The 144179-nt window shown below is 44.7% G+C and overlaps 4 protein-coding genes across 9 annotated transcripts in view; 2 read left to right on the top strand and 2 right to left on the bottom strand.

Moving 5' to 3' along the window:
- The window catches only part of SLC10A1 (solute carrier family 10 member 1), a 10556-nt gene extending 3313 nt beyond the window's left edge, over positions 1-7243 (top strand). Inside the window, exons 4-7 of one of the 3 annotated variants that reach the window (XR_010389398.1) lie at positions 1344-1522; positions 2506-2702; positions 3819-4566; positions 6291-6364. Coding sequence is in view for 2 of the 3 variants with exons in the window: in XM_064512514.1 (XP_064368584.1) it covers positions 1344-1522; positions 2506-2702; positions 3819-4015 (573 nt within the window). In the remaining variant the exon portion in view is untranslated. Of the gene's footprint in view, positions 1-1343; positions 1523-2505; positions 2703-3818; positions 4744-6290 lie in introns of those variants that run through there. The other 2 variants (XM_026095693.2, XM_064512514.1) reach the window with 2 other exon arrangements.
- Positions 7244-7562: 319 nt separating this feature from the next.
- Positions 7563-12262, bottom strand: SRSF5 (serine and arginine rich splicing factor 5). Of its 2 annotated transcripts, none has more exons than XM_026095695.2 (8): positions 12094-12262; positions 11345-11490; positions 11061-11131; positions 10787-10882; positions 10293-10362; positions 8944-9017; positions 8491-8601; positions 7563-8328 (listed from the first exon to the last, which is right to left on the bottom strand). In XM_026095695.2, the coding sequence occupies exons 2-8, from the start codon at positions 11468-11470 to the stop codon at positions 8079-8081; spliced, it is 798 nt and encodes a 265-aa protein (XP_025951480.1). In that variant the 5' UTR covers positions 11471-11490; positions 12094-12262; the 3' UTR covers positions 7563-8078. The 2 variants fall into 2 exon arrangements, with proteins under 2 accessions (XP_025951480.1, XP_025951479.1); XM_026095694.2 differs by having other exon boundaries at positions 7563-8331; positions 12094-12260.
- Positions 12263-32037: 19775 nt separating this feature from the next.
- Positions 32038-121362, bottom strand: SUSD6 (sushi domain containing 6). 3 transcript variants are annotated; one of them, XM_064512512.1, is made up of 7 exons: positions 121102-121362; positions 84101-84288; positions 79626-79655; positions 45233-45430; positions 42075-42213; positions 39916-40337; positions 32038-38095 (listed from the first exon to the last, which is right to left on the bottom strand). In XM_064512512.1, the coding sequence occupies exons 2-7, from the start codon at positions 84219-84221 to the stop codon at positions 38070-38072; spliced, it is 936 nt and encodes a 311-aa protein (XP_064368582.1). In that variant the 5' UTR covers positions 84222-84288; positions 121102-121362; the 3' UTR covers positions 32038-38069. The 3 variants fall into 3 exon arrangements, with proteins under 3 accessions (XP_064368582.1, XP_025951407.2, XP_064368583.1); XM_026095622.2 differs by lacking the exon at positions 121102-121362 and adding an exon at positions 84644-84665; XM_064512513.1 differs by lacking the exon at positions 79626-79655.
- Positions 121363-135663: 14301 nt separating this feature from the next.
- CCDC177 (coiled-coil domain containing 177) lies at positions 135664-142153 on the top strand. The gene is made up of 2 exons (XM_064512511.1): positions 135664-135845; positions 137219-142153. The coding sequence occupies exon 2, from the start codon at positions 137227-137229 to the stop codon at positions 139123-139125; it is 1899 nt and encodes a 632-aa protein (XP_064368581.1). The 5' UTR covers positions 135664-135845; positions 137219-137226; the 3' UTR covers positions 139126-142153.
- The last annotated feature ends 2026 nt before the right edge of the window (positions 142154-144179 follow it).

Below are 144179 nucleotides of genomic sequence, written 5' to 3'. Positions count from 1 at the left end.
CCTCAACCTCTGCTGAATGGACAGCATTTTGTGGGCAACCTCCTGCTTTGCTCTATTTATTAGCTTCAGTTTTATTTTCTATTGCTACAAGCAGCACTAAAAACTGTAACCAAGCAGACCCAGGATACAAAAAAATCTCCCTGCTGTTCTCAGAGCTCTAGCACTGGGCAAAAGGCAAACTGCAAAGCTTCTACTTAGAGCAATGAGATACCCATCCAGCAAATTCCACTAGATCACTAAGCACCTGTTTAAGCCTGCAATCATCTCCCTACCCTCTTTGTACATCTACCATTTAAACAGCAAAAGGGAAATCTGGACAACCACGCAATTGCCTAACCCAATAGCTTCAACAGCAGTACCCAGAGAGCTGCTAACAACTTTGCAAACCTGTTTTTCATAACTTCTTTCACTAAGACTCCATCTTATCAGAGAAAGTGGGACAAAGCTTTGGGTGCCAGGACCCACACACCTGATAAAACGCTATTAGGAGTAGCCAGACTGTAAGAAGCATGGGAACCCAGCAGTCAGGCTAGAGCAGATGTAGGAAGACCATAGCTCTTCATAGGTTCCTTTACTAAGCACAGGGAAGTGATGACCAGATTTCTGACAGAAGTGTTAGAAGTCTAGAGTGAGAAGGCAACCTATGCTGTCCCAGCTGACCCTTGGCTTTTTCTTTTCTGCTAACACCATCATTGTATTTCTCTTCTCTAGAAGAGGGAGCGGGTACAGCTGTTGTAAATAAACAGCTGGAGAACTCCATCTAAACTGGACTTTAAAGTGAAGAGAGAGGCATGAGAGTTACATGTTCTGCCTCCCAATATTACCCAGGTACTTCATCTGCTGAATCACCAGGCTCCAGTGAGAGGATCTGAAAATGCAGCTACTGCATTGCATACCTGCTGTAGGCAGGTTCTACTTGTGAGTAACATGGTTTCCTTCCCAGCTACTTTAGGTGAAAGGTATGTCATACTCAGCCAACAGAGGGACCCGGGCAGAGTGGCATATAGTCATTCTGCCTGAGAAACAAGTGGCTGGTGGACCAAACATCAAAAAATACTCATCAGACATTTTGCACATGTGCCAGGAAGGTTGTTATTTAAGGTCTCTATAGGTAATACCTCAAGATCACTAAGGAAGCTGAAACATCTAACAGCATTGGCAAGTCTCTTCTGGATTACTTGGTAACATTTAAGTCCATGAAAGGCACCTATGCACCACTGTGGATCTCTCATTATATACTTACATGTGTGATAGATGGAACTGGACACAACTGCTTCCAACAGTTGAGACACATTTTGATGAGGATTTTTGTCTTGTCCATGTCTTGAACACTTTCATTTTAGATAGGGATGGCTGTGCTTCTACTATCATCTGTTGCAATAATCGTTCTGTCTGTCATCAATGTTGGAAGCAACATCATGGCCACTTTCTCACCAGCGCTCCTGGGATCTTCTGCCTTGATGCCTTTTATTGGATTCCTGCTGGGCTACATTCTCTCTGCAGTTTTCAAGCTTAACGACCGGTATGTTCTTCCACTCCCCTCCTCCCAGAAGAAATATAGAATAATGGGAGGTCTGGTGTACACAGCAATGGTGAATACATTGGTTTCAACATGGAGGTACTTTCATAAAATGAACACTGACTGTAATCTCCCAGAATTGGCTCTAATGGTATGAGCAGATACACTGCAAGCCGCAATACTCCTACACCATGAGTGGGGAGAGAAATGAATTCAACCTCTGCTCCCTGCTTGGCTCAGCAAAGAGTGGGGAGGAAGAGGAGGAATCATTTCTCTGAAGTGCATACCTGATCACTACAAGAGGAGTGGAAGTGCAAGCTCACTGGACAAGCTGAGGATAGTTTTGACTTAAGATCACTAGTGACCCACAAAGTGGGCATTACCAGCCTCTCTTTTCAGCAATGAAGTAAGAGAAAGAGGAGAATGAACAGTGCCAAAGAAAAAGCAATAGAAAAAAGAATTAGGGAGTGCCAACAGAGACTGAACCTCAGATGACAAAATTATTCCTCTGCTGATAATTACATCAAACCAATCAGTGCATTCAGCTGAAGCCCCAGGAATTCAATTCAGAAACCTTGAACCTTGCATATAAAACCCACTCCTTCCCTTTCTCATCCTGCCTAATCCAGAAAGTCCCTTAGCCCTGATTTATATTGACTTCTGGTCATCACATCTTAGACTCCTCTTTTTATCTCAGAACCGGGTTCCTTCCCTGAAGCTGCAGATCCCAGAGGAGCGTGACACAAGGCCTCCAAAACACTTAAGTAGGAAGTCCGCATTTATAGTGCTGCCTCCGCACATTACCAAGGGAGCACAAAGTGAATCTCCATTCTAGGGTTCCCAGTATTGGTTCTTGATAAAGCAGCTTTTAGCATAGGCAAATGCATGAGGTATTGCAACAGCAAGGTGGGCAGCGTTAGTTTTAAGTTGCTGAGAAATAGATCAAATCTTTAATACATGTCTGTGTTTACCTCTTCCTCCTCCAGATGCAGGCGGACAGTGTGCATGGAAACTGGCTGCCAGAATGTACAACTTTGCTCTACTATACTCAAGGTCACCTTTGCCCCAGAAATCATTGGTCACCTGTACTTCTTCCCACTTCTCTACTTGATATTCCAGCTTGGAGAGGGCCTTCTGCTCATCCTGGTCTTCAGGATCCACGACAGAATAACAAAACCAAATGGCAAGTGCACTTTTGTTCCTGTATTTCTGAAGTTTTCCATTCCCAACCATATATTCTTATAAGCAATTACCAATGAACCATTACTTTCTAGGGGCAGAATCCAGTTGCCCTTTAGCTCAAAGTTACCATACATGATACACAGGGGCTAAACAAATCACAAGCAAAAATCAGAGGTAACTGAAGACATTAGAAATTGCTACTTATATCAGCAGTGTTTTGTAATGCAATACATTATCTATGCTCTCAGTGCTCACAGGTTTCCAGAATCATGTGCTTGAACCACGGCAGGTCCAAAAAGCTGTTTTTTGCACTGATCACTTGCAAAAGATAGTCACATGCTTATCTAAAACTGTAAGAGAACATTAGATACTCTCTAATGCAACAAATCCTGGCTTCATTGCTAGCTGAAGAGGACTCACTGAGGGTGTCACTTTTGAGGGTGGAAGGAGGAGAAAACAAACAGAACTTCTGTCAAGTACTGTAGCTAGAAGAAGGAAGCATTTAGCTCATCTGCTAGAAGGTACACAAACAAATTCAGCTTAATTAGAAATATATTTATATATATATATTTACATATATATATAGTATCAGTACAGATGCGAGGTAGACTGTTCTTCAGCTTCAACAGGTTCATAACATCGAAGTCCAGCTGATTCTTTGTGAAGATGGTTGGAAAATGAACTGCTAAATCAGATCCTCTACCAACCACCCTAGCCCTGCCTCAAGGCACTATCTCCAGTCACTTGGGATACAGAGAAGCAGCTGAGCAGCACCATAGGCTGTTATAAGAGCATTTCGTTATACCTCACAACTGTAGATGAATGATCACAAGCACTTCCTATTACACATAAACACACTCAGTTTTGATCCTCAGGCACATCTTCAGTGCAAAGTAGATGATGTTGGAAACAGCCACAGAGGAGGCTCATAAGCCTGCTGCAAAAAGGATGGCTTTCCAGGCAGATTCATGAAACAACAGGAAACAAAATGGCCAAAGTATTTGGATAAGACTTCAAGTTCCTTTTATCACCTAGCAACAATAAATCTTAGCTGTGTTACAAGCTTTCCATAACCTAGATTCAGAACTATGCATTCTCATATTTTTTTTTCCCGTAGATGCAGCAAAAATGACCTGCACAGCTATCACCCAAGACACAGATACCACCCAAGAAATAAAACCAGTATCGAGACCCAGCAGAAATAGTGAGAAACCAGGGAAACAGTATAAAAATATTGTGCGGCAGCTGCTACCACAAACCCCTCAAGCTCTACCTTCTGCAGAAGGCTTAAAAGTCTCCCACAGTTGTGTGTAAAACTTGTACTATATGCTCATTTCAAACCAGAGGAAGGGATCTCCCACAGAGCTATCCCCGCCGCCACCCTATGTTATCTCCCAAACACCTTGTTCCACAGACTAAGCCTCTCCTCACCATCCCTATGAGGGAGACTTCTAGGCTCAGGTATGGAGTCATTCATGACAGCCTACAAATACTTCTTTTTATTTGAGATGGTTTAGTGCACTAACCCCTCTGCCAACATTCCCAAGTGACTGCCCCCACCTTTGCCCATATGAAAAATCATTTCCAGCAGCAATTCCTTACGTTCATTTTTTTGTAATTGTCTTACTGGCAAACATTGGAGACCATTCCCAAACACATCCCTGAAACGTAATGTAATTTCTCTAGCAGAGACCAAAAATGAGGTGTGAAACTTTCTCAATGCAGCATCCACAAACTGAGACCAATGTCCTGTTCAGGGAACCCATGGACTGCTGGTCATTCCCGTTTTCCAAGAACCCAAGTGCTGTATGGTATACCATTTGTGTCTACACAGCCGAGACCACAAAAACTCACAACACAGCCAGGTAACGTGCATTAGGGTGCAAAGTTTGGGCGCAGCAAGCTGTACATAAGGCCTGAACATGCCTTGCTTTATATGAGCCAGGCAGCTAACTATAGCATATTTTCAGGACATCACCTTGCTATTTATAACACACTACAGAGATGACTACTTTGGAGGATTGGCATTAGAACTTTAAATGTGCTAAGTGTGCACTGCAACCTAAGATAATACAGCTTAAAGAATAAACAGGACAGTAATGAGAACCCACACTTAAAGCTTCTGTCATAACTGCTGTAACCTGATGCATAAGTATAGGTATCACAGTATCATCTGTAGAATCACTTTTGACAAGCCAACATAACCCTCAGCAATGCAAAGCCTAGCAATGTGTTTTCAGATTACTGCCCACCCAGAAGTCAAGCATCAATGGCAGCTAGCTCACCAATGGAAAAATCTATTCAGGCTGCCAGCAAGGAGTTGTTTCAGAAACAGGATTTACAACAGTTACTTCTGGAGCAGGAAACATCCCAGAATTATTTTTGTTTTGCTAAATATGAGGGAGTGATGTATCTGAAATACCGCCCCTTTCCAGTAATCAGGTGCCTTCACCCATCTGGATTCTACCTAGAGCCAAGTCCCACTTGAAATGTCCATAATCATTCAAGCAAGCAGAAAGGATCAAATAACTTGAGATAGAGCAGCTAACCTGACATTCTGGGCAAGTTTCAATGCCTTCTTTATAGTTAAAAGCCCTCCTCTTCCACATTTCCTAAGAGAATGACCCAACATCTGAACTACTAGCCTGAGAGCAACTGCCCATCTGCCAAAACTGACTAAAAATAATCCAGACTAACTGCATGTTAATCTGAATAGCTCTCCCCAATATTCTTGCTTTCAGGAGCACTAACTAGTTCAATATAGTGCCACATCAACGGACATATTCATCACAAGGCCCCAAAACTTCTCAGGCTCTGAAACAGTAGAGAGAGAAGCCAACAAGGCCTGCGGGGGGGGGGGGGGGGGGGGGGGGGGGGGGGGAATCCCAGATCACCAGCTCCGAGTTGAACTACCTTTTGCCTTTCCTAAAGCCTGATCCAAGGTCCATCCTAGGTTCTAAGGATCTGCTTAAACGTTTCAGTGAATTACTGAGTTAGGTTTGTAAAACATTCTAGAAGAAAGCATATTTGTTAGTTTTAAATTCTAAGGACTTCTCATAATATGGATGAGGATTTGAGAAACATTGGGATTACACAGGATCACTGTAAGGCATAAACATGCAGGACACCAGAACATGGAAATGCAGGGCATCATTGCTGCAGTACTCCCACCCACAAACTTAAAAAAATCCCTCCTCTTCCCCCGAAATGAGGACTAATGCCTATAAAAATATTGTATCTATACCTCAATGTCCTCTCATACTGCATTCGCTTTTCAGAATTAGTTTGAACTATATGTCAATACTGGAATTAAGACTTCAGGGAGGGGGGAAGGTTTAAACCATTTTCCTACAGACACCTTGCTGGTAGGTATTCAATGGTGTTCAGAGAATTTCCTTGAGAACTTGGACTATTTTCTTCTAGCAAAGCTACAAAGAATACAGAATTATACAACACAGCTACACAGGCACAGCTCCAGTTAACTCATCTTATAGTCAGGGTATTCTGGTAAAACCTAAGCAAGGTGGTTTTGGTGCAGAATGCCAGCTCCTTTAGACAAATTACTAAAACTCAGCATTTCTTCCTTCAGAGCATAGTGAAAGTCACCTCCTGCTACTGCTCAGAAATTTTCCTGAAGAAAGCTGAACATTATCATCCGGAATTCCTGTGATAAGTCAATGGTAGCAGCAAATATTTGCAGGGAAGTCTTCCAAGATGCTCACTTTTCAGATTCCTGTTATACTTGGAAATGGTGTTCATATCTGCCCTGTTAAGCCTAGTAAACCATCTGAACAGTGATGAATACAAACCAAACCTCCATCTCCTAGGTGAATAAACACTTTGAACACTGAAATGAGTTAATTCAAGTATGCTGTTCACTACAGACAAACTCCAGAACTGTTCTGGAAAAAAAAGGAGTGGGATCATACCGATCCAAAACCCCCAACAGTCTTCTGTAAGCAGGTAGCATAACGCTCTCCTGAAGTCTCCTTTCCTCCTCCCTGCAGTTATGATCACCACTGCCCTTTCTGGGAAGAGAACAAAGCCATCTTTATTCCTTGCATTTCACATACTACCTGGACTGTCTGGACACAGCTGTAAGTGCTTACAACCTGTGTTCTGGGTTTAAATATCTGGAAAACTGTAGAGGGCAGCAACTGGTGTTCAGGGGATGCTAGCAGAATTACAAGCAGTGACTTTACATGGAAGTTGAAGAGAAGAACAAAAGGTGAGCACAGACCTCAAGAGAGAACAGTGATCAGAAAGCATTACACTCATTTGTAAGGGCAGACACACTATGGCAACTGCATTCATCTTTAACATTACAGGCTTCTTATTCTCTAAGCAGTAACTAAAGCATAAATGATTCATCCTTTCCACTATGAGCTATTATAGGAGGGTTCCCTTTATTATTAGGTTTCTCATTTCAAAACATAAATGCCCATTAAGATAGAGATCTAAGGACAGCTATATTGTGACTATACCAAAAAAGTCTCACCAAGGTAGCTTCCTGAATGAGCTAACTTTAAGACTGCTTGGTTCTCTAAAGACAACAAAATTCAACTTTTTAGTATGATGTATTTAAAGGCAAGAAAGTCTTCCCCCCACCCACAGTACTCAACAGCTTTACTATAGCTCTATCTTTAAGAGACCTACTACTGCCTAACTACATGAGGCGCAGTTACAAATGCTTTAACAGTAAGAACACACCAGATTCAGAGACAGGTTTCTTCTTTATATTTTATTTGAGCTATTTAATTCTAAAGTATTTAGAAGTAGGGTGCTTTATAGAATACTATTACCACAGGGCAGTGAAATGGGCGTTTTCTTAGTGTAGTGCAAGTCATATTAAATGAAAAGCTTTCAAAATAAAGTTTTATTACTGATATTGACCAGCACTTAATCTGCTGACCTGTAACTGAAACAATGGTTCAAAAGCACAAAAAAATACCCTCTGAAATAAAGCTTTATGTACAGCACATGTAGAGCTCTTAGATGCCTAAAGCTATTAGTTTAATTTGAGATATTAAACTAATATCCTGAATTGCTATTCACAGTTGAATATACTGGGAATTAAGTGTTTAGATAATTTTTTTTTTTGAGTACAAAAAAAATGTGTCTGCTTTAGTTATAAAGAGCTCTGCCAATATACACAAACTATACACTTCAGACATTCACAAAAATGTGAGCAAGAAAAGGGTTATCAAAAAACATTTAATACAATTAGTCAATAACCCTCCCTCCCCATGGTCCACATCTACAAAGTTCCCCCTCCCCCCTCCCTGTCCAAACCCTTCCCCACAGAAAGTCACATACTTACCACAAGTTTTAGCAAGTATGGTTTAAAAAAGGGCCCCCAGGGCAAGTTACTTATAGTTCAGTTGCCACTATCAACAGATCTGGACCTCGATCTAGAGGACCTCTGCCGATCCACAGATGCTGGGGATTTAGATCTACTCGAAGAGCCACGTTTCTGGCTCTTCTCTGGCATTGGAGATCTACTAACTGATCGAGACTTGCTACGGCTCCTACTCCTTGACCTGCTGTAAGACTTGCGGCTTCGGGAACGGGAACGGCTACGAGACCTGGATGAACTTCTGCTACGGGATCGTGACCTGCTTCTGGACCTACTGAGGAAACAACGAGCATCACTGTTATCAATGAAATATCACAGGCCACTACAATAACCAGACAATGTACTGGTCTCCAGTGTGCTTTTTCTGGTCCCTGACTTCAAAGCTTTCTTTTATGGATATTTTAGCATTAATCTACAGATTAGAAATACATACCTGTGTCTTTTGCTGCCTTCAATTAGTTTGATTTTCCTTCCGTTAATTTCTTTACCAGAAAGCTTTTCAATAGCATTCTTTAAATCACTGTAAGAGGCGAACTCAACCACCCTAGAGAAATTAAACAAGGAAAAAAATGGCTCGCTGTTACAAACAACATTTTTGATGATACGGCAAAACAGATTCTGGGGGAGGTAAACAAACAAACAACGACCACCACCACCCACCCTGCATGCACACCACACTGCTTCGTACAATCATCCCACGTCATAAACTCAGCCATGAATTCCAGGATTTCCTTCCTCAAATGCCAGAAAATACATTTGCAGAATGTAGCCTAAATTAAACTATCAGTAGCTACTGAGAACTAAAATTAGACAGATTCTTCAAATATTTATGTAATATACACAAATACTACTCTGCAGCTTTTGAGAGAGAATTTTAGATGCTTACCCTTCATTTAACTTAGGCCTGTGTGCATCTGCAAAGGTTACTTCCCCAGCTTGTCTCATGAAGTCTTTGAGATCCTAACACAAGACCAGTTATGTTATGCAAAGAAGTGAAATCCATATTTTTATACATACATACATATAGATAGATAACAAAATTTTAAGCTAAATAAAATTATGACTACTGAAAGAGAAGATGTTAGATAAATTACAAACATGGCAATTGCCATACTTGTATTCTATCAAAATTGAATTATCTATATCAGGGCACGAAATAAATGAAAAAAGCATATTGCTTTAAGCAAAATGCTAATAAAGTCCCATTTAACATTAAGGAAAATATTATATTAGATATAATCTTTATAGACTAAATAAAATACATTCATATATATACATATATATAAAACTGGACTGAGTGCAAAATACTACCCATACATTTTTGTACTATGTCAGTCTTCGTTTACATTACAAGGCTTATATATACAGAATTACATTTACATAACACCAATTATTTTGTGCCCCATATGTCATTAAAAATATAGTTTACTTTACCTTTATTAACATTTCCCTAGGCTAGCCAAGCAGCAAACTGCCTTAAGCGACCGGAGATACCGTCATGATTTATGCCCGACTGGCTCTTCGCCACCCACTTGACGAACACTACCCAGTCGATGGAAGCCATTAATCGCACTGCCCTCCCTATTAGGAGACCACTGACGGATCCAGACATTTTCTATGCTTGAAGTTACCAAGGACCACGTTACTGCGATCAGGATTCCAACGACCACCTAATTTCGTATCTTTCAACTCTTTTCGACCAGGATCTCTTATTCGGAAGCGTTACAGGAAGAACAGCTCTCAACTTAGGAATCAGATCTCGTTAACGCTCTGGGATCGCTGCAATGTGGCACATTAAGGAGTGCATCGATTACGTCTAGACCGGCAAACACAGATCTAGAGGTGGCCAACTGACATTGTAGGAGCTGACTGGAAAGTCAACCAGGCCCAACCAAGAGTGACCAAGACAGAACGATTAGGATAACCCACAGGCACTCCTCGTCATAAGGCCAACGACACAGATAGGCTGGCAAATAAAGGGTTTAATATGTGGTTAAAATTGATTTAAAAAACAAGAAAAAAATAAATATATTTCCTCAAATATATACATTTATTATTATACATTTAATTTAACTAGTTTTAATTTAAAATATTTAAATTACATTATTTAACATTACATTAATTACATAAACATTTATTTAAAATTAAATTTAATTTTAAATAATAATTTACAAAAATTATTACATTACATACCCATTAAATGAAGTCAAAATAGTTAATCGTGTGTTAACAAACCTGCCAGCTGACTCGGGAAGATAAATTTTCTACTATGAGGCGATTTTCTGTTCTTACAGGTGGGGCATTTCTGTTCAGAAATAAACAATTGTGACTTTCAGTAGTAATTAAAATGTAACTGCATTTCAGTATCACCAGAAACTGTACCAATAACTGGTATCACCATTACAGATCAACTATGTAATACCTTCAGTAATGTAGGATGGGCATTAAGTAATTTGGGGGAATTAAGGAAAAAAAAATAAAGCCACAAACAACTGTAGTTAAGACAGCTTCCTTTAGACTGGTTTAACTACAGGAAAAATCCCAAAATGATAGAAGAAGCTAGCATATCTAAGAAGCTTCATAATTCTCACTATCCTGTCTTACTGTCATGTCAAACAACCAAATAGAAAAGGCAAATAACACCTTTTGGTATCTCTTTCTAGTTCAAGTTCTTGAATCAGACAAAGCCATTTTTCCCCTTCTTCCTACATCAGATCTCTTATACATACCTCCTGTCACTACGTGGACGTCGGCTACTAAAACGGTCAGAGTACCTCCCTCTGCCTCTACCCCTAGAGCGTGCCCTTGCATGCTCAATTGTAACCCTGGGGAGAAAAAAAAGAGAAACAGAACTATGCATCTATAAAAATCTTTCAACATTCCCTTACAGTCATTTAGGAATATACCCACAGGGCAGTTTTAGCACTGCTGCTAACAAAATGCAACTTAAAATTGACTTTCTTATTTTAAATATTAATTAACACATAAAATAGGATAGCTTACCTCTCACTGCAAAGCTCTTTTCCATCGAGTTCATAGACAGCATCATCTGCATCCCTTGGATCCTCGAATTCCTACAACACCATCACAGCAAAAAACTGGATCTTTAAAATACTGATGCATAAATATCAAGAAATTGTCTCACTGATTTATTTGCTACATGCTGTTCTAATCCAAAAACGTTAAAAGCATTCTTTTAAAACGTAGTTTCTCCTACACCACATGCTGAGATCCGAGTGACCACTACCAGACAGGGGCCCTCGGGCCCTGCAGAGGGGCGCACTCACCACAAACCCAAACCCCCTCTTCAGATCGATGTCCCGGATGCGGCCGTATCCCTTGAAGAACCTCTCCACGTCCTTCTCCCTGGCGGCTGGGTTCAGCCTCCCGATGAAGACGCGGCAGCCGCTCATGGTCGTGGGCGCGGAGCTCGCTGCGGGAAACACGGCGCCGAGACCGTGAGCCCCGCGGCCCGCCGCCTGCCCCGGCCCGGTGACTCAGCACGCCCCCGCCCTGCGCAGCCGCGCTCCCTGCCGCAGTCCGCAGCAGGCCCGGCCTCGCCCCCGCTCCAGCCCAATAGGAACGGGACAGCTGGTGCCCGCCCTACTCTGCGCCAATGCGAACCCGTCCCTGCTGCCGTAGTCCCGCCCCTCACACGCAGCCACCTAGCTCCGCCCAGCGCACCGCTGGCAACCAGCTGCGCATGCGCGCCACCCTCCAACAACCAGGGGAAGAAAAGCGAACGCCATCGCTCTGCCACAAAATGGCGGCCCTAGCCGCGCCCAGCAGCAAAACCGATAGCGCCGCTGCTAAGGGGGACACTACTTAAACACGAGCGGCCGGTAAAACCAACCGCCGCCCAGGCGGGCCGGGCGAAGGCCGTCACGCTGCAGAGCCGGGGTGCTCCATGCCCCAGCGAGCTGTCGGCCGAGGGCTCTCCCGACCCCGCTCCCCCGACGCCGCCCGCCCGCGGCACCGCACCGGAAGGTACGCGGGCTCGGCCGAGCAGCGCAGGGGCCGGCGGCCCGTCACGAACCTGGGCTGCGGCGGTCTCGGTGCGGGCCGAGCCAGGCGGGCGCGCGGCGAAGTCGGTGCTCGGCGAGCGGGCAGCCTCCTCCTCCCTCTGCGACAGCTCACTCCTGACTGCCAGGCTCGCCTCCGTGCTGCGCCGCAAAATGGAGGTGGCCCCGCACGTCATCGGCGCCCCACGTGACACCGGGGCCGCGCGGCGATTGGCGGAGGCGGCCGCCCGGCCCGTTCCCCCCGGAGAGTGTAGGTCACTGCGGAGAGGGGGCGCCCGGCCAGGCCTCGGGCAGCGTGCCCAGGCGGCCCGCAGGCCGAGCCCGCTTGCAGCCCTTTAACTGACCCGGTGGTCCGGGCCCCTGCCGTGCCATAGCGGGGCCTGGCCGCTGCCTCGGGCCGCCGGGAAGCCTGCGGGGCGCTGCCGGGCCCGGCGCTCCCCGCGCTCCATGGGCACTAGAGGCTCTTGGCGTTTCCCAGCCTGCGGAGGAGGCCCGGGGGCAGCCCGGACCCCAGCCCGCTTGCTGCCACCTGCCCTGTAACCGGGCCTTCCCCAGACCTCTCTCCCCATGCACGGAGAGCGAGACTGCAGCTCGAGCATGAGCCTCGGCTGCCTGAGACGTCCCACAGAGGCTAGCTAGCAGCTACACATACGCTGAAGCTGCTGGTACGTGAAGAAGATTGGCAATGGCGTTACTACTAGTGTGGAATGTAAAAACTGAATGGAGCTACTTCATCTGGAAGCCATTTTGAGAATGCAGTAAAAGCGCAAACAAACTTGTGTTCGCATGATGTTACACAGCTGCAATTAAAGCTCAGATGATGTGCTAAACACAACCATCATGCTCTTAAATTTGTATAATGTGTAACAGATGAAAAATGGCATTGCATTTGTGTTCCAGGCAGGCACAGGAGCGAGCTGAGTCTTGCAGGAAGAGGCATTTCTCTCTTACCCTTGAAGAGCAAGGAATGAGAGAGGAAAAATTACACAAGCAGCACCTGATCTGTTTGTTTTCTCATTTGGAATCAAGTGCATAATGACAAGCAAAGAGCTGAGCCTAGTTTCTGTTTTACTTAACTGCAGACTTCTATCACAGCTTGGTTTCAAGATGATTGCATTAAAGGCAACAGATTGTCCCAAAGGGCATTAGAAATGCAGAAGACATCTGGAACTTGACAATATATCCAATAATTTTCTAATACAGATGGAGGTTGCAGTTCTGTGCTTATCATTGCGAGGTTTGTGCACTGCTGCATCACTTGGCTTAACACACCAGTGCTAGCCTACAATTATAGTTATGTCAGGTTGGCCAGAGGGCAGTATGATTCTTTTGCTAGCATTCTCCTGAAATGTCACCTGCAATCCCATGCAGCTTTGAGTCCTGCCTTCCACTTACTCTTCTTACAGACTGTGAGATGCTGTCGCTGTTACATTGTGTCTGTTAGTAAGCATTTCTATGGGGATGGCCTTCTGTTTTTCACGCTTAGTCACTGACATGAAATACATTTTCCTGGAATTATACTGCACGGGATGCCCCTGACATCATAGCATTATAGGAGCACCTCCCTCCCCTTTCTGTTCCTCAAACTGAAACAGTATGCTGCGTATCAAAACTGAGAATGTTATTTCTGCTATGTGTAGGGTCAATGATGACAAAGATGTGTAGCTAGAGGTATACAGCATGCACAGCTAGCAGTATCACTAGCTTTTCTCTTTGATTACAAAAATAGATACTTGCGTTTTGTGTGACATCTGGCTCTGAAAAAAAGCAAAGATGATTCACACACAAGAGAATGAATAGTAGAAGAAAGAATTTTGGCAATAAAAGACAACACTTTTGATAATCCATGTGGATCATAACCCTTACCTTCTGAGAAAGGCAGATTCAGGTGTGCCATCTAAAACGTAACACTGGTGTTTTCAGGATGAGCTACACCATTCTAACAGGTAACATTAGAACAGTCAGTCCTGTCCTGCCAACACTGCGTCTCTTCTGACTGTACAGTGAGCCAGTTCACTGAGCTAAACTAGCAAAAACTAGCCCTGAAAAAGGCAGCAAGCAGATTTGCTGGTTTAACTCCCTGAAAAGCAGCTTGCAGTGGGATCAAGACAGGTGCTGGCACAGAGAAGAGAGGAAGGAGCAGGAGCACCCCTTTAGGAAACAGCTGTTAGTTCATTTTAGCAGCATGAAACTGCAGCCTAAAAGCATTGCCTTTGTTACTGTGCAAGCCAGTAATCTCTTTCTTCATCCATTTTCAGACCATTGGGAGCTAGGAAGCAAAAGTCAGGAAGGGATCCAGGAGGCAACGATCACTTTTCAAAAGGTTTCCATGTTACCCAAAGACGTTACCACATAAAGTTCTGGCACTCTTTTACTCACGTGGGGTTCCCACGCACAAGAGCCATTAACAGAGCCGCCTGTTTCCACCCAGTTTCTCCATGATCTGTGTTAACATGAAGGAATATTTCTCCCTTTGGGGCTTTCAGGCCATTTTTTGACCACCTGGGACTTTCCACCACTCTTGCTGCTGGCTAGTTTAGTAAGGTGCAGGACACCTACATTTCTCCACACAAACAGGCTGAAATCTGTCTAGTTAAATTCATCAAGGCTACTGGTAAAATACCATCATTGCTATTTGACAAACCAGCCTAATCTGTGATGATGCTAGTCCATAAAGTAGTTCACAGTCTCAGTCTACACCATCAAACATCTGTTAGATAGCTAAATGGCTAGGGAATATACATTGGGCTATCTGAAATTATGAGGTCATGTCCTCTATGGTAGGCTCAAGGCTGCCCATTGCTTCCTTGCTAGAGGCCTGTTTATATGCTGTACCCTACACGGCTATTTGAAAGCAAAAAGGGGATGAGGCAGCAGGAAACTAAGTGAAGGCCAGAATGAAATCCCTGCTTGTTCACTTGCTCCTGGGAACTAGAGGAGCAAGTCAGAGGGGATGTTTGGGTTGCACAATTCTTGACCAGCAGTGGCTGGTCTGTGGCATTGTTATTGTTCTTAAAGCAGTAGGGCATAAATGCATATCCTTCTTGAATGGGAAGTGAGGGCAGATCTGATGAGGATCTACATTAAAGGCATAAAGACACTGGACAGGGATTAACTGTTCGCTGACTCTTCCAGTACAGGAATTAAAAGTCATCAAACTAAACTGATAAGGTGCAGGTTCAAACCACACAAAAGGAGGTGGTTCTTCACCAACCGGTAGTAGTAGACCTCTGGAATAACTTGCTGGAGGCAGCTCTGGGTATACAGTTTCACCCTGCAGACAGCTATAAACCAGAGGGAAGGATGGAATATAAAAAAAGGAGGAGAGAGGAAAAAAAAGAGGGGCTCCAGTTCAGAGACTCTACCCTCAGTTGCTGATGACCATCTGCAAAAATTACTGCCCCTCACATCCCAAGTGAAGCTGCTTGTATAAGCCACATAACCAAAAACACTCAGCGTGTGCCCAGCTTCTACAATGGTTCTGTCAACAGAAGCAGAAATGTTTGTTGGCACCCTCTTCTGCTATCAGTGAGGATATTCATTACTGCTTTCACTAAGTTACTCTCCTCCCACCTTTCTTTACTTTCTTCTTTCCTATTCGCTTATTTGTCTATTCATTCCCTGTCCTTTTTTTCCAAGGCTCTGTGAATTAACACACTTCTGTTACTGACAGATCAAGTGTAGCTCTCCTAGAGGTAGCAGCAACAAAGGCTCTAAAGCTACTTTGTACAAGTCTCAGAGAGATAGCATAAAACTAGACACAGAGAATTTAAGCACCAAATGCTTTTTTCAAAATCTTTGGAGAAAGAAAATGAAAATTGAGGTAGAAACAAAAGAATAACAGACATTTAGAAATAATGTTTTCACTGGCTTGTTCCATTTTTATTTGTACACACTTTTCAGGAAGGCTAAACCTTTCAAGTTGCTCCTCACCAAATAGATGTTAGTGTCCTGCTAAAAGTCCTTATCCACTAACCATAAATATATTTAGCTGTAGCACACATTCTCCACTAAGATGAACTCAGTAGACTCTAATTCAGTGAGTAGATTACTGACACAGGCCTGTGTTATTCAACAGTCATGTAGTGTTAGAGAGCCTAAGGGTTACTCTACTACAGTTCAAATTGATCCTTACTGCTTAGCCTACCTAGTTGTAGCTGGCTTACTCTAATATCCCTTAGATGTAGTTCCTCACACCTGTCTTTCCCAGCCAAATATAATAATTAGCATCCTATTAATTACAGCTTTGCAGCAGCGTTCAACTAGTCCCTGAGGTAGTTTATGCTAACACACGGATCTGTAGCTCATCACTGAAGCTGCAGACCTGCTGCTCATAGTTGGTGTGAGTGTGTTATTTAGGGCTAGGCTGATGGCTGTGGCTTGGAAAAAAAGCAGCTGAGTCAGGAATCCACCACATCCTCTTTGCTAGGATCTGGGGAAGGCACTGCTTCTGTCTCTCGGGTTTGCCACTGTGTGAGGCAATTAAGGCTCATTAGCAGCAGAACTCTGCATTACCAGATCACACAGCAATAGAGATTTAATGCCAATATGACACTATGCATCATCACATTTTTTACATTATCTAGTGCATGTGGTAGGGTTTAGGTTAGCTTTATGTTTTTATGCTGAGTTTATGCCAGCTGCAAAAGGACACATGATATGTGGGCCAACGTGATGCTTGCAGGTACCAAGTAAAAGGTTTTTTTTTTTTTTTTTTCGCCCTGGGTTAATATTTGAATATTCAGAACAAGTTTACACTGGATCAGTATGTTTAGTTCTAGACACTGAATGTGAAGTTGTGAGGAAGTATCATGACCCTATGAAAGCAAGTTGTGCACCACTACAAAAATACTTTACGGGGTCGAAGCTGTTTGTTTGCAAACTTTCAGAGGGTAATGGGAGAGCTTCTGCAGGATCATATGTCCTTCTTTGGCTAGCCCACAGACATTTCCTGAAGGCCTCTTGAGCTCCTTTCTGTATTAACCCAACATTAGACGTACTCTGAAATGCAGCCTGTGACATTGCTGCTGCTCATGACCATGCTCTGCCACTACAGTTCCAAGCAACTTGGTTCATACCACATCTTTGTTTTGGCAAACCATCTCTTTCTTTCTTTACACAGCCCCAGTGACTAATACTGTCAAAAATTTTTGGTTTTAGCAGAGAGAAGATTGCAAAGACTGGATATGTCATGTCATCTTCACTTTTTGCTTAAGAGAGACCCAGTATTCATTTTAAGAAGGGTGTGAAGAACGTAGGCCATAGCAGGAAAAGAATAGAATAAAGTTGACATGTACTTGAGTAGACAGCACTTGCAATATCCTTAGGAAACTCACTGAAGTAACTGACAAACCATCTCTGAAAAATCTCTAGCATCATCCTGAATACCCAGCTTCCCAGAGGAGCAGAGAATTTTAGACAGGCAAGCTTAACTTCAAAGACCAGAAAGGCAATGGAGCAAAAGATTAAGTAATCATTTTATAAGCATTTTCAATCTATAAACTGAGAGGCTGTTCATGCCAACATGACAGACAATCAGGAGCAAGTTGTTTCAAATGAATCTATTTCTTTTCTGTACTGGAATAACTGAGCTAGTGGGCAAGGGGAAAAAGTACAGATGTGTTAAACTTGACTGTAATAGTATTTCAGTGATACGCCACATGGTACCTTCTTAAACAAACAGGGAAATGTCAGGATAAAATTCACCGTGAGCTAGAAGCACACCCTTTTCAGTGTTTTCATTCAAAGTAGTTCACTGACAAACTTGGGAACAATTCCTCTGTGGAATCAGGGATATCTTAGCACGCCTGCATTAATAATTTGTTTAGCAGAATAGAGCATGCAGCGTTAAAACGTGCAGATGAATCAGCCTGGGAAGACTGTCGAATACTCAGAAGGCAAAAACAGAATGAGTCTGACAAATGGAAGGAGAGATTCAACAAGATGAAATTCTGCATGAACAAGGGCAAAGTATGTTTAGGAAGAAGTCTAATCTACTAGTACAAAATTGGAAATACCTGTTCAGGAAGTAGTAATATGTGTAATGGCTGGGAGCTGAAGTGGATCACCATCTAGAAAGAAGCAAAGGAGACCACTGCTGTTGCAGAAACAGGAAAAACCTATTCTGGGATGTCACAACAGGAAGTATGATATTTAAGGGACAAGAAATTATCTGCTTAATGATATAGTGAGAGCTGATGCTTCACCAAGCACTATCCTCTGATGCAAAGCTTTAACAAGGACCTCAGTTTTCTTGTGGCACAGTAACTGCTCAAACACACATCTGGCTGCCACACAGTTCACGAAGAGTGATTATCTAAAAAACTAGAACAACAGAAACAAACCCCAGGAAAGCAAACCCACATACAAAGCTGTGGATTTTGCAGTAGCCTCCAGGTATGACAAAGCTGGGATATATGTTGCTTTGTTATATATTTAAGAAATAGAAGTCAAACCCTTGCAGAAGCTGAAGTATATTATCAATGCTGCAAAAGTCTTTGCATCTTTATACCACCTAAACTGCTTTTCTCCTAACTTTCACATGCTTTTCTTGTCTGGGGAAGATGGTACATGTCCCATCACTAAAGACAGTTTTAGTTTTTTATTTTTAGATAAATGTTATACTAAGCAAACACAACATTAAAACAACAGACTTGCGCAAACCAGACAAACTGTTGTTAAGTGGTAATCACAACATTCCTTTTAAATTAGCTGTACTAATGCTGTCACGTTACACATGTAAACACAAAGTGGAAAGGATAAAACTTGTTTTTTTATGTATACACACACACACACACACATATATATATATATGACAGCCTGGTTTCTCCAAACTTCTGATGGATCTTGCTGGAAAACAATGCAAGCTCCAATTTTATCTACTGCTTAACCCTCCAGGAATTATGCCTAGCACATACAGAATTTTTATGCCACTATATTGATTTTGAAAAAGATGCAATTAAAGCATTATATCTCTTTGGAAATCCTTATACCAATAAGAGGCCTTTCTCTTCATATTGATTAAAGATACAGAAATACATGGTATTGCTATAAATATGATTTGATACTACAGTCAATTCAGTGGAAGACTCAGCTCAGGAGGTTTCCTCTCCCAGCTTCTCACACTACCTATTCTCTCTCTCCTTCAGTTTTATGAATTCAGCTTTCAGGGGGCCTGAATACTAATTTTTGTTTTCTAAAAGCCCATTCTTCATGTGTGGAAAGACATGTTTAGATAAACAGTCATTCTTAGAGATTCACTGGAAAGCAAAGTCACACAAACAGCTGATTTACCCAGTTTACAGTGCAGTAAACTCCAGGAGGTGGGCAAAAAACAAGCAGCAGAGCATGAGAGATCAGGAGCCCCTCGAGGTGGCTTTGCCATCTCAGGTCTAGTAACTAGAACCACATCTCACTGGTAGCCACACTAGGGAATCCACAACAGCTCATTTAACCCCAAAGTGCTATGGGGTCAAGATGCTTTTCCTGCTAGGCACCATGCCACCGCATGACATTGGGCCACTGGTCTTTAAACCTCCTGCAGCCTATGTGATAGGCATAACAGTGCGGAGCTAGTGTAATCAGGAAGGACACCGTAATGCACACTCCCCCTAGCCCATAATAATAGCCATCTAAGCCATCAAGAAGACAGTAACTCATACTTTTAATGTCTCGCTTGCAGCTACAAACACTGGAAACGTTGTTTAAATGAAGGATAAGATTCAGCAGGATAAGCTTATCATGTCATCAGGCAGTGGCTCTTTCTGCAAGATGCACTCAATCAGCCCACCTGGTATTTGGTGCTACAAGGCACCCTCACGTACAGCAACCAGGAAATAATTTACACTAGCAAATATACCAGTTGAGGTGGTACAGCCCACAGGGTCCAACCGCAGGCTTTGGTTTGCCTGCTGGTCTGGTAAAAGGGTCAGAGGAAGATTTTTACATGCATCTCCTAAGCATCCAGCTTTGACTGAGCAGTGCTACTCTCTGCATAGACTTTAAAGGCCTGTGCTCATATGACGTTTAAACTCAGAGCCCTGACGTCAGTGTGCAGGGAGCTGCTGTGTGTGTGCGAGGCTCCAAAATAGCAGTAACCCAGTGTCACAAGTGTCTCCAGTATTGCCTCCCCTCTCCCCCACCTAAACAGGCCTCTGAGGGAATGGCTGTCACAGAGCTGGGTTCAGGGGGAGCATAGGCAGCATGTTTATCTGGACCTGCTATTTTTAGTTAATTACTCACCATCCTGTCAATCTGGTGCCAGAAGTTAATAAACTTTTAGCCTCACAGATGGGGGTTCCTCTGGCTCTGAGCTAGGGCATAAGGATCGTTATGAGGAAACAGCACAGCTACTACCTAAATTGCCTGCTCTAGAAAGAAAGGCAGTTCAATTCCCAGACCTTTCACCAGTAACACCTGCACTGCCCTGGGCTTGCAGGGACCGTATACTGGGCCTGCCAGAGAGACGGCTGTTCCTCGCAGTGCCAGAAAGGGGCAGGGTTTTCCTGTTCCATCTTAGAAAACAACTGCAGAGTTGAGAATCCTGCAATTGTTGGGAAGCTGCAGAGCACAAGGCCAGAAGTGCTGGTTTCTACTTCCTGCCAGTAATTTATTAGCTGTCTGCATTTTCTTTGCTCCTTCCACCATTCTTGCTTCAAAACACCTCTTTGCTTGGTGCAGGAATTGGTATCATCTCCCATGGGGAAATTTCTACATGTTTAAGATACAACATAATGATGGAGCGGCTGCCTTCCCAAATTCTGCATTCAAATCAATGATTCTGCTACTTTTTCAGCACTGAGTTGAGAGTGTCCCTTCTGGGGAAAATAAATCCTTTGTTCAGGTACTTTTTGAGCTTTGTTCATGAACACAATGGTCAGAAAACCTAGTGTTTACATTGTTTTAGGTAGATTGAATAGTTTTGGGAAAGACACATTTTCTACTTGTTCTTCACGCCAGACCATTCACAGGCATATATTACATCCATTGCTCTGGAGTTAAGTGTTCAGCCACCACAATGTCCAGACTGTGCATCTGCCAGCAACAAAAGACACGATTATGCAGATCTGCTTTCTCTCTGGCATCATTTCTGCTGCCCTGAAATAGCCAAGGCATCTTAAGATGCCAGGGCGCCCTGAGATGGCTAGTGCAGTGCATAATGCATTAAATAAAGCCGCATCATTACGTATCGTCATCAGCTTTGCCATGGATCTGATCCTGCTGCGTGATCTCCCGTCGTCCTCAGTTGCTAATTCCCAGCACATATGTACATCCCACCTGGCAGAGTTTCCTTGTGTTACTGTTGTCAGACTCAAACGTCAAATGGCACTTAGGATTACCAGCCCACACAGGTCATTTTTCCTAGTAAACATGTTCTGTCTGGGAGCAGAAAACAGGAAGACAAAGAGCTGGCAGGCCAGTCCGTTGCTCAGTTTTTTCCTAGTCTCCCCACCACCACCTCCTGCCTTTTTTAAAGCACAGCCCTTTCCCTCCCTTGACATACAGACAAGTCGAGAGCCCGGGCTTCCCTTGCTCCCTGTGGGAAGTCATTTTAGTTTAACAAACAAACATCATGAGGAAAACTTTTTCTGTTTAACCCGTATTTGCCCTTCAAAATTCCTCCTGTTGCACTGAGTTACAGCCCCTTGAGCTAGCCTAAAGACTCCTTTTTTCTCCCAGGGGACTGTTCCCTTTGGATGGTTATATAAACTTTCTTTAGTTTTCCCTGCTTAGCCAAGGTATACATATTTAGCTCTTTTAATCTTTTCTTGTGAGTCCTTCCAGCCTCATTTTATCACTCTTGTGTGAGCTTTCCTCTGTTTTTCTGTATCTCAGACTTAGGTGCAATACTGCTGATTAAAAAAATAAATATCACTTTGCTTGTCTATGCGACTGCTCCCCCAGCTGCCTCCCACTCCTTCCTCCCATCTGTTTGTTGGAGTAAAACCTCCAATCAAGCAGAGCTGAATTCACGTTAGCGGGCAGATCTGATAAACCCTGACCACTCTGTACTGCGCTGCTCAGAGAGGGATGAAAATGGACTCCCTATCCAGCGAAAAAAGGTATTCGTGACCCCAGCTGAGCCATCTAACCGAGATAAAAAAATATGCATGTTATGCCACTAGCTCTGGCAGATTGCTTCATGGTGGAGGAGAATAGCTACCCAGGGGAAATACTGCCAGTTCTGCACTGTAATCAAACAGCATACACAGGAAAATTTAGAGCTTTCCTGACAACTGCACTGGGGTTTTGTGTGTTGTCTTTTTCTTTTGGGGGGGGGGGGGGGAGATGGGGGAAGGCTTCATTTTTTTAAAGGCTAGCTGTAAAAAAAAAAAACAAACAAAAATAAAACAAAAAAAACTTCATAAACTTTTATATTTTACCTTATTATTTTCACATTCAGGAAGAAAAGGGTTGGTGGGTGGTTAAATCATTGTAAAGATAAAAGCATTCATGACCATAATATCTGAGTACTTCATGTTCTGGTAGATAGGAAGATACACAAACAAGAAATTCAGGCAAGATCTACCTCATGTGACCATGAAGTCTTAGCAACAAGAAAACATCATATAAACAGCTGAAAAAAGGAAGAAAAAGATCCTCACAAACTGGTTAAGTTTGATTTTTGTTATGAATGCTTTTAACTTCAACAGCAAAGTAACATATTGGGTCACAGCTGCTTTAGTTAAAGTTTCATTGATCTTACTCTGTTGGGAGCTTATAATGAATACCAGACACCATATCCCTAATATTTTCTAAGGAGACAGGCAGAAGGAAAATATTTAAAACAAGGCAGGCTTTCTTTAAGAAGCAGGGGAGGGAGGGAAGCATTACCTCCCTCTGTTCCCCCCTAGACTGAAAAGGAAACACATACAACTTTTAAATAACTTTTAAAGTTATGGATCTCAATAAAAGAAGGAAAAATATTTGGGGTTTTGGAAGTTATAAAAAAAAAAAGTATCTGGGGTTTTTGAAAACTTCTGAAGAAACTGCAACAGTTGCCCAGAAGGGCTTCATGTCTACAGAATTTGTTTCTTCTTTCGTAAGGAAACGACTTCGCATTGCCCTGCAAAAAAAGCAGAGGGAAAGAAGCTAGCTCTGCTAGATGCAGGGAATAGGTGATCACCCAGAGCACCTACAGATACTGATTTTCCCAGTGGCTCCCTAGGTGCATTACTGGAGTTCAGTCACACAAACCAGACACGTCACACTGATGAAACCAACAGCTTTTTGCCAAACAAAGCAAAGAAACACGTTCCACCATCACGGGCCCTCTGCTAGGAAGTCTCTGTCCCAACCTAGGTGAGTACGTTTTACATTTTAGGGTGGGCTCGTAACCCTCCGCAGGCTCAAATGCCGGGTTAAAACCTAAGGAGGGAAGTGACCTCCCAACTCATTTTCCCTAGATACTTCTCTCAGGGAGCTTTGGTGGTGTTGCCCCTGCGACAGTGTCATTTGCGATAGCTGTGGAGCATATGCTAGTTTAGACCAAAGCCAACAACGTTTCAAATTGTGTCGTTTTGAGAGTCTGTCCTGGCTTGGATGTCATGGCAGTTAAATTTACCAGCTCCTTTTCAATTCAATCACTATTGCTGGTACTATTAAACTACGCTGGAGTAATGACGGAGAGCATTTTTAATAAGAAAAAAGTCCAGTTCAGAAACAACATTTGCAAGACCCCGTTCCCTGGCAAGTGTCTGACATTTCATTAACTGGTCAAACTACATCTTAAAACCAGTCAGCTTCCTGGATTCGACCAACCCTGCCAGAAGGCTGCTCTATCATCTGACTTCTTGGTGGGTATCCTAATTTCTGGCCCAATTTCTTTCATTGCTACTTTATACCCATTTGTCCTTGTGCCAGCACTGTTCTCAAGCTGCTAAAGTAGACTTGTTTTGTGTGTGTTCTTTTTTCCCCCAAAATACCAGTTACTTTGATCTTAAATACAAATAACCTCTTCTTCATTATCCTGCAAGTACTGCCTTTGGTTAGAGAAATGTTACCAGCTTCATTTTTAACTCATAACTGGTGTTTAGTTACCAGAGGATGAAAAGTTCAAGAAAGTGCTAGGAACAGATATTTATGCTTTAAAACCTGAATTTAGCCCATCTGCCCCATCCCCCACACTGTGTGGCTCTTCCATAGCAATACCTTAATGAGAAGGAGAGGTACGAAGCCACGCGAACGGTGGCTAATGCTGCTGCCTTGCCCCCACGCTGTAAGTACAAATGTGCAGGCTTTCTGTAGTTTAAGTGCCTGAGACCTGTATTTTTGGAAGCAAAGACACAACAAAACACACAATTATCACTGCCATCACCCAGACCCACCTTATTTGTTACATTTTCCCCGTTTCCTCTGACATCCCACACCGGGATGGCACAGCTCTGGCTGCGAGGGCAGCAGCTCGTCACCATTCCTGCCTCCAGCCGCTCGCACGCAGAATTTCCCTGGGCTGGGAAACTGAGCCAGCTAAGAAGAAACGCTTACCTGAACCCCCAACGTTTTTGGCAGGTTTTCCTCCCAGCAGAGCAGTTCCCCACGCAGCCATGGGCACGCGCGCACTGCCCTCTCCACCCTGCGGGCACAGGGAGCCGGGTGAGGGGTCGCGGAGGGCTGCTGGAGCTGTGCTGCTGCCGCTCATCCAACAGTGCCCTGGAGGTGAGGCCGCTCTGACCGTTTCCCTGGGGTCTCGGTTTAGTCCCCTGGCTGGGTGAAGGCAGCCAAGCCACTTCAGAGAATAACTTCTGCATGTGCAGAGCTCCCATACTTGTCTGCCAGCGCTGAGGGCCGGGGGTGCATCAGAAGTACTGCAGCCTGGCTTGTGGCAGAGGGACACGTGCGATTTGGCCTGCATTGCAAAGCAAATACCATCTCCGCACGCTGCCCTCCTCCCCCTGCGGCAGGCGGGCTCATTTGTCCCACCAGCAGCCATGCTGGCTGCGAACCAGCCTAGTGGGAACCTGCAGCACCCATTCACCTGGGAGAGCTGCTCTTAGTCTCCCTTTCTCTCCCCACAAAGTCCCCTATGGAGCTATTCGCAGCCATTCCTGATCTTCCCTGGATCGAGACGAGGCTCCAAATTGCAACGTTTGGTTTTGTGCAGCTGCTCGTGGTTGCGGACTGGGACCTGCTGGTTTGAGCAACCTGCTGAGAAGGGGGCTGGGAGCTGGCTGTGCCGGCCAGGATGAGTCCACAGTGCTCTTGGGCCGGGGCTCGCTGCTGGGCTGCAAAGCCATCTCCGCTCTCAGGTTGCTCATGAAACGCATTTGCTGCCTGCCTCTCCCCCGCCAATTTTCCCTTCCGTTGAACACTAGATGGTGGCATTGAACCACCAGATGCTCGTGGGCAGAAGCTCTGCTGTTCATAACCAGACCAACACAGGAAGCACCAGTACAAGGGCTTACTGACATCACTAAGGCTTCTTAGAAGAGCCTCTCGTTAGCTCCAGTGTCCTGATTAGCACAGCAATAAGTGAAAGTCATTAAGCATGCTTAAATAAATTCCTTCTGGTAAAGCACCTATCATGAACAGCTTGGACCTTGCAGCTTGCCGCTGCCCAGCTTGCAATGGTTTCTAAGTAAGGCACCTCTAGCAAAGGATTGCTCCACCACCAGCTCCCCCTCCCCAGCTCTTTCACGTGCCTGGTGGTCCTTCCACCTTCCTCATTGCATGGGATAGGGACACGCTCTGCAAAACAACAGCTCATCTAATTTGTTACTTGTCTGCCAGACGCCTGCCCAGACACCGGTCCCGGGCACCGCAGGAGCAGGGTGCCATATGCCCAGCCTTCCTGGGGCCAGGGCAGCGTTTCGGCAGCAGCAGAGACACACAGAGCCCCCAGCTGCAGCCCAGCCACCCCACCAAGCTCAGCCCGGGTCTGCCAAGCCCTGGCATACACCAAGGGGCAAGCAAGCTTTGTCCATCTCAGCAGAGAAACTACCATCAGTCGCTGGCCCCAGAGAGCAAACTGACTTTCCCTCTGCTGATTTGGTTAGCAAGGTCGGACTGAGGTGGGGGACGATGTTGGGGAAATTGGAGAGACTACCCTAACAGGTGTTGAACAAGCATTAGAAATGCAAAACAAAAATCCTCATCACGTTAGGCTGAGGTAAACTAGGGCTTCAGACCCTGGGGATGGCACAGAAGCCCTCCCAGACCCAAAATGCCGTGTCTGCATTGCTGGCAGGACATCATTTTCCCTCTGTCCCTTTTACATCCCTTGCTTGCCACCATGACTCAGGTAGGTGTTGATGAGACACTGCTGGGTGTGTGTGGGGGGGTTCTCCTGGAGGAAGGGTCAAGATGCAACAGTACTTTGCATCCTCAAAAACAGACAAAAAAAAATCCCCGGTATAAAATGCTTAAGATAGTCTCATACAAGGTTGGGGGTGGGGGGGGGGGGAGGGCTACAAAGACAGCACCATTTAATCTCCCTGGGCCATTCATCATTGTCTCTGCCAATTGCAGAGAGAAACCATGAGGCATTAATCCTTGGTCCCCAAGTCATAGGGACCAGGACTAGGCCAGCGATTGATAAATCAGCTGAAGCTGCAATACACTTTGTTCCCTCTTGCACTAGTGAGCAGGAGAAATTCATTCCAGTGCCTTGGAGGTACCCCAGCACCATGTGTCCTTGCCTCTAGACCCTCCCTTGGTCCATTCTATAGCATTTTTACCACTTTGTGAAATTCCTAATTTTGCTGCCAAAATGCAGCAAATAGAAATACTATACTCATACATGACTCTCCCAGAGTCCCCACTGAGATGTCTTGGATTGGAAACAGAAGGACTTCTATTCCTTCCCTAAAGGCACAGGCCATATTGGTTTACCTCAAGCTTGTCAGCCATAGGCAGGATAATAAGAGAGTAATTATGTAGCAGGTGCTGCCCTTGTTATTATGCTTCCACTAAGAGGAAGAAGAATCAGTGTCTCCAAATTGCCATTTAAGTCAGTCATTTTGAGCTCAGTCGGTGCTGAAATAAAGGGGCCATCCTCTGTGCATGACTGCTGGATCACTGTCTGCATAAGAAACATGATCCTACCGTTAAAGCGTAGGTCTGGAAGGAGACAGGCTGAGGGTGTCATTAAGAGCATTTGTTTCCTGCCTGCGATATAGCCTTCCTCTATGACCTGGAGAAGATTACTGCAGTTTTCTGTGCCTCGTTTCCCACCTGCGAGTGGGGACAGCATGGGCCTTCCCACCCACTGAGGTGCTGTGAAGACAAATTCTCAGTCATCTGTAAGGCTTTTGAAAATGCACCAGAGAAGCACAAGAGAAATAGTGATCAGCTTTAGCAACAAATCATCTCTCTTAACGCTTCTTGGAGAAAACAATTATTTGGAGCCAGGTGACATTTATGGATAAAGACACAGATTCCCACATGTCTTCAGATTTGAAGCCGTATTTGTAAATCTCTTGGACAGCAGTTACGGTGCCATTTCTGCCATCCTGGGCAGACACCTCCCAGAAACAGAGGAAAGCCGTTTGGGCGAGACTGCTGTCTTGTCCAGCTCACAGGGAAACCCACATCGTCCCTCTGAACCCAGGGACAGGGTCATGCCTGAGGGGCTGGGTGGGAAATCCAACTGTCCCCTTCCAGATGCAAGGGCTGAACATCTGGCTCACACCAGGCTTATCCAAGAGGGCTTCACAACCTGAGTTTTCCTCCCCAGGCTCTGTTGTTTGCAAACCTGGCTTCTGGTCTCTTCAACATTGCTCCTCGGGTTTGAAGTCCGGCATTATCTGCCTTCAAAATATGGGCAGCAAGCTGGACCTCCCTAAGGGAGGGCCTGCCTCAGGCCCCACAGCACGTGCAGAAGCCATACAGTGCCAGCAAAATCAGCAGTGGGCAGCCACAGGCAGCAGCTCTGCCGAGCCAAGCTCCAGCTGTGCAAACAGCATCCTCAGTGGCCATTTACCTGTAAGGAGGGATGCACACCACAGCCAGCTCTCCAACCGGTCCCTCTCCCAGCCGCCTGTGCCCCAGACACCCAAGTATTGCCATCAGTCTGTATCCTCTGGCCCCAAGGCCTTCATTTTGTCACGGATGTAGCAAAAGCCTGAGCTCTGCCCTGCACAGAGCCTGAGCTCTGTGTGGGCCAGGTGATGGAGAACTGTCAGAGGACTACCTCCTTAGCTCTCCCACTTGAAGCTGAGGCATGCTAAAGGCATCCTCAGGGCCCCTGAGCCCTGCTGTGTCCTAGCCCCTCCAGCCAAGGTCTCACCGTAGTTTATTAAGGGCAGAAATTTGCTGGTGAACTTCATCTTCCCACAAAAGTGAAGAGAGAAAACTTGCAAGTCCATTACATTCATTTGTCCTTCTCCTGCACCTCTGGATGCCAGCTCAGGTCCAAGAGAGACCATTAGCAGTTTTGCCAAGTACTGAGCTCCCTAGGAGCTGGGTGCTGGCAGGGCACCCGGTTGGAGCCTGCTCTGTTCTCCAGGGAGAGTGCTCGTAGGGATCCCTCTGCATGGCCCTGGCAGGCGAGGAAGAGTGTGCCAAGAGCTCAGCACAGGGCTCACTGGCACACAGCCAGCCAGCCTGCATCCTGCTGCTTTCAGGAGGGGAACGCCATGTTTTGTGACAGCCCCAAAACAGGTCAGAGCCTGGGAGAACTGCAAATGCAGGAGAGATTTCCAGCAGTGGCAAAGCAATGACCCACCAAGGGCCAATTTAAAAGTAAAACCCCACTGCAAAGGCATCCAATGGTGGGGTTTTGACATGCAGCAGGCAGGGGTGGTGAGGAAAGGTTCCAGATGTATTTAATCCTGTTAAAGAGTTAAAGCACATGACTATAGTGGGGCTGGTGTGTCAATGGTCTTGTGTTCCTGGAAAATCCACACACACCAGCACATCCTGCTTGGGATTCTGGTAATACACAGCAATGGCTGGCAGAACGCCTGCTAAGGGAAGGAGCCTGTCTATCCCCCTTTCTGAGCCAGTTTCTCAAAGCAATTTTGTGGCAGGATCAATTCCTTTGTGGCTAGGCTGCTTTTCTGGAAACCGAGGTGTCCCTGCCTGCCCTAACCTTTCCTCTCTTTTAGCTGAAGCGCCAGCTGCTAAGAAAGATTTCCCAGACCACCCACTTCAGGCTGACTTCACTCAGGCTTTCCCCCAGACACAGTCATTTCTTGCTACAGGTGCAAACCCAAGGTGACAAATTATTTCCAATATGTCTAACAGATAAAAGCTTCAAAACAACAAAAAAGTGCCATTCCTGGCTGCCAGAGCTGCTGCAGCAGGAGAACACAGAGCCGTGCAAAAAAAAAAAAAAAAAGACCTATACCAATAATAGTTTAAAAGCAATTCCTGGAGGAATCAACTCCCAAATGCTACCTATCTGCTACACTAGTGCCCACACAGGCCACAAAGCTCCAGTGGCAAAACTATAGCAAGATTAGCCAGCTGTGGGTGAAGATTTAAAGAATACATGGAAAATGCGAGATGGCAAGGAAGGCAAATGTCACTTCTTCCCTTTTGTTAAACCTGCCTCTTCCTGTGCAGAGAAGAAGAAAAAAAAAATCTGTGAAGGCATACACAATTCTCATAACATCTTTCAGTACTTTGCTTTCAACAAGTTGGCCAAAACGATCTCCTCTCTTTCAGTACTTTGCTTTCAACAAGTTGGCCAAAACGATCTCCTCTCTCCTTCCCTTTACTTCTCCTTTCCTATTACACTATTGATAGATTTCCTTAAAAGAAACTCACTCTCACAGGTATACTTGCCTCTAAGGGCAACATTATCTAATATAATAAAAATAAAAAGGGTCTGTATAGTCTTTTGAGTACTAACAGAACAAATAGGTCTCCATTCCTCTGCGGTTTTCGACTCTACCATCCTCCCAGTGCGAGAAAATGAACTCCAGTGATAAGCATTGCTGAAAGATCACAGCCCTCAGATTTCCCTAGTTCCTGCAGGAGGATTGAGAAATCCTAAAACTTACCAAACCAGAGGCCCCGACTTCACGCAGAGAGCATGCAGAGACATCTATGCTAAAGAAATAGCAGGGACCTGAAATCAGGTGAGCTGGCTGAATCAGCCTAGGGATTTTAGGAAATTCAGGCAAAGATCTGCAAAACCAGTATCACCTATATGACCAGGAAAACATGCCTCCTGCCTCAGTTTTTTTGATATTCACTGTTTTGTTTAGCTGGGGGCACCTAAGTAACTTCTACTTTTTGGATAGAAAGGGAATTTCAAATGTTAAGAAAGGAAGAGCTCCAACAAAAGCCTGATCTCTTGCAGGGAGCCATGCACTTCTGCCTTCTTTACATGGACAGATGACTTTCCATCCACATTCTGCAGAGGTGTGATCCAAGCCCAAATGCTTCTCAACTACAACTCTCACAGCTCCAAAATGCAGCTGAGAAAGTCCTTCTAGCCCTTTATTCTCTGTCACCAAAACTTTCTTCCGAAATTCCCTGCTACTCTTTCCCCAGGCCACTGACAAGGGGTTTTACACCAGCACCCCTTTCCTCCCTATTTCTCGCAGTCCCTAGCTCCTGGTCCCTCAGGAGCATCCCGGTGGCACAGGGGAGCACCAAGCTTACGCTTGCCTTGCAGGGACAGCCTGCGCAGTGAGCTGCGATAGTCCACACCCAGCCTTAACTCTGAACTCAGACTGGGACAATCCTTATCCACATATCTGAAAGATCTCTCTAATGTCTCCTATACTATCCTGAAACCCTCTCTGCATCAGTATTTGCACAACAAGAGCTCTCTCTCCTCTGAAATATAATCTTCTTCATATATATACACTTTTTAAATTATTTAGCCTCAGATTAATTAGCCATTTATTATATTCAACCGTTCTTCCTCTCTAAAGCCCTCTCACATCATGTATCATCTCTTTAAAAGCCTTCTTCCCTCTCCCCTTTCTCACTGTTAACAACTTGGCCCATCTTCCCTGGCACAGTGTTCTTAAGGCTTACATCGATTGATGGTAATACTGTAGCAACTATCAGCTATTCATACTGCAGCAGTTAATACAGGTTCCACATTCAGCAAACGGAGGACTGTAAGAAAGCTACCCTGCAAGCACTTCAGGCATGCTCCTCTCATGCAACTTTCCTTCTTACACCAAATTCAGACCCAACCTTTCTCCCTCCTTGTGAACCCTCCCCATGGCTTTCATGCAGCCCACTTCTTGCACCATATTCAGGCCCTCTCCCTTTACTGCTGTCACCTTTGCTCCTCGTGCACACACCTACCATGCATGCTTTCCTCTCCCTTTACTGCTGTCACCTTTGCTCCTCATGCACACACCTAGCATGCATGCTTTCCTCCCACTGCTGGCAGAGAGCCAGACAACTGTGCTGCATCCCTGTCCCGCTCACATCCTTCCTCTCTGTTGTTGACTGATGAGTGCTGCTGGCTCTTAAGTAACACAGCCTGCACAGGCGGCACTTGATTCAGGGGAGCAGGGGAAGGGACAGAGCACTTGTGGGGGTCTTCCCCCACCACATTGCTAAGTTGCTATGCATACGTACAGTGCTATAGAAATTAAAGGCAAACAAACATTTTGCCCAGCCTCACAAAGCAAGTGTGCACATCAGATCAGGGGACTGCGCAGGCAGGCCAAGGAGGATCTGTGAGAAACAGCTGCAAGTGCCATCGAAGACCTGAACCAGAAAACAGGCCGAGACAGCAGGCAGGTGATCGCGGCCCTCCGGGATGGCCCAGAGCCAGCAGGAGCCGCCTCACCCAACTCCTCATGGTTATACGCAGGCATGCAAAGGGTGGCCTTTTATTGCTGAGTGGAGTGTATTTTGGGAAACAGAATATTCTTCTGAGACTGAAAACTCTGACACCCCCCCCCCCCATCCCTACCAAGGCACCCAAACCTCATCCTGATCTTCCCATGGAAAGCATTGCACTAGTGCAACATGTCCACTGCAGATCTGCTAGATCTCCACTCCATAAAGCCCAAGCAGTTAAATACACAAGAGTTCACAGCTTCACTTCAAAAGATTTTTTTTTTTAATTTAGAAATGCAGTTATATACATAGAACAATTAAATTAAACTTTGTACAAATATTAAAATACTATCTTCACACCCACTGCAATGTACAGGATACCAGAAAATATATATAAAATAAAGCAAAATAAAACTGATTGAGTGACATCCTGCACAGCATCAATTACTTTTTTTTTTTTTTTTAACCCACATATATACGGAGTACCATTCTGCAAATAATTCCATAGTGGTGCAATTCAGGTTAAAAAAACCCCCAAAACCAGAAACAACCAAACAGGAAAAAAGATTAATGCACTGAAGGCAACCAAGCTCCCCTTGCATTTGCATCAGCAACTATCAGCAGTCTACCCACTGAGTCATAGGACACCTGCTTCACAGACAGCTCAGCTTTTTCTTCTTTTTGAATTAAATGAAGTTGAAAATCAGAACTAAAACATCTTCCAGCACTACTCAGTTGCCTCTGTCCTCGCTCACCCCAGAACAGAAGCAAAAGCACAGCTTACGCCAAGCATATGCAGAGCATCAGTAGAACCCACTCTGGTGGGTGCATTTTTTATACATATATATATATACACACACACACACACACATATATATATATATATATATATATATATATATATATACACACACACACACACACACACATATATATATAATCTCCACAAGTAATCTGCAGAAGGCCAAGTTCAGAAGCAGTGCTGGACTTGGGGCCCTGAAGAGAAGTGGGGGAAATTGCATGCTTCCTGTCCTGCAGAGGGGCAAGAGGAGGGGATGGATAATCAGGACAGTAACCCTTGGGTTGGTACGAATATGGTTCTGAAGTGTTGGAAGAGGACTTATTTCCTGTATAAAAATACTCCTTAAAATAAAGCCTGCTCTAAGAAGCCTCTCTGCACTTTCAAAGCCTTTTATACAGAATAAATGTTTTCTAATAAAGTTCCTTTGCAAACACAGGCTTTCACATAGAACAAGTAGAATCTGCCGTTCTCTGGTAAGTACTGCAGGGGCTGGGCTGAGGCAGGATGTGGGATGTGTGGGGAAAACAGATAGGATTTGTTGCACTTATTTACAAGAACCGGAAAGTGAAATTGATTAGGTATCTGGATGGAGTAAAAGGGCAGGGTGTTTTTTTTTTTTTTTTTTTTTTTTTTTTTTTTTTTTTTTTTAAACAACTGCCATCAGAACAGTAAAGCCAGGTTTTGCAAATATGCTCTAGGTCAGCAAGGAAATCTCAGTGTGTCCAACTAGTTGCATGTTACCATTTTTCATACAGCAAGCCTGCTGGTACCTGCTAGATAATCTAGACAAAGCGCAGCATCCTTACAGATAGCCATGAATGCACTAGCTCTCATTAAATACAGAGCTATGTTGCAGGCTAATCACAGCTCTTCCTCGCTCCCCCCTCTTCTTGTGTTCCTTTTTCTGTACTGCAAATGAGTTACCTTCTTAGATTATTTCCAATGTCTGAGGTTGTTGCTCTTCCCTCACCCCACTCCTCAATATTGCCCCAAATCATCTACGCTGGGAGCATCTTATGTTCCCTCCCCTAGCAAGTGGAACATATTTATTCCTTGCATACCTGACTTCTACATGTGCTGAAATACCAAATAAATGCACTAAGCTCTGCTCCTTCCCAAATTCATGGAAGTTTTAACTTAGTAACAACTCCACAGGCTCATATGCTGCAAAATGTCCCTCTTTCTGGCTTTTTTTTTTTTTTTTTTTTTTTTAAACACCACTTCTACATTTAATGATGGGGAGATGCAAGCTATTTAAAAAACGGAACACACAACCATTTCTCTCACCAATGCTGCCGATCCCCTCTGAGGTGACAGGAAGCACTGATACGATCCAAGCTGGCTCATCATTTGATCTGAGCTTCATGATGGAGACCCTGACAAGAAACTGCCCCACTTCCTCATGGGTTACTTTCAACTTCATTTTCTGGTTCTCTTAGACTGGTCCAGTTCTGTAACACTTGGGTTATAAACACTGCAGTAGACTGTATTTTGTTTTAAAAACCCACATAACTCAAAGAAAGCAAGGAGGTTTTTTCTATTGCACACAGTATTTTGTGAATTTCTGAAATGCCCTTTTAATTTTTTAACCTATCAGATTCTTAAACAAACCCACAAAAACAAAAAACTCCTTTAAAATAAGTGCTATTTTTAATTTTCCAATGTAATTAAATCATTATGTTCTTCCTGAACATCTCAGAGTCCAGCAAGTATGACAGAACGAGATGATTACGTTGGGAGTGTTAAAGGAGAAAAAAATGCCTCCCTTTGAATTCTGTTGTCAGGCACAGGTGGGAAAAGAGGTAAGGAAGCTGTGGCCCCATCAGTAAAAACACCACCACCTACTATGTTGCCTCTTACGAAGCTGAGCCCCCGCCACACATTGAGATCCAGGCTGCATCTACCTATGACGATTATCACAGGGGACGCACTCTTTGCTTAGAGGTAACGAACACTCCTGAGACAGAGCAGAGCTCATGACTGAGGGATCTTTACGTCTCAGTCCTTGCTCCAGTGAATAAAGACAGGAGTGTGCACTTTAGTTCATCTTTCTGAACGTCCGCCCGAAGACTTCCCAACCCTTCAGCCTCCACAGAATTAAAACAAGCATGAGTGATTAACAATCATTTGATAATCAGTAAATAAGAGGAGGGCTTCCTCCCCTCCTTCCTTTAAAAACAATTATCAAGCAGAAAACTCTTCGGGTTCCTCCCCCAACCATTGTACCTCACTTTACATGAAAATAAACTCCAAAGCTGAGGGCTTGGGAAAAAGGAATGTGATAATCCAAAAGCTGTTTATTCATGTTCTGGCTTGCACGGGTCCTAAAGGCCCATTTTCACATGGCACTGTTGCTGCAGGGAACAAGGCTCTTCTGCAAGTGCCAGAGGAGAGCCAGCTGGGGTTACAGGACAGCACAGCAGGGAGACCGGCTTAAACCGCAAGCAGCACACCAGCACGTTTTACCCTCTTAGCAAGCCAGCAGATGTTTGACTGTTTAGGCCTGATCACAAGACCTATGCTTGTATGTTTCCCTCCACCTACACTTTTTTTTGGAAAGCCATTTTCCACAATTTTTATAAATGAAACAAAAGTAAAGCACATCCTCTTCTTTGCAGCTTCCTTCTCTTCCCCACCCAAATTGAAACTTTCTCCCAAACCGGTGGCTGATCACTTTACAATAGCAGAGAAAGAAGGCAGGGTCACTCGGTAGGTGCTCTTTGCTAGCTGAGCATGCCATCATCCAAGGCAAGGTCAGGCCCTGGGATCAGCTTCATTAAGGGAACACTTCTTCCACCAACCCAGTGCTACACTGAGTTCAGAACTGTACTTTGCAGGAAGATGGCATGCACTTCGCTTCTGCACCTCTGTTGCTGGGGGTAAGTCCAAGTAGACAGGACCTTAAGCTGTGTAAAGAGCAACTCCTACTCTGTTTTCACTAGGAAGCGGGGAAAAAGGTCACATTCTTCCCTTCCCACCATACACTCACTTGCTCCCTCCACGTGCTTTGATAAAACCAGTGAATGAGACACTGCTCAAGCTTAGATCTTTTTTTAAGGCAGGAATTAAAAACTAAGAACGTTCCCATGCTGCTATTTTCTAAAATTTTAACAGCAGATGGGTAAATAACATTTGCCCTCTGCACTGCTTGAGGTTGAAACACTAAAACCCTAGGTAAAACAACATGGAATTTTCATCATCCAAACTGAACAAAAAACCCAAACTCAACCAAACTGGATTTATCAAAAACTTGTGTTAGCCTAAGATATGAGCAATGGGGAAGGAAGTTTAAAATACTGCATTTTTAATTTAATAATGTCCCTCTTAAACAAGGATAGGGAAAATAGCACTCTTCCATCTGCAGGCATGTGCTGTCCCAGCTGTCCTAAGAACGCTAATCAGAAACAGGAGCAGCAGGCAGACGGCTGGGCATCATGGCCAATCCCTATTTCCAGGAACTGGATCAAAGCCACAGTCTTAATGTCTTAAAAAAAAAAAAAAAAAAAAAAAGTGTCATGTCACTTTTACCAAGTGCTGTGACAGCCTGTTCCCAGAGCAACAAGGATGAGGACTGGGAGTACTGTAAAACAGAAGCCCTGTTCACCTGTACATTACCACGTGATGCGTAAGGCCATGACGTTTTGCTCCTTCAACTCAAATGAAAATTTAGCAGCTTCTCACAGGGCAAGCACTGCCTTGGCTGCCTCATGGCAGTTTTGACAAGGTACACACATCTTTTTAAGCCTAATCTTCTGTTGAAACCAGTTCCAAGGAAAACTGTTTCCAGACTACCCCACTGAACCTTGAAACTACCACAATGTTTTTTGTTTGGCTCACCCGTCCCACATGAATTTTGTTTCCTGCAATAAAATCCTGTTAAAAGCAACCAGAACACTCTGACCTGCCATAGGTAACTGTGGGGTGAGGACGCATACATATTCTTGGATTTTTTTCTCTCCTAATAGAACTTCCTTAAAACAATCCTTAATATTCTTGCTCTGGAATAAGTTGTGATGTCTTCTGGCACCACCATCCGAATGTAGCCAACCTTCCTTCACAGCAACAGGCAACCATGCTATATTTGGGAGAGACTTTACAAAGCCCTTTGATCCCCAGCCACAAGGAAGAAACCTTTCTGTGTAGGCCCACTGAAGCACATCAGGTTAATACTGCAGACTCTGTGAAGCTAGGAAGACACACTAGCCATTTGGATGGTAGTTACCCAGGATTCAAGTACTCAGGTCCCCAGTATGACTGGCAAGGTAATCTGGGATTGCACCAGTGTGACCCAGCATTCACTACACACAGGCATTTTCCTTCTGACAGTTTCAAACACAACTACTACCAGATTACAACTGAAAAGCGTTACCTCTGCCTGAAGACCTGAGCAAGGGGAACCCAAGCAATAGCACAGAACAACCTTAGTAACTGGAGAAGCTTTGTAAGACACACAACATATTCAGAAGAATAGGGCCACAAATCAGGTTCCAGTCCTGATACTTAAGTGAATGGGACTAACTGACAATTAACACAGGCTTGGTTAACTGAAAGTCAGATCCTCCTGGCTTGCTTACAAATGTGCTCATCCCTAGACCCTGCTGCCCAGTGGCCACCATGGCTCTCCCACAATCTAAAATCAGGAGCTGCTCCAGCACCACATCAAAGCCAAAAGAGTTGTCTTGCTTGAAGCACAGTCACAGTCCCAGATTCCAGCACAGCTGAGTTGACTGCACTGGTAGTGAAGGAAGGAGAGAAGAGCAAGATTTTCAGGAGCAGACTCTTGTAGAGATGCAACTGCTCTGCTATACCAGACAGTATTGAGAGGGGCAGAGGGCTTTCCCAAACACGGGGCTTCTCTGCCTTCAGAGCTCTAGCAAACCTCAACGAATTGTTATTGCACAGCTAAATTATCACACAGCTCATCTCATTCCAGGCACTTCTAGACATCACAAGTTGCCTTGTAACTGGAATCTCTCCCAAGCCCAGGTTCAGTCCCATTTGTCCTGCGCTATCAAAGAGGATGCTGGAAGAAGAGCCTATATAATATACACATGTATATATAAACCACATCTGCACCCAATGAGCAAGCAGATTTAGCCCCTGCTCTCTGGGCAGCAGAAGGGCTAGAGAGGCTAAGAAGCTGTGACAAGCCGGTGTGAGGAGGAGAAAGGCACAAGAAAAGAGCAGCTCTCCAGAGACTGCTGTCACACATCTGGCTGGGGAAAAGGAGAGGAGAGCTCAAATCCACTATGTTCCTTGAGCCCCTGATGCAGATGGAATGGGGAAGCCAGCACTGCACCAACCCCACTGGTGCATCCAGGAGGCAACCTGGCGACATCCTTTGGATCTTCAGCTGAGGGGGTCTCTGCTTGGAGGTATCCAGGGCACAGCTTGCGAGGACAGGGAAGGCTGCACAGAGTGCTTCTGTCCCAAGAGGAGGGGAAAAGGGAGAAACCCAAGAAGGAGAAGGCTAGACACATGCAGCAGGCCTCATGCTTCCTTCAATAAGGGAATATCTGGATGGGGGGAGGGAAAAAAAAGAAAAAGAAAAAGGTCAAACTTTATGCAATTCAAAACACACGTTAGAAAAACTACTGTTGAAAGCAACACAGGCTCCCATGTATTACTATTCAGGCTACCACAGCATGATAATGCAGTGTTCCTCCTCTCATCCTAATGCAGTGAAAGGGACCTCTGGAGGGCTCTGGTTCGACCTGCCCCTGGGAGTAGGACCATCGCCAGCTCCAGACTTGAAATTCTCCAGGGACCGAGATTCTACCATCTCCTGGCGACTCTTTGGTCCTGAACTACCCCTAACAGAATATATTTTCCTAATGTCCAATCTGAATCTGCCAAGTTGCAACTTGTGGCCATTGCTCCATGTTATATCATTTAGCATGACTGAGAAGAGTTTGTCTCCACCGACTTTTTAACTCCCTGCCAAGTAATTGTAGTCAGCTATTGGATTGCCCCTCATCAGCATCTTCTTTGCCAGATTAAAGAAGCCCAACTCTCTCAGCCTCTACTCAGGCCCCTGATCATCTTGGCAGTCCTCTACCAAAGCCCCTCCATCTCCACATACCTCTAGAACTAGGGGTCCTACAACAACACACAGTATTCCCAGCACATCCTCATCAGTGCTGTGTAGAGGAAGGTAGTAACTTCCCTAAAAAAACAATTTCCACCTTTGCCATGACCTCCCCAACCTTTTAGTTTCTCAAAGTGTCCAAGACATTTCTTGCTACGACAGGGAACACAGATCACACCTGCCCCCATCTAACTTGAAAAAAATGCAACCTCCAGCACAGATGGAGGTCCAGTAGCTGCAGCTTCATCATCTTTGCACCAAAAGCACAAACTTCATTGTTCCTGCTGTAAGGGGCAATCTCCTCCTGTACAATAAGCATTAGAGTCAATACAGGTCTCTGGACAGTGGTAAAAGTGATGCAGCGCAGAAGCAACATTCTCCAATTTCTGCACTGCAGACATTTTTTGGTAATGCCCACTTTTGGATTCTTGTTTTACACACTTGACATTTAATACCCATCTCAGGACATGCTGCTATTTCTGCCCTTTGGTGGAAATCCCGTTTGATTGTTCTTACTACAAAGGTTCAGAATGGCATTGCTAAAGCTGTAGGGCATGACATTATGGAAAGGAGAAGTTCCACCCTGACACAGCAGACTTTGCAAAAGCAACCTTAAGCTGCAGCTTCACATCAGCGCTGGCACTGTAACACCACTCCTTCAGGGCGGAAGAGAGAAGTCAAAAGAGTGCAAGACAGACTGAGTGTTAAGCAGCCTTGCACCTCTGCCCTGTATGATCAGAAGTTCAAGGGAATTCCTTGCAGGTCTTCTCATGTGCCAGGGCTGCAGCACTGTACGTGTTGTGGCAGTAAAGCTGTTTATTAAAGGACCAAAAGTGGAGAAGCCGAAACATCACAAACGGCTTGTATGCCAATTCCCAACTCTCACCCAACTATGACAGACTCATTTCCACAAATGCAGCTGTTTTACTGCATCTGCACTGTGATGTTGGAGGCTGGCATTTCTCTGCTTTGCTAAGACAACAGAAGTGAGCAGAACTCCATCAGGCTTTCCATATTGTCCTGGGTTCCCAATACTTCAGAAGATACCAGGTTCTACATGCACATTTAAGTTGTGTAACATCAAGCCAGGGAGACTGGGACACCTTTTCAAATGTTCCCCTTCCTCCCTCCAGTGCTTGACATCATATGTATGCACATTCTTTGCCATTTTCATCCTAGCTGATCACACTGCAGAACCACCTACTCCTACAAGTGTCTCATTCAGCAATCCTCACCCAGGTCACATACCGTCTGTGTATTCCTCAGAGGAAGTGAGTGATAAAAGGCTCTGTATGTCACTGCTTTCTGAGTCTTGGACCTCTTTGTGCATAGGTCTACTACTAGACATGCCAGCTACCCAGGAAGAGGTAGCAGCCTGATGCACAAGAACAGTTTCAGAGCGCTGAGAGCTGCTGGCTTCACACAGTCCAGACTGTCCTGGGGCTTCATCCTCTCTAACAAAGCTATTGCAAGCCTCTTGGTCCTGCTGCTGCATTTCTCTGGCTCCATTCTGTCCAGCTCCCTCTGACAGCACGATCTGCACCCGGGAATCTGAGGGTGGAATGCAGTTTCCTGTGCTGCCATACACCGCTTCTTCGTAGGATGGCAAGGCCACCTGGACACCATCCACCATGATAGAGACCTGATCCCCAGACACACCTTGGTCTCGCCTCAGAAAGAGACAAAGGAAAAGAAAAAGTCACATTGAGCGTTTTTGTTTTATTTATAAAAGACACATATACACTGGGAACCTCAGTAACCACCCATCTCTGCCACAGCAGCACTCAGTGACTTATTTATGGAAGAACAGAAGGAGGAACCTGGGTGGTGTTTTACCACACTCCTCTTATAAGCAAGCATGGCCTTGCAGCTCTGCTGTGCGTTGCCATAAACATGAGCAAGGGGTGTAATTCAAGTGGCTGATGGATTTATCTGCAAGAGCTGATCTCTTACAGATAAAAGCCATCTCACCTCACCTGCCTCCATAGCTAAATCTGACAATGATCATGACTCAGAGCTCTCTGGTGTCACAGCATGCATATGAAGAAAACTCAGATAACCACCAATTTCAGTTTGATACACTGCTATATTTTGCAACACCCAGCACTGCTTGTTCTGCCACTTTTGCTGCTGGGGAGATAACCTCTGGCAGAGCTGAGGCAGACAGCTCTTAAATCATCCCACTGTGAATCACCCTGGCTCATGAGTCAGAGTCCTAAGATTGAGTTTTTCTTTTCCATAATGGTTTGGACTTCTGCAGAAAAGGGCAGATTCCAGGCTGTCACCTCTCAAGCATCCTGGTGCTGAACAGCCACGTCTCCCCTCTTGTTTAAGGAGTACCAGTAGCTGGTTCAGAAGAGGGAGTCCACAGTGACATTGTTCACCTCAGATAGCAACAGTGTTGCAGCCAGGTCTCTCCTCTCCTCCACAAACCCAGGTCAGGAGTAGTTTTTCCCCACAGCAGGGAACTATGGCAGATTTGCACATCTAATCAACAATACCAGCAGAATTCACGACCACAGGATCTGACAAACAGACTGGGAGAGATGCATAAATACCTGGACACTTTGGTAGGGATCATAACTTTTTACATTCGAGGCCAAGGCAAAAGAGAAGAAAACCACTCATTAAATGAGAGGTTAGAATGGCAACCATAGCAGGGCATTGCAGACCACAGTCCCAGACTACTGCTAGACCCTGGGGGAGAGGTGCCACTGAGGTGTGCAACATGGCATTGCTGGGCAGGATGTTCATGCACACAGGTGCTGTATGTCCGGGAAGTCAGAAGGGAGGTGGTGTGGCCAGACCATCTGTGAAACCCAGAGAGCCCTCTGCTTTGTGATTGGAAACACACAGAAACCGGAAGCTCAAAGTGTCAGGTAAAGAGACAGATGTTATCATAGCCATGTAGCCCTGGGGTCTGTCAGGCCTGATGGCTTGAATATGAGACAGGAACATTCTGCCTCCTCCTTCCCCTTTTGCATCCCTGAAAAAGAGACTGAACTGTCCTCAACCTCTCTCACCATCCTGTCCTTTATAATCTAAATGTAGATTCTACCCAATCGATGAAGCTTTTGGTCTGCTGACTATTATAAAAATAGTCTGCTGCAGGAATTACCCCTTACCTCATTGACCTATGGGGCTGTCTGGAGACATGAAGATATGATAACAAAAAGCAGAGGTTTGGCTTACCATGATACGAGAAAACATGATGGATCTCTGAGGAAGCCACAAGGCCCCACAAGGCAATATAACTTGAAGAAAAAAGTGATGGTGATAAAAGCAGAAGCAGAGAAGCAAGGGGATAAATTGCTCCAAAATGAAGGCCTAAACCAAATACCTTACTGGGTTTCTGCTGCAAAGAAATAAGATACCTCCGAGCCCCTTCAAACCCCAGCTACACTCACCTGCTGTGATGGAATGACTTCAGCTTTGGCTGCAGCAAAACAAACAGCACAACTAACAGAAGAATCAGGGCAACGGAGCTTGCTGTGGAGGCCACTATGGAGAGCGTGGGTACTCCAATTGTTGGGGGAGAGTCCTTTTCTATAAAGAGAAACATAAGTTAGAAGGATCCACTACCTTAAATCACTTCCATAAGGAAGGAGAAAAATTCACACTGCCTGCTCTCAGGACTTGGGTGCATGTGTGAGGAGTCCAAGTTTCCTGCACAGTCAAGACACAGAGGTAATCTCCTCCAGAGGACAGTTTGGAGCTTCATCTGACTCCTCTCCATCAGCTATAAAGAGAAACTAAAACATAAAACTTCTTTGGAAAAAAACACAGAGGAAACACACAGAAAGGCAATGCAAGCAGGCCATGGGGGCTGACAGAGGGGAGAAGGTGATAAGGGTCATGTTATGTATAGACCTTGCTGAGCAACAGCTAAAAAATGTCCTGATGTCATCAGCAAGGCACAATAAGGAGGATATTTTAGGCCAAACAATAGGAAAGGTTCCATACAACAGGTTTTCTTGGCTAATGGAACAGTCTTGCAAAGGAAGGGGTGGAAAACACCTGGCTTGGCATATTTAAGATGCAACAAGCAATCAATTCTCTATCACACAAACACATATCCCAGGGAACAGAGAGGGAAGGCAAGATGTTGTTTCAGGATGCCAAGTTTCCAGTGTTAGATACACATGCCCTGCCCACATTACTCCTTCCTACCCTTCCTCTGTAGTCTGCTATCCCTCAGCTAAGTAGTGCAACTGTGCCAGAACCCATCTGGCTTTTAAAGGTCCCTGCAGGACAGGAATAAATTGGGAGTGGAGAGAGAACAGCCTGGAGCTTGCATTGTTGAGCACTGCATATCATGTCTAGGATGCTACTCGAGTCCTTTCACCCCACTAAAGCAGAAAAATTGCTTGTATACATAGGGTCTCTGTCCCAGTTTGTGTCTTTGGTAGAGCTCTCTGAACACCTCACATCCCCATCAGCAAATACCAGTGTTTCACATTTAGGATGTTCCCATACACAAACTCCTTAATTCCTTTTTGCTACATTCATCACATCCTTCAGGAGCACAGTTTTCAAACTGCAGTGGGATGCAAGGCACCCCTGAAGGTGGGGATGAAGGGAAGAAGGGCATGCAAATGGAAGAGAACCAGAGGACCAGTGCTTTTAAGCCTGTAGCCAGAAATCTATATGCAAAGTAGGTGCCTAACAACTTGCATTTTCTGCATCCTGCTTTGCAGTTAAACCTACTGGGCTGTCTGTCTTGTCCTTGTTTTCCTGAAATTTTTCAGAAGTGGCCAGACCCCTCCCCAGGAAAGACAGTCTAGTACATTTTTCCCTACGGCAAATAAGGCTGAGTAAGGATTCTCATTTTCAAAATAATCCAGAGCACTTTGAGTAGACTAACAGGGAACAGGGTAAGCAAAAAGGGCATTCCATTTTGAGAGTCAATGTGCAACCCTGTAAAGCAGCTCACCATGTGGGGTACACTCCAGCACATTCACCAACTCAGCTTCCAGCAAGATGCTTACTAGCTGATAAAAGAAACCCTTTAAAGGCTATAGGACTGACAGGGACAGAGCTACACAAGACATCTGACACCTTCTAGGGATTTAATTTACTCTGTATGGAGTAGGTGGGGGTCTTAATCATTACCAATAACTGTAAGACCTACTCTTTCCCTTTCTAGCCTCCCTCCTTCCTTTCCCCTATAAAAGAGACCTAGTAGTTAAGCCTCAGCTGTCTCTGACCTTCATCAGTTGTTTCAAAGCCTGTACTGTGAAAGCAATTAGCTCACCCAGCAGTAGCTCTTGCACTACTTAGCTACATTTTTGAGGCCCCATGTTTTTGATGAGGCCACTGTCTCTCAGGATGCTAGAGGAAAGCTGAGGGATTGCTGCTCATCACAACACAATCCCTTCAGCCCTGATGTGGACGAAGTGCTGCTGTGCAGAAATGCCATCCAGGGAGCACTACTTGCCATAGTGAGGTTTTCTTCTGCAGCCTAGGAGCAAGCAAGGGGGAGGGGGAACACTGCAGAGAGGAAGCTTATACTGAATTCAAAAAGCCTCTTCAGGCTTTAACTGCTTCCAGGTAAATTCCCAGATCCCTTCCCTATGCATCTGCCCACAGGAAGAGCTATTAGAATGTCCATGACAGGGACACTGAGAAGACAGTGTCTTTGGAGCAGGACATGATGTTCCAGTGGTCACAGATCTGCAGTGAGCTCCAAAAAGGGTTTGAGGAGGGTTCTTTTCTGTTTCCTTCTGATTAAACTAACACATTTTGCATTTTGGTTTACAAGACTTAATCCCAGCATGCACATCTTGCTGACTCAGGATGACTGAGCAGATAGACTGTATCAGCAGGTCAAGCCTAAAGACAGGAGGTGCAGGAGTTCTCTCCTTATCCAGTACACATGCTTTTAAAACCAGAATTACCAGAAGGGTAATTAAGAGCTGTGTGACAAAACATTTTCCCCTCAAGCTTTTTTACTTTGTCTTGATAGAGGAATTCCTGTTTAGCTGGGAGACACCCACAAAACAAAAGCTGTCCACTCCCATTTAGAAAGAAGCAGAAGTCACTTGTCAGCAACATCCTTTTCTACCAGTCCATTGAAAAACAGACCCTCTGAGCTCTGTGCCACAGCAGGCCAACAGTTTATTAACCTGTTTGCAAGTAAGGAGATCAGCTCCATATACTCACTCACACCTACATGTGTCAACAAAAGGGTACACCACTGAGGGTACTGTCCAAGCCCACCAGAAGCAAAAATGGACAGCATGGAAAATACTTAAGTTAGGGCCTCCCCCCATCTCTGAGGCCAGGGCTGCCAAAAGGAAAGGATCCAAAAAATTATAAATTGCCTCCTTTGTACTCCTTTCCACGGGTTGTCTTCCTGCACAAAGGACAATGGGCTTGCATCTGATGGGCTGTTACAGAAGAGACATTTTTAATAAGGACCTCTGATTGTGAGGTGCATTTATTAAACTGCTGGAGCAATGGGGTACAGGGCCTCAGCATAATACTGACTCAGTGTTTATGGGGAATCTGAAAAGCAGAGGTAAGGGCAATTCTGACAGTCCCACTGGCGTCATTGAGTACTCACCCGGGCTGAGTCTGCAGCTAACTTCCATGGCTGGGTTCCACTGTCCATTCTTACAGGTCAGGTATTTATAGTCTCCCTTCAGCATGTAGCCTTCAACACACAGATACTCTATGACACTGCCCGAAGTTAGAGGGTCATTACAGGGACTAGGGTGGCATTTATAGCCTCCGTTCTCAGGCTGTGGTGGTTGTGGACAATCTGGAAAAAAGGAGAAAGTAACATGGATCTTCTCAGAGGAAGATGCCTGTTGCACAACTGCTATTTCAAAGATACAGCACATAGAGGCTGTTGGTAGATGGAATTCTAGCTAAATTGAGGAGAAACTACCATAAACCAAAAGATTGTTACACAACAGAGAAGGTTGCTCAGTTTCATCTCTGATGCATCTTTTGTGATGCTTGTTATCCCAGTAGCACAGTCTAGACAGCAGGCATCAAAACAGTTATATTTCAGAACATGCAAGCTTGTCACAACAGGGATTCTGCACAAGAGGCCCCAAAAAATCCTTAGTGCTATCTTTTCCCCACAGCTGTTTCACTAGCGACTGGGAGTAGTCTAGCAGTTCTTGATTAGCCTTCCAGGTCAGATACAGAAAAAGGGTGGGACCTTCTCCTACTGGAAGGAGGAATGCAAACACCCCAATGTACTACAGGTGCAATGCCAAGGTACAGAACTGCCCCATAATGTACCCTAGAAACCCGTAAGATCACTGATTTTAGGTATTTTACACAGATACTCCACAACAGTATGCGAAACAGCTTTGCTAAGTATTCTGGCCTTTCTATTTTAAAAACGAATTAGCTATGTTAGACATTTCTAAAATCCCCTTTGTTTTTCTATGTGAAATCTGAAGTGCTGAAGGCCTTATTTACATTCCTCCTTGCATCTTCCCTATTCTGACAAATAGACACAGTATACCAATTCATCTAGTTGACATCTTCGGCAGGGACTTGGCATTGCAGTACCCACCTTAAAGAATCTTGCAAATAGTTCAACTAGGGGTTCAGTTTTTTCTTTTTTTTCCCCCCCGCTGACATTATTGATGGCAACATTTTTAATACAGCTACATTTTTCTGATACACTTATTTAACTTTCTCCGAGAAGGTCATCTTTAGGAGACCAAGGCAGACCTGTCCTTGAAACACTTGGCCAGGTTACAGGGAAGTCAGGAATTTCTTACAGAACATTCAAAGGCCATTCAATTAAAAACAACAAACCACATATGAGGAAACTGCACTGAAACCAGCATATTTGTATTGCTCAGAATTTTGTCTCTTCTGGCAGCTCACGGTGACTCTGCAGAAGAGCCCTACTGATATGCACCCCACTGGTGCCACATACCTACCTGACTGAAAGATGGAGAAATCTAGACTTTTCATTTTAAATCCATATCAGCTTCTTAAACATCACAGAAGAAAATATGGCAAAGCTCTGTCCACAAAGACTTTAGGGCATGAAAGACAAACCAACCAACCAACCCTATTAAATCACTGCAGGGTCATCCAGGTCCTTTCTTTTATCTTTGGAGTACCTGTTCCTAGGCTCTGCTTGTGTGCCACTTACTGTGGGACAAACAGCAAGAAACCCAATTAGGCAAAGTTCAGTTAATTGGATTTTGTACAGGACCTAAGAATAAGAACACTTACAAGGCTCACTACACTATGGAAAAAACTGCTACATTGCTGCAGAGCAAGCAACCCTTGAACCTAATCATGTGTGAATGCACACTAGGTAGAGCCTTGTAAACACCAGCACACTCCAAGACAAAATGCCAGAACTCTACAGCACAAGTTCTGCCAACTTTATAACTGCAACTCAGTTTACTTCTTGAGAGAAAAGGTTAACAATGGTCTAAGCATCAACCCTTCAAGACCACTTTGTTCTCGAAGAGATTCGCTCTAAATAGGGTTCAGAGAAACCACTGTTCTGTCCCTCGTGAGCATTAACTCTTGCTCTTGCTGGGTTCCTTTATTTTTTCCTTCCTGCAATCATTTCCAATTTTGTAACCCAGGTTTTAACCGTTTACCTTACGAGGCTAAAACTTGCTTTCATTTTAAGCCTGTCCAACACTTAAGATCAGCTGAAGTGACAGACTCATGACATGTTTTACATTTAGGCACACAGACAAATGCCTTGCTGCATCGGCAGCCCAGGAAAGAGATGTTTCTTACTAAACTGCAAGGACCAGGTTGATTGTTGGAAATATTCTCAGCATTTTAGAAAGCATCCCTCTAGGCAATCGTAGAAGGTAGAGAGCTGTGGGAAGAAAACCTCTTATTGTCACAGGATCCTGTGACACTCAGGAGCGGTCAGAACAATTCCCCTACATCTTCTATACCGCAGGGGGCATCTGGAATCACTTTGGAGCCATCTGAGCAGTTGCTCCCAGACCCCTCACACTACGCTACTCCAACAGGAATTTTCCCACACTTGCACACAAGCTTCCAATTTCCGGAGGAGCCCAATCAGGCTGGCCCCTCTGCATTTAAGGTCTTCATTAGTCAGAGAAGATTTAGAGACATGGCTCACAGGGCCTTGTTTCAGCAGACTCAGCCCTTTGGGCACCGCACAGGGTCATGCTCAGAACAATATCCTCTGACAAGGTCCCTAATTGAAGCTTTAGCTGCCAAGGTCAGAGACCTACTATTCAAATGGACTGCTGAGAACCGACCAGCTCAGCCTGACCCCTGATGTAGGGAGCATGGTATTTCTAACCAGCTTTCACAGAGTCCCTCTGCTAACTAATCATAGCTAACAGAGCTCCCTCTGTTCCTCATTCTTCTGCACTATACCCACACATGGCTTTTGCATCAGTCACTCTTGGGCAGGGCAGCAGCTCCTTGTTCTGTTCCATTCTACTGTAAAGCACCACCTACACCAATGAGGATTGAGTTATGTACAAAAATCAGCTAGCAAACAAAAACAAGCACTCATTTCCACTGCTGTAGAGCTCTCGAAGACTTGGAAATACCATAAGTTACCTACAGAACCCTCATTTGTCCTCCCGGTGCAAATGCTTTAGGACAAGATCCACAGCTACGCAACTGCAGATGGGTTTCTTTCCTACCTCCACAGGCCACTCAGCACAAGACGAGAGAAAGCAGCTGCTAGGTACTTCTGTTCAGCAAGTTGTCCTTGGCTTGTCCTCTTTATGCATAGAAGAGATTGCAACTAGTCACCTACTCATTTGTTTGAGGTTTTTACTTTTTTTCTCCTTAGGGCATTTGTCACTACAGCACCCAAGAGCCTCACAGACATTAAAAAAAGGTCACTACCACTGCGATAGAAGAACACTGTTTACTTGTTGGAGAAACAGATGATGAGGAGACAGATCAGGGAAACAGAACCTCACCCTCCTCCCCACACTAAACCTGACTGAATATCTCAGGCAACCCCAGCTCCCCGGAAGACCACCCAAACCATCTTTGTGAGGCAGCCTCTTACACCCCTCATGAGGGGAACTGAGCTTGGGAGCAGGGCCTGCAGCTTTGGAGAAGGCTACTAGACAGTGCTGATGGCTTTAAAGATTGCTGGAGATAGCATGGGCAAGGTCTGGGTGGGATGGCAAGAGATGAGATGGGGACCAGGGATGCCTGAAAATCTGAGGAAGTCAAGCACCTCTGCTCCCTCCTGTACCAGCTCACTTCTCCTGGCATCTTCCCAAGACCTGCCTGCCACTAGCAGCTCAGAGCTCAGCATCTCTGCAAACTAGGGCCCAGCCTAGTGCAACACAGGCACTCAGAAAGCTTGGAACAGGCAACTGAGCTTTCCACTGAAGTGGCCTCTTCCTAAGTTTTCCCTAGCTTTTACATGCTCTGTCTATTAAGTGTTCTTTCAACAGCCTCTGTATGTGTGGCCTAAACTAAGGCTTTCAAACAGGAAGAAAAGTTTGATTCTGTACAACCCTTCCCTTCACAAAAAATGCACAAAAGCTTATGCCCTGAGTCTTCAGCACTGCTATACCCATGGCAGTATAGAACTGGGAGGAGCAGACTATTTACCACTTTGACAGAAAACCCACTGAAATACAAGGGGCAAAAGAGCCTGGGTGCCAATTGCTGCCAGACCCTATGTCCTTCATGGTCATCTCCTGGCTATGCTTTGTAGCTAGAGGATGTAGACAGATGCATGAACTGCATGAACTGTTTTTTTTAGCACTTCAGAGTGTGGCTGGGTCACGGAGGTTCGGTACTGAGTTTGGGAACAGGGAGCTAGCACCTACAGCCTGATGCAGCTCTTCTGGCAGCTCACGCTTCCTGAACAGGTTGCTTGTTTCTGACCTTTCGTGGTGTTTGTGTGCTGCCCTGTGGCCAAACCTCAGGTTAGAGTGTTGCTGTTAGGATATTACTTTGGCACACTGCCCAATGCTTTTCTATAGCACATGCACTAAACAATGAAGTGGAGGATTTTTCAGCATTTCAGTCTCAAAGAAATCTGAGCAGATTTCAAGGGACACAGCAAAACACTTCTGTAACCCTGGGATTTACTCCTTCCAAGTTTCAAAGGCCTGGGGCACTCAGTGGATATAGCTATGCTTCTCAAAAGGTTGCATTCTTTTCATAAAAAAAAAAAAAAAATGTCCTACAACTTAGGTATGGATACCACAACCATCTGTCCCCTTCCTGACAGAATCAGCCTAGATTCTCAAGGGCATTTGATTACTTTTGAAATACTAAGAAATATGCAGGAATTTCATCAACTTTTTCCTCAAAACACATGTTCTTGGAAGTATCCCAGAGCTTATAAGACATCCTAAAGCAAACTTTCATGCTGGGTAATGAAAAGAAATAGAGCCAAGAAACAGAAATTATCAGCTTCCAAGAAGGTTACTGACATCCTAGGTTTGCAAAGCCGTTCCCACCATCTTGATTCATCGTGTTTTAAGGATGCACAGAAACAGTGGTTTTGAACATTGCAGCTTTGTGCACAAAGGGGTCAGAGGTCTATTCCCAAAGGCCCAGTTTCTAAGAGGTATGAAGTTTATGATGTCTCCCCAGAGAGCTGGTTCTCTGCCAACATACACTGTGGGAAAACAGGAAGGACATAACTGATGAGAAATCGAAACATTTTGAGCATTGATGAACTCTGTTCAGAAGTAAAGAAACTGTCATTTCCAGATTGACAGGCAGAAATAAAATTATGTACTGGAGTTTCTGCAAATGCCACTCCAAAATACTAGGCGTTTAATATATTGTCCATCAAAATGCAACAGAATCTTTTTTATTTAAAAAAAATAAAAAAAATAAACCAGCATGCATCTCCATCCAGTTTCCTTTCAAGTCATCAGTAAGCCCCAGTTTTCTGTGTCTAGGTCACACATCAGAAAACTTTGTCCACCTTCAAAGAGGGTTAACTGCTCTTACATTCTTTGAATAACTGTTAGCAACTTGACAGTTAGCAGCATAACACTGTAAAGAACCTCTCTTATAACCACAAGTAGTGTCATCACACTAGTATCATCATGGTCTCCCCTTCTCTTACATGGCTCTGCTACTCCCGACTTGCTTTCTCTTCTATCAAACTTGCAGACAGCCATGACACACTGAAACATGGCTTATTTTGGAGACAATAAAAGGTGTCATTGGCCAAAGTAATTAGCTTAATTACCAAAGGATGAGATGAATCTTCCATGTCTCATCTGAGCTGAAGCCGAGCTGTGGTCCTGAACTCTGACCTGATACAGAGCTACACAGTGTGTTTAACAAAATGTAAAAACATACACAAAACCAAACCGTGGTCACAAAAGATACCACAGATGGAAGAAAATCTTGTGCGAGGACAGAAAGGTGAGGGCTTTATGTACCTCAAACCTAAAACACAGGAGATACACAATTAAGCTTTGATCTCTGCGCATGAAAGTCTTCAAAAGTGACAGCAGGACAACTCTCTGCTGGGGCAAGGAACAAGTGCAATATAATTCATTTACACATACAATGAAAAAACATACTTAAATCTAACTGGATAGCAAAGGTTAGTATTAGCAGCTTGTCACAGGATTGTAAAAGCTCACCGGCACTCAACTTCTTTGCATCCTCTCATTATTGTATAAGAGGTGATAAAGGCACCTCATTAAAATATTGAATGCTTTGCTCTGCATGTTTCTTTTCAAGGGGTAAGAATCTCAGATCCTACCAGGGGTCTTCTACCCCTCTCCCTGCACCAACCACCTGAACAGTTTTTCAGTCACTCCTCTACTTTGTCAGGCTGGGTAGTCTGACTACACAGAACTGATGAAAACTGAATTTTCATATCAGAAAAAAGAAGAAAGCAACTATTAATCATCATCTGCTAGAGTCCATAACTGTAAACTGTAGGCTTGTAGCTACGGGAGAATAAACCATTGTGTTGCTCCTCTTATGTGGGTGGACAGATGGGGATAACATTGCTTAACAAAGGGAAGTTTTGGACTGAACATACAGTAACATTTCTTATTCTTCTCCACAGCAAGGCACAAAGGTCACTAAAGCTAGGATAGAAATAGTTTTGACAAATTAGAGTTGCTGTTCATGTGAATCAGGCTCAAATACCATTGACTTTAAGAGGAAGCTAGACTGTACCCACAGGTAAATTCCTGACTAACTACATAAGTGGTCTAGCATGTTTGATTATCCTCATCAGAGCAGTGTCAAAAACAGCTTATATGGCAGCTCTGAAGCATTTTTAAGGGAATTTGGGGAAAATGAGGTGACTTCTGCAACATGGTACAGCTCCAGTAAGAAGCTGCTGCTGTGGTGGCTGGGGGAGGACTGCCAAACCTTTGGGTTCATGTGCCTCAGTTACCCACCACCTCAACACCAACAATCCTGGATCCTCAGTGTCCCTGCTATCAGGGGGCAGAAGACAACTCTTCAGTTGGATTCCCTGAACATATGCCCTGTTTGGATGTGTTAACACCTCCTGGCCTTTCAGATATACCACAACTTTTGTGGCGAATATGAGGACTTGGAAGTGGAAGATCCTAAGCCCTGTTATTCCTTCTTCTACATCTACAATATTGTCAAGACTCACAGAGGAAAAACATCCTAACACACAAAACCAATCCTCCCGATCAAACAAGATGAATCTTCCCCTGGTTAAACCTGTCACGTTTGTCTCAAACCAGTACCAGCACGTCCAGTCTGGCAAGCAAACATCTTTGTGAAGGAGGACAGGGAAGCACCCAGTCAAAATTGTCTGTACTAGAGGACGCACGACTTGCTTCCTGCTGGGATTAGTTCTCTTGGAAGCTTCCTCCTAACTTTCTTGTGCTGTCTTGACTCTCCTACAATAGGATTTTCACAGAGTAGCTTAAAAAAAGGTTGTCATCCCTTGAAGTATAGGATTTTATCTCTTGATATCATCTGACACACAGAAGGGTTTCCTCTTGGCCTCAGTCACTGCACTTTGCCCATTTACTCTCTTTAAAGTTTTTCCTCCACCATATTCTGCAGCGGCAAGGAGCACTTCTCTGTACAAGTCTCTGGTTCTGTGAAACACAGCCACCTTCATTTTCTCAGCTAGAACTTGCCACTAGCAATGAAAACACAGCACATCTAAAAAGGCATCCAAAAAAAAAAAAAAAAACACACAAAAAACACAACCCACAAGGCAGGGAGATCTCCCACTTACCTGTCCCTGCAATGGAGGCCTCCAATTTTCAACGTGGAAAATTCATGCATTTTTATCACTTCAGTAAGACAGAGGGAACTGCAAAAGCATTATTGACCTCTGGCAAGGGTCTTCAAAAACCCCCAAGTCTAAGGCACTTTTGAGAGTATTTCTCATTCTCTACTCTATTCTTCCCCTGGGTCCTGCCACAACTAAACTGGTAGGCTGAAACATCAGCTACATCCAAAGTCTTCTGCAGGGACTCTGCATTTTTCAGCATCTCAGACCTGAGGTTCAGGTCTAATTAACACAGCCAGGTTCATTGCATCCCTCTAGTTAGTCTCCTAAACCGGCTTGCAGCATGCTAGCTGTTTCTCTTTTTTTTTTAATTAAAATATTTGTTTGTAAATTCATGCACAAGCCTTCATCTTTTTACACAGTGCTTTTTATCGTAAAAGTGTGATGGCCTGACACAGCCAACCAAAGGGCTAGAAGCGCAAGCCAGAGACCAACAATAATGCTCGTTTCAGCTTCCAGAAGGTCTGGCAATTCTAACAGAGTGCTGTCTGTGGCTTCTAGTCAGGAGCGACACTCCAAGCATTATTTTGGCCTTAGGAAGCAACTGAATGAATTTGCTAGCAAGAGTGCTGCATGTATTTGCTAATAGGAGAAGAGGCATCATTCTCTCTCCTTTGCAGAGTTTCAGTTACTGCCAGCAGGGCACTACATGACCTCCCCACTAATCTCCTGGTTGTTTAGTAAGCCGATAATGAGACAGTTCACCCCTTCCTTAGCCCACTTCTTAGATCTATTTATTGCATATACTCACAACCTGTCTCTGGTAGTCAAGAGAAGCATGAATGTGACTTAACCAGTTAATAGTGTCACCACTGTCCTTAGCCACAGCAGCAGGGTGACCTACCAGAGTTGCCAACCTCACTTAACAGCTTCTTGAGCAACAACAAAGGCTACACATCAGTCTCCCAGAGTCTGCAGACAGACTACAGTGCCTCAGCTTACACCTAACAGAACACTAAGTTTTCATGCAAGTCAATCTCTTTTCCAGTTTTTAAGTTTAGCTTTTTCTCCTGTAGAAATGGCTTTTCAAATCCTCCCATATTTGCTAGGGACAGATCCCTATATAGTAAATGATGAAACCACTGTGTAGCTACCAAGGCAAAAACTAGAAGAGTGACACTAAAACTAAATGCATGCATACAATGTCATTTTCAACAGTGACAGCTATTTTATAAACCTTTCCTAGCTAGCAAATAGGAAAATCACTGCCCAAGTTAGCTCCTTCTCTCACAGGAACTTCACCCCCTATCTGCTGAAGAGTCTGAGCTATCAGTCGTTTGCTGACTTGGAGGAAAAAAAATATATACATCTGTTTGATTCCAAGAGCATACAGCTATAAGGCTCCTCTAACCAAAGTCTCTTGCTACGTCGCTCTCTAGGGAAAGGGACTGAGGGGGAAGGCCAGTACTCTGCATTCACTGTATCACACTGGAGCAACATAAAACACCTAAGAGTCCCTCTTTGATTAAGGATTTTTCCTCTTAAAACGGGGCCCCCAGTCACACACACACCTCCTTCTGCCTGAGGCAGGACTGGTGTCTTGTTTCAGGACTCTTCTGCAGAGAGGGAGATGATAGGGGAAGAGGACTGCCCACTTTGCTTTCAGTGCGAAATCAAGGCAAGCAACATCCTTGTTTTCCTCTTCCCTTGTATGCACATACCAGCCTATAAACAGCAGAAGCCAAGCTTTTGAAATCCCCTCCCTCAGCAGCACTTTGGCTTTAAGAAAGAAGCAAGTCCATATCATTTCACATCCATTTTATACTAGCTATATCAAATAAACACCATCTTTTACCAAAGCAAAACCACTTCCCAGGCAGCTGATCTGCTGCGAAAAAGCACCAAGATAGGCTTTGACCACAGTACTGCCTCTTCCCCACCCACACCTTCCTTCCTGTTGAGAAAGCAATGTCAAGGGCATGCTTTAGGAAGGGACAAGATGTTAGATGCAAAAACAGTCACCTCCACCCACATGCTCCAGCCAGTCACTGAGTGCTAGCCCCATTTTTAAGTGCCAAATATCTTCAGGTTTTCCAGTCAGTGAGGTTTGCCTGGATGCACTTGAAAGCTTTCAGCACAGCAGCTTCCCACTATGCCCCCTCTGCTCCTGCATTGTTCTCCCTAGGCCGAGTCTTTGGATTAATATCAATATTAGGCTAAGAAATGGCTCATCAGGTATTCCAAAGACAAATGTCATTGCTGGTAACAGCAGGTGTGTGCAGAACACAAAGAGCCAAGGAGCACAGCAACAACCTGTCCTGTGGTTGCACTTCCGTGAATTGTATTCAAGATTCTGCCCTCTCTTTGCATGCAGCATTTTGGGAACATTTTGAGGCCTGTGCAGTTAAGTGGAGACAGATGTCTCCTGCAGTCATTAAAAAGCCTGCTCCCTTGAGAGCAAGCAGATCTTCCAAATGGAGATGAGGCGTACTCTGCTCAGCAACTCCTTCTCCCCCCAACAAAGCACCTGGAAGGACAAACAACATATAGTCTACTCCCCTTTCAGATAACTCAATGCTTTTGATTATTGCCCACAAGCGCATTAACCTGCATGTTTCAACTATCCAAATACAGTAGCTGCAGATGCAATGTTTGAAAAGAGACCCAGACTGAAGCTATTCTCTGCCAGCTGGAAATAGTTGCCAACTCTGAATGTTCCTAGCTGGAGACAGCATTCACACCATAACAGAGAGATCCATCAGATGCCCGTATTTTCCACTGGTCTATAATTTTTGGCATGGAGAGGGAGAAGAGACAGGGACTAGAATAAGAACAAGAGAAACTGTGCCTCCTCCTCTTCGGCTCTCTGGCTCTCTCTAGCACATGAGCAGATGGGTCATTTCCCAGAGGGACAAACCCGAGATGGCAGCTGCTGCCAGGGCCCAGTCACAACAGCTGGGGCTAAAGAACCTCTTTATATTTTACTTATAGGAGGCAAAAGTCAATAAAAGGCCTCTATTGTAAGTGCACACATTTCTAGTCGACCCTGCCCCTTAAATATTTTAAGCCTTTCTAAAAACACACTGCAAAACATAACCCTCTTTTGGGCTCTGTATTGAGCAGAGGCCAAAGTCCACTGAAAAAAGCAGCTCTGTCTTTACTGGCTCCAGATGCTGCTTACTCTGCAATCAATGATAGAATTTCAAACAGAGTAGGACTGGGACCTTTACTGGGAAATTACAGTTTCCACAGAAAGGCCATACTCTGAAGAAGAGGCTTATTTTTCTTAATGTTGTAATGTGGCTAAATGAGAAGAAACCAAAGCAAAGAGATTTGTATATGTAATCATATAGCTGTGCGTTTATATAATTAGCCACAAGTACTTACACTGTGTACAGTAAGAGGCACCCCTCACACAGCCATCATATACATGCCAGAGCTCCCCCCCCCCTTTTTTTTTGTAGAGTCGGGGGAAGGGAATAAATAAAAGACTAATTGCAGCCTTCCACCAATACAGTCACCATCTGGTAAATCAAGAGACACATGGAGCTGAATTATCTTAATTAACATGTTACAACAGTATTTAAAAAAAAATAAAAATCTGTATGCTTATTAACACTCAGCCATGATTAACCAACCATGGAGGAAGCCAGCTAGTGCCACATTAATTATGGGTCTTGTCTTCCTTCCCATTAGAAATATAATTTTTTCCAGTGGCTTCTCTCTCTCCTACAAATAAAACCATTGGCATCAAATGTGGCTCTTAAATGCAAGTTGTATTTACATTCTACAAGAGTCAAAATGTTTTAGCTGTATGCACCTGTTACTGATGCTTCTAGAGCACTAGGGACTGCCTCCACTTAAAAATGTATTTTTCCTTGCTTGCCCTTTCGAAAGCTTTACTTCGGTTAGACAGCTCCCTTTCTCATTAAAATTTTAGCAGAAAAATAAATTATTTTATGCCTTTCAACTTCCATTCCCCCTCCAAAACTGGGATAGAGAGACTTTGTTGTATGCTGGGCAGCAGAGAAACTAAGGCACAAAATCCAGGGCTGACAGAAAAACCATATTTGCAAAAGAAAGATCTCTAGGGCGGAAAATGGCAACCGACACACAACTGCACTCCAGCAGCAACACTAACTGCATCTGCCTTTACAGACAGGAACTACTCACTACTACAATTGTATTATCTCACCCTTGTAGACCCACTTGCAATGTGCTCCCCTCTGATATGGTCCCAAATGACTTGGGCTGATGAGCTTGAAGACTAACACTGCCAAGTTTTTCAGACTTGCCTTTGTGGTCTGTTTGCATGAGGCCTGCTACAACAGGGCTCTCGTCCAGACCGGGCATTCTGGACATCAGGATAACATCAACTCATAAGAAAAACCTGAAGCTTTTAAACAAAGACAGGATTGATAAATCCATTCCAGAAACATTAATGAGGCAAGGAGAAACAAACAGAGAACAACTGCAGAAGTGTTTTTAGGATCTTCTGATAAAGCAGTATTTTTGACGGACAAAAGCATCACCATTACTGATGCACATGGACACTCACGCAGCTTGCTCAGGTCCAGCAAGCATCAAGACCTGTTAACCAGTACTTTCCAGTGTCCTGTACTGCCAAGACAGTTTAAAACTATTTGCATCTGGGCTGTACTAGGATCCAGGGGTGCAGCTAATCCAGAGCATTCTTTTAATGCAGAAACCTACTCTCTCCCCAGCGTATACTATGGAGCTTTCCAAGTCGCATATGTTTCATTTTCATTTGTTTTCCAAGGCCACCTCCAGTCTCCATGTGCCTTCTTCCAAACACCCTATAATTACTTCCACATGTTAGCAGAAGAAAATTAAGTGCTTTAACAACACTTTATTTTATATAATCTGCAGGATCCTGCTTTTGAAACCCAAACCATCACATGGTCATAAGTAGCACTCCGGCAGTTTTGACTAAGAGGCTCCCCCTAAGAAATTTCCATGGTATTAAGTTTCAAATTCTGATTAGTGGTAAATAGTCCAAACAAGTGTTCACCACACTGGGCAGAGGCAGCTAACACTCATCAGGGTCCTCTCACTGACGGCTCATCCAACATATTCTAAATCTTAGTTTATATCACAACAAGGAGGAGATTATTTAAAAGGATAACAAAACTGTCAAAATAATTTGATATTCTTTCAAAAAAAGGAACAGCCAAATGCCCTGAAACTCTCAGTACCTACTGTGTGGATGCAGTGTAGTAGAAAAGGTAGTAGCATGGTATTTGAACTCAAATAACATCCACTGTCCTCAACTACTAGTGCTAGTTTCAAACTTCATGCTTAGATCTTCACACAGCTTTCATTTTTACCTTGTTCCTGCTCATCTCTCTCCAGAAACCTACAAAACTAAAAGCTAGAGGTAACCTGAACATTTATCCTGCTGTTTTCTTGGCTTTTTCTAGGTGGGTTTTCAATTTGGATATAGTAATAACACACTGCTCCTGCTGAAGAGGTAGATAGTCTTCCTGAGATCAGAGCCCATAGTGTATGTCAGGCCCTTATACTTAAGGCAGCAAGGAGCTGATAACCTAGGAAAAACACAGAACTATCAAGCGTCTGTGCTATCATCCGATTTTGATAAGACCAGGATGACAGATTGTGCTGACTGGTCTGTAAATCCTGGCTGAAATAAATACAGTCCCTCTATTAATACTTACAGAGGATGGTCCTTTGAGGGGAAGATACCTTCGCAATACAGCAAGGCAAAACTCATCTTTACCAGCAAGTGACAAGAGGCCTGCAATTTAGCAGTGCCTCAGGAGGCATAACTGGCTCATAGATTTCCATATGACTAAAAGACACTTCCAATCTCCACACTTCCATCTACTATAGTACCTGGGTCTCTTTCTGTAGCAAGGCCTTAAAAGTTCTTGCTATGTCAATTTCCAAACCACATCCCCATCATGAGCTCTACCATGGCTGTTTAAACTCTGGATGACACATATCACCTGACTGGTAACATGAGCAGCAGAAGGAATGCATTTGTCTCCTTTCACTGCAAGACTGAGTTCAGGTGGTCACTTGTTAACCTATAATAGATGACACTGGGTCCTCCTTATCCAAGAGATCAGTTCATGCCTTCCTTCTAATCCCAGTTCTCCTATGGTTTATTCTGTGATTGGCACAGATTGTTTATGACTGCAATCTGCTCAAAAAGTAGCCCTAACATCAGAGGGCACATGGGAATCTCCGAATTAAGGATTTTAGAGTTTAGAAAGGAGTCCAGTCTTTGTACGTGTGCACAGAAAGATCTCTTTACTAGCCAAGTCTCCAAACTCTATCCTGGTAGGCCTCTCTTGTTCACAAATAAGCCTTTTGCAGCTGATTCATCTTCCATCCTTACAACAGCAGCAGCTGTTGCCTCTGACTCAACCTATCCAGAAAGTACTAATTTGGAAATTTGGTCAAGGCAGACCTAGCAGTGGCATGTACATTGGGATTGCTTTGTGCTCAAGAGTCATTCTACTTTCATCCGTGTAGAAACATAATTGGAAAAAGTAAAAGCCCTAGGTTACTGAAGTTCCTCTTTGCAGTAGGTCCACAGAGAGCTTTTCTAGGGAAGGTGGAAAGAATTTCAGGCGAGCAATCTTGAAACCTCGATCTGATATATCAATGAACACCAGAGAACACTTTTTCACGCTGCCACGTTGTTTCTCTTCTGACCTTGGGCTCTGTTCAGGACCATTGTACATTTCACAACTTAACAGACTCATCTCCATCATGGGACTTGTCAGAACAAGCACTCAAATCATTTACCACTAGCTGGGTAGAACTGTAAAGGCTTACTAGTCCTGCCTCACTGGAAAGCCTCTCTTAAGCACACTTCATATTTTCACTCCAGATGTGGTTAGGTAAGGTGTAAATCTTAAGTCATCTTCTATACAGGTTTTACAAGGGCTCACCATTGCAAGCCACTTCCCTGAATGGTCTGGCAGGAAGACAAACGTAACCCCACTGGAACACTTGTCTGGTCCTTCCATTCAAAAGTTGGAGGCACCTCACACTGCAGCAACAGAAGTATTCCACATGGCAAATGGCACATCTACAAACCTAGCTTTCCCAGAGACCACAAAGTCTTATAGCCTCCCAGTTATGTTGCAAGTCGAACCATTCTCAGGTAGATTTTTTTAAACTGGTTAGTGGATGTAGACTCAGACCAGACTGTGCTGCAACTCAAAAGCTCTAAAAAGCACAGAGAGAAGCTGCAAAACTAAGCTTTTTCAAAGGAAGAAGTTTATTCTACTGACAAGAGCCTTTCTAAATTGCCCAATGCATTAACAGTGTTGGGAAATTTAAGAGTTAGCAAGGTGAAGGGAAAGGCAGTGCCGTTCCTATATCATCTACACTGAAATTTAACAGCAACTCAGTATCTGGGCTCCTCTATTTACTAGCAAAGTAGCTGAGAGTAATCTTGGAAAGAGGGAGGTCACCCCGTGGAAGATATCACAATGAAGCTGTCAGTAGGCTTGCTTCATGATTTTTGTGTGATTAGCAAAAGGCATAGAGGCTTGGTAGGATGCTGCTGCTGCTACTTTGATTTACCAGTCACAGAAGACAACAGTAGTTCTGGCAGAACAGGCAGTCCCGGCTGGTTCAACCCACCCAGATTCTGCTTGGGATCAAACAGCATATCCAGAGTAAATGGCAACTTAGTACAATCCTTACAAATGCAGGGTATGAAAGAATTCATATTTCCAGCCATCTCTTTGGAGAAGACTGTCTCATTATATAGATGTAATAGCTTCAGAGTGTTTGGTTTTATACTTCTGTTTTCCCAGTACCTACCAACAGCTCTAATCAACTCTGAGTATGTTAAACAAGGTATATTTTTGGCAATTTGTTAATATACTTAACAGCAAACATGAAATGTTGCTTTCTGTCTTTCTAGCTCTTCATGCCAAACACCCACAGGGTAAACAAACACAAATGGAAACAAGGCAGGCTTGGGAAAGTGTTGAAAAAACGAGCTTCTTCCACAGCTGGCAAGAAAATGGGTCAAAAAAGTGTAAAAAGGCATTCTCACCCTCTGAAATACCTCTTGCCCTTTGACACTTTTACTGTAGCCCTTGGAAATGAAGCACAGGTGAGTCAAAATACCCATCTGGAAAAGCACGTAACAAAGTTACAGGCAGTGACTGCCCAGACAGGACTTATTTGTAGCCCCAGATGCCTGACAAAAATATGAAGCGATAGGATATTATTCCTTTCATTTGGTAGGAAAAGAGTTTGTATTGAGAGTTGTATTATAAAATACAACTTGAAGCCCCACAGTATAACTGTTTTCAAAACAAAATTGAGAAAGAGATCCGATCTCCTCAAACACTGCTAAACTTCAGTTCTGCCTCTCTGCACCTCACTGGTAACCTAGAAAGATATATCTTTGTTCTTCAAAAATTAAAATACCAAGTCAAAAAAAGAAAGCAAACACTCATAATGCCTTATTATTGGGTTGCTTCTGCTTCTTTCCTGGTGCTTTTGAAACACTGCTGGCCTGACATGCTCAAGAGCCCTGGAGATGTAGAACTCCAGCTCCTATCCAGTGCCACAAAGCCAGCCAAAATGCATCCCATCGCTGATGTAGAGGTTATGGTCCTTTATGCTAGAGGCTAAAGTCATGAAGTGGGAGGCATTGCAGCTTAGTGGATGGAACTAAGGCCTGGGCACAATAGATCTAGGCTTAGAAACAGGCTCTGCTGCTGGGTAACCTGGGGCTTTGCCTCTGAGCCTCGACTTCCCTCTTCCCAGAGCTTTCCTGGCTGCCTGTGTGAAGATATATTTCAAGCTAGGGTGAAGAGCCTAATGCAAGGAATTAAGGGCTCCTGTCACCAACGTAATTAATTTCAGTTAGAGACTTAGATGAATTTGACTGCTTTAATATTCAGGTCTTCTTTTTCTATAAGAAAGCCAAGCCAGATGCAGAATTTTGCAGCTCAGTAGTTCTTCTACACAAGTTTCTCTGGCAAGGAATTTACTTCAACCTTTATTGCCAGAAACAGAACTAACACATGGGTAGGGACACATATGCTGCATTACCATCTTGCAGGGTTGCCGTCTGGTTTTAGCTTGACAAGGCTCCCTTTGTACCAGCCCGTTTTTTATGTTATTCGTAACATTTCATTAAGTTTCACTTATTTTTTTGATGCACTGTTATTTGCTCAGCTCTCTTAAGTGGTTTCCTTCATCTACATCTTATCTATATAGCATCATCAGTCATGTCAGAGCAGTTCCTACTAAAACAGCGAGAGCATTACTCAGGGCAACATACGGCTAATAGGGTAACAACGGTGCGGAAATGCTCGATTGAGTTTTGGTTATATAAAATATTCAGAATCACGCCTCAATGTTAGCATTTTACCTGGATTGCTCTCGATTTTGACAGGTCAGCCCTGCACCATATTGTTACCGTTTCTCATTAGCCAGACCTGGGGGTCTGATACTTATCCTTGTTGAAAAGAAGAGTCTGTTGGAGGCGAGGTTCTTCTTTAAGGCAACTCCGATTTGCAGATGTTATTACAAAACCCCATTTCCTTGAATGTCACAAGAATCAAAACAGTAAGAGACCATTTTCTTTGCATCTTGCCCCATGCACTTTCCAGACAGCATTCACAGCACCAGTTTGGGGTCATTTTAAGTCCCTTCTCAGCTTCTTGCAGTTTTGCCTATCACTTCCTAAGTGCTCCTGCTCCTCCTCACTGCCATCTCTCATCAGATTTCCACAGCTGGACCTAGATGCCTCAATAAATTTTTGTTCCTGCTCAGCCTCAGCATTCCTTCGCTTCAGGCAACAGTTTCTATTGTTTCAGCTATCTAGATCCATAAAAGAGATGGTGTGCGTATTTTTTTTTTTTTTTTTTAGTATTTAGCTGCAAGGCCAAGTTTTTGCACCCTTGCAGCTTTACTCAAAATGCAAGCGGATGCTAACAGTGTCTACCACAAGTGGTGAAGAACCATCTTACCTTCGCTAGGAGGGACAGGAAGACTTCTGAGAACAAAAGGTTAACTTTACATTTTAAAATGTTGTAATAGCTCAATTCCAAGATACTCTGAGAAGTCGGATAAGGTAGGAGGACCAGATTATTCAAAAAAAAAAAAAAAAAAAAAACACAACAACAACAACAAAAAAAACGCATCATCATTTAAAGAAAGAAAGGATTTTTTTTGGCAGTTTGTAATTCCCTAGAACATTAAAACCCTTACTACTGCTCTGGTGAACACACAACTCATCTCATCTACAGACACTGATCTTCAGTTTGGTAGCAAACAACACATTTCACAACTATCTTCTGACTCAGGCTTTGAAAGGGAAACATTAAGCAAGAGCAACCAACAGAGTAGGAGAAGTTATAGCCCTTCAGGGGGAAGGGGGAAAAAAAAAGTCTTTCCAAAACTGTGCTGGAACAAAGCAACCTCAAGAAGTTCCTCACACACACGAAAGGAGAATTTCACATGGTCCCCAGGGAAGAATACAGTAGAGGAAACAGTCTCTTGCAGCACGTTTGAATGCCACAGAAAGCGCTCCACTAAGCACAAACTGGGAGAGATTCGTGAGAGTTCCCAGCTTCTGCAGAGCTGGGGTTAAAGCCTGAAGAAATGCTGTGAACACCCTGGGGAGCCTTTAGACACACACAGCTGGACCCAGATCTGCCTCCCACATCATCAAGTGAAAAGGAATTTAATTCATGTAGTAGGAAGCAAGTATTCAAGTCCTAGATATTCATCAGTATCAGTGCTCCCATCTAATAACCGCTCAACCAAACTAAAAAAAAAAGGCAGCATCTGTTTCTTTCTTTTAAGAGTGTTTATGCTATCAAAGCCTTAAAATAGGGGATGACAGAGGTCACACTATTCTTTTTCTCTATGTTCTCTCACCACAGTCCTCACTGTTACTGTCACAGCCAGGTCAAAGTTTCTGCAGCTGGATTTCTGTCCCACTACAGAAACAACTGCTGACCCTGCCTTACACCTTTCTGGGTCTCACTGTGCTTCTGCCCATCAAGCCTGGCTCCAGCCAGTCTCATACAGGGCCTTTGCACAGACTCAGCAAGTCTCATTTCTGTGACAAGGCAGCTCACAAGCCGATCACCTGGCACTTTCAAGAAAAACACAAGATCCCTCAACAAATATTGCACTCTATATCATAGAGGCTGGCCTCATACATGTCATATGTTCCCAAGTCACTTTTTCAGGGAGCTGAAGTAGGCATTTTTTGTATGGGGATTTCCAGACAGGGGGCCCAATTCAGTTGCCTCAGGTTTGGCATCTGGTGTCACCTGAGACACTCTGCTATCAGATATCCATAGAGGGCTTGCAGCTATGGCACAGGACTTACAAGGGAGATCTGTGCCCTTCCAGAAAGGCAGCTGGAGGGCAGGCCAGATATGCTAGGGCATCTTATATGATAAGAAACACCCACGTGCAGGCCACTGACTCCAGCCCAGTTCCATTGCTGTATCTACATCTGTATGCTTCCTATGCTAACTAATGTAACATCCCTACTGCCATTTCTAGACTGTTGTTCAGTCTTATCTCCATGTCCCCTAGAGACTTCAGGGTCTGTCTTCCCTCCATGAATTCCCTGAACTGCCAAGTCTCTCCTCCCTGCTTTAATAGATGATTCATGGATTAATGCATTTCTAACTTCTCCCTGAACTAGATGCCTGAATTGCTCCCACATCATCCTCTGTGTTATAGTTCAGAAAGGAAACAAATCACCAAACATAATGGCCAAATGGAATTTACCAGTTGACACAAATGAAGTCCCAAGAAGCAGAGAGCCTAAGTAAGCAGTACACAGTCAGTGCCCCCCTAAACCAACGGTTTTCAAGATCTAGTAACTCCATATCAGGCTACAACATGATGTCTCTTCAGCTGCTCTGGACAGCCCAGCCCAGAGGTTTTGGTGAAGATGCCCAGACAGCACTAACAAGTTTCTTGGTTGTGAAGTGAAAGCTTCCCATTTACCTTCAAAATCTGTTTACTGCATGGCTCAATCTCCTGACAGTTAGTGAAGTTTCTCACACAAAGGAAATGGAAGGCCCAAAGACATCAAGCTAAAAATAGCAGAAATGCTGTTCCCTAGAGAGATGCACTTGGGAACTCCCCCTACTGTGTATGCAGATTTCTTGAGAACATTTATTTAAACTAGATAGATACATTATGCCTGAGACCTAGCAGGAAAAACTAACAGGGAAGGAAGTTATTATGATGCTGATAGATTAGCACCCAGGCAGTTAAACAGAGTTCCAGAGAAAACCTGTGAGTTCATTTACCGTTACCTTTCTGTAACTGATCTCTTTTTCATACCAATAAAGAGAATTTCAGAGAATAGCACATGCATTTAAATCGGGAAGAATAAGTGTTACAGGAGTTGCAGTGTAAACTGAATCAGAATGCTGCAAATACAAACTTAATTGCTGTCACGAACGCATGGTGTCTCAAACATATACCACCTAAGAAGCCTATAGATCAACAGCAGATATTACAAAGCCGTTCTTATACTTAAGGAGAGACACAGTATGCCCTTTATCCAGAATTTTCCTAGTTCTGTTTATTTGTTTTCATCTCTTCCACATGACTGGGGAAAAAATGGATTTGAAGGCTTTGGCAGGGGGGAACAACAGAAAACCCCGTATCTGCTACTACTGAGACAACAGGCACTGCAGAGCCTTGTTTAGCAGGGTAGCAGAGAGGTACCAGGACAGCAGACAGTATAGTGATTCCACTACCCCTTCTTTCAAACTTCTTGAAATTTCCATATTTTCCAACCTCCTCTACTCTGGCACAATTTGCCCAGCACCTGAGAGTTACTCCCTCTCACCAGATACATCCCATCAAGCACAGAAACTGTTAGAACTTTCTGCCTGTTGCCAACACACTTACTGGACGACTGTCCAAAGGCTGTTACACTCATTTCATAGCGCTCAGTGCTAATCATGTTAGATAGCCTGTAACTTTTTTATTCTGCTCCTTGCTCACCCCTACCTTTCCTATTCACTTTTAGGAAAGGCTACTTTACCAACAGTTAGGATCCAGGATCCTTCTCATAGGCAAAGCTGTTTTCTGGCAGATGACATCCAGAGCAGAGGATTATACTTCCAGTACTGAGACTGAGTTGTCTCCTGGTGGAAAGCAGCTCAAGCTTGGGAGGGAAGGGAAAAGTGTTAAACACCTATTTCCCACCTGGACTTCCTCATAATAATTTGCATCTCTCATCACGGTATTAATAAAATACTAAATAGCCTAATCTAAACTCAGCAGAATTCCCACTCTGTGCCCCCCTCACAAATCACTGCTTACGGATTAGAGCACTCAACTGGAGTTTGAACACATCTTCAAGCTAGCATCACATTCCCTCTGTGCACACATGCAAGAGCCTTTTAAAGCCTCACATGAGGATCTCATGCAAGAATAAAGTACAAGAAAGAGGCTCTTTGCCAAAACCCCTGAATTAGTTCTTTTCACTAAGTACCTGGGGATTACCAAGTTATTTTTTCTAAAATACATGTTCAAGACCTAGCACCACCAAGAAATAAATGAATTTTCATTCTCCCAAACGGTTAGTCAGTGACAAACCTTACAACAGGTTCTCAGTTCTTAAACCAATGCTGTAACTGTGCAAAAGGCCATTTTGTGGCTAAACACATTGTTGTGCTACGTTACCTTCCAACAGAAGTAAAGGTGACTTCAAAAAGTGGAAACAGAGTTTAATGTCTGGCAGACTCATTAAAAAGGCGGGGGGGGGGGGGGGTAAGGGTTGATATGAGTTATTATTGCTGAATTCAAGCCAGCAGCTGCAGGGGAAAAAAGCCCAGTTCACTGTCAACACAGCATTCCTTTAAAGAACAGGTAAGAAAACCAAAGCAGGAATTAACATGTGCTGCATCCTCCCGGAAACAACTCTGGGTCTTAACTATTAAAACATGGGATGGGACACCCTTGCCAGGTCCCTCAGATGAGGGCAGACCTTACATCACAATTTCAGGTCTCATCTATGGAGCTCTACAGCACCTTACCATAATAATTTTCAACTGTCCCATCACCTGGGACATGAGAGGTTCAGGGAAAATGGGTGAAGTTTATCCTTTCATGCAACTGATACAGAAAGCAGAACGCAGTTTAATCAAATTAGTTTTCTCCTTTCCTTCCCCTTCTCCCCCAAACATCTTCTAAATTAAAAAGCTATTTACTCTTCACAGAAAAACAATCCATATTTAAACTTTTAACCAAATCTGCAGGCAAATCTATTCCTCAAAAAGAATAGACCCACAGCTCTCCTCCACCCTCTTTCTCAGTATCTTGCCTTGGTATGAAGAGGGCAAAGCCCTCCCAAGCACTAGAAAATGTCACCTGGATTACGACACTGGACTTTCTTCTCCTTTTTCATTCTGGTCAGTATTGCTGAATAGAAAGCAGGAACTCTTCATTCAGGAGATGGGTGAAGGTGTCCATCTTATATTAAATGCCATGAACTGCTTTCACACCTCCCCCCACATACACAGCAGCATAACTTAAAGCCTTTAATGCAGATCACTGCAAGCTAGTTGCTGCACATCAAAGCTGTTGCTGTCATTCTTACTTCTCAAGGTGGAAGAGACAACCAGACAGTTGACATTTACTGTTTAGCTCTTCAAGTAAATAGAAACCAAGTCACAATATCACCTCCTCTGCTCCAGAAAAACATTCCATACACTTCCCTGAAAAAGCTACACTGCCAGGCCTAGTGTTCATCCTCTGCAGCAAAGAGTGAGCAACCCCACTGTACTTAAGCTCTTTCCCTTAACAGCCGTGTTTTTTGAAGTTACACTTTCCTTCTCCCTCTTAAGCTCCTAATCAAAGGCCCCACTCACACCACTAACACACACTGAAATAATAGCACTCCTCCATAATGGAGAATGGGTTTCTGGTCACATGTCTTCTTGGGTGTGTGTGTGGCATGGGGGGGGGGGGCACACAACCCTCTTTTGTGACCTATATTAAACATCTGCCAATTACAGGAATTGCTTGCACTGGAAAGCAAAAGCATATTTAAAGCTCTATTTTAATGCAATTAAAACAGTTTAAAAGTAAGAAGCTGTCATCATGTGGCAGCCAGGACTACATGGACTATTATTAAGTGTTTTGAGGACCACAGCTTGGAAACTTCTAATCAGTCGAGCACACTTGCTGGGAACAGATTTACAATCTAGGCTCTGGGGGGAAAAATAAGTTTTTCAAAATGCTCCATTCTGACAGGAAGTCACATAATTGCAGGTATCCCAGACAAGGCTAATTATGAGCAGTAATGGTTTATCAGTAGTGCAAGAGAGCTTCAAGTTTCCAGAAGCATGTCCAATTCTGTGATGAGAACAGACAGGTTGCTAGAGCTGGCTGGGGCACTGAACACTGACAGAGAGAAGCATAATTCTCCAGGTGCAATTCTAGCTGGAGTAGAAGATGCTTCTATGTTTCTAGTTTGCACAGTAGCAATGGGCCTCTTCTACCTTCAGCTTTAACTGTTTATTTGAATCAGCAGCTTCTACTCTGGCGATTTTGGAGAGGTCTTGCAGTTACATCACAACTAGGAGGTACGCAAACCCCGTCAAGAGTGTCCATTTCCATTGGCATAGAGAGTACTATATATCTAGCAGGCATTTTGAGAAGGTTCTCCTGTTGCATGGTTTTTTCCCCATGATACAGCACTTCCACGTCCAGCTCAATGCAGATGTAACCTTTTCTGCAGATTCAACACATTTGGCAAATTGGTACTTCTAACCCCCTATTAAACTGTTACATTTTGTTCAACTCTTCTAAGCATTTTCTTTCCAGAGAGTAGCCTTGGTTGACATGCAATTTCAGAGAAAAATAATCTCATGTCTTTACCAAATGTAATCTCATTTGATTATCTCTCCACTTTTCTTAATCTCCAGATTGCTTTCCCTTATAATACTCGGTCTTTATGTGACTTTTGCAACCTCTCCCTCCCTATTCGGAACTGTATTGCCTGCAAATTTAACTAGCAGGATGCTACCTCCCTCTTTCAGATTGTTATGCCCTAGGCAACATTTTCAGTAGTGCTTGCACAACTTTAGACACCCTCTCTTTACTGATTTTCAGTGAGACAAAGCACTTTGGAAAACTTCATTTAATGTTAAGTGAATCTGATGTCATAACCATCCTGCTAGAAATCTTCCCTAAAAGAAGATACAATGCTATTTTTCTTTGCTTTTTATTTACTTAGCTGCCACATCACTTTTAATTTAAATTGATAAAGACCAATTTAGTGGAAATAATACTATCAAGAAGGCATCTCTGACAGAAGCTTTATCATGCAGAGATCTTAGTTCAAGAATTCTGCACCCCCTCCTCTCTCCCACCCCATCCACTCTTGCTGCTTATTATATAGAACCTCATTATTCTCTTCAGCAATTTCCTTTCCAAATTTCTCCTTATTTCATGGGACAGAAACTAGAATAAAGAGTAACTATTACCAGGATCTATTTGAAAGTTGGTATCTTAGTTGCTTCCCTGTATTTAGAATTTCGGTCTTACTGCCCTGGTTCCCCCCATCCCTTTACAGTACACCAAAGTCATATTCAGTTCTCTTAACAACCTATGGACATGAAACACTAGCAATAGGGTATACAGCAGTTAAGTTCTTACTCATATCTTCAATTATTTTTACTGAATTGCATCTTTTTTCAAACTTACAGTCTCATTAAAGTACGTTTGAAAAAACTACAAGTTTGCTACCAGCTATTTCCAAGTAATTAAATTCATTAATCTAAACAAGGAGCAAGGGAAATAAAATTACTTTCTCCTTCATGCTTTTCCTTCCCTCTTACTCAATAATAATTATAGATGCCCTTATTCCACTAACCCTTATGACCAGCACTTATTCACTCTATTTTTTGGTGCCCTTATCTTTCTCTCGCAAGCCTTAAAACAATAATTGCCCTGAAACTGGAAAGTCAGAGTTTAAAAAAAACAAACACTAAAATTTGATCAGTTTCTCAAGAAGCCAAACTATTTATTTCTTGCGTTCTTTAGTTCCTAGTATATTAGTTCACGACAGCTTAGTTTCATCTTTTCCCAGTCCACTTCTGCCATAATGCTGAGCATTTCTTTGTTTCTATCATTGCTACCAAAAAAAAGGTGTTTAGGAAAGAGGATGGAGAACCCCACACGCATACCGCAATACAGCCACATAAAGACACACAAGTAAGTTTTATTGCAAATTCAAAAGCCTACTTCAGAGTTGGCTGCATATTGACTATCTCAGTGACTCACTTCCCAGCAAGAGAGCAGCCAGATTTGCACAGCTGTGTCTTCTGGCACACTTGCAGAAAAAGAAAAAAAGAAGAGGACAAGACAACATGAGCACAGTGACTTGCAGCTCTGCCAGCCTGTACTTTCTGTTCAGCTCACCTGGAGCACAGAACACTCAAAAGCTCTGTCATCACTCAGTGCAGTTCAAGTGAGCATCCCAATGCTTTAAGGCACTCTAGCCTTGTTAAAGATTAGATAGATTTGTGCTCTACAGAAATAAGGAGATTAAAAAAGGCCTGAGGATTGGCAGAGTTAAAAATATGCTGAATAAGCACACACACCTCTCCAACAACCACCACACTCCTGTAGCAAAGCCCACCACAGTTCCTGTTTTCACACAGTAAAATTAAAAGCTTTCCTGCCTCAGCACACCAAGTAGCCTGTGCTGTGTTTACAGAGGAAACTGTACTTCTGCTTCCCCTCGGAGTGCTGAGGGGCAGCTTATCTAGGTCCCAGGCCCTGCCCTCTCATTCAGGAAGAGCTGTGCAGTTCTTCCACTCCAACATCCAAGCTGTTTGTAGCGGGTCCTAGCAGCACTGCTCACTCCAGCGCAGTGGACTCTATTCATGACTCTAGCCAGCACTGCTGGCTTCACTGCAAAGCCAGTGACCACAAAGCAGCCTGAACTACACCTTAAGTGAAGATGCTCAGTAAGAAAAGTCCTTATGGGTATGAGCTACGATTAAGACCCGTGGATACTTCAGCCTATGTGTACAATACGGTACTTGTACTCAAAACAAACCTTTTCCTCTCTATTCAACAGTTCAGTATCCACAGCACAAGCAACACTGCTAAGGACAAGGCTCCAGGCAACCACCAGCATTTTCTCTGTACCATTCAACTGTGCTCACACACAGCCAAGCAAAGAGACTCCTTGGACACTGTTGGTCAGCTACTGATTTTAGGGCCCGTACCTGGTCTAAGAGGATGCACAAAGTACTCCTGCTCTCTCAATGTACTTCCCTTTGCTCTCTTGCCAGAGGGACGGATGACCAACCTCCCTGATCCCATTGTTTCTGCCACTAATGGAACCAGAGGAGATAGCAGCTGTGGGGATTTTCCACTAGAGTCCAGTGTATGCAGGGCCTTAATGCAAGTTTCAAATGCAAACAACATCAGAAGGGAAAACTGAACTTCATAAAAAAAACAAGACCAGCTGAACACTGATCCAAAGTGAGAATAATGCAACAGTCAGGAAATGCAAGAGTCAGGAAACAGGTTTCACTAGAAAAATTCTTATTTTTCCAGAAGAACTTATTAAAAAACAAAATCATTTTTTCCAAGGAACTGCCCTGAAATCCTATGTCTGAGCACAAAATGTGATTTCGATATCCCAAGAGCCCTGAAAGGCAGACTATGAACAGGATGCATGCACTGTTTCCATTGTTTGAAATACAAGAGACAAACCAGTACAGTTACTTTAACTTCTTCTTTTAAGCACCATTTAAGAATGCTTCTCTAGAATACACTTGTGATACCAACACAGTCCCTTCAATTTAACTTTTCCATTAGGAAATTCTCAGCCAGTCACTCCAAATTAGCAAGAAAAAAGGCAAACAACAACAGCAACTTGACATCTAACAGTTCACATTTACACCAATAAATAACCAGCTTCTTTGCAGCAGCAACAATTCATTCTTAACATGCTGCAGCCACCTTCACCAACCCTTCAGGGTCCACACATAGGAAAAAAGCAAAGATGGCCACAAAGCAGCTTTCCAATTAACAGCCAAAATATCCACCCCTCAGAACCTGGGGGCTGTGGTAATCCCCTTTTTGAAATGCTAATGTCATTACAACCATAGCACCAGAAGACAAGTGGTGAGGCCTGGGTGACAGAGCGTCTGCTGTGTCCTTACACAGATGATTTAAGCTGGGCCTTTTGTAATTCTCTTCTCCAAAGCTCTGCCCAGCATCATGCTTGGCAGGAGCTGCAGCTGCTGTCCGACCCTCCTGACAAGTGGGGGTGGAAAGAGCAATATACTGAATTCATGCGTGTGGGGCGAGGGCCTGGGGTGCAGCAGCAATACGCCGTGGCATTGTGCTCTCCAAATGTGTACTCAATTCTAAAGATCGCTTGGGGAACACTTGAAAAAAAGGCAAAGCAAAAGGTTCCCCAACTACTCTTTCACTACTACACAATTGCATGACAGTAAAAAAGAAAATTACAGCTGGTCATCACAGTCACTACAACAGGTTTCTGGTATGAAAGAAACTTACCAAAATAAGCACATCTGTCATCACATCACCAGAAATCAGCCTAGGCCCAGGGAGGGGAAGAATGCCACCCATGGAGAAAGCTACCCCACAGGGACAGAGAGCTGTCAACTTTCATGAAAAAGCACCTGGGACTGATGAAGGTATTTGAATTCCTACCTACAGAGCAGTAACTCTGTACATTGCAATGAGGAGGCCAACCTCTATTGCCACAGAAAGAGGAAAGGTGACAGACTCCTCTGGAAAGGGAGATGCATTTGGTATAGTCCACACAGACTGCACACTGGCAAGCAGCTCTGAAACGCTGCCACCAAGCCCAACTCATTTTTAAAAGAAAAACACAAAAGTTTCAGTTCTTTAGGCACCCTCCCTTAGCACTATGTACTAACAAATGTCAGGAGATAAATCTCCTCCATTTAAACTATCTAATTTAATTAAGAGTTGAGTGGACGAAACAGATGCAGTGATAGATGCTTCCCTGCTGTCAGAGGATGCAGAACAGACATCTATTTTCATCCTCTCAAATCGCTCTGCAGCGCTTGACCCAGCCAACCATGAAATACCCCTGACCTGCCTCAGACAAGTCGCAGGTGGACAGAGGTATGCGGTAAAATAGTTTTAAGTCTTTGCTCACCCTGACTGTAGTCAGAGAAGGAACCTCCCCAGAACACCCTTAATTAGCAGCCTCCACCAAGCTGTCTTGCTTTTAATGACACTGAGGATCAAGGATGCTAATGCCAGACCCACCTGTGTACCAGATGACAGGCTGCTACATCCCCTTCCTCCCAATGTAGCCAAGGGCTCAACTCTCACACAGGATCAACTTGTGACTGGAAAAGAGCTGGTTAAAGTGGAATGAAACCAGACTGAAGCAATACTGACAGGAAAAACAGTGCTCTGAAAAGGTGCTCCAGCCCTGAGCAGTCTCCGCAGCCGGAGGCACATGCCAACAGGCAGTCAGTTCTCTGGGGAGCTTGGAGAAGGTAGAACTTCTCACAGGGGCTCTCACTCTTCCAGTGGAGCACCCACACAGCACTTGGTGTGTTCACTCAGTGGAGATACTGCCTTGTGCCAGTGGCCTGGACACTATTATATGTACCTCCCTCTCACACAGCAGAAATGCACTAGCAGAACTGGCTGCCACCAGATTTGCCCCTTACTTTCTGCATAGCTTCCCAGACATCAGCAAGCCAAACTCAGGGGCTCTACCCACCTTGCCAGTATCCTGGGCCCAAACCATTAAGAAAACTGAAAAATACATTAAATTTGAGGAAGGAAGAGCCCATGGTCAGCAGCTCTGCCCTTCAACTCTGCAGCAACTTTCCTCCATAAAAGACAACTCAGTTCTTAGAAAACACATGCCTTTAAGTCAGACACCCCTTCCTCCCTGCTCTCAGTCAAAAGAAACATCCCAGTCTGCTCTAACACACCTTGCACAGTCTAGATCATCAAAAAACAAAACAGCAAGCACCAGGCAACTCTCCACGAGAGGGACAAAGATGCACCAAACCCTGAAGAACTTATGTCACATGGCTGAAGAGTGTTCAGAGACATGAGAAGGATGGCCTACAAACCTATCAGTCAAGTTACAGCATTCAGAGTTGGAATCTTTTTAATTAGTTTCTCTCACAAATGGGAAGCACATATAAGATGGGATGCTAACAGAACATGCAATAACCAGACCCAGCCAGGATCCGAGAAGCCTATGGAAGAAAGGAAAAAGAAACAGGGATAGGCATTTTCTCAGAAAAATGTGACATAGGGATCCAGGCACTGTTAGGGAGAGCATCAATTCAGCACTCTCCCTTCAAAATGTCAGCTTCCCCATCACTTGAGTACTGACTCTGTAAATAAACCTACCTATGGAAGAATTTCTAGAGAGATCACTTTTACCTTCATCTCTTTGCACTCACACTTAAGCCACAAGAGCAACAAAGTGTGTGTGTGGGGGGGGGGGGGTGAGACAAACAGTAGCTATGAGAAAGAGCTTATTTCATTATACAGAAAGAGAGACATTTCACTTGATTCATCCTCAGAAAGCCCACATGGAAAACTTACTTCCCTAGTATAGGAAGGACAACTCCTTGCTGTACAGGTCACTCCACAGCACCTCACGTGATATGCCAAAGCCCTATATGGATACTATTCAGAGACAACTAAGTCTAGCCTCCTAAAGAGGTGCAAACTACACAATAAAACACAGCTTCTCAAGGATCAACCAGCAGTCAAAATATTGCAGAAGAGAGCTTACTCCTTCATATGGATAGAGTTAAAAGCAGTGACACAAGAAAAGAAAAAAGCGAAGGGATGGCTATTATAGTACCGCAGGGAGATTTCTAAGTCCTGTGCTCTGCCACAGATCCAACTTACCAACTACTTGTTTCGCTATACTTAAATGGCACCGAACTGAACAAGGATCCTACACCAGAGAGCTCAGCTCTCCCAGCACTGGACATTTCCCCCAACTTTTCCAAAAGTGGAGTCTAGCTTACTAAATGTCAAAGAACCAACATCAAAGCACAAAACTGTCAACCTAAAGATGATGTCCAAGTATTTGAGAAGTAGATGCAAATAAAGCAATCCAAAGTGGGAAGACATAGTAAAACATAAACACTTATGATAGTAATAACAGATAAGGGGTTTTACTATCTTATAAACATTAAGCCTGTGAATATGTTTACAATGAAACCTGAAGGTTGTTCTAAAGGAGCATTTCAAAGTAACTTTTCTAGGGAAGCTAAAACAAGTGACAGAAGGGAAGATGTACCATCTCTGATAAAACAAAGCATTGGTTACAGTTCTTTGCTTGCTCTAAAGAGAAGCAAGTCGTGCTGCAGCCTAACACATGGCTGGCACAACTCAGATAGCATTATCCTTTTCAAGAAGCTGAAAAGAGGGCCTAAAACGTGAACTACTGAAGATGGGTTATCCCAGTGGGCTTAATCCCCCAGGAGTCTTCTCCGGGGAGGGGGAGAAGAGAGGAGAAACCCCCTCAACCTTCCTCCTCCCTCCCCCCCCCGATAAATCAACAGCTGTTTTTGATATGACACATCAGAATCAAGGCTTCCGCAGCACGAGGTAGAAAGTCTCCTGGTCAGACTCCAATGATGCTGGCGGTCCAGAATAGACAGGCAGCCCCAGGAGTCTCTCCCTAACTGGTTCAAACATAACTTCCTCGGCTTCCTCCGTTCCCTGCATAAGCTACACAGAGACTCTGCCTCGGGAGCATTAACATTAGCAAGGAGTGATACTTGGCCTGGACAAGGATCCAGGGGCTAGCAGCTTTAACATGTTTGACTTGTTTACAGTAAGGGTTCCTTTAGAGTGGGTGTAACACACAAACACACGACAGGGGAGATGAGTAATGCAGATTGTAACGATAAAACTGAACATGAACTAAGAAAAGCAGAACTTTCTCAGAAAGTCAAGGACATCTCTAAACATGGCAGTGACTTCCACTTGAAGTTCCTCTCTCTGTTTCTTGATTCACACACAGTTGCTGACTGGGCTTCCACAGTTTCTTTCCCCACCAGATCCCCAGCCATCTCATCAGAACACTTGTGGGCAGAAAGATAGCGCTCCAGTCACCAGCATCTTCGCTCTGCTCTGCTCCTGCCTTGAGGAGGTTCCTGTCTTGGAGCTTCAGTCCCTGGAGGGTATGCATACTTTGCAACCTGTGGCCCTTGCCTCAAGTTCTTAAAAATACTCTGCCAGAGTATGGTTAGTTAATGTTGTTGCACATATAAAAGCCTCACAAGACTGACATTGCAATGCAGAAGGATGCAAGATATGCTTCTGAGAGACTCTTACCTAATCATTAAAAAATAAACACATGCATATATTCATGCTAGAGTTCTTCCTCCCAAGGCCATACTATTCTCAACTATTCTAATCTGCTTGCATAACTAAAACACCACCTTCTTTCAAGATATACGCTACTTAACCACCAAGCCACTAACTGGCTTTTTAAACCACTAGGATCTTTTTCACAGCTCCACCTGTGGAAACTTTCACCTTCCTGCTTTGCTGCATTCCCCTCTGCCCTTCTCCATCTTAGGATCTTATTCTCCCAAGATGCTTCATTCAGCTTCAGTCTATTCTACTACTTTCCTACAAATCCCAATCTGTTTCTAGTCCTTTTGTATGCTTGAAGAGTCTCTAGATAGCTTCACTCTATTTCCTTCAAAATATTCTACTTTTATCTAAAGCAGGGAAGCATCACCTGTTGTTTGAGTGGCAGATATTTCTCTGTGGAAAGGGAAGCAGAGCAAAATGCAAAGTTGCTTAAATAGTAAATTCGTTAAAATCATAAAACACAAGTTTATTCTTTTTCTGGTGCATAGTTTTGAGTGTCTAAGGGTGTCTCTGACATGAAACGTGTCATACCGCATGCAGATCTTTCCCTCAGGGCATAGAGAGGGTTCCTCCAGGCTAAAAGAACAGCAGCAGCTCCTGGCTTTCTAGTTATGGTGCTCTGCATGTATGTCAGCCCTGTCATGTCTCTTTCCTGTTCTCGGATTGAAAACTCGAGACATCTTCCAACAGAGGTGCCTATCTCACTTTGCAGAAAGGAAACATTTTTTCAAACCAGCAATGTTTCTCCTTTCAAAGACAATGGAAAAGATACATATCAAAAGCAGCAGCAATGTTTCTTTCTGCTCTCAAATAGGAAACAGACCTTCCCTACTGAACTAGGATGACTGTTTAGACATAGGATGCTGAGCCTGCAGGATTTAAAGAAGTTCTCTTGTTACCCTACTGCTCAATTCTTTGGGTTCTGCTCCCCCTGGAATGCTTCTCCTACCACACCAAGCAGATAAATGCTTCTACCCTTGCATTCATGGCATTGCCCCTAGAGAGAAGAAAGCCACACACACAGAAGCATCTCCATCTAGCACCAGGGAGGCCGAGGTATGCAAGCCACAAGTGAACACTTCCACAACCTCTTAAGGTTAAGCAGTCTTTCCTCAGCACTGGCACTCCAAGTTCCCTTCACCTTTCCCTCATAAAAGGATCACTGTACTAGGCAGGACCAATAAGCTCATTTTATTCTTCAACAGTTCAGTAACAAACCCCTCTAACCCAATCTACCTAGCACATCTTACAATTCATCTAAGCAGTCCCATACCTAAGATGGTATTTCAAATCCCTTCAAAGACCTCAGACCTGGAAGCAAGCAATTCACAAGTCCTCCAGCTCCAACACAACACACTGCAAAAGGAGAGGCTCACTTACCTCAGGGGAATCCCTGCTTAGAGAGGAAGAGGAACACACTTCAGAGATTTTGTTCATTAAAAAGAAAAGGGTTTTTAGATGCAGATTTTCACATGCAGATAAGGTACAAACTTTTGAGATAATGCTGCAATTCCATCACTGGGTTCCAATAACTCTAATGAAGGTACAAGCACTTCTAAACTTGCTGATGAAGTGCTTCCCAGTGTCCTATCCTCATTCTTGACTATCAGCATCCTTGGTATCAGCAGTGTTTTCAGCAATCCTCACCTAGACACAAACTGCTGGATTTGGCAGCAGGAAACACCACAGGGCCCTGATTTGGAGACCCAAACAGATTCAGCCACAAAAGCTGAAGACTTGACTGCCTACAGTGCCCACCTTGCACTAGTCCTGGTTTCCCCCTCAAGCATGCTGTGGAAGTTTATCTATTCCACAACTTTACATACTGCACACCACCTATTCCAGTGGTATTGCAGTAACAGCCCAGGGTTAAATTTGCCACAGTTCAGGAGCAAATGTACTTCTTGTTCTGCAGGGTCAGTAAATAGCTGGCAGCACAAACAGGAGGTGATAACTGCTTGTGCTGCCACAGATAAACATAACAGCTTGGAGAAGAAATTGGGAGAAGGATTACACAGACGAAGGGGAAAGGGTCCAACAAGTGGGGAAAAACAACTCATATTCAACATGTTCTAAAAATGTGATGCTTCAGCTGCTATGATAAGCAATTTAGGACTCAAAAGGGAACAGAAGCAGGGAGGGAATGGTCAAATGGTACAAGGTAATAACAGCAAACTATTCTCTCTCACTGGCAGGACAGACAAATTTGTCTTCAGTCTAGTGGACAGCAGACATCAAGGGATGCCAATAAGGTGATGTGTCAACCTGAACTAAGGCATGCAAATACTTTCTGTTAAAGAGGACTGAATTGTGCCATTCATTCCCCTCCTGCTTCTTTCTGCAATGAATCTCCTACCAGTTTCCATCTTTCATATTCTAGCCCAACAGGCTAGTTGGACCACTGAACTATTAAGCAGCATATTTTCCTGCTAGCAACTGTAGCCAAGAATTGAAGGTATTTTAATACCAGGCATCTGAGTGATTAAAGTCTCCCTAGGAGTAAAAGTTAGACAGATTCATGAATCGGAGGATTCCATCAGCTCTTCTCCTCTCCCCCACTCTCTGTAGACCAAAACTTGGTAGGCAGTAAGATTCTGCCCTACACACCTTCGAACACTTCATTACAAATCTATTCCCATCAGCCCCTGCTCCTGTCCCTCTCCTCCACAAAAACAGAAGAAAAGTTCAGATTTAGCAGGTCAAATTTCAGTGTTCAATAAAGATTTAAAAATTTTAATCAATATAGAACAGATATAGAGAGCCAAATATGCTTCCCAATTCCTCCCCAAATTGCATACCTCCATAATGCACATACAGGAAAGGTTTAAGACTTTTTCTGCACACAGGAAATGAAAAGCAGAGTATCCAACACAATATATCTAGTCATGCTACTTAACCCAGCACACTCCTCTTATGAGATGTTTGCCTTTTGTGATTAAAGGAAACAAGTTTTTTTCTTTTTTTTTTTTTTTTTTTTTTGCTTGCCCTCGCTGTCCTCCCAGTCCTCTCAGGCAGCCTCTCAAAATTCTCTCTTTCTCTTTGTTTTAATGTAGCGTTTATTCTGTTTGGTTTTCCTTGACTCATTTAACAGGTAAGCACTACAGGAGGTAAAAAAAAAAAATCCCTTCAAGTACAGTGAAACAAATGAAGTTGATCTTCCTCTCTCCCTCAAATGGAAGACAGACATCTTTCCCCAAATACAGGAGACAAAATGGGGATGAGATGCAGCACAAAGATGTATCTTAGCCCATTCAACACAGCCAAAGTAGAACTGGGAATCCTGGTTCATAGCTGCTTACATTAACCAGTAACCTCCCCCCGCCCCCCACACACTCATTTCTCATAGTACTGCAGTGAAGATGAATCTACTCACATGCAGGTCCTTTGGATTTGCTGAGCCAACCTAAAAGGACAGGCAAAAGGCAAATTTAGGATAACTATTAGGCATGCTTTAACTCCTCCCTTCCTCCCCACTAAAACTAGCTAAAATTAAACAAATTATGTGGCTAGCTGAGATTTCTATTACTTTCTTTAAGCCAGCTGCTTAGATAGTGCTGCCTGGAACAGTAATAACAGTATGTTTGTTATCTGAGCAACTACTTCCTAGCCAGCTTTGCTGTCTGGCCATTATTCTGTTGCTCTCCACCATGCTCCTCTGTACCACCTGGCTTTTACTAAACTCTCCAAAGGGACTGGAAAGAGGAATTACACCCCAAACTGCTTCTTTATGTCCATGGAGACCTGCATGCTTCTTTGGGCTGACTCGCTAATTTCTTCAAACCCAGACTTACATGAAGCAAGCAGGTTATAACCAAAATCTTCTGTTCATGCATGACACCTGCCCACATTTCTCTGGCCTACCATCCTTGTTTTCACAGAATTCATCCCTAGCTGTATAAACTCCTTCTTTTCAACAACAGAGACAAAGAAAGCCTCTGCTTTGTACGGATTCCAAAAGAATAGGAGCAAGTCTGAATCTGCTCAGTGACTAGAGCACGCTCTTACAAGCTGTTCTGTGTAATGCAAACAAACATCAGCAGTATCCAAGAGCTTCTGTGCAGAATAACCTTGGTACTAAAAAGACCTTAGAACAGCAAGTAGCAGATTGGTTGCATTTGCATCAGAGACAACACATGGGAATGGAGTTTGTTTATTCAAACTCAATTTATCACTTCAATGGCAATCCTAAATATTAAAGAGCTAGCTTTATAGCATTTCACATGGGATCAGTCAACAAAAAGCAGGTTGTGTTTAAATCAAAGTGGACTTGGATTCATCAGGCCTGCATTACTAGTTTTCAAGTTTAATATTTTAACTCTTTGCTTTATGGATATTGATATTTGCTTAATTCAGAATGTTTAAAAGACTACTTTTACTAACACTTTTCACGTGAATTTCAATGAAAGGCCAAACCTACCTTTTGACAGGTTTCTGATAGAGCTGGTTATGAATGCAAGAAATTGCACCATTTAGAATACATTTGATAGGAAGCTTTCAAATATTTCTGAGACTACATCTTAAATTTTAACCAAAAAAAAAGAAAAGAAATTCTGATGCACTGCCACCCTTCCAAAAATAACCTGGCCAGACAAGATGACTGCAGTGAATGGAAGAGAAACACAGGGCTTTTGAGAGCTTGGGAATAACCCTAAGGCCAAAGGAAGGGGGGTGGGGAAATCACAGCAACAAAGGAAAGATGGAAAAGAGTTATGTGTAGAAAAACAGACAAAATGGTTGTTACTCCTACCCTCCAACACTTCAAGTCCCCACCACTACCCACACAGCATCCTGGCTCTTAAGTACTTTCCAGATGAACCCCCAAAGGAAACACAGGAGATGGAACAAGAACTAAGCCATGGTATTTCAGATCTTGCTCTCCAAGTCTTCTTTCCTACCCATTCTTCCATTATTTCCCTTAGCTAACCTTGGAGTACTTTCTGGAGAAAAAAAAGGCACACAGTGATAAAGCTCAATGAATACTTCTGAACAGCAGTGAAGTCTCCCTAAATCCTCCTCTTCCAACACAGTTTCAACATGCTCCTCCAAATTCCTTGTTTGCCCATCACCAAATACTGCATTTGTTTTGTGCTAAAACACGTGCCAGTTATTTTTATTTTCATGAAAATCTGCCTGTGAAGAGGGAGCAGTTTTCCCCAAACTCTACAGCATATTTAGTGACTAAGAAACTTATATTCATCTCATGGCACTCTAGCATATTTGGAGAGATTGTTTGAGACAAAGTGCTGAAGACTTTTCTTAAAAATCCATGCATAAATATAATCCATTTAAAACCAAAGCAGGGACCAGATGCTTGCTGACTGGAAATGAGCCTGCCCTGCACATTTACCACATGGCAAGGAGAACATGTTCCTGCCCAGACTGTGAATATGTATCTAAACCTGCAGGAACTGAAGCAACAGCATTTCTAAACAGCAAAATGACTGCAATACAATATACATTATATGGTTTTAACATATGAATCACAAGCTCTGCTTTCTCACTCTGAGCAGGGCCAACCTATTGTTTCCATGCTTGTCTGTCTTTTTATAAGAACATTGTTTAGCTTTTGTAGCAATTGTTAATGTGTCACATTGGCCCTGCATTCAACATAAGCATTACCAACAGGAGGTTTAATATAATCTCTTGCTTCGTGTTAACATCTTTTTGTCCTGCCTGCTCTGAATGTTTTTGCTATGTAAACTAATAAAATGAGGATGGTGGTGTGATGGGGGAAAAAAGATGAGGGAAAGATGATTTTCCAAGTGCCTCGCTAGTATTCTTTGTTTATCCATCTGGCTCTCCGCTCCTCAGCTGACTTGCTCATTAGGGTTACTCACAGCTGGTGTGCTGCTGCAGGTGCAGCTCTCTGGGCCCACGACACATCTCTGAGCACCCCCGTCCCTCTCAGCAATTGGCAGCTCCTGCCTCCCAACCTCAAAGTACACATACATGGAAGCACCCCTCACCCAGCCCTTCCCCTCCCCCCAGGATTTTTTTCCCCGTATGTCTTGCTGTCTGCTATGATCTTGGGTTCCCCTCCACATACGCTCACTTCCTCTGCAGGAAATATTTCATGCCTAGCCACTGTAATCCTATTTAGCTGATGATCTGCCTTGATCAATTAGTTTACCACAGCTGGTTTCAGTTCCTGGAGCAACACAGAAAGGGAAACAACGCAGAACCACTCTGGGGTCTTCCGATAAGCTTAACTAGTGCTTTTGTTAATGTGACTGAATGCCTCAAAAATAATACTAGAAAGGCTTGCCAGCATTGTGGCTGCCTATCCACAGTCAGCAGCCCGGTGCAGCACAAGGCATTTGCATACAGATGAGTCTCCGCTGAAGGTGCTGCAGTGTGTGTCTCTGGAGTTCCAGTGACAGTGCATTCCAGCCCCAGACTGCAAGGCATGTCTGACAGACCTGTATCTGAAGTGACGGTGTGGCATTATTACCAATGAGAGTAAGGCTGGAAAAAACAAGGACAGACCAAATTCAGAGAGACCTTGTCCTTTTCCCACTCTTGCTATCTGTTTATGCCAATCTGTCACCCCTTCTGTGTCTCCCCAGCTCTTCATTACTTACAAGGCCAAAGTCAGGTCAGGAAGGCATACAAGTCCAGGATATATGATTTCAGGAGCCTCTCCCTTCCAACTCGAAGAAGCAGAAATACTAAAAGGAGATGAAGTCCTCCAGCAGCTTCCAGCACCAGCAGACTTTTCTGTACAGGATCACCTCTGCTTTAAGCAGTGTGCATCTGGCAGCTAACATTTATTCTACTCTACCACAGAGGCCAATTCAAGCTTCACTGAAGCAGAGGCATGCTGGTCACTTCACATTTTCAGGTGCCATCACACTTCAAATAAATAGGGCTTTTTAAAGCTACATTGAGAGTGGAGGTTTTGTTTTCAAAGGGAAGCTATTGCTTTACACAGCAACAATTGCTGAAATCAAACATATGCACCTTTTGGGGATTAACCTCCTTTATAGCACTGTACATTTAAAGTACACATGCAAAATTATTCCCTTCATCCCGTACCACTTACAGTCACACATCTCTGCAGACACAAAAACTACATCGTGGCAAGTTCGAGAGAAAAGACCACATATTGGCATACACTGGGTAAACATGCACACAATTATATAATGAACTCCCTTGTTATTATCTGGTATATTTTATTCTTCTGCTCATTTCTAACAGGCAGATCTCTTCACCTCTACTGTTACTTAACATTTTACACATCATCCTATTGCACTATTTACATTACTCACCATGCCTGTCCATCAGAAAAAAACAAAAAACAAAAAATAAGAAATTAGAGAGGGAAAGGAGAAAACTCAAGCTGCAAAGAGGATTTAATAGAGGAGTGCAGTTAGTGGATGCTGAGGTGTCAGAAGATAGCACCCAAGGAAACACTGAACAGACTCATCAGCTCTGTAAAGAGCTGAAGACAGTCAGTGCTTCTAACAATACTTCTTCACATGAGCAATTGCTACATGGCATACAGATAAGAGCGTCTACATGAAAATCTCACTCAACCAAAATGTGGTCCATATTCTCGACAGTGTCCAAATGACCCCAGCTGCAGTGAAGATATAAGAAGGGAGAAAAAAGGCTGGGGGAATCAAAATGGCAGGGTAAAGAACAAGCACTCTAATATTGCTAGTGCAAATAATAGTTTAGTTCAGATGCTGCCCTTTACCAGGCAGTAGAAGCAGAAATTCTTTCTTGCAGGTATTGAAGGATGTATACAATATATCAGCCCTCTCCATTTTCCCCATAGAAACATAAGGCCACCTCCATACTTATACATCTCCCCCTCCTTGCAGCAAAGGCAAAGGTTTCACTTACCTGTGGCCTGTGCTTCCACAATAAGGGTGCCAAAGATAACTAGCAGAAGAAATAACCCATGGCTAGTCAAGGCAAGAGACGATCCTGTGTTGCTCTTTGGTGCTACCATTCCATGGCACATCTTTTACCCACCAAAGTTTCTTTTAAAAAAATCCCCGAAAGATCTGGTTGATTAGGAGCACCTCAATCTACAAAAAAAGACATAGAAAGAAAAAGTAAGTGTTAAGTCATACATCTACTATATCCAGAAGAAGGAAAAGGGAAATTCAGAAAAAAACAAAAACAGCGTTTTTGTTTGTTCTAGAATTTTGGAATCTCAATAAGTATTCACAGTTCACAAGGAAAATAGGAGCAGAAAAGGCAATCTTCTGTATAGGGAATCTTAAAAGCAACCAGAGTGACCAGAACTTTTCACTTGTCCTATGCAGTCTTCAGACCTGAAATATTAGAACTTACAATTAATTTTATATCTTCCTTTCAGAGAATCTCAGAAAATGTAGCATCTGGAGAATTTGTTTCAAGAGAGTCAGCCTTCCTACTCACCCACGACCTTTCAGAAGGTCTCCAAGACTCAGAAGACTACAAGACAGCTATGATAAATAAATCAAATGCTTCCTCAGCCACCTGGAGAGGCACAGCAAATCTGACAGCCATCCAGCAGCAGGCAAACACACACTTAAGAGGAGGAATGTAAAACAGCTTGCAAACCTCAGGTATAATGTTCTGACAGTATAGAGCATAGCAATTAAAATTGCAGGATGTGACACTATTCATACCTGAGGACTGAGAGATTCAGCCACAGCCTATCAGACACTGTCACACTGAAAACACATTAGTACACAAACACAGCTCCAGCAGCAAAGGGCACTTGGGAAATCAGAAAAAGAACAGACAGAATACAAGTCCCACTGACATTGTACGGTTTTACCCTGCAAGATCTGTAATGGTGAATCTGGATCTGGATGAATTACAACATCATGCATGAGTTCAAAGCTCCTGAAAAAAAAGTCAGAACTAAGGATTTGTGTGTACCTGTGTTACAAAGGAAGAAGAAAACAGGTATAACGATAATTATTCAGTCAAAAAATATGTGGAGAGGCATTTCAACACTCCTTCTATCATGCTGTTTCTTACACAAACATATAAAGTTTTCAGGAAAAAAAAATTAACTTGGGGGAAAAATAATGTTTTCTTACACTTGCCCACAGGAATACTTTCAACCCAGAAGTCTTCCTAGGTAAACGAAGATTTCCCTAGTCTCATGTTAGCATTTTGCTCATATTTAACTCAGAAGAGGGCTGATCTTTAATGTTTAGATCTTTGAAGTTGATTAGTTTCTACCAAAGAAGAATCCTTGCGTGTGTGTGTGCGCCTGCATGCGCGCGTGACGTGCTCACAGAGACACACGTCAGTAATTCAGTTTGTGGTCTGTAACATCTATTAGATTACAATGTCTGCAAAAAATTGCAAGAAACCTTGCTAGGAACTGAAAGCCATGGCTGAATTTTTCTTCTGTAGAAATAGGATAAAAACAGAGAATAAATAATAGACTGTAAAAGTGAAATCAAAACCCTTATCAAGGATCACTCTAAAAGATCTTCTAGTGCAGCCAGCAAACTAAGCCAGGCATTTCATGATGACATTTAAACTGATGAGTGACAAGCCTGGAGCAGATGCCACAACAGGCTCTGTGTCTGCCCCTTCAGCCTCTTGCTTAATTTGGAGAGGTAGGGAGGGAAATGAGGCTGCCCCATGCAGCACCTGGAGCACAAAACACAGATTTCTCGTGTGTTCCAGGGATGAGGATACAATGCTTTGTTCAAACTCAGTCACCCTACCATGCAGAAAGGATTAAAGATGCTGCCACTTACCTGCCACAATTCCTTCAAGCAACAATTAGACCAAGGAACAAAAAAAAATTTCTCTTTGAAGAAAACTGAGATATAAAGAGCCATCTAGTCTGTACCCTTGCCCTGTTCCACTCAAGTCACAGCTCCTGCATGGATTTCAAGTTCATATTCAAGTGGAAAAGGTCAGCATCTCTGAGCCAACAGCTGGCCTCTTTCTTCTAGGAGTCGCTGCTCTATGCTGAATTACAGGTCTCAAAATGCAATGCACTGTCTTTAGCAAATGACCCTTCTGATTGCATAAAGGCAGGTCTGCCCTCCCCATCCCAATTTAATAAAACCTTATTAGCATAACAAACTCTGCCAGTCTTGCAAACATATTTTAAAGGCAGCCAGCCCTGCCTTTACAAACAGTGTCTGCTGGATGACTTATATTAGTGGACAGAAGAAGAAGTAGGGAAGATGACATGCAAGTATCACAGAATTCACTGCAACATCAGAGATGTGCTATGTAGCCCTCGTGGCATTTTCCTCTCCTAAAGATTGCACGTGGAAGTTAGTAGTCTAATTTTGGTATCTGAATTACAGCCAGGTCAGAGACACCTAAAGCAAGGATATCCTCTGCAGGAATCAATTATTGACTATTCTTGATTCATTAATGGATTGCTTCGAAGCACAGTGCTCTTTGTCTCCTTTTTTCCAAGGCCAGGCATAGCTTCCTCATTGCTTTCCTGCCACAGAGTCCCAGGTTATCAGGAATCTCGTCTGTCAGAGATGCAGGCACAAGGAATGCTACAAGCTGATGCTGCTACACCCACCAAGGGGATTTAGTTCACTGTGGGATTTCAAAGAGGCAAATGCAGCAAAACAGTTTTGTTGAAGACAGCACTGACAAACCCTTCAGAGCTGTTAAAAAACAATGGGCGCAGGTACTGCCTGTGAGAATCCTCCCCCAGGCTTCAGCCAAGTTACAAAACTAGTTCCCAGCCTTGTCTTTTCATTGGCAAAATTAGAAGATCAAAGAGATTCTGGCTAGAAAAAAGGTATCCTTTCTTCCCAGAAGGGAGCTGCTGGTTGGGAAGCTATTTAGACAGATATTCAATTCTCTGAAAGCTGATTGTTGTTTTAGCACATTCCTTATACCCACAGCTCAGGGGGAAACAGCTTTCACAACAACTTTTCAAGCCTCTGCCTCCAGAGGATGACTTGCAACACCCAAATAGTTAGCTGAGGACCTGTAGCACTGCAGGGTAGCCATTTTCTCCCAACAACAGTAGCAACCCACTTTTATACCGGCATGGCTACCTTCAACTATATACTACATGATAAAAAATTATCTCCTTTCTTGCCCCTACCACCTATCCCAGTGCATCTGAACCACAGCTTGGAGGAAGTCTTGCTATCTAGTCTCACCATTGCCATAAAAACAAAGAACTAAAGCTTGCTAGACTGACAAGCCTTATCTCAGGACAGAGCTTGGTGTGCTTTAGAGGGAAAACAAAAGCTAATAAGGAGAAAAAAACCGGTTTGCCTGTTTTAGCTTTGCCAGCATACATTGTAGAGCATATACATCTATCAACACCAACACACTCTCAGGAAGATAACTTAATAAATCACAAACTCATGTAAATCAAAGCGATTTCCCTGTTTATACACAGCACTAAGGAACAGGTTGGTTTCTTTAACAGCTCCTAGCAACTGCAAGGCAGAAGCCTACCACAGCATGAGTGTACAGGGTTAGAAGACTTCAGACCTATTTCACACACCACAGCCCAGGCTAAGGGGTTATGGGAGAAAGAAGTTTAAACAGAGATGTTTTCAGAGATAATACTGAGTACAGCTAGTGGTTCCCATAAATACAGCAGGGAGAAGAAAGGAGGTTACAGCGCTTCAACCAACAGAGTTTTGGTTTTTTTTTAAATGCACACTGAGAAACACCTACTAAAAATGGACAAGAAAAATAAACTGTCCTCTGTGGCCACAAAGTCAACAGCTACACACCCTTTTAGAGAATGCTATGAACAAGGGAAAAAGTACTCATCGCTTCCTGGTTACAATCATTGTGGGCTCTTTCACACCTCACGGACCAAATATTGGAACCTGAAGTTTTGACATCAAGCAACCTCCCCAGCGATACTTCAGTGTTAGACCCTCTCATTGCATTTCCAGCCCAACTCTCACAGCAGAGAGCCAGCTGTCCTGACAAAGCAGTAGTTCACTTCTACATGAACTCCCTGGAGCAGGCATTAACTTCCACTGAAATCATGCAGGCCAGATTTCCCACTCTTTAACTATAATCAGCCCTTTCCAACAAAGATGACGCATGCACATATGACAGAAGCTTTTCTAAGCTGTTTTGGGACTTCTGCCATTTCTCTTCTAAACCTTTAGAAGCTGCCAATTCCTACTCCTCACTCCAGAATGGTCATCTTCCTTGGTAAGAAAGTATGCATTTTCCCAGGACTTGGATTAATTTTCTGATCCCATTTCACCACAGCAGCAGTGCTAGGTGCCTGTGGAAATGTGTTCTTTGAAATGCCATACGCTCAGGACACATGCAAAGAACCAGATTCGGGTAGTTGTGGAGCACTGAGGACATGGGATGTGGGGGGAGACAGTTTGAGGCACTCCAGTTGCTCAGGATGCCTGGCAAGGATATGTCCTGTGCCACTGTTGCTGGAAAACAGGTCTTTAACCTGGCTTCTTCAGCATTTGTTTAGGGAAGTATTTAGTATGTCTGGAATGCTACTAACTTGCTTTTAAATACCACACTTGAAATGTGCCAAAGAAAATGAGTTATCCCTGAGCACGTCAGAAGCCTCTATTTTAACCACTTTGTTTCCCCTTCACAGAATAATATTCAGAAATTGACTGTTCTCTTGAGCGCACATAGCGGAGACGGTGCCAGTGGGTAAGTTCTGGGTGGGCACGACGTACCTTTCCAAAGGCTAAGCACAAGGACTGCTCTTGCCTTGTGGTCACACGGCTGGTAGAACCTAATGTGAACAGCAGCGTGTTCACAGAATTTAACCTTCACCCATAGTTAATTTTTGTTTTAAAGCTTGCCTACTCAACGAAAACAGACAAAAAAGGATTTAATGGGAAACAGGCATCATCCTCAACTTCTTCACAAGAAAAGTCTCAGTGCCAGCAGAGGAAATAAATCCCTATTTCTACATAGTTTCTGTAATTAAAACAATTTAATTGAAAGCTTTTAGAAACAGAACTATATTTTTAAATTGTGATAGCTTCAGTTTGTTTAAACTGTGCAATTAAACTAGACACATGCAAAGAAAAAGACAAGAGTTCAAAGTTATCTGGAGGCAGAGTTCAGGAAGTATCTTAATAGCCTGATTTCTCAGTACAGCCAACTCTCGATTATCCAGGACGATTGCTAGAGGTGGAAGAGGAAAAGAGGAATGGAAAAGACCAAATAACCTATATAACCTGCTTCTCTCTGCCCTCTCCCCCAGGAGACAATATAGAACATGTGGTTGGTAGCCTAGTTTCATGCCTTCCCCTCTGAATTACAAAAAGGCAGATTTCTGCCTGGAACAAGCACAGTGTAAAGCAGAGGGCTGAACTACACATACCCCTGCTACAGTAGGGAATCGTGAGGGCAGACAGAGCTGCTTATTCCACAGACTGGAATCTGCCCGCATCCCTGGCAGATCAGGACCTGACTGCAGGCTGTAGCAGGACCTGAATTGTTGTGCTTCTCCCTTCATTCCTGAACTGTGCCACAGGGCCTGGCCCATGGCCTGCAAATTCAGCTGTTTCTTTTATGTGCATGTCTCATTTTAGCCTTCACCTCCTCCCTCTCTCTCTCATCATGGTTTCTGAAATACCACCACCATTTTGATACCATAGAACTCCCATTTTCAAAGCGAGACATTAGCAAGCTTCTTTCTAAAGAGACTCTTGACAGGACAAATTCAGAAATTCCATTTAATCTCTGATAAAAGGCATACATCTACCCACAGCCCCAGTAAGGCACACTTAAGCTCCAGCCAAGAAACTGGATTTTTCACTGCTGGATAACCAGTCCCTTACAGTTGGGAAATTCACCCCAGGAGCCCTGCCCAAAGTGAATAAACTTGCAAGATCCACCAGTCTACGTAGCTCATTCCCCAACCTCTTCCTCTTCTCTCTCTCCTGCCTATCACAGTTCGAAGTCCTGTTTGCATTAGGTCATGCTTTTACACCACTCCCTCGCTTGCTTCCTTATCTCACTCAGAACGCTCCCCAAGAAGTCATCCTGAGGTTAGCCCAGCATATTCCCTCCTGTGGGCTAAAGGCAGGGACTGCTTCCTTCCTCCGACCATCTCCCTTGCACCAGCTGGTGTAAGCCTTTTGTCTACGAGGCTTCTTCCCTCTGCAGCCCAGAGAGAGCACACCAGGCTCAAAGAGCTTTGCAAGTGGTTCAAACATACCACAAAACTATACAAAGTCACTGTCACTGCAACTGCAACGGTCCCTTCAGAGGTAAGCAGCCAGGAAGTGGCAGCCTTTTCGCAATAACACCTGCCCGGCTGCACGCAGGGTGGTACACGGTACTCTTTACTGTCTGTTGCATGACAGAGATTCTGAAGTTAGTCGTGGATTAACCCCAAATGGTTTAACATTCCTCAGTGTGATGCACAGGGGAATTTTTAAGTACGACAAAGAAGCCCAACGCACTGCTGCTGCCCAGGGCACCTTGCCTGCCAGCTTCCTCTGTTCCAAGTTATCCAGTCAGCAAAAGTGAACAAGAAAAGGCCTGGAGCCTCTTTGAGAAACACTTGTGCACATCCAAGAAGCAGCAGCAAGAGACACTTCAGATCCTTCTGCCCTCACCCCTCAATTTCCCATGTAGCATCCCCTTGAGAACCTCAAGATCCATTTGGGCTTTTTGAAGTTTGTTGTTTGTTTTATGGAGGAAGAATTGTTTGAGTTTAAGTTAACCAAATGAGGGGGCCTCTGATCCTTCAAGGAAAACCAGAGAAAGTGTACTCTCACTGCACACTAAGAGTCCATTGCTACCCTGTTGTCAGTTGTACTTCACAGATATGCATCTTGTATAGTCCAGATTGCTATTTCATTCCTTTTGCATGTTGTATCAAAGATTTAAGAACAAACCAATGGTCCATATCACCCTGAAATTCTAAATAAATCTGTGTATTGCTGCAGTAAATTCGACCTTCCCAAAAAAACAAAGCAGGCCTCAAAAATGTACTCTAGTTCAAGACTGAGTGCATCAGATATCCAAGTGCAGAGGACACAGTCCTAGCAAGGTACTCTGATGACACTGTCAACACACAGTAATTGAAGCAGCTTAGCTTTTTAAGCTGTAAAATGTTTCCCATTTGACTCACTTTCCCATCCTGTAACACAGCAAGGGGAACACCACAGAAGGGCTTCCTTTAGGATATGTTCTTTCGTTCTTGATAATAGTATCACTCTTACAGCTTTTGCAACAAAGTCAGACAAGCTGTTAGAAAGTCTCAGTCCTGTGGAGACCCTTCCTGTTTCCAAGGGCTGTGGCTGTCACGCTAGGCCTGTCAAACTCATAGAAGATTTGAGTTTTGACTGAAAAACACTGGCTGGTTTTCCTTGCCTTGGTAAGTCTGGGAGAAAGTCCTAGGCACCATTATCACCTCAAATTTTTAAAAGGTCTCCCTGAAAGTCACAAAATACCATTGGATTTTTTTTTTTTTAAACAAACTTAGGAGAAGGTAGAAAACAGAAGACTGTCAAAATCTGATTATCCTTCCAAATAAGGGAGGAGAACCTAGTTACAGCCAGCTCAGTTGCTATGAACTTCCAGGCATCAGTGGAAAGGAACAGCAGTGTCATGGATGGAGAGGAGCAGAGAATTAGAGAAGTTCATATAGGCAGCACCTCCAACGCTTAACAGATTTCAATGCTGTTATAAGAATGCTCATAGTGATGGGGTTATTTAACCCACAAATGAAGAGAAGCCAGTAATTAAGAAAAGAATACTGGATCTGCTTTACTGGATTTTTTTTTTAAGCATACTGGCATCTATACAAGTCAGAAAAGCAAATGTGGACATGGGTTAAACTAGACACTGGGGAGTAATGGAGAAAGTGTCTCTCATGCAATCTTTCCCAGCTGAACTTTTTTAAATATGCTTTTATTTGGAAGAGCATTCCCTTTGGAAACTATTGTTTCAGCATTTTTCTCCTGCTGCACTGCATCAGAGGCTAGGTTTCATATTTTCAGCTTTAATCAGTACAACAGCACATTTACAGAGGACCATATGCACAAAATGTTCCAGAACAGTTTCCAAAAATAATAAATCCTAAAAAAGAAAACTCACAGTAAACCAAAATGGCTTTGGGGAAGTGGAATACAGAAAAGCAGTGTAAAGGCAAAACATCTTGAAAGCATATACAAGTTTGAAATGATGCTTCTAAAGGATTCTCAAAGCAGCATTGGGTTGGCAGCACTTTTATATCCAGGATGCTTTAATTTATACAGCTGTGTTGATCTGCTTCAAGGAACACACCACAAGGCCCATATACAGTAAAGGCTTATTTTATATTCCCTCACTACTAGAACGTGCTTCTCCCCACCCTTACCACTTGTTGTGCTTCTGTTTCAACTGATGTGGCTAAAAGCATCAGTCTGCTGTACACGCAGCTGCAATACCACCGAGCAGAACAGCCATCTGAAGAGAATACCCAGCTGGGAAATCTTTTTCCTATCAAAGCCCTCTATACACCTCTTAGTGAATTGGTTTGCCACTTAAATAAGGAATTATACCAGAAGATGGAAGCACTCTTAAATTTATGCCTAAAGGTACAGCTGTAAGACACAGCTCACAAGAAGGTTACAAGCTGCTGTTAATTGCCAAATATGAAAATATCCACTTATCCACCTCTAAGAGGTGATGACACTTCCATGTAGTGTTTAATATCTCTATCACAGCTCATATAGAAAGTTCTCTACAGTAGATGTTCTAATATCAGACCTTCCCAGGCTAAAAAAACCCTTGATATTTGGCTGTCAGTGCAAAGTTTTTCTCAAAAACACACAAGCCACCCTGAGAAATAAGACTACAGCCTCAGTCTTCCAAAAACAGCACCTTCCAACAATCTAGTACTATTGACCAAATTGAAAAAGTTAAAAAAAAGAGTTTCAAATTCTGATTTTGAATTCTTTTTCTTTCAAATTCTGGTTTCAAATTCTAAATTTAAAGATTGCATTTGGGATTAACAGAGAACTGTTTCGATACATCTTAATGAAGAAAGAGGCAGGCCTTCAAAGCTCTGAGCTCAGTTTTATACCTGTCAGTTCACTGTGTCTCTAATGCTTTTACTACTACTACTATAAAAAAGTTTCCTATTTTTCCTATTTAGGATGTATTGTTCTAACATCACAGACAGACATGAAATGGCTATAAACCCTCACTGTGACAGAAACAGATTATAGTAGTATTGGATACATTTTACTTTGCAGAAGCCAGCCAAGTTACTGTTTTGTCAGCATACAATTTTAAAAGGAAAATTCAATTTTGCATTGCCATTCAAGCCACTTGCAACTATGACTCTAAGAAGATTAGCGTAACATTTACACACAGCCCCCTCCTGTGAGGCCACAGTCGATGGTGGCTGTGGAAGTTCGCCTAGGCAGGTGCAGGGTCAGGCCAGCTCAAGCAGGCTCCTCCGCTAAGCGCCCTTCACTGGGAACAGGCCAAAAGGCGTCAATCTAAACATTCAACTTGAGGCTTTCAGACTTTAGGCAAGGTGCTATCAGTCGGTCTCAAGAGTTAATACTCACAGGCTGTGGGAAGAGGGGGCAGGAAACAAGAGTCTCAAGCCCTAACAGCTTCCTTTGTTTTAAATCACATTTTCACAATGATCATCTCACAAACAGCATATTTATCATTATACAGGAGACCCTACAGCCTTTTCTCTTTTTAACTGGTTTCCTCCAGCAGGCCATACTTAACTGGATTTTCTAACGTGGGATCAGTTTTTAAGTATATTATGATCTGGGTAGCAAAAGCATCAAACCAGGCACTCTAAGAATTGCTGCTAACCACTGCTTATGTGCAAGCATATGTGCACAGTCAAGAAGCCAAACCTTCAAAGCAAAATACCCAATATAGGTCAATTTCTAATCAGGTGTCACACTGGCTTCTTGCGCCCTACAGCAGGGATGCAGCAGCTGCGCACTGAAGAACTCCACCATTAAACTGGGGCTGCAGTGGGGAAACATGCCAGAAAAGAGCAGAGGAGTGAGTGCTCAGAAGGTAAAGCCTATCATAAATAAACCCTGTAATTCGCACTTCGATGGGAGGTTAATTTGATGTTCAAATTGCTTCACCTGATTCAAAACAATTATAAAGCAGGGGTATAAAAAATACATATATCTTGATGTGGACAGTGGTTGCTGGAACATGATGGCCTGGTTCAGAGGAGGCCTGAGGTGGGACCCAAGATGCTCTGAATTGCAACACAAAGCAAAGGGGAGCAACTCGTAGGGCCTCCTGCACACATCCCACAGCACCATACTGCAAGTGTCACAGGGAGCAACTCCCCAGCTCCCCAAGGGCCTCTGCACAGCTGCTACACAACAAAAACTCAAAGCAAAACATTAAGCAAAGGTTTTCTGAGGCACCAGAGGAAGACTGTCTGGTAGTATCTGTTAACAGTTCTTAACTCATTTTTTAATATAGCAGTATTGGTCCCTCAGCTTTTACTGACCAGAAGTCTAGTCTGTCCCTTATACCTCAGTGCTGCCCTTTCTTTGGGATGGCAGATGACTATCTCTCTGGCCATTTGAGCACTGACAGACTTGCACTGCTACCTTGCCTGTAGGATGACACTTTCTTCCTGGTGCCAGGCCAGTTTTAGAGCTGCATCCCAACGCTGCAGTTCCTACCCCTACTTGCCAGCTAGCCATCCCCTCCAAGATGCTGATTCAACTATTAGTGAGCTTTTTTGGAAAACTGGGTCCTTGCACTGGCACAGCTCTAGGGTTGGTAGAAGCAGCAGGGGAAAGATGAGAAACTCCCATACCAAGTTTGCTGCTGAAATCTGTGGTATGTGGAACTGCTCCCTGACTTGAGCAAGTAGCCCACACCGCCTGCTGGCCAGGTAATTGCACAGGCTTCCTGCTCCTAAAATCAGCTGTCTTCAATCCACATTAAAGCGCAGCAGAAATAATTTACTATGTGTAGAACTGCTATATATCTAAGCCCTCCCCCTACACCAGGGCTCTGAGGGGCCTGGTTTCCATGCAGATTAAAACAAAAAAAAATAGAGAGAAAGCTGGGTAGGAGTGCTCTGCTATAGTCACAGGCAACACAGGCTTGCCTAGTTAGAGGGAAAAAAGAGGGAGAAGTTATACAAAGCAGAACACCAAGAGACAGCAGCTTGCTCTGGCAGTACATCTTACAGTTTTGTGTAACAGTGAAAAAGGCTTCAAAGCACTGAACACAGGCAAGAATCACACATGCACCAATCCCAGGTCAGAAAGAGATATACCCCGAAGTTGGAGGACACAGGTTTCTTAATCTCCTGCCTCACAGCTTTGCTTTGCAGTCCTGGGTGGTCTAGTGCAAAAAGCACAGTTGGGATTTTCCCAGCCTGTTTCAAAACTCTAGGCAAAAGCCTCCCAAAGATCAGACTCCCTCTCCAATGCTCACACATGCAAAGACAAACCCCAGATAAAACAGCAGGCAATGCCTCTTTCACACTGCTAACAAGAGGCAGAGGTGGAGCTTCCCATCACCCACAGATCCTGGGCAGCTGGCACATTATCCTTCAGCAAAACATGCTGCTCCTTCATGGCCCCAGAGCCATATTCCTCCATTACCTGAATGTGGCAGCTATCAGGCAAATGTCCCAGTAAACTCCACAGACACACAATATTTGAAACAGAAACAAGAGGAGGAAGAGAATATAGCGGCTTCATTTGATTTCTGTATTTTGTTACTCCTCCAGAGTGACTATATTCAGTGTCAACAGAACAAGCAGATGAACACAAAGCATACTACTACACTGCCCTGGACACCTCTTCCCCCTGCTACACACATCCACACACACAGAGCTGAAGAGTGGCAGAACCTGCCTCATCCCCCTCAAAAAGAGTAGCTGACAGCAGGCACATTTAACTCTTGGCTATCAGCAGGGTGGGAAACTCTGCCAGCCCACCAGCAGCTAAGTGAATAGTCAACCTCTGCTTTGCCTGGGACTTGAACATGTCTCCAAGCATCCCGGGTGAGTACACCCAAGCCATCCATCTATTCCTCACAAAACGCTGGCACAGAATTCCCAGCCAGCTCTACTCAGCTTAATGGGAAAAGTGCAGTAACTCCAACTCCCTTTAAAGGGAGACAGAAATATCTAAAGCAGGAATTGTGCAGATAAATATGGAGGCCTTGTCACAGCCAATAATCCTCAACCAATTTCCTGTCTCTGGAGTCTAGGTTCCCTCAGAGTGACCGGACAAACAGGCTAAAATCAGTATACAGCAAGCTAGTCTAAAAGTTACCTCCTTCATGTTTTTGCCTGTAATGCTGTGCTCCTGGTTGGAGCACTAAGATCAGCTACAAAAGCCTGCAGGATAGCAAAATTAATATGGAAAACCTACAAAGTTAGAGACAGATTTAAAATGTCTTTCAACAGCAAATGATTTTCATGTTCATTTTAAAGTGAGTTTCTCAAAGGGAATTTACCCAATCCCTTTATTATTGTACTCTTAAGAACAAATTTTTCCCTATGCTATGAATCTGATACACAGTTTAGGTTTTAGTCTTTCTCACCAAAACAGTTCTCTCTTTGCCTTTGCAATCTAAGTCTCTGCTGCAAAAGAACAAGCTAAATCCACTTTCTCCTTCTTTCAGCATTATCATTTTCATTTCTTCTAAGACCAAACATTTTAAATTGAATCCAGATGGAGAGAAAATTGTTAGCTCCTACAAACACTAGGTGGGGGGGTGGGGGGAGGGGGGAAAGAGCACTCAGTCTGATATCAGTAGGTTAAACCTGCTCAACAATACTAGCTTCTTAGGCATCTCTTAAAAAGCAGACTCCTACAACCACCTGATGCAGGGAGTAACAGCAAAAGGATTGAAGCAACAGTTCAAGAAAAACAGAGCAGCCACTTAGAGGCTTGTTTTACACAAAAATACCCTGCAGAATATCTTGCAGAAAGGTCTACACATCTACAGGTTGGCACCTGTCTCATATGCACAGACTAATTCAACTTCTTATTCTTTTCCATAAGAAGTGAAATTATGCAGAGTCTCCAGAAAGGGTCCCTGTATAGGAACTGTTAAACAAATTTCTGGTTTAGCTAACCTCATTTCTCTTCACTAAATGCACAGAGAAGGAAGAGTTGAAAAACAACCATCATCTGTAGCTCTAGCTATAAAGTTTAGCACCATTTGGAAAGATTGTATTGTGAATGTCATCTACAGCAGCAACAGTCAAAGGAGTCGATGGTCTATCATTTGCAACTGTCCAGGCTTCCAACAGAAACCTTCAACGTTTTTTAAAAGGCAACTTAACAAGCTTCAGTTTGTCAAAGGGCTAAAGTCCTCTTTATAAGATATGCATCCTAGCTTACCTAAAATTGCTTTTCTGTCTGAGCTAAACATGACTACTTAACAGAGGTACACAACACAGCTGCCTCCGGACAGCAAACCATCTTCTTCGTCTCCCTTTGCTCTTTAGGGTCTACTTCCCTCCTGAAGCAGAGTCACTGTTTCACACACCAGGTTTCACTACAAGGGGGAGACAAAGAAGCCTGCATTGTGGAAAATAGACAGCACCAGTAATTAAACCTCCACAGGATGCTATAAAGCACATTTTGAAGAGGCACCCTCCTTAGCACATTACAGAGCACAATAGCTACCAGAAGCCCTCCTTCACTTTTTTCCACTTTTTTTTAAAAAAAACTTCTTTAACTTAACTTCCAAAATTCTCTGTTCTCCAATCCATTATCACTGGCATTACACATTTGCCGACTAGAGTTTTTGTAGCACTAACTACGTATCAGACAAAAACTAGGTCAGGAATATAGCTTCTGGGAATCACCCCAAAAGCTGCTTCACACCATACCTGCATGTGGAAAGAGATTCCAGTGGAACGTCGTTACTGGCCCTTGCAAAGCATACTATGCCAGGGAGGGCAAAGCCCAACAACTCTACATCACATGACATAAAACATTATTCTTCCCAACAGGTAGAGGCTCTCAGGATAGAGACCTCTTTAGAATTGAAGCCCTCAAAACGAGAAGTCCTCTTAATAACACCATCACCAAGATAAGACTAAACTATTCCCTGGAAACACTGTGGATACTTTAAGTAGGAAAGCAGAGGTGGAGGTCTGCAGTGTCAGCAGTTGCAAGATGCCCAGGCCTGAAGGCTTTTATAAAGTTGACCATTGGACTTCCCAACTGCATATGGCCTAGAGGCTCAGGAAGGGATACCGTGAGAAGTCTTAATGTGATGAGAATGAAGAAACATGGGCAAGAGTAGAAAGTCAGCCTTGTGACGACCATATCATTCCAAAGCAGTTCATAGAGCTCACCTACAAACCCGTCTTCAAACACTGACAATACACAGACTGAATGAACCCAATCCACCTCTGCGAGTGTTTGTTCAGGCCTACACATAAAATGCAAAAGCTTTGAGACTGGTGAGTTAAGAACTATCCTAGTAACACGAAAAACACTACTACAAAGCAACTATGCACAACGCACAGGACCATCAGACTTTGCAGAAGTCTAAGAAAGCTGAGGCGGAGACCGGAAAGGGGGGCATGCGTGTTATTGCCTTAACAGCACCAGTGTTGGGAGTGTTAATTAGCCAATGTTAAGGATTTGCATTATTTTTAGATATTAAAGATTAACTTAAGGTTGGCAAACACCTTTATTCCAAAGGGCAAAAAGGAATAGTCTGCTTATTTAGAAAAGAAATGTCTAAATCCCCATTTCTAGACAGAAATTCTTCTCTTTCTACTATAGGCCAGGAACCAAGAGGAGGGGGGAAAGGGTGTCAGAGGAATCAGCCAGTTTTGAACTTCAGAGAAGTGGTTAATTTAATGAAGATTTCTTTCTAAAACCACATCTGAACCACATGCTGGTATGTCTAGGTGAATCACATAAGAAATCATCTGTCACAAGGGTCAGAACAATTCTAGAAACCTTCTGAAAAGGTTTCAAGCCTTCAGCTGGGTAGTACAACTTACCTTGACTTGACAAATGTCAGGTGTATCCCCAGCAACTCTTGGCTTGCTCTCATCACCTCTAAGAAGCCATTAGACTTTAGGCAAGCCTACTATTTCACTAGAATCAAGTTGGAGAAGATTTGTCTTTAGATAGCACAAATGATGGCAATAAAGGTTGGAGCTATCACAGGTCTATCAAGTCTGTTTTCTTATGTTTGAATACTGAGATACATTCACTTAAAGAAAATGAAACTCACATGCTTTCTTAAAGCAGGATCTCCTTCACACTGCATAGACCACACTCATTATAGGTCACGCTGGCTATCAAACATAGGAAAAAAGGTTAAGGCAGCATTTTAGCTGCAAGACCTTTTCATGCTGTGCAATAAAAACCCCAGAGATCTCTCACACTGCCTTTTCTTCCTCCACATGTACACCCCCTCCTTCCCCCCCAACAAAAGCCTTTTGGCTGAAATGTCATTTCTTATCCCATTCTCTTTGGCACATGCATTTTAATATTCTTTTTGATACATTACAGCTAGTTGTTCTGACTCACTATGGAAGTCTGTGCAATGGAAGAGATGCACACAAGAAGCTTGGGGCACATGACAGAGGATAAACTTTTCCATCAGAAAAGCATGTGTCTGGGCAAACAGAACCCTCACAAACATTTCCTGCTTCATTAGTACTTGCAGGGCCATAGGAGGCAGAAGGCTGAGTGTAGGAACGGACCACACTGCGCTAGGTGCCCTATGAACACAGAGCAAAAAAGACCACTGCTACAGAGACATACCACAACACAAAGAGACAGATTGGGAGAAACTGCCTCTTTAGTCTGAGCCATGACTGGTTCCCTGGGATCTTATTCTCAGCAGGTTCTTGCAGTTTTCACACCCAGTGAAATCCAGAGCTATTTGATCAACCACAAGCATGCAATAAAGATCTGCACCACACCTGTTTTTAATGCTTTCTTTGTTCATTACAGAGGAGTCAGAATTGAAAAGGAAATTAAAAGGTCACTGAGATACATGAGCTATTTCTGTCAGAGAACATGCCAATAATTTGGCACAGAAGCAAGAATCAGAGCTAGACTGCTTGGAAACAGGTTAAGGAAAACTCTTCCCTTAAATTCTTACCAGAAATATTTAACTCCATTTTTATAGCTACACTGACATTGACTTGATATTTGTTAATTTATAAAACCAGATTTATGAAAGCGGTATCAACTAAGATGGCATATTCATTACTTACCTTGCCACTTGCTCTTCCTCATTCCAGTTCCCAGTTCTTTTCCCTCATCTTCAAGGCTTAACACAGCCTAACCTCTGCTTTCATTTCTCATGTTCCTTCTCAAAGAACTACTACCACACCTCCTTACCCTCTCTGCACAAACTCCAATTCATGCTTCACACACAAGAATGAATCTTCCCTCTCCCGCAGTTCCTTGTGCCATTTCCTCAGCTGAACTTATTAACAATGTCTCCAAGACTTTCCATGACTGCAATGTCCCAGGGCACACAGGAATGAGTTAGTAAGGTTTTGAGGGCAGTTACTCTGTGCATTTTGCAAAGGTTCTGTGCGGCTGCTGCATTAGCAAGTTATATCTAGTGAGACTTGTGTGCGCACACCTCCCTTTCAACAGGGGCTGATTTGTGCTCTCACTTTTTGAGGCACAATGCAGAGATGAACTGTATACTCTGAATGGAGGCTGCATTCCTTCGCGCAAGGGGTTATCACCGTCATATAAATATCTGCATGAGGTTTTCCAAAACAACCACAACTGGGAACGCAAGAATCTCCTGCTCCAGGGGAAAAGGAACCAACTGTCTCCTCTTCAATACTTTCAGAAAGCCTTTTTTTAATTTAGGACTGTTCCCGGATTTAGGCAAAACCTATCCACAAGCCTACACCCTCCTCCTTGGCTGGGATCCTGTGAAGAGCTGCTGCTGAACATATCCTTCAAGGCTTGATATTAAGCCAAAGCCCGTGCAGCATGGACAGAGGGGTACTGCAATAACAGTGGTGAGCAAGGTACTGAGAGCAACTAGACAGAGCAGGTTCACTGCATAACAGCTCCAGTCATCTTGGACATTGTTCTCGTCCATCATTTATTCAGAGTTGAAGCTGTTTTGGGAAAGAGCTTCTGCCCATATACATTTTGACAACACCTTAAACACTGTGGGAACTTTTGTAATACAAACAAGAACATTGAGACTCTGTATCTCCTCTCGATCTCTTAACATTTCGCTGGCCTCCACCTGCATTTTACCACCCCCAGCATGGCTCTCTTTGGATGAAGGACAAGCTACTTCCCTGCATTTTTGTAAGCAGCCCCAGGGGAATTCTCAGGGCAGCCTCAGTCTGCTCCAATTTGCAGCTATCAGTAGGTTTCACTTTGTGTGGTTTTCTTTTCTACTAAGGAGAACATTAAAACTTTTGAGCAATCTAACATAACTGAATCACTCTATACTGTTAACTCTGATGTCCCCAGATGCACCTCTCTTCCCTCTGATGAAGAGTCCTGTAAGTTTCAGTCTCTGAGATGACCAGATACTTGGCACAACCAGGCAAGGGGCTACGGTATTTCAAGTGGCCTGACCATGGAGCTACACTAAGTTTGGAACTACCTGCACGTTACAGTATTTTGCAGTTAAGCGGCAAGCAAGACCACCTAGTCTCAATAAGGTAGCACTTCCAAGCACTCAGGTGCTAAGCACTACACAAGCACACCAAAAGGGAGGCCTCATCACAGGAAGCTTACAGGCCATGCAGAAAACAGCTATTCACCTAGTCCAAGAGTACCCAAACGCTAGTTTTCCACAGAGGACTATTGTTTGAGCAGAGCGGGGAAGGGCAGTTCTGCACTGCAGCTTTCTTCAGAAGGGGTCTGAGGAAAATCCCTCAGTGCCCAAGATAATCAGCTACTTTCTGCATCCATTTCCTTCACCAGAAGGACAGCAAGAATCCCTCCTCTAGAGGTCCACGGTTTCCCCCTGAGGGAATCAAACTATGTCTTTGCCACAAGCCTTCTAAAGTATAGCATCTTTCACACCAACAGCCTGGTCAAAAAGACTGTGCTAGAGTCTGTTAAATTTTCCATGTATTACATTAAACGATGAGCACAAACACCCCATCTCCCTCTCGAACTGCTGCACAATCACTTATATCAAAAAGTCAGCACCTACATTCTCTCAAAAAGGAAAACACAAGCTTCTTTGATATTAACAGCACCCCCCTCTCCCTCCCCCCAAGACACCTCCAGTTCCAGGAACCTTTAAAAACCTACCACCACTACCTTCTTGTCTGACACCCCTCCCACCTCCCGCCCCCCACAAATACATCAATAGTGGCAAACACTTATTTTCACACACAGAAAACTAGCAGGCAGCACTCCTGGAAAGGGCAAAGAAAAATTTTGACCAAAGCCAGATTTACAGGAAAAAGGAAAGGAGCTGCCTGCATCCATGCCCAGACAGCAAGCCCTCAGGAGCACACAGCTCATAACCCCGGCCTGCTGTAGCTGCATGTGCAACAGAGGGGACGCAGGTCAGCATGGCAGTGCAGGCTGACTGGGAACCTCTGACATCGCCTTAAGGCAACAGATCTCTGGCGGCTAAGAAAGGTGCCCCTTTCCACCTGACGATCCCTAAGAATACCTGAAATTTGATTTATGCAGAGCTGAGTCATTCTCATCAGCAAGCACTAAAGATTCTCCTGTTGTTGTGTCAAATGCTTTAAACAAACAAAACCCCCATGTAAACAGAGAGAACAACTCTTTACAGGTGTGATCATCTATTTCCTGCATACCAGACTGGGGGATGCTGCAGTCTAACCAGCACTCGGATTTTTTACTGCAGTCCATCACCATATGCCTACTCTCCCTTACCGAACTGGAACAGCAGCTCATGTGTACACAAGAGAACAGTTACACTGGCAGGGAGAACATAAAAGACAATCACTTACATGCAAAAGTATCTCCATTCTCTCACTGTTGGCTCTGGAATACAAAGTGATACAGATTTGCAAAGAAATTGCATTCACCAGCAAAACCAACACAAAACAAACTACCACAAGGAAGGTGGAGTAGAACGCACTGTTTCACATGGAAGAACAAAGTTCAGAGGCCAGAAGTAACCATGAAACAGAAGGAGAAACTATTCAACTGAGCACACTGACCAGAACACAGGGTTCAGTTACCATCTATATACACACTCAGGCTTCAGAGCCACAATCCAAGTGGCACTTTGTCCAGCCTCCTTTTTTAAACACAGATTCACAGTTTCAGGGCAATAATCTGATATACTGGAGCTGTAGCATTACAGCCCACTGCAAACAGGCTAGGGGAAAAAAATTGTGCAACAAGCAAAACAGAGCAAGAAAGGAACATCTGCTACTTTTACCAGGAATGCCATATGGTCTATATCTGAGGTACAAAGAATGAGTTCATTCATTTTCAAAAGCAAAAGTAACAGGGCATGCTTTCCAAGATGAGAAGGAAAATGCCTATTCTTCTTCCCCTTTCACTACCATTCCCGATTCAAATTTGGCTTTATGATGAACCGGTTGCCAGTGCTGCCAGTACTCTGGACTGGACAGTCAAGCTCAGAGCACTTTTCATGATAGGATGCCAGAATGAGGAGGACAAAAACACTCCTTCAGCATTTTTGTTTAGCTCTAACACAAGCCTGTTTCATCCACAGCACAGCCAGAGCTGCAGCACTAAAAGACTAGTTTTGTCACTAGCAGATTACAGCAATACTCTGGAGTTGTAAGGCATTTGGCAGCAGTAGGGATGGTTAGCACAGTCTCAACTGCTACCCCAAGTCCAGCTTCAACTCCTAAAAGCATTGCCCAGAACTGTAACCAATACAGTTGGTTCAGATCGGAGCAAAGTACACATCTTGCTACAAAAAAGGTGAGGCCAGACACATGGCAGCAATGTTTTCTAACATCTTGCAGAACACAGCCACATCAGCTGAGAACATCTCTACTTCATCCATGCTATCCAGTATGGGTCTGCCACACAGCAATGTTCTAATACAGGATACTGAGGTCAAACAAGACAATCTCAGTGCATCCTCCTTCCCTCTTAAAAACAGAGCAATAGGTCTTTTTAATTTGACCACCTGTCAGTAGGTACCATTTGGTTGTGCAAGTCATTTGTGAGGCAGTAAGGCCCTTGGTACTAGCAGAGTCCCTCAACAGCTGTCCAGATATAACATGCACCTATTGTGTAATTTCACCTATTATAAGACTCCTTCAGCTCTAATATGATCCCATTGTATTTGCTGGTTCTTTAGTCTTCCCAAATCTGAACCCCAACTGCTCTCTGAAATTCAAGTGTTCAGTTTGTCAATTGAGTTTTCATTGCAGGAAATGGATGGCAAGAAGAGTCAGCAGGATTCTGCAGCAGTGCTGAGCAGCCTAAGCCACAAGGAACATTGTATGAAAGCCTGCTCTGACAATCATGCACCAAGAGCAAGCAAAATGGAAAATGACAGGCCAGATTAACCAGTGCCAGCATTAGTTCCCAGATCCACCCAGCTTACAGCGTATCCCAGTCTCCCCTCCCCATCCCTTCAGGAACACTCCAGTCTGAATCCAGGTATATTCTTTCATCACGCTGTTGATCAAGTGCAGGCTGTCTTTTCTTTCAGAGCAGGTTTGCAGAAAGGCACCCCCCACCCACACATCTAGCCTGGTGTTAGCTCTCTACCTGTGGAAGAGCTCAGATGGGAAACCCAGAGATGAGTTTCCTTTAACCTTCAGCTCTTGCCAAGCAAAGTATTTACTGAGGAAGGTGGGCATCAGTCTCATCTTAAGACCAGAAACCTCATCTTTATGCTTAAAAAAAGTCAGCTTTTGACAACATTTGTAGCATTTAGTGTCATTTTCTTCCATGTCCCCCTCACACACACACATCATATCCCATTTACTGATGATCCCACTAGAAAAGGGACGCACATTTCCCCAGAGCGCACCAGAAACACCACACTTGTGTGATGTAGTAACCTGCTATGGAGGCTGAAAATGGGATGCAGACTTCTGACTGTAAGGCCTTCCCCAACTCAGGAATCATACACAGCCTAAGTTATCTTTATATAAGGTTTCCCATGGCACCAGAGGTTACCCAAAGTCAATTTCCTGTAAGATCCTCTATCTAGATTATTTTCCCCCCATGTGGAGAGGAATACTTATGCTGGCAAGAGCATCACAATTAAGTGCATTTTCAATTCCTAGGGAGACAAAAATTGATAGTCTTGGAAATCAGAAAGGTTATAGCTTGGCTTTAAGCCAAAGCCACTGGGAAAGATTAGAGAGTTCCACAACAAACTTTTCTGTCCAGCTTCATTAATTCTGCTTGTGGCAAACAGTGATCCAAACCACAGAAACCTTGTTACTTTTCCTCAGAGAAGGAGGATTTTGTGGAGAAAATAAACAAAATCTATTTTTAAACTATGTGGAACTTGGGACATCCTACCCTTTTCAGCATCAACCAAATCCAGGTACTGCAGAGGGTGCCCCCATCTCCCTCCTGGGTTGTGCAGCAATGGAAGCCTTAGAACAAAGACAGGTCAGAGCAAACTGGCACTTTTACGGGTGACCTTAACACATGTGCACAGGACTGCAGGAAGTGGCAGGGGACAAAATGATTCTGCATGTGACACTTGTCCCCTGGCAAGGGTAAGGAGGCTGAGAGGGAAAGGCCTCTTCTTTCACAGGAGAGATGAAAAAGGAGTCTTAAACATTGTTTTCCCCAAGCCTGCTTTCTCAGCTCTGCAGACCCAACATTAAACTTCATTAGCAAGGACAGCCACAATTACTTCCTGCTTAAAAGCAGTTAAGGGTGGCCTCAAAGCATCTCACTTGGATCCTCATTTTTGTCACCTATCCAGTAATTACTAAAGGATTTTTTTTTCTTTTCTTTTCATAGATTAAGAGCAGTTTCAGGTATTACAGATGCAGCCAAGCTGCTCTGCCATGGTCTGAATTTTAGACTCACAGCAGCTCTGTTACTCATGTACATCATGCAGTGTGAAGAAGAGAAACAGAAGCACAGCCAAGCCTCCATCCCTAAGGAGTGGATTTATTCTGTGGAATATCAATGTACCCATGTCAATGGGTACACTATGAACTGAAAGGAGGAGGTAGCATTTTACACTCTAAACTTTTCATACGCTTACATTAACAGATGTAGAGAAGTTTTTCAGCCAAAGGTAGTATTTCCCATTTGAGCAAGTCCCTTCAAGTAGACACTGCCCATTAGGCATTCAGAAATCCCAGAGCAAAGAGCCTTTTTTATTTTCTGAACATCAAGTATTTCAGCTCTGAAATATCGCCTGATGAAGCTCTGAGAGGAAGCCATTCTGTTTGATGCTAAAAAGACTAGGTCTAGCTCAATACTACTGCAGGAAGAGATCCCCAAATTTACCTTCCCCCAACACAAAGACAAGTACATCCTCAGCCTCAGGCAGCTCATATTTCAAGCCACAAAAAATTGATATTATCCTGTGTTTTTGTTCAACAGACACTCATGTATAAGTTTTCCTCTGGAACAGAGGAGCATATTTGCATCCTAGATAAATCCAGTGCTGTACTTAACTCCAGCTGCAGCAAAACATGCACCTCCACAGTCTGCAACACCACCAAAGGCACAGTAAGGCACTCCAGAGGCCGTCGCTGGCTGAGCAGCAGCAGTAGAGACCCCTCTCTGCTTCCTTTACCTTAACACTTTCAAACTGAGAGCAGCATTTCCACATTAAGCCTATTTTTCTTTCCAAGTCAGGCAGCAACCTCACATTCCTGGGTTTGGCACTTGTGTGAGACTGGATGGCTAAATGAATAGAGTTCTGTGTCCAGTTACACTAATGTCAATGTCTGCTACCCCCCAGCCTCCCGCATACCCATGGTACATAAACTCTCATCCTCTCTGCAGCCTTCCCTGCCCTACACGTGTACAAGGTCATAGGTTCCCATGCACCACTCAGTCCGCAAGGAGTGGCTCACACAACCCTACATAAACAGCTGAAAACTTGGCAGCCTGACAGCCCATATTGGAGAAACCACAACATAACTGAGCTGCACACCACAGTACAAGGCATGCAGCAGCCACACATTACACCTTATTATGCTAGAAATGGTCATTAATAGTAGAAATAAAAGTTTTAGTTTCTGTATTTCAGCTGTGTTTATTCCAGAAGACATCAGAGAATCTCATCCTCTGCTACAAAAGGATTACCTATAAAATCCAGCTAAGTTATCCAACTGCAAGTCTCACCACAGTAATGTCTCCTCCACAGAAATGCTAGGGGTGGGTGAATATGGATTTAAGCTTTTTTCCAATTGCAACGCAAATTAAACACTGTTGAACTCACTTAGAACTTCTTCTGCTGAAGACATCCTAAAGAAAAAACCTACAGCCAAACAATAATCCTACTTCCACATCAGGTCTTATAGTTGAAAGGATGACAGACTGCAGTGGTGTTTGAAAACATCATATTCAAATGAATGGAAGTGTTTTAACTGTTGAAAGGCATGTATACCCTGGAATACTTGCTTTTCACCTCAGAAAAATGGGGATTTGAACAGAGAAGCCATTCCAATGCTACTGGGCTCCTGATATTCTCCGGCCAATAGCAATGATTTGGCTAGCTGGGAATGAAACCTGGCATTTCTCCTGAGGGCAGGTCTCCTAAGGGGCACTCACCTGTTATAGGTACACAAACCTTTACACAAGACATCCACCTCTTGTATCCAGATTAACATAACCTGAGTACCTGCTCTGAGCAGGAGGATGGGTCAAAAGGACCTCCAGAGGTCCCTTCCAACCTGAATTACCCTAACTTTTCACAACTAAAACTAATTCCTCTCTCAAGGAACATTCCATCTCTTCTGAGAGCTAGGTCAAACTCCACCAGCAGTGACAGTCTGAATTTCTAGCATGATAATGCACATTTTTAAAAAAGAAAAAAAAAATAGTGAAGAATGGAGAGGAAAATAACATTTCTTTGAGGTTCACCTAAAATTTATATTTCACCTGTTGAAACATCACAACCCTGAAAATGTTGCATGACCAGAGTCTGCTATTCCACTTTTGTACAAGTTTTCAGCAGTCATCTATGCTAGACAAATTCAGTCAGTCCAAGCCCCATCACCATGGGGCTTTACAGAAGTGGACAACTTTACAGAAGTCCCTAGGCTCCTACTCTTCTGATAGAAAACCTTTCACAAAGGCACAAGCTATATTATGCCCACTGATCATGGTGACAGAAACGGCACATACCTCTGGTGGTCTCAATCCTGCTCTCTGCTGATGTGACACCAGCCCCCATTTCTGTCCCACTGTGGCTTTGCTCAAATACCTTTCTTCGTATCAGAGTCCTGGGTGGCAGGGATGGCGTCACACACCAATAACCACGCTCGCTTAGTGACTCCACATACTCTATCTACAACATTCTTACTTTTCTCTCCTTCACCAAAGAGGGGAGATCTCTGCAGCAATTCTTCAAGCATCAAGTACTGAGGGCATAACAGCAACCCTCACAGTACAAGTGTGAAACAGCTTTGAACTCATGGGTTTATCCCAGCATAATTAATGAATTACGCCAGCTTCAAAATGCCTACTTAAAATATCTTTCTGGCTCCTCCTTAGCCTCACCTGCAGAAAAAGTTGCTTCAACTTGAAAGACAGGCTGCCTTTAACACTTACAGCAAATGCCCCCAACATCACATGCATCAGCTTTGGCTCCATATCCAAAGAGGAGACAGAGTGGCTTACACAGCGCAACCAGGCCCATTATTAAAAGTATTCTCATCTGCATTGCCAGAGTCCAGGTGCATATCATTCCTATCTAATTAACATTCAATGGCTCAAATGCTCCTTTTCCAACTCCATTTCTGTTCAGGCCCCTTCAAAAGTCTTACCAGTACAATACACATCTCCTTTCCCACATCTCAGTGTTGCCTCACACTTTACACAGAGCTGTGTTTTCAGTTCAAAATCTCAAGTTCTTTTGGAGAACCTAGCAGTTTCCTGCAAATCACGTGAACCAAGAACAGAGGCACTGATAGATTTCAACCTATTCTGCAACAAGTTTATCCTCAGGTGACACACCTCTCAAGCAGGAGATTTACAAAGACAGATTTCTGTAGCAAGTTTTTTTTTCAGATGAATATTTTGTGCTAATGAGCTCATCCCTGAATCACACTCCCATAAGCATGCCATTCTACCAACATAGAAGTGAGTCCTTGCCCCCAAAAGTGCTCTGTATGTTACACATCAGTAGCTACTCTGCCAATAAACAAATAGCCATCTTTTCTTGGGACTCTTAGGAGAGCTTTGCTGAACTAGAGGCTGCAGGAATCCAAAGTCTGCTTACTATGATGAACTGCAGAGCTCTTCCAACTGGAAGGCCAGAGAAGTGAGGATACAAGTGAGTTAAGTGAAAGGGTAGGCTAGCTATATTGGCAATTTCCTTGAACACACACAGTGAGGATATTAGCAACACCTATATTCCTACCCATGCCTTCCTTTTCGTCTGAAGGATGCACTCTTGTAAAGGAGAAGGAAGTCAAATCTATATATCTCATTTGAATCCTGGTCACCTCACTGCAACTCCCATTTAAAGAGCATAGAGTTGGAAGCCTGACACCCTGCTGACAGCTGACTTTCAGTTACAATCAGAGGGGAAATATCACCTTCAGGTCATGCTGAACTCCAACTTGCAACCCAAAGGTTAAGCAAGATGCACCAAATTACTAACTACCTTTACCCAAGCACTCCCCAGGACACCAAGCTTTACAAAAAAACACACCGGCTTTTACAGAGCAGAGTAGAGCCAGAGGGTATCAGCCGAGGAACAAGAGGCTATCAGAGACAGCGGCACAGAGGGATTCTTCTCTCCTAGCCTTACATGCAGCACATTGCATGTCACAGGAAAAGTCAAACAGCGTTCCTACAATAATCTATTAGTTAATGATTAAGCAATGCTAATTTGAAACTCTAGCACAATGAGAGATAAATAAAACTGAAAAGTTAAACTGAGTCTGTTCCACGGGGGGGGGGGGGGGGGGGGGGTAATGACCATAGTTTAGATGAAACAGTATGCTCTATCCAGGATATGGCAGCCACCAAAAACCCATCTTCCTTCCTCTCTATCAGAGCTACATTAGAGGGTCAGTCATTAGCTGGTCTTCATATTACCTTGAAATTAAAAGAAAAATATGCTGCAAAAAAAACCCAAGCCAATCCCTTCTAGAATCCAAACCCTCAGTTCATGCATAAACAGGCAGAGAAGTCTCTTCTGGCCTCCAACCAGTGGAGCAGAAAGAAAAATATTTGGGGAGAAAAACAGATCAATTTTGAATATTCTATATCGGTTTCTTTGTTTTTTAATACCAACAAAGACACATGCCCTGGAGTTCCATGCTATAGCACACAATTTGAAAAGGAAATAGCTATGACCGAAAAAATATCAAAGGAGAATCTCATATCTGAAGAGACAGTGAACATAGGCCCACACCAGATCAGATATCAGTATTACAAGCACTCCGGTATTAGGCTTTCCACACTCCAAACTGTTTGAGCAGACAAGTGGGAAACAGACATAAATATTTATGGATGAAAGCACAGTTCAGAGAGCATTCAAGGTCTTATGGGAAACTTTCAATTGAATCTGTTCAGAAATGCTTCTGCAGTCCTCCTGTTCTTGCTCCTTATTATTCCCAGGATAAAACTAACAGAGGAGAGGAATGTCATTTTCTGCAACTTCTCCAGGTTGTGTGTGTGTCTCTCACACACAGATGTAACATCTTAGGATAATTGTTTCAAGTAACAGAAGATGAACAGGGTGCTGAGAAGTGACAGTATATGAATACCTCTAAGTACAGGGCATTCATTCTCCAGTGCCAGTAGATATATAAATATATAAAAAAAGAACAAAATCCAACACATAAGCCTTCCAGTTTTTATTTTTAGGTCATTTTCAGGACTGTTTTTATGAGCATTTCCTGGGATTTAGCAACTGTGGGGTTAACGGTGCTAGGCAAAGGCAGTCATGCCCAGTCCACCATTTAACCCCCATAAAATGCTTCACACTGCAGTTAATACTGATGTCCCTTCAGGATAAGGTTAACAGAATCAGGGAAGTAACTACCAAAAAACCTCTTGTTTAGAGGTACTCATAAACCCCCTTCCCACAGCTTGCGCTTCCATGCAGGCTCATATTGGAAAGCCATGCTGGAGTGCCTTTGCAAGCCTGTTTGTATTAAATGGTCACTAGCAGAAAAATAAGTTTCCAGTCTGGACCCCTTACCCCAAACACTAAGTCAATCTCCTCAGATGGGGACCACCTGATAGAGTTTCTCTCCCCTCCGTAATATCTTTTTACATGCTTTTTTTGAGCTCAGCTGATCTAGACATCATGCCTGCATAGACAAAAATTGTGCAGTTTGCAAAAAAAAAAAATCAAGTTTTGATACTGTCACTTCAAGCTTTTGCAATTCTGTGTTAAAAATAACTATCCATCAAAATGAAACATTAGGAGAGCACCACATTGATATGCAGAAGCTAGCTGAGTGGATGCACTCAATCTGTCTTTTAGGGAAGCTCTTCAGCTTGTCTAAATCCCTCCTGTCCCTCTATTCAATGCAGAGGCTCAAGAGGGCCAAGCCACCCTACAGACTCCCATATACAAGTTCACTAGAAGGCCAGTTTAGCCTGGCTCAGGACAGATTATCCACTGAGGACTGCCACAAACTCATACCCAGAAAGCCTACTATCACAAAATGAACAGCTCTCTTAGGAGACTTGTTTTTAGAAGCACAGGGATGGGCTTTTCATCAGCTCCATATTGCCAAGGAAAGGCCAGAGGCTAGCTCTGTACATTCCAACCCTCCCTTTCTTGATTTACCTCCAAGACATTTTCTCACAGCTTTATCTGGTGTGATCATTTCACATCAGACCCATCCTGTATCCTCACTCCCCCCCACTCTCTCCCCTTCAGTCACAAACAGGATTTAGTGACAAAGCATATTTTTAGTGGACTATTTTTCTGTGTTATTTTACATGCAGAGTCATATTCCACTACATGCTTAGGCTTCAAGCTCCTCTCTCTGAGTTCATCTATAGACTGGGAAGAGATCATTGGCATAAGGTAGAGCAATATATAGCTTGCATACACATTCACCCTCGAAAACCTTCAGAACGCTTAGGGGTAGCGATCAGAACAGAAGGGTATTTAAAAAACATTTGAGAACCAGTACTGTCTGCCTGCTCTGGCCAAGGAAAGGAGAGACAGAAGGAAAAATACCTTCCACTTAAGTTTCATCTACATGCCTACTTGCATTTCTTCCAGTTACTCGTCCAAACATATAGCAAGAGATGCCATTATACTGAAGTCCAATCTCTCTTGCCTCAGAAGTTATTCCTTCACTTAATGATATGAAAAGTACATATACACACATCCAAGTGTCTATTCAGCTGAAGTGTACAAGTCAGGCACATTTGAAAAATACTCGAAACAATTAAGTGACAACTCCTCATGACAGACCTCAAAACTCAAGTTAAGTTTCTGTGCTCTAGTAGCAGTTGCAGGAAACACTGACAACAAGCCAGCACAGTAAGATGAGCAGCAGCTAAGGAGCTTAAAGACCTCATCACTGCTAGAATGACTGAGGCAAAAGAGGGGTAGAGAGAGGAATTATCTCCATTATGATTATCATCAGAACTAATACTCACACTAGCTCTATCAGCAGTAGAACTGCCCTAGAGTACTGGATAATGATAACCTTGCTGAAAGCATTAGAGGGATCTTTTTTTATTCTATATCCCTGCTCTACAGCTGGGGGAAAAAAGTGAGGTCCCAAAAACAGCTTGATACTTTGTCTTTGAAAGAAGTTTCCAAATGATTTCTTACCACTGAAGAATAAAATAAGAGTAAGACCCTTCTGTGATTAGTTTTCAAAGGTAACATTTAGGAGCAGAAAGGGGAAAGAAAAACATTTTTCTGTTCAGGAGTACAGAACAGACCATACAGCTGGTTTATCGTGTAAGCTCGGCTTCAGAAGGTAGAGGAGTTCTAACAGTTTCCATAATAAATGCAAAAGTAGCAAGAGTGTGAACAAAGCAAAAAAACAGCTTATGTTATTTGAACACCACAAAAATAGGTTACAGAGAGATATCAGGAAAAAGGCTGAGACATGGTTATAAAGCAATCAGAACCTAAGGAAAAGATTTTAAAATACTAGATTTTGATACAGGAAGGACTGCTAGCAGTCACTGGTGATCTTGTTGCTGGAGAAAAAGATGGAAAGCAGCACATTCTGACTTTAGTCTACAGGAAAGTCACTGGCATTTGGACAAAATACTAGTGTAAAAAGTAAAGAATCAGGAAAAAGATAACTACATTAGCTTTTATCTTATCTGGTGTTAACACTAACAAGCTGGCACACAAGAGTTTTCAAGTTAGTAAGATGAAAGTGATGATTCAGTGATGATAGGTTGATTCATACCTGGGGATGTACAAAAAAGTAGGTATCAGCTGTGAATACACAAGGGATAAGAAATGCACTCTGTTATATAAAGAGCCATAAGGCTGAAGGCAAAAGCCGTTCCATTTTGTCATTAGGAGGCAGGCATACAGATACAGTTCAGGTGCAGGCCTTACTTGCAGAATGTTTATCTGCATTCAAGACACACTGCACAAGTTATTCGCAAAGACAAAGTGTTCAAAACGACCCTCACATATCCCATTTAAAAATCTCAAGTACAAGAATTTTGCAGTTTCAAGCATTATTGAGATAAAGTTTTTCAGCAGTACTCAAGCTCTGAGGTGGTTTTTTTTTTTTTTGGAAGGAACTGCCAAACTTCTGAAAAGGCTACCTGAAATACACGATAGAATTGTGTCAAGTCCAACCACCAGAGAGACATGTACACTTTTACAAATTAAAAAAAAATCTAGTGGCCATAAACACTGTATGCTTTTCAAACAAGCACAGGAAGAAGGCACATTTATTTTGATGGTACCAGAAAAAAACACAGACATGTTTTATTCTCTCTTCCTCCATTCCGCCCCCCCATTTTATTCAGCATTAATGCTAAATGTCAAAGAGTTAAAAAGAAAAGATGCCTGCTAATAAGGTAACCTTCTTTTTGGAAAGCAGGGCAACCAACTGAGCAGTAGGCAAATTGGGATAACCAAAAAAACAAAAGTAAAAGCTGTGCAGCTGAATGAAGGAATTTTTGTCTAACCTAAAGATCTCCTTGTTGTTAAACTTTTCATCATCTTAGTTAAGTGTCAATTTTTTGAGGCTCAAAACCATGCAAGCCTTGCAAGCCGGTCATCCAGCAAAAACAAACAGACTTGAGATGGAGGTTTTCACAACTAATGAAATTAAAAATAATGCTAGCAAGCTCCTCTTAGTGTCTCTCATTCAAATTAAGCAATCACTTGCTTACCAAAACACACAACCCCTGAGCATACAACCTTGCTCCCCATACCCATGAAGAGGCTTTTAATGGATCTTTTATGAGGCTTGTATGGTTTTATAGCCTCTGCTAAGAAAGCCAGGGCAAAGCCTATGATAAGTCTCCAGAATATTTTTATTGCATATTACACAGAAATCAGTTTGCAGCATTTCAAGTTCACACAGCTCTTTGCAATGCTGCTCTGGGTGGTGCAAAGCACCACCACTAGATTTTCCCAGGAGAAAGATAGGACCTTTCATCTCCTGAACCAAGCAGTATGTCCTTTCTGCACTTTCAAAAGGAGTGAGGGGCCCTTTGAGAGGAGTTGAGTTTAAACCTTTCAAGATGATCCTGCACATGGCCACTGGGTCATCAATGGCACATGCAGCAGCAGATAAGAGAAGTGAAGGTTTTATACCCTCAGAGCGATGTTCTGGAATTTTGACACATCTCCTGAAAAGCAGGAATACCATTCACCCTTCCAGGCTGGTGTTAGTGCATAGAAGGGTTACTACTAACACTAAGGAATAAGCTACACAGGCTACTCTAGGGGCAGTTTCTATATAGCTTGAAACCTCACACAGCAGAGGATAAGTTACTGTTAAGTCTTTTTCACTGTATATCAATCTTCGTTTGCATTTTGGAGCATCATTAGAGAGCCACGTATCCCCAGTACACTATCTTCCACCCCCCCCCCCTTTTCTCATCTGAAGGAATCTTAATCAACACTATGCACCTTTCTAGGTCAGAAAAATAAAATTCCTTTTGAGAATGATTGGCAGAAGTGGGCTCCAAAATCCAAAGAAGAGCCCACATTACAGTGCAAGCTGTTTCAATACCTATTTCTTGAAAACTTTTCAGAAGTTATTTACCCAGAAGGAGAAAAAAAATAAGCATCCTAAACATGTCAGAGACATTCAAACATTTAATTAGCATTTAGAGCTTTAAATACAAATTACAGCTCCTTTCAAGGTAAGCTGCCATAATAGATCCTGTTGAAAATCAGAGATGAGTTGCAAATTTAGCCAATTAATGGTCTGTTTTCACATAGCATAAGAACATCGCTTCCACCTTCTCACATACATAGGTAAGTGCTGGGTGTTTTTTCTTTTTCTTTTAAAAAAAAAACAACAACAACAAGACTCATATCAATAGGATTTCCCTCTTAAAACTTATGCTCCTTTACAGTCCTGCAGAAAGAGAGCCAATATTCCAGTTTAACTTTCTCTGCTCAGCTATCTTTGTCCCCAAACAAGCAAGATGAAAGCTTAGCTGTGACCAGAGATATCTTTACTTTCTATTTTGTTATGAAACTCCTTTAAGCCAATGCAGGAGAAAACCAAGAACAGCAGCAAACCACATAGACATTTAACTTCAAGAGCAAAGTAAGTTCAGGGAAAGCGTTTATAAAGTTTTCAAAATAATTCTGGAGCTTCTAAAGTGTAAATTGAGATGGAGACACAGGATTGTAAAACTGGTTCACTTCTGAGAATGAGGTTAAAATGGTGCATATTTCACTCCAGCAAGTTCGAGTACCCACAGCAAATCAGAGTCATTCCTGTGGAATGCGAGTTTACATTGCTGGACTGAGAGTTTTCCTACGAACAGAGAACATAGCACAAAGACCACGCAGCATTTGTTTTTCCACATACAAGTGCTTCCAGGAGCTTGTTTCACTTTACCGTGCTCTACCAGCTCAAAGAGCTGCATTTTGCCTCATCTACACGGTTCGGCTGTAGAGGTGATGACCATCCCATTGCACTTAAGCTCACTTGTATGGGCAAGCAAATTTAGTGTTGGGTGGGCTGGTTGCCAGGATAGCAGTTCCCCTTGGGGAATTACCAGAGTGACATGAGGCACATTGATCCTTTTTGCTGTGGAGAAGGCTCTCAGTGCGTGCTCGGCTCTCAGAGCCTGCCCATTGTTCAACACGTAGGCAGAGAAAGCCACAGACTGGGGGAAGGGGACAACCGAAGCAGAGGGCAGGAGGTAGCAGTTTTCTATCTCTAGCTTTCCAACCCTGCACCTCTTCAATAGTGTGATCCTCTTCATTAAACAGTCCTGAATTATCACGCACAAATACCATCAGTTGAAAAGAGAAACAAAACAACAAAACAGACCAGGCTTCCATTGGTCTCTGAGCAGAGGAAATAAGGTGCTTTCAAAAACAAAACAAAACAAAAAAAAACCCATGCATAGGTCAGCCTGGAAGTCACAAGCCCCCAGAGAATGCCTGGTGCATTACTACAAGAGAAATTCCCTTTCTTAGCATCATTAGGCTCAGTCCGAAAATACTGTTTGCAGACTGCATCAAAAAGTAAGCCACATGAGAGAACACTGAGCTTCCTGTGAGAGAACACTGGCTTCTGCTATTCAGTACCAAAACCAACAGCATCCAAATACTGGGTGAAAATATTTTTTACTACATATAAAAGCTCACTTCCTATAAAGTCCATAAAAAGCATTTCCACTGGTTAAACTTAAGATTAATTTTTTCAGCTCCTCAGCAAACAAGACTGCCAGAGTCAGAGAAAATTCTAAGAACTGAAAAGCAAAACCTGGTGAACTACACAAAAGGACTCAAAGATACACAGCATTTCAAAGTCATCTACCTGTCCCTAACTAATTCTCCCATGTTGAGGGTTAACTCAAGATACCTGGGGTAATTTTGTCTACACCCAGTATAGCTTCATAACTGCGATTAAGATGTATGATGTCATTTCTAAAGACATGGCACTTGTGAAGATGATTGGATAAAAATGTTTGCAGACTACTGTATTTCTAGCTAGAAAAGGTCTATTCTGTAACTGGTACCACATTATGAGCAAACAACTTTGTTACATATGGGTTAAGTTTTCCCTCTTCCTGTTCTAGGAAATGCCTGCATGTTTCTATTTACATACTCTTAAAATAGGATTCAATCCCTGCTGCCTCCCTGGTCTTTAAAGAGAGTGAGCCCAGCCCTGCTAGTGAAAGATCATCTCCCTTCCAGCTAAGCCTGATCAGCTGGGATCAGCTGGTTATAACAGCCTACAAGTGGCTCAGCAGGCAGGGGAGCTACAGGCAGTCCTCATGCCAGGCAGCGTGAGCTACAGAAAGCAGATTGGCAAATCCTAGAGCAGGACTTCCAAGTAACCAACCTTTCATAGAGACATCTGCAGGTAACCGGCTTCTCTTGGAGGATCTCAGATTAGCAGAAAGACATACAACTTTTGAAAGGAGGGAAAAAGCCAGCAGTGGCCTGATGCAGACACTGGGTGCAGTGTCAAACCTTCCTGGACTGACAGAGGCCAACAGCTTACACTTGCTTTCCCATAAGAGCACACCAACTGAGAAATGTATTCAGGTGTGGTATGGCAGTAGGTAGCTGTCTGTGGTGTGTACACTGATAAAAAGGAGAAGTGATGCAACAGGAACAGATGCAGACACCCAAGTCTGCAGCTAAGAGGTTGCACGGCTGAGGAACTGAGGTTTTTAAGACTGCTGCGTATTGCTCTGAGGCCTGAAGCGACTCTCCAGGCAGGAATAAAACAGCTGAAAACAAGCACAATTACAAGACAGAGCTAATCCAGTCAAAGCCACTACAGGCAGGACAAACATTTAGTGACTTCAGTAACCATTGCTTGCTGGCTCCCCAAGCAGCTCATGTGAGCTGAAGCAGCCATTTCAGTCCACCTTCACATGCTGCACTAAATATAAACTCTGCTGATAGCTGCCTGGAAACCGTTTCAGCAAAGACACAGCACACAGAACAGCTCAAGGACACTGGGCCCTCCTCAAAGACCACAGGTGGCCAATTTGCATCACAAGCAGAGAGAAGATGACAGAACCAAAGTCTGTGCTATCATCACACTGTGGTCAGGAAATCTCAGCCTCCAGTTCTGTACTTTCCCAGACTCAAACTTCACTGAAGCATCTGCCTACAAAAATACTTCCTTTGAAAGTAGGAACATGAGGGTATCTGGGTTTTGACAGTGACTTTTCTAACAGCAGGTTATGGCTTCCTTGTCATGTGCTACTTTGCTCTACAATGAGGTGCAATCCCATAAAGTGATGACAATCACCTCCAATTTTAAAAGTGACTTAGATTAGACTGCAGGTCTTCCAGGCATACTTCCTTCAGCCCAATTCTGCTGTAAAGAAACATACCTTCCTACATTCAAATGGTAGCCTCTTCTCTATTGATCCATTTAACACTGATTTAGACCACAAGAAGAGCTGATTAGAGGGCAGGTGAATCTCCAAGCTAAAAAAGAAGTTATTTTCTTCTTTAAACTTCTGTTTGCAGAACCATTACCAGGAACAGTATGCAAGTTACAAAAAGACAGAAGTGTGATCAGTAGAACTTCCAGTGTCACAACTAGCCAGCAGACTACGATACTGTAAAGAACTGTTAACTCTGTATAGAAATATACAGAAAAATGTGACAGGACATGGAAAGAAATAGAAAAAAAAGGAGGCAGATATGCAAACAGCTTTAAGACACCTGGAAGGGGAAGGGGGGAACAAATCAACCATGAACTGCAGACAGAAAACCACTGGTCCTCAAGCACTGGTGTTTAACATGCAAATCATTTTCTGCTTAGGTATTTTGCCTCCCTTTGACATATACAGACAAATCCTAGCTAGAGGTGCAGACTGGGGAGAGTCCCCTTTCCTCATTATCTCTAATTTCTGAGTAACAGTTAACTATTTCACTTCTGCTTTTATTTAGAGGAAGAGGGGGGAAAAAAAGAGAAGTATAAAAATCACTATTATTAAGTGAGAGGCAACGTGATGTAAGCTGGTATCTGATACCTATAGCGCAGTCTAGGAGAAAAAGAAAAGGCTGAACAGAGGATAGTAAATATATTTTTGAGAAGATTCAGATGCTTTGAACTTAGTCCTACTACGTAAAAAATTAAAGAGGTTAAAACCTCCTAAGAACTTTTCTTCCCATTGTTCTTACTGCGACTCTCCTGAACAAACTGTGTCTCTCCAGAAACCTCAGGAATTACTGTGACAATAGAGACTCCTGCCAAGAGAAGCACCATTACATAATAGCATTTATGGGAACACACATAAAAAGCCACTAGGAAGCACAACCAGACAAGTGCAAATCCTCTGTTTGTCAGCTCAGTTTAGCTCTTGACAATTCCAAAGACAACTTGAGGATATTTTTAATTTACATGTTTACCTCCTCCCACATCCTTCCACCATCAAGGAAAATCCACATTCCAGTAACTATTAAGACCCAATACATTCGCAATAACAATGTAATCCCCTTGAAAATAAGCCTAGTCGGAACTACTGTATTTGCATTGATCTACTTTAAAAGAACACTGACAGTTTTTTAAAAATTTCCTTAATGCAACTTTAAAAAGTGACACTTATTAGAGATGTGAACTATTTATTATGGTATCTCTTACTCAACCTTAGGTAAGCTTACCACCACTTTCGCTTTTCAGTTCTCAGAAAGACAGTGCTGTTATATTTGAGTGCCAGATTCTTCAGAAGATCCTCTTCAGAGGATTTATGACCGACTTGTTATACACACGTACAGATTCAGCCTAAGCACTGCTCTCCTGCAAAGGCAGGGAAGTCCTGACCTCTAGGCACTAATACAGCACAACAAATGAGAAATCAAAGGACACCCTAACACACACAAAAGTTCCTCATATTAAACCATTTTGCAGCAACGCCTTTGCTAATACCTTAATATCACATAGTATTTTCCATCAGTGTCCCTGCGTGCATCCATAATCTCTATGAAAGGAAAAAACAAAAAGAAAGGCAAGGGATGTTTCTTGGTTGTAGCCGTCAGAGTTTCAGCAGCCTCGAGGCTCATCCCACACCAAGGGGGGGGGGGGGGGGGGGGGCGCGGCAGCGAAAAACCTGAGCAGCCGGTGTAAGGACCGCAACCCTCTAAGAAAATTCAACTCAGCTATCGTTATCGATCAGTCATTTATGTGAAGAGAGAGATTTTAGTACCACAACCGGCATTACGTAACGGAACTGCGTAGAAAGCCAAATACAGACTTAAGTCGGGGACAGATTTCCACTGCAGTTTTTCATTACATACATTCATATATACACGCATACATATATCTCTCTCTATATATCTATATCTATCTTCGGACCTCAGGGAGGCCGAGTGCCATTTCCCTTCGCGGGGGCGGGGTGGGGGGGACACCCACACCGCCTCCCCCTTACCAAGAGCGCCCGCTGCCGCAGCGAGGGGCCGGCGACCGGCTGCCGCGGGGCCCCGCGCACCCGCGCCTCCGCCGAGCTCCGCGCAGCGGGGCTGCGCCCGCCGCCGCCTCCCGCCCGCGGCCCGGAGGGACCCGCCCGGCGGCCTCCCCAGCGCCGCAGCCGGCGGCGAGGCCGAACACCCGCCGGAGGGGAAGCAAGTCCCGACGCACCGCCCGGCGGGGCCACCGCCAGGCCCGGCTGCCCCCGCCGCCGCTCCCACAGCCCGGCGGAAGCGGCCGCGGGCCCGCGGACCCCCCGCGAGCGGCTCACCGGCGGCAGGTAGCGGGGCGACGCCGGCCCCTGGCCTCCTCCCCTCCGGGCGGGCGCTGCGGCGCGGCCCGCGGAGCCGGGCCGGGCGCGGGGGCCGCTCTGCCGCAGCGCTCGGGGCTCGCACGTCCGCGCCGCGCGCCCCGGCCGCCCCAGCGTCTCGCCAGCCCAACGCCCCGGCCTCGCCACCACCGCCGCCGGGCCCGCCCCGCCTCGCGCGCCGCCGGCCGGGGCAGGCGGAGCGGGGCGGGGCCAGGCTTAAAGGAGCCGAGCGGGGGCGGCTCCGCTGCGCGCGGCTCCGGCCCCTCCCCCCCCGCCACTCCCCGCCGGGCGCTGTTGCGGCGGCGCGGCCCGCGGGGGCGCTCTGGCTGCGCGCCGCGCCGAGGCAGCGCCTCTGCCGCCGCGCGGCCGTTGGCGGCGGCCGTTGGGCCGCGCGGGCGCTGGGCGCGCGGCTTCCCGCCGGGGAAAGGGAGCGAGGGGGAGGCCGGCGGCGGCAGCGCCCGGGACGGACGGAGGCCCGCGGCCCCCCCGCCTCCTCGCGGCTGCCGGGCTCCGTGCGCCGGCTCGGGGGCGGGGGGGGGGTGCTCTGCGTTTTGAGGGCGCTGCTCGGTTCTCTCCAGAGGCCTGTTTTCTTTTATACGGACTTTTTTTTTCTTTTTCTTTTTCTTTTTTTTTTTTTTTTTTTTGTGGACCTCGGGGGGGTTTCAGTGGTTGATTCAGCAGGTTGGGCCGAGGTGGAGCGGGGACAGAAACGGGAGAGAGACAGGAAGGGGAAGGGAAGGGAGGGCAAGAGCTGGATATGCACTGGGAGAGCAGGGCAGCGTTTTGAGCAATCTGCGGGGGGACAAACACGGCGAGGCTGAGAGGGGCAGGAAAAAGCAGGCAATTCATAAAGAGATGGCGCTCGCCAAGAATGGAAGCAGTACATGGCTGCAGCCACAGGTAGGATGGATAGCTGGGCATGGGCCTCCTCCGGGTGTGGGAAAAACTGGGCAAACTAATCAGAAGACTTCCGAATGACCAACCTTCACAAAACCCACTGCAAACAGCAACTGAAATTGTTCCAGGCCTGCAAAAAGATGCAAACTTGTCCCCATTGTGTGCTGCATACTTCCCCATGTGCTATATTGCTGCAAATAAACATGGCACTTGTCCCCATATGTTAAACAATGAACAAAGTCCATAAACAAAGGTGGATAGAGCCTTTCCATGACCTGTTGCTGCTTTCCGGGAAGTAGGGACATCTCTTCAGCAGCAGGGGAGAATGCTGGGTTAGATGTGCCAAGCTGTTGTTTGGTTTTTTTCAACTCCTTATTCCCAGGCTAAATGTGTTAACTGAGAAGTGCATCGACTGTTGGACTGCTGGAGGGCCAGTGTTTGCTGTGGCTGCGAATCATCAGAACTTGGATGGGGGGAGGCTCTGCGAATTGTATGTCATCGTGGATATACCACAGCATCATGAAAGCTGTGCGGAGCCCTTCAGGAGCTGCCGTCTCAGAAGGTGCCCATCTGCCGGCCCATTTCTTGTCCCATCTCTTACACTTAGCTGCTGACAGCCCCTTCAGCTCCTCCCCAGTGAAGATCCTGCTGGTGGCAGGCCTTTCGAAAGGCGAGCCACACCTAGCTCCATTCTGCGGTGGATCACCAGCAGGGACAGACTGGGTGGTTGACTGGAAGATCCAAGGCTGAGGCACTGCACAGGAGGAGAGCACGTTAATGGGGTTTGGTGTGTGCATTTGAGGAGGGAAGGTCTACACCTTCCTGCCACTCCTCTCTCTCCAGCTGTCATTTATGGCCCCTTGCCCCTTCCAAGGCAGTACTTCTTTATCCAACGGTACATGCAGGGAATCAAGACAGATCTCTTTCCCTCTCTCTTCCTTGGATTAACACTTGTCTTCTGTAGATCTGCTAAATCATATTTTGCCATGTAGAATGAGCTCTTCTCCCTCTTACATGGGGTGGGGGTGGGGAGTATAAGTAGCCTTACTGGAGGGCGGTTACTTTACCTCCTGTTTTGCTGTAATAATATACTGATCATTCCTAGTAAAAGCCCATAATAGGCTATAGAAATAGCTTACCATCACTTGATCTGAGGTAAGAGATGAATTCTCTACGTGCTAAATCATTCCCTATAAATAATACTCCCCTTGTAAGCACTTTAGAACCAAAAAGCAGGAAAAAGCTCTGTGGTTGTCCGGAAAACATGCCTTAAGGCAGGAAGGAAGAAAGTGGGAGCTGGAGATGCACAAAAACCTGTATATTTACACAGCTGCTCTGTTGTGAAATCTTGCGTGAGTTAGTTTTTTGCCGTGGCCCCTCCATGTTTTCATGCTGCTCTGTTTTGACTCACTGGCACAGCTCCCCTGAATCAGGAGGAAAAGGTCAGAAAACTACACACTGCTGAAAAGAGCTGTGAGAAGACTACCACATTGCTCCTTGTGCTCAGAGTGTTCATGTACCTTAAAAGGTACATTTCCTGTCAAATCCTCCCTCCGAGGAACCTAAAATGGGCCCCCACTGTTGTGTTTCACATTCTCAGGTTCAGGTCATTAACATTTTAAAATATTTGGAGGTACTTTGTCATTGCTATGCTATATTTTGTTTCCTTAATTCTCATTAATACATACATCTTTCTGTAACCATGTTAAACTCTAATAAAAACCACAACACTTCCTTTGGGGCCTCAGGCATGCTTATATGACTACTTATTTTTTGTTTGTCATGAAATAATAGGAGTCGTCATTTATGGACTATTCTGTATGTTCAAAATACCATATAGACATCAACTGATGCCCTTTACATAGGATTTGCCATACAACACTGGACCATCAATCTGTCTAATCCAATATCGTATTTCTAGCATCAGCCAAGGGCTCATGCTTCAGAGGAAGTAAACACAGCCAACCACTCCCGCAGCACTCTCAGCCCCTTGTTCCTGACCTTTGGGAAGGATTGGGTACCTCCCTGGCAGTCCGTTTACACCCACAGCTTGATATCTGAGTATCACCATGTTAGGCAGTACTGTCCCACATAGCCAAGCTACTATCAGATAGTCCCAGTCTGTCACCCAGCAGTCTCTGAAACAAAACATACAGAGCACTACAAGAGGACAGACGATGCCAAAACCAATACTTCTCTTCTTCACAGCCCAGAGCCTATGACCTACTAGTTCCCTTTTCTTCTCCAGGCTCCAGGTTCTGAACAGGGAGGTAAAATATATTCCCTCTATAACAAGTGTGGCAATAAAGTAAGATCTGGAGCTGCCCGGAATAATTGTGGCTATTCTTTGCTGAAGCGTGTTCTTTCACAAGGCTGTTTTGTAAAGACGTACTGAATTTATGAGGAGCAGGAAGGAAAGTATGGAATGGGAAAAAAGTAATGGAATGGTTTCCACTCTTAAGACATACGAGAAACAAAAAGACACACTCTGCCTAGTACAGCATCAGAATACTTCTCCCAAAACCAAAAAGATTTTTATCTCAAACCAGGTATTTTGGAACATTTTTACTTTTCCTGGTATGTGAAGATGTTCAAAAGCTTTTAGGTTGCTCAAATTCCAAAGAAAACAGATCATTGAAACGTGTCATTTTGAGCAGCTGAAGCCTTAAACTGAAAGCAGCCAAACATCACTGGAAGGTCAAAGCCCATTTATTTTGTGCAGTCCCACCTAATTAAACTATTCATTTCTAACCCAGTGGTTATGGATTTTGCTTTCATTCAGCAGAATTATTAATACTGCTCCAGCCCTAGTCTGTCAATATACTGCTTCCTGGCAGAGATTTCTGTGGGATTTGCTCTAGCTCCAATCCGCTGGCATAGGCGGAGGGGAGAGCACAGCCCGCACAAGGGCAGCTGGGAGGCCACGGGCTGCTACTGAGCCGGATGCACTGCAGCACTTTTAGCTGCCGATGTCCCGTGTGAGCCAGCAGCAGCCCGCTTCCCAAGAGACCCCGGCTGGGTCATGGCGTGCGTGCTGCCAGCAGCGCCCCGGGGGGCAGCCCCCTGATCTGAAAGGCGGCTCTGAGCCACCCGGCTCTGCCAGGCTCCCGCCAGGCACTCTGCACCACAGCCCTGCCACCCCAAATGCCCAGCCTGCACCCTCCCTGCACCCTCTTCCTGCAGCATCAATTACACCCACTGGGAGAAGTCCTGGGAGCAATGAAAGCCTAGGTACACCTGCCTCTCACCCCAGGCTGTCCTCAACATGCTGCAACACCTTTTTTGGTAGGAAGGAAGGGGAGGATGCCTGAAAATTTCCAGCAGAGATAAGTCAGATTGAAGTGCATCTGTCACAGCCAAGTCTCTCTCTACATCAGACTGCATGGAAGTTTCTGTGACAGTGGGAAAGGTAGAAATTTTCTCTGCGTGAAGGCTTGGGGCTTGTCTACAGCCCAGAGCAAGAGGACTGCTGCTGCTGGGAGAAGCCCCATTTCAGCAGTGCAAACCACCTTTCCCAGTGCAGCAAATGCAAGCCAGAACCCTCTGTTCCACACGTGGTGATAAACCCCACAGGGAGAGCTGCTGCCCTCCAGACCCAGATCTGCCGCTGGATCATTCAGATTAAAGAAAAACCCTCTATATTCCAGTCATGGAATTCTTATCCTCTTCTTCAAACTGCTGACAGCCCTTCACATCCTTGTGAATGACACCTGTCACCTCACACACACAGCTGCCCAGCCCTTCCGTCCCGAGATGGACTGCACAGGTTATCAATGTCTGTCCAGGCTCCCTATGTCTGACATGACCTCAGTTTCAAGTTAATCTCCCGCCTGAAGAAGAAGCAATTGATAAAATATGAGTCCTGAAGGTAGCGCTCAGTTGGAAGAGGTCTCATGGCAGTTTAAGCACTATCAGAGGAGAAAAGATAGCCTAAGAGATAATGTTACCTCACACTGTGATACAAACCCATCTTTGCCCTTGAGCCCCTGATAATGTTACTGTCCTGTGTTACATCCTCCTCCCAGTGTTATGTGCTCCTGCAGACAGGGAGGGAATGCTATACCTTCCTTCATGCCATCTGCTCTCTCCTCTGCAGAGCTGCCCACCCAGCAAGTCAAAAGACTGAAACAATTTCACCCCAGGGCCAAGCTCTCATAGAGACTTTTCAGCACCCAGCTGTCACCAAAGACCTTTTGGTTTCACAAGGTTCCCTCACAAACCTTTTCCTCCTAGTGAGACAGCTCTGAAACCCTTACTATTAAGATGCAGGACAGCTACCCCTCTTTGGCTGCTTCCATGAATCCTTCTGGTCCACACTACAGTGGGAAAGCAAAAAGCTGGCATCACACCAGAGATGCCTTTTGTTCCTCAGAGCCAGCAGCATGCCAAAGCTGACTCTAGCAAACAGCATCTCCCTTTTGGGTATACACAACAGCCATGCACACTCTTGCTCCATTGCCTCCCTGCTGATAACACCTATGTGATGTGTTCCTTGGCAACTTGTTTCAAATGGTATTTGTGCAGCAGCTGTGACTCAAGCCCAAAATGCAGTGCCATGAGTCAGCTTCTTAAGTGCTCCCAAAAACATAAAAGTCACCACTTGATTTTTTTGTAAGCAAGAGACAAGGACCTGACTCTGCTACATGACATTATGACCCTTGCAACACTGCCCATCTCCATGGCACTTTTTGCCAGTTTTTTTGAAGAGCTTTATGTAGGGCAGCAAGGACCCACAGCCAGCAAAACCAAGAGCACCCCAGAAGCTGTGCAAAGCCAGAGTAGTAGGTGGCCTTCAGTCGAATTCAGATCATTCATCTCCTTGCATAAACCCTCAGTGCCCAGCCCAGAAGAATCCAGCCCTCCTGGAGCCTGGGCAGGACATCAGCTCCCACGTGCCACGGGCTTTGCTACAGCATTCAGTGAGACCTTTCTTCAGTGATAAAGATTTTTACCACAACCTTCATTGTGCATGTCAATATTTTTAAATTGGCTTGATTCCCTGACAGAAAATTGAACCTTCATACCACTTCATTTGTGCATTCAATGCTGTTCCTTGTTAACACCTGTTATACCTGTCCTCTGCGAGTTGCCAGAGTTGAGGAATAGTCACTATGTCCAACAACCAGACTTTTATGCTACAATAGCAGAACAACAACTCAATCTTATATGCCAGCCTCACAAAAGCCCACTGGACTTACTGGAGATTAGGTCTTGCGGTGCCCCTCTGTTTGCAGGCAGGTGCCTGTCAGAGTCCATAAGTTATAATGTTTCTGACAGCATTCCTATACCCTAACCATCTCCCACAAGCCAAGGAGGCCGCCTTCTTTACCTTTCCTTCCACGACCATGCAAAGTCTTCTGTTCTCATAAGTCACCTGTACAATTTCCCTCCCCTGTTTTGCTTTGTTTTCTCACATTATCTTCCGCACACATCTCTGGTCCTCTCAGCCCTCTGTTGCACTCCCGGGATTATTCACTGGAATCCATACATGTTTTTCATTTTTAGTGGGCTATTATTCATTAATTAATATTCAGGGCAGATCGAAGTAGAAAAACTCATCTCCTAAAGGACTGATGAAGCAACATGGAAGAACGAGCAAAAACAAAAACTTGGCACAGCTTCCCTCTTCGTACCTTGCTGGAGCACTCCAGAAGCAGAGGAGGCAATACTCAGTCCCTCTTCTCCCCTTCCCTTTAGCTACCTCTCTGCACAGTTCATAGTCCACTGACAGAAGACAAGTGAGAGTAATGCAGGCTATGAGAATCAACCCTGCCATGACATTTCCCTCTCGGACTACAGCCAGTATTCCCTGCACTTAGATAATTTCCCCCTCTGCAGTTCAAAATGCAGCACACAGCTGTGGAGCCGCCACAGGGACTGTCACACCGCTGCAGCAGCCAAAGGGCCCAGCTCACAGTCTGGGAGCTTACAGGAATTTGGGCCTCGAAGCGGTACAACATTTGTTCTGTACGGATAGGCCTGCACCAAAGGAGCTCAAAGAAAAATTCACCATCTCCTGGAAACTACCCAGAGCTGCTCTCTCAGAGGGAAACAAACGAGGCCTTAATTAATTTTCTCTCAAATACAGCAAATTGACTTCTGCTCCAGTTGTGCTAGATTCAAGCTGCACAGCACAATGGTATTAATTCAACTTCACTTCAGTGCTAAATGTTCAAAGCAAGAAAAAGGGAGTTTCATGTAGATCTTGCTCATGTTGAAGTCAGCAACCAAACCACCGCTGGTTTTCACAGAAGCAGTTTCTTCAGTGCCTGCATTTCTGAGGTTGACTGTGACATGCCTCTGGGTTAGTACAGCAAGATACAGGACACATTAAAGGTGTTGGCTGAGCAAATTGTCTGTTCCCTTGTATATTTTTAGAAATCTACCACATCCTGCCTCAGATTTCATTTTTACAGTCGCAAAGATCCAAGCGCTTTTAGTGTCCCAGCTTTCTGGGTCTCTGATCATCCTAACTGGCTCTGCTGTCTCAGACTCGATTTAATCTTTCCTAACACTGGAATTAACCACACGCAGCATTCTGGACAGACTCTCATCACTACCTAGCAAACTGGTGTTTGTACCACCTCGTCTCTGCCAGAAGCACTTTGCCCAATAAACCACAAGATGACATTGGCCTTCTTAGCATTTGCATCACATGGATAGTGCAGAGTCACCCTGCAATACATTGCTGTACTCAGGTCTCCCTCCATCTCACCCATTTCCAAGGGAGCTGCTCCCAGATCTGAGCAGAAAGTTTCACTGGGCACAGCCCCGCTGTAAAGCAGCCACCCTGTGCTGGTATCTTGGCATGGTGTTCTGCAGTGCCACGGACCTGTACCAGCTTGCTCAGCACCTCCTCATGAACCTGTGCTAAAACGCTGTGCTAAAAAATACAAGAGTTGGAGAAAAAAGGTACAACAAACCCCAAATTACTGAGTCCAGTGAAACTCAGTGTAAGCAGAGAAACTGCAGAATCAGACCTACATACACAACTATATGCAATACCAGTTCTACAGAACTGTAATGGGAAAATAGCCATCTCTCTCCTACCTTCTATTTTACAATGCTGGTGTTTCCAGCAAGGGAGGCAGCCCGTTTCTAGCTTGGTCACTGTCCATGTGCTAGAATAAAGAGGTGTAGATGACCCCACTTTTGCTTGTCTGAGGGACTCTCTTCGAAAGACGTTGAAGGAGAAGATCTCCTTCGTTGTAGACTCCTGTGATTAATTTAAATTACCTTCCAACCATTTTGAGGTCCTCCTGCTGCCAAATGTACCTATTATACTTAATATATGGCCTCATTATCACGTTGGCTAAGTACCTCTTAGGGAAGAGCTATTAGTCCTATTTACAGATGGAAAAGGGCCAGGTCCCCACAGATACTCAGTCATAGCATTTATTTAGGTAAACAATGTGACAAAGCAGAGAACTGAACTGGTTCCTGTCTAATGCCTATCGTCCTAAGCCATTCTTTCTTTCCAATGAGAATTTTGTGTTCCCAGTTCTCCCATAATAAACAGTCTGATTTACTCTCAGCTTCTCCTTTGAGTCTCATCTTTGAAAATTAAATTTAAAAAGTCGGGCATCTGACTTACTCTTCTTCATAATGAAGGATAGCTGTAAAAATCTTTCTATTAAACAGTAGGTTTTTGTTATGGGACATTCATTAATTTCTTGGATTCCCATCTGTTCTTTCCAGATGATGTTGGATTACTTGGCTACATGCAGTGACTCTGTACACCACAAGGAAGCAGTAAATCTTGATTTTCTTTCCTTTCAATAAAAACTCAGCACTTTGCAAGCTGCAAAGCTGTGTATTAAAACAACTGTCCACTGACTTTCGTGTTTTCTGAGGCAACATCTGGCATAAACACTCATGCCAAATATGATCGGAGTTAGGAAGGTTTCCTGCCAACAATCTTCCAGCTGGCTTTATTCCCAGGTATCAGTGCAAAGGAACAGAAGTATCTATTTGGCACTGTCTTCAGTTGTGAGCTTTCACCATTCAGGTAGAATGGTGTCCCTTCCCTGAGAGGTCTGGGTGACACGAGGGGTCGCAGGAACCCCTGAGTGACACTGGGACTGGTACAGCCTCCAGAGTTCAGGACGGATGGGCTGTGATGTCCAAAGAACTAGGAAGTCCGGTTCTTGCTGCAGATGAACAGCAGAGTTCATCCCCTCCAAAGTCTAAACACACAGGTACAGATTTAATTTTCAGGAAATAAATGCATCCATTAAATGGAGTTTAAACTCATTTAAAATGGATGGTATAACAGGGCTTTTTAAATGAATTTGATCTGTTTTCCTCCCCTCATCCCCTTGCTAATGATTAGCTCTGCTACTCCTACTCCAGACTTACCCAACACCTACAACTTGTTGAAAACTCATCTGCTTCATGGTCCTCCAGGAGCCAGCATTATGATATGCCAGTCTCAGCAGCAGTCTTTGGGAATTTAAATGTAATCCTATCCTTACGGGTAGTAGGATCCGCTTCCAAACATTAGTCTGTAATTAAGTGGAATTGTTCATAATGGCATTTGTCCCTAAATGTTGTTTTGACTGTATCAAGGCAGAGCTGGTAGCTCAGGATATCATTAGCCAGTGTTAAGCAGCGGGGGCAATCCTGGGTGACCATGTAGCCGGGCATAATGTGGGTGCATGATGCAACCCTGCTGGCGTGCGGTCGCTCTGGCTATGTGCACGTGGTGTTTTTCTTTCAGTTCGCCTGCATTCAGGAGGCAGGCGTCACGGGAGTAACGCTGCTTTGTCTTTCTCCTCAGGCAGCAATTTACATCAATGCAGACTGACTGCAAAACTCCCGTATACCTCTTTTACACTCCCCACACGTGGCTCTACGCTAACAAAGCGAGGAAGAGCCCAGCTCCCTTCTGCTGACCCTGTGCTGCACTGCGCTCCCAAATGAGAGCCGTGGTGAACAGCTGATCGCTTCCTTCTGCCTGTGCCTCCCTGCCACAGTACCGCTGGGCAGCAACAATTACAAACCAGGAATACAAAAGCAGCTCATATTTAGATTGGAACATCAAATACTCTACCCTGGAAAATTACATTTCGGTGTGGCTTCTGATAGGGAAAAGGAGGCATGGGAGATTTTTGCAATTCCCCTACAAACATTAGTGCAGTATACCTAACTGATAATATCCATGCCATGGTCAGGTTAGGAATCATACGGGCAGAGAAAGACTTCCCTACTATTCTATTTATTCTGCCTAAAACTAAAATAGTTTAAAATTTCTAGTCTTAATCTGACAGTTTATTCCATTTGATTACATTTTGCTTTTTACTCACCCTGAGGAGTGTTACCAGCAATGTCATTTTTTCCCCCACTGTTCTTCAGCAGTCCCGTCATGATTTCCTGGCTGCATTAGAATAAATAATGAAGCTTGAAAACTGAAAGCAGCATGGAAGACCAGTCATTTGCTCAAAACCAACAGTTTCAATTAAATGAATGGAACTTCATTACATTTCAGCTTCAAGTTGAGAATGTAACCTGAGTTAGCATGTAATATTCTTACTGAGTTTACACTCAATAGTACCTGTTTACATAGTTCACACAGAAGATTTTGGGTCAACATTTACTGTCACTGCTCATCTTAATAATAAGTAGGGGGGAGAATAGCGGTTGAGGCCCTGATCAGGAATAAGAAACTGATTGTGCTAGGTGCTGAACACAATTGTCACAAAGGCATTCCCTGCCCAAAACTGTCAGACCTTGGCCCTGTCTACATTAAGGATATTTCTGCACAATGAGGTCTGTCCAAGCTAGGCATTGGTGAACACTGCAAATAATAAAAAGTGTCTTTACACAACAGAAAAGTTTTCTTTTGCTTTGATGAAGAAAGCAAACAACAGTATTTCTGTATGGATATGCCATTCATGGGAGATGTAGTTTGTAATCCTAAATTATAAAGCCTGGAAGGACCACTCCAATGGTGCAGTCTGATGTCTCTTTATTGCGAAGACCATAAGACTTCTCATACTAATTTCTGGCTGGCTCATGTATTTGCTTACCTTATATCTTTTCTCTAAGTTTGCCTTATAACCTTGGGGCCATACCCGTCCTCCATGAATCACCATGTCCAGAGGCTCCATAATGCCCTCACAGCCCCATCAGCGCTCTGTGATTAGCCAAGCGTGACCAGGAGAACTGATGCACTGAGCACAAGAGGTTCATCAGCAGCATCTCTGATTTGGTTTGGGCCAAAATATGTCCGTATTCTAATTTCTCCAAGAAATAACCACCAGTAACAGAATATCCCCCAAAGCAAATAAACCGCACTCTCGCACCTACATTTATTTCCATGGAAACATGCAATGCCAAGTTTTTTTTCCTTCATTTTCAAAATTTTCTCTGCCATCCCAGCAGATTTTTCAGCCAGCCCTGGTAACTGCATAGCTTTTACCCAAACACAAAGACTACTGTAGATGTGCTAGACTTGCACAAAGCAGAGCAGACGACTGTTCAATGTGACCCAAAGAAAGCATCAGTGCAGCAACAGTAGTGGTAGTCCTCAGTGCAGGCAGAGCCAATGGTCTAGAGAGCCTTTCTGTCAGGGACCAAAAAACCCCTTTTCTTTACTGAGGACTAAATATTTGCACACACCGCAGAGTGACCTGATAAGATGAGCAGTAATAACAACTCACTGTCAGCACAGCTCTTGTGAACTGAAGTCACTGCCATATCTGGCCTTAAACTCCTGCTTTACGTTAGAGAGCAGGATGTAGTATTTGTACTGTAAGCCTGTCTCCAGCGGCTGCCACGTATTTTGCTTCCAGCAGTAGCTCTCTGCACTGTGTCTCACCGCATGTTGCCGTCTCCGGCTAACTCCTTACGCTCTGCTCTCTCCTCCACTTCCCTGTCCTCTGCATCTGCCACCACGGAAACCTCCCGGAGCAGGACCTTGGCTTTTGTCAAGTGGTTACACTGTCTTTGTGGCGTGTTGGGTTTCAGGCCTTGCTGCTGGGCGAGCCCTGCCTGCAGAGCCTCGTGGGAATTGTGTTCAGCAGTAGCTCAGTGCAGCTTGGCTGCACCATCACTCAGGTGGACGGGCTGCAGGGCTGCTGACGAAGGGTTACAGAGTGTGGCAAGGGCCTGTCCAAGGGAAGGGACCACGGGTGTCACGTGGATCCGTATGACCTTACACTCAGCGCCTCATTAAAGTTTTAAACTAGTACTTAGACCTTGCAGCTGAGAGAGGAGGCAGTGCTGGAGGCTCTGGTGGGTCCTGGTGTGCTGCAGGCTGCCTCTGCTGGGGAAGGATATGCCTACCCCTTCCCTGGGGAGGCTGCTGGGCACCTGGGCCCCACGGGCAGGCAGAGCAGAAGGACCCTATGCCTGGGAGACGCCAGCAGCCTTGCACTCAGGAAACTATGGCAGAGGGCTGCTTGTGCTGTTCTCCCCAGGGCTATCACCTTCCCTCTAACCGCCAGCACCCCGGGAAGGAGCAGGAATACACTGGGCAAAAGCCAGGAGAGGTCTCAATAGGAGAAAGTAGGACGAGAGCTGGAGTAGCTGTACAAGAGCCTGGGGTGCTCCCAGCAGTAGTGTAAACACCACATGAGAAAGAGAGTAGAAATTACAAACTAAGGAAAACAAAAGCTGTTTGCCAAGGAGGAAATAATCCATCTACTAATATTCCTAGGGTGGAGGGGGAACAGTCCTGGTAAGCTGAACAGGACTGAGCAAACTTTAGGAGAGTTAGCAGAGAGTTAGCCGTGAGCAGGCAGGCGAGAGGAGAAAGGCATCGTACCAGTGCCAGGACAGCGTACGCGGCTCTCCCGCGCCACGCGGCAGGGAGGCAGCAGCAGCTCGGCAGCGCCGTGCCCGGAGGCCACTGCTCACGCAGCCTGCAGCCATCGGGGCAGAGGGGCACGCTCGAAGGCGTTTGGGAGAGAGCCAGTGCTGGGTTGTGCAGCTATAGGGAACTGATTTATAACGATGATATGTTTTGCTTGGCTCTGAGGGGGTATGGAAACAGTTCACAAACATTTGTAAGGCATAAACCGAAGCAGAAGGGAGGTGTTTAGCAAAAAAAGGGGGGTTAACTTCTTAGAGAAGATAAAACTGAGAGGAAAAACTGAAGCTGAATATAACTAATAATGTTTTACCAATGAGGTCTAGTAGGTCGTGAAATAGCCCTCCCAAGAGGAGTGGGGAAAAAGCCAGGTATGGGTAGTTTTAAAGCTGGATTGGAAAAAGTTAATTAACACGTGTGCAATTAAGAGCAGGCAGATGAATTTGTTGACATGATACAAATATTTCCACTGCCACAACCTGTAAGTCTGATTCTCCACTGCCCTGCATCTCATGCTATCGCTGATAGCAATGCAAAGTTTTGCACTGGAAATTGTTTATTAAAGCAGGAGCATAACCTCAGAGCACTGCTCTGCCTGAGTGTGTACACTTCCAGACAAGGTATATGCCAACGGAGAACTAGGTTTTATAATCGTGTGTGGGGAAGTGGCTCACTGATGGAAATGATCCTCTTCAGCTCCTCCAGAGACCTCCTCTCCTGCCCTCACCCCAAATCTCCTTTAGTCTTTTGAAAAGAGACATACAACCCCGTGTGTGTTAATGGCTCCTAAAAACGTATCCAGCTGCTTTGAAAATCTGCTGGTAAATCCCCTTCTGGCTGCAATTGGGAGACCACTTATGGGAGTCCTCAAGATCCACAAGCAAATCTGGGAGATCAAGGTCCGCATATAGCCTCACTGCAGGCTGAAGCAGCAACTTGCCAAAAGGCCACAGAAGCCCACACCTTACTGGCACGTGTTTACTGCCTTAACATTTTCCATGAGGCAGGCATATGGCCTCGGCACCCTGGCGACGGCGCTGCAGCCAGCAGTGAGGGTGGTTAGCACTATCAGCCGGCGAGCGGGGCTCTTCTGACAGCAGAAGGCTGTTGCCTGGCCTGAAGGTTTGTCATGTACCTGATTACCGAGCTTCATAACAGTCCCCTACAGACTCTGATGATGACGAACGAATGAGATTAGGTGAGTCGATGTGGTTTTACTGGTGGAGCGTGCCCGCTCACTGTGGATGCGCCAGGGCTGTGCGCCTCCGTCAGCGCAGCGGCAAGCTTGCTTCAGAGGCTCTGCCCGGACGGTGCGTAACCACCACCGACCTGCAGCCCTCGGCCTTCCCCTTGCCCTCCCCAGGCCAGTGCGGTGTCCTTCTGCGGCTCCCTATCCCTGTCCCGGGGCCAGCCTGGAAGTCCTTGGGCGAGTGCCATGTCCTCATTAAAACGAAGCAGATTAGACTGTGTCTGTAGCGGCTACACGACAAACTGCTGAAAAATACTGCAGGAAAGGCAAAGCGCGTGGAGAGGGGTGAACAGAGAGGCACGCGCGGGAAGGAGACGCGCACGGGAGGGCACCTGCGTCGTGCGGGCAGGGAAGGTTCATAGGTTCATACACGGAGGGACATGTGCATGGAAGGACACGCGCGGAGCGATGAGTGCGCAGCAGGACGCACGCACGGCAGACGCACGCACGGAAGGAGGCACCACCGGCAGCCCCGGCCCCGCGCCCGCCGCTGCAGCGCGCGGGCAGGGATCGGGGCGGAGCCGCCCCCGGGCCCGCCCCGCCCCGCCCCGCCCCCCGCCCCCGCCCCCGCCCGCAGCGGGCAGCGCGGGGCGCCGCAGCCTCCCGGCGGCCGCGGTGCCGCCGCCGCAGGGGCCGCGCGGGCCCGGGCAGCCACGGAGGGGCCGCCGCCGCCGCCCGCCTGATCCCGCGGCTGCCGCCACCGGAGACAAAGCGCGGGGCTGCCCGCCGCGCCCGGCCCCCGGCCCGGTGAGTGCCCGCCCGCCGCCGGGGTCTGCGCTGCGCCCCGGGCACCGCCCCCGCGGACCCCAGACACGGCCCCTGCACCCCCCACCCCACACACAGCCCCTGCATCCTGCGCATCCCCCACCCCAAACACGGCCCCTGCACCCTGAGCATCCCCCACCCCAAACACGGCCCCTGCACCCCCCCACCCCAAACACGGCCCCGCACCCTGCGCATCCCCCACCCCAAACACGGCCCCTGCACCCTGAGCATCCCCCACCCCAAACACGGCCCCTGCACCCCCCCACCCCAAACACGGCCCCGCACCCTGCGCATGCCCCCCAAACACGGCCCCTGCACCCTGAGCATCCCCCACCCCAAACACGGCCCCTGCACCCCCCACCCCACACACAGCCCCTGCATCCTGCGCATCCCCCACCCCAAACACGGCCCCTGCACCCTGAGCATCCCCCACCCCAAACACGGCCCCTGCACCCCCCCACCCCAAACACGGCCCCGCACCCTGCGCATGCCCCCCAAACACGGCCCCTGCACCCTGAGCATCCCCCACCCCAAACACGGCCCCTGCACCCCCCACCCCACACACAGCCCCTGCATCCTGCGCATCCCCCACCCCAAACACGGCCCCTGCACCCTGAGCATCCCCCACCCCAAACACGGCCCCTGCACCCCCCCACCCCAAACACGGCCCCCGCACCTTGCACATCCCCACCCCAAACACGGCCCCTGCACCCCCCCCACCCCAAACACGCCGTTTGCCCCCAGATAGCCCCGTCTGTTGCCCAAACACGCCTCCCCTCCAACACAAATATCGCCCAGCACCCCCGGCCCCCGCGTGCCCCATGCAGACCTGCCCCCACCCCAAACGCCCCCCTCCGCAGCTTGGACACCCCCGCAGCAGCCCGAACGCACTGCAGGCCCCTGCGCGCCCCAGATGCACCCACCCCCCCGAGCACCCCACAGACTCCCCCTCCCCAGGCACCTCCCAAAAACACCTTGTGCACCCCAGATGCGCTCCTCTACCACGAGCACGCCCCCATCCCAAACACCCCCACCATAGCCCAAGTGCCCCCCCAACTGCTCCCCCACCCCCAACACCCCATCCGCAGCCCAAACACACCCCATACAGCCTGAATGCCCACCACCCACGCACCTCCCCTGCACCCCCAACGCCCCCAACCCCAAACTCCACCACCTGCAGCCCAGACACCCCCGCACCCCAACCCCCCCAGCCCTGCCCCACGCAGACCCCAGGAGCCCCTTACCTCCATGCCCCCTGCGGCTTTGCAGCTTCCTGGGGAGACACGGCGGGGTCCTTGGACCCACGGTGCTGTGGGGCGCCCCGGTCACCCCGCCGTCGCTCTCTCTCCTTTCAGGCCGAGCCATGGTGGAGCCGGCGGCGGAGCCGCCCCCGCAGCCCTGTGCAGCACCCGGCGCGGCGGGGGCCGCGGCGCTGCCGGGGGAGCCAGCGCGGCCCGGCGAGCAGTCGCCGCTGCTGCACCTGGACCTGTACAACTTCGACTGCGCGGAGGCGGAGGGCAGCCGCTACGTGCTGACCAGCCCGCGGTCGCTGGAGGCCTGCGCCCGCTGCGCGGTGCGGCCCGTGGAGCTGCTGCCGCGGGCCCTGGGGGAGCTGCTGCGCGAGGCCCCGGGGCGGTCCATGCGGGTGGCCGCCGGCCTCTACGAGGCCTACGAGAGGGAGCGGCGGCGGAAGCTGCAGCAGTGCCGGGAGGAGCGGGAGAGGATCATCCGGGAGGAGAAGAGGAGAATCCTGGCGCCCCTCGGCAGCCTGCCGCCCTCGCCTGCCGCCCGCCCGGCCCCCAGGGCCGCCTCCGCTGCCGCGGGGCCCCGGTCCGGCGGGGAGGCCAGGGCCTCGGCGGGCGCCAAGACCAAGAGCCACTCCCTGGACTCGCTGCAGAAGCGGCGGGAGGGCGTCTGGGGCAAGACCTCCTCGGAGTCGGGGGCCTCGTCCTCCTACAGCGGGGAGAGCCTGCGGGAGCGCGGGGGCAAGGGGCACCCCCAGGAGCGGGCAGGGGCTGCTGCCAACTCCCTGCTGGGGCGCAGCTTCAGCCTGGGCGACCTCAGCCACTCGCCGCAGACCGCCCAGCGGGTGGAGAGGATCGTCAGGGAGGTGAAGAGGAAGAAGGGCCTCAGGGAGGTGCCCGAGAGGGACAAGAAGATCGCGGCCCTGATGATCGCCAAGCACCAGGAGGCCAGCCTCCTCCGGGAGCAGCGGCAGGCGGCCCACCTGCAGTGGGACAGCCAGCGGCGCCTGGCGGAGCAGCGGAAGGAGCAGGAGGAGAAGGAGAAGCAGAGGGCTCTCGTGCAGGGCCAGCGGATGTGGGAGTGCCAAGTGGAGAAGCGGCGAGGGAGGCTGACCCAGGAGCAGCAGGAGGCCGCCCTGCTGAAGCAGAAGCAGCGGCTGGTGTGCGAGGAGAGGTGGCGGGAGCAAGCGGAGAAGCAGGAGCGGCTGCGGAGGGAGAAGCTGGAGAGGGCCATCCAGGAGGACAAGCAGAAGAAACTCCATCAAGAGCACAACTTGAAGGCAAAGGAGGATGGCAAGAAGGAGCACCGAGAGCGAGAGGAGCAGCTTCTGCAAGAGAAGCTGTCCACAGCTGCTCGGAAGAGGCTGAGGAAGGAGGTGCAGCTGCAGAAGGAGAAGAAACTGCTCAACCAAGCGGAGAAGCTGAAGCATGAAGCCTTGCTCAAGGAGCTGGCCAAGCAAGAGGCAGAAGAGAAGGAGATGCTGAAGGCCTCCCTGGAGATGAGTTTAACAAAGGCTCAGGAGAACTATGAGCAGCTAATGGAGAAGAGAAACCAGGAGCTGAGGGAGAAGGCCAGGCGGGAGGAGTTGCAGATTCAGAGAGCCAAACTGGCAGCAGAAAGGAAGGAAAGAGAGCAAAAGGAGCACTTGGAGGCCCTGGCTAAAGAGACAGAGAGAAAGCTCCAGCATGCTGCCCAGGTGGCTGAAGAGGTGGTCCAGGAGAAAGCCCGCAAGGTGGTCATGAGCCGGCTGGAGAAGGAGAAGGTGCAAAAGCTCAACAAGCAAAAGGTAGAGCAGTACGAGGACTTACGGCGCAGGGAGATCCTCCTCTCCATAGAGAGGAAGCTGGAGAGGAGTGAGCAGATCTTCAAGGAGAAGAAGACTGTCTTAGAAAACGCCAGATCTGTTGCTCGGGCATCCTTCCATGTCCGGGAAAAGGTACGGGAGGAGACGAACATGCGCACCTTTGACAAGATGGCCTTGGAAGCAGAACTGCATGCCAACCTGGATAAGAAATGAAAGGTCTTTTCATGGATAAGTGGGGATACGTCACCTAAGGTTGTCCATCATAATGCATCAGAAAGCTCCTCTACTTTAGAACGTTTAAAAACAACAACAAACAACAACCACCCTAATTTATTATTTTGGCAGGGGGAGCAGGGTACCGCACAAAACCGTGGCAGCTATTTCACGTACTTTTTAAAATACGCTTTTGTTTTGGGGCATGTTTTAAGGACTGACCTCAGTCATCTTTACAGAGGGGAAGTGAGCCTTTGTGTCCTCCACCCCACAAGCACACACGTTTTCTCAGAGAGGGCTGCAGAAGAAATTTGCTTGAAACCTCTGGCTTACCAGTTGTTTGCCTGAACTGAAGCTGACTGCAGCCACGCTCTTCTTTAGTGTGGCAATGCAGGCAGTAGAGATGACAGGCCTAAAAAAGAACCAGCACCAACTCAGCTCATTCTGGTTTGAGTGCAAATCAGCTTGGTTTAAGTTGTAGGGTTGCGTTCTCAAAGCTGTTGTCTCTTCCATGATAAAGATGAGGATGGCTGTATTAGGGAATTCCTTGGCCCTTCGGTATGCCTTACCCACTGCTGGTATCAGATGTGGGAGAAGAAAAGCACAGAGCGAGATTTCATAACACCATGTAAGTAGATGTTATGATCAGAGCTGGGCAGAAGCTGTTAAAACTGTTCACAAAAACTGCAACTTCACTTATGCTATTTGCAGCCGTTTCCCCTCCCTGGTATCCTCACCACTCCTCCTCCTTTTCAAGTTTCTATTATGAAAACCTGCAGAATTCTTTTCTTTTGGAGAAGGGAAAACGGAAGAGAAGCTTGTAAGCAATCCACAAACTGAAAGGCATATACGCAACCCATTTTTTCAGTAAGATACGAAAATGAACTTGTGGAAGCTGGCCTTGTCACAGACTTGCCGAGTATTTGCCTCCCTAGAGGGGCTGTGGCATGTCTACTCTAGGAAATACTCAAAACTTGCCTGGACAAGGCCCTGAACAACCTAATCCTGCTTTGAGCAGAAGATTGGACTAGATATCCTTCAGAGGTCCCTTCCAACCTAAATTATTCTGTGATTCTGTGAATTGCTTGCAATAACAAGTTCACCCAGCTCTTATCATTGTCTACTAAGCTGGGCAGCATTTATCTGTCCGCTGGTGCTAGCAGTTGTATTCTCGCTTTACGGCACAAGAAAGAGTAGATGCACAAAATAAGCTATGTTGTAGATTCTCTTAATGAGGATCACAGCATTTTTATAACTCTAACTCAATACTGTATAGAGGGAAATGAGTCCTTCTGCTGTTAATGCACTGGAAATGTGAAAATGCCTGCCTACGCCCTGTGGAAAGCATTTAAATAAGACAGTGTTCTGCTCCCGTTTTCCACATCTGCTGTCTTCTGGGTTGTAGTAATGAACACACATCTGAAAGCAGGCACTTTCTGCTGTTTTCTTCTGACTCGGGGCTGTGCCAGCTGTGCGTTTGACCATGCGTGACACCATGTGGGGTTGCTGCGGTGATGGTGTCGGACCTGGCGCACGGGGGAGAAGCAGCAGCCAAGATCCTGTTTTCTTGCAAATGTCTCTTAACACACAACATGGAAGAGAAAACCAGAAGACTGACACAGGACATAGGCACACAGGCCTTTCTGTGTAGACTGCTTACCAAAGCTTCGCAGGAGGTGACAGCAGGTTTAAAACCTCTTAGAAGGTTTTAAAGAAGGTTTCTTACATTAACAGTGATGGTAATTGTAGACCAAAGTACACCCTGGTACCCTGCAAGCCTGAAAACATTTTAAAACCAGTGTTGGAAATGAAGAAATAGGGATTTTCTTTGGTTTTGATGGAACATACTCCCTTTGAATTAGAGAACTACTGGTGCTGTTGAGAACAACCAGAAAGAAAGTAGGAATTAGGGCACTTGAGTTATGTTTTCACTGTCAGTTATTGGCTCGCTGTGTGTCACCAGGTAAGTCCTTGAGGGCTGGGCCTGCTCCCATTGATAAAAAAAGGAAGCAGAGTCAGGCTCTTGGGGTTGCTGTGACTCCCAGGAAATAACACCACCCAACTTGGTAAAATGCTTCAAAGACTTTGGACGAAAGAGGCTAGCAAAGTGCAAAGTACTATTTTGTTTGTTTGTTTATTTATTTGGGTGGGTGTTTATTAAAGTAAAACATACCTGTTGGAGAAAAGCACTAATTAACATAAAAATCTAAAAATATTCCTAACTGTGGGAAGGACAGTTGAATTACTGCTCCCAGCTAGGAGTCTGTCCCCTCACCCTTGTGCTCAAAACAACAGTCAGTTTGAGCAGTGATACCAAGGTTGGTTTCAATCCTGCTGTCCTTGCTAAAGTGTATGTCCTTGTAGCTGCAAAGACCTAGAAAAGAGATGCCCAGTGGCCCAAATCCAGCCTGCACAAAGCTCCCCTCGCTCCCTGGCAACACTGGTGTTGGGGTAAACTTTGCACTGACATCAGCATAGTCAAGATTTCATCCAGCCTGTAGCCTTCGAGGCTGCAGAGCAAGCCTGCCAGCATTGATTTGGGGGTAAGCAGTGGCTCACTTGTGAGAGCTCTTGCTCCCTGCTCCATCGCATTGTGGTCGAAGTTCATGACATGATCCATTCAGCAGAGAGCAAATGGAAAGAGCTGGGCAACAGTGTAGGGAATGCAAAATGTGACAGGCAAATGAACATACAACCGTCACCAACTGAAATAGTAGCTCTTCCCTAAAGGTCCACTGAGTTCTACCTGAAGGCTTCATCCAAACCTCCCTCCATGGGGCATTTGTGGTGTAGACTGAGAACACTTCACAGCCCAGGAATAATGTCGTGGCCACTGACTAGTTAAACCTGGAGTCTGTCTCTTGCCACTGACCGAGTCTGATGCCTTGGGACTACAGCCAGACTAATCAAAAGGCACCTACGTGGTGATAATTGGATTGGCTCAGTGCTGTTCCTATATTGTGCGGTGTGCAGCTCTCAAGTTTTGAATGTGCGATCTAAGAAAATATTTTTTTTTCAAAATGCATAACTGTGTATGGATATTTTTTTCATTCTGCAGTGGTTCCAATCCAAAGCTTGTGAGAGTCAATAGAGTTTATAAGTTGTTTAAACTTGTGGCATAGAAAACCAAGTCAGCACGTTGGGTAGAAGCATGAGAGATATTTTTTGGATTTGCTTATGCTTCTGTTTATTTGAGAGGAAGTTTTACTACTGGATTTTGGTGGGAGCAGAACTTAAACCATGGGACACATGTAAAAAGTTTTTTCTTTTTAGATGAGGCTTATTTAGTATTTTTGCTACCACGGTGCAGAACAGAGAGAGCTAAGAGTCAAAACCAGCAACATGCTATCTAACTGCTCAGATACAGATAACTAGAACACATCTCACGTAGAGCACAGGAACAGCTGCTGACACTTTGGTCAGGTCCTGCAGACTTCTGTTGGGCCTTTCTGAAGATTAGAAAACACATTTTAGGCTATTATTCTATTATAATCCTAGGGTTATAATAAAGACTTTGCTTCTAGGCCACTTTCATGCTGCAGGATGATCACCTGAAACTGAAATAACTTCGTTTTAAAAGCAACAACAACCAAAGGACAATTACCAGGAAACTGCTATGACCAATTGCACGTTGGAATCAAAGTCCCAGTTTTTACTTCCTAAACACTTGGAAAGCCTAGCTCCAGATTTCACACTGGATCTGTAGTTCTAATGGGGCAACCCAAAATCTCAATCCAAATGACACTAAACTTTCAAATTCAAAGCCAAACCCTGATGTGGACACACCTCCAACCCCCACTTGAAAAGCACTTTACTGATTACTACTGCCAATTGGCTAGAACTGCTCCTGCCTTGTCCTGTCTAGAAACCACTCTGAATGCTTAAAGGGTTTCTGAAGCTGAGATATTAAAACACTATGGAGAAAGACTTCATTAACATTTAGATGTTCAGAGAAGAATTACAGATCCAAGTCCTAAGGTTCATATTTAGGTAAATTCTAACCGTTACAGACTGATGGTTTGCATAGTGAGACAACATGATCAAGCACATAACAACAAGAAAGAAGAAACTGTCACACTATTGGCTATGACAGAAAAAACCAAGTATTTTCAGAGCCCCCAGAACTATGCAGACTGATTTCCTTGGGCTGGTACCCTGTGATTCTTACTGCAATGAAACTAAGGCTGCAAGATGAATTCATCTCATATTAGACATCAGAGAATTCACATGTCAGGGAGAACCACTGACTAAAGGGCAGTTTCTTTGGCATGAACTCTGGGTGAAGCTTTTGCACATTTTGGGCATTCATAGATTATCTTGTTTATGAGGATTCTCTAGTTTTTTTAAGAGTGGCTGGGCTCAAGATGGAGCCTTTCAGCACCAGTGACAGTGCCAACAATTTGTCTCTTCTGCACCCTGCCTCTTCACACAGACTTTATCGCTGAGCAGTGCTCTTTCTGACAAGGCTGAATTTGGCTGCTGTGTTCAAAAACTATTAGGAAGAACAGCTGTACTACCACTAGCTAATATTTTACAAGGTATTTTTAACCCAGTTTATGATAAACACTTGCACTGCATGGATAAGAGAGATGCAAGGATTACATTTCTCTCCATGGTTGCCTACAGTGGTTCTTGTATGGTGTTTGTGGAGCTTTCTGCTCATTCTGTGATAAAATTTCTCCCCATGCCAGGGGAATCTCGCTCACCAAGAGGAGACTTTTTCAGTGTGCCTGTCTTTACTAAGTCCAGGCTGGATAGGGAGGCTTGGGGAATACAGAATTTGCAATACAGAGTCTGTCAGCCACTAGTTTTCCAGAGATTCTTCTGAAAAAGTTCCCAGAGATGCCCCCACTAGCTGTCATCAGGCAAGTGGCTGCTTCACATAAGTGACATTTTTTCCTCCCCTACTGACCTCAGAAAGAGCCATCTGATCTGATCACATCCCTACCTGAGGAGGGCTCTTCTCATCACCATCAGTCGTAACACCAAAATAAGGGATTTGCTTTTAGCCATGGGTGTTCTTGCTCCTGTTGGTTAAGACAAAACAGAATTGT

The sequence above is a fragment of the Dromaius novaehollandiae genome, chromosome 5, assembly GCF_036370855.1.
Source record: "Dromaius novaehollandiae isolate bDroNov1 chromosome 5, bDroNov1.hap1, whole genome shotgun sequence".
Lineage (NCBI taxonomy): Eukaryota > Metazoa > Chordata > Aves > Casuariiformes > Dromaiidae > Dromaius > Dromaius novaehollandiae.
This window is presented reverse-complemented; position numbering and strand designations above follow the sequence as displayed.

What these genes read in the sequence shown, in the direction of transcription:
- SRSF5 (XM_026095694.2), bottom strand. Translation starts at nt 11,470, where the DNA reads ATGAGCGGCTGCCGCGTCTTCATCGGGAGGCTGAACCCAGCCGCCAGG. An exon ending in CGTCCACGTAGTGACAGGAG is followed by an intron (nt 10,363 to 10,786) that starts GTATGTATAAGA and finishes ATTTCTGAACAG; the next exon opens with AAATGCCCCACCTGTAAGAA. An exon ending in AGGCCTAAGTTAAATGAAGG is followed by an intron (nt 8,602 to 8,943) that starts GTAAGCATCTAA and finishes TAATTTCTCTAG; the next exon opens with GGTGGTTGAGTTCGCCTCTT.
- SUSD6 (XM_064512512.1), bottom strand. Translation starts at nt 84,221, where the DNA reads ATGTGCCATGGAATGGTAGCACCAAAGAGCAACACAGGATCGTCTCTT. An exon ending in TGTGGAAGCACAGGCCACAG is followed by an intron (nt 79,656 to 84,100) that starts GTAAGTGAAACC and finishes CTGTCCTTTTAG; the next exon opens with GTTGGCTCAGCAAATCCAAA. An exon ending in CTCTGAGGAATACACAGACG is followed by an intron (nt 38,096 to 39,915) that starts GTATGTGACCTG and finishes CCCCCCATCCAG; the next exon opens with ATATTCCCTTATTGAAGGAA.
- CCDC177 (XM_064512511.1), top strand. Translation starts at nt 137,227, where the DNA reads ATGGTGGAGCCGGCGGCGGAGCCGCCCCCGCAGCCCTGTGCAGCACCC.